Source organism: Ochotona curzoniae, unplaced genomic scaffold (genome assembly GCF_017591425.1).
Source record: "Ochotona curzoniae isolate NIBS_2020 unplaced genomic scaffold, NIBS_Ocur_1.0 contig_1071, whole genome shotgun sequence".
NCBI classification, from domain to species: Eukaryota; Metazoa; Chordata; class Mammalia; order Lagomorpha; family Ochotonidae; genus Ochotona; species Ochotona curzoniae.
In genome coordinates, this window is record NW_024464939.1 from 13,420,117 (window position 1) to 13,564,295 (window position 144,179).

Below are 144,179 nucleotides of genomic sequence, written 5' to 3' on the forward strand. Positions count from 1 at the left end.
AGAATTAAGAATAAGGAGGGAAAGAGGAAGCACAGGGTGGGAAGTAAAGCTGTGCTCTTAAATTGCATATCCTTCTGAACGTATCAGTCTTCGCTACACTTCTATTAGACATCTCCTTAAATTCAGAGCTAGTGAATGCAGTCCACAATACAGAGAAAAAGAGTAAATTTTCATCAAAATAAAGTTAAGGAACATGCTGCAAAAATACCAATGCATTGATAGAGTGATGAAAAAAAAAACTGCTTGTAGAAATTGATGCTATTGTATGACCCATGCTGTGCTGAAGAAATTACAATTAAAACTGTAACATCACTACCCATGAGATGTAACAAAAACAGTGTTAAAGGGACATGTACAGTCTCAGGTGTTTAGAATCAATCATTCAGATATAGGGACAAAGCACAGCATGTCTCTATGCATCCAGACCAAAAAGATGGACTCCCAGTGAAACAGTTGGAAATAAAAAGAATCCCAGCAAAGAAGTTGAAAATATCCTAACAATAGGATGCTGGACTCTCCAACATTGTCCATGTCCACAATGTCAGGAAACACCTCAGTAACAACGTGATGGACCTATGATTATTCATGAAGGACCACCCATTGTAATACTAGAGGGGAAATCAATGGGGGGAAGGGTGGAAATGGAAATTAGGGAGGGGGATGGGAAATCCCAGAACCTAAGCAACTGTTTCATAAAACAATAAAAATAAAAACAAAAAATGCATATAAGGCCTGCATGATGGTTCAGTGGCTGAATCCCAGCCTTGCAAACTCCAGGATCCCAGAAGGGCAATAATTCATGTTTTGGATGCTCCATTTCCTATTTAGCTCCCAGCTTATGGCCAGAGAAATCAGTAGAGGATGGTCCTTGAGAAAGATATTGAGGGAAACAAAATATGTTTTTTTTTAGCATTCTTTATATGCTCATAGGATAATTATCTTACTTTCTTAATCTCAGTGCTTCTCATGCACAAATATGGATCCAATTATAAGCACACATTCATGTGCTAGGTATTTACAATATGCTTTTATATATAATGGTTTATGAAATTTATAATAAGCACGCAGAATCATAATTTTAATGCATGTGTTGCTTTATGTAATTGTAGATTTAAAAAGCATACATTTGCAGTCTTAAGTCTACTTTAAACTATTGTATCTTGATGCATTGTGCTAAATAAATATAGTTATATCCCATTTTTTGTAGTTGTATTCTATTTGTTCAAAGAGTTGAAGGGATAATCAAATGAAATAAGACATTCAATTTCTAAAGGAATCAATGTCTATCGATAAATGCTGCCTTTATGATGATGATCTAGAATATAACATTAAAATACATTTAATATAATTTACCTATTTCCATACGCATATGTAATCTAACATTAACTTATATTCTCTTTTTAATATCCATTTAAAGTCATATACAAGTTTATTTTGCCACTTTATAAAAAAATTTCTTTGGATTTTTGCACATTGTTTTGTGGAGGTTTTGAATGGGTTTATTGTATGCCACATGTATTGAATGAGGCATCAGTGTCTTGCTGGTTACATTGTTTTAGAGAGGAAAAAAATACTCTTTAAGTCAAACTTGCTTCTAATTCTCACATTTAAGTTCCTTTACTTAGATTTCATTGTAAGCTATGGCCTGCTCAAAGAATTAGCTACAGGCAACGAAGAAACATTTATTCCCTTGGAATAATCAACTGAATTACCTTGGGATAGAAAAACAGGAGCGAAACAAGGATTTGAGGGCTCTGAATCCTTGCACTATGGGACATTAAACACAAAGTATCCATTTACCTTAAGAAGTACAAAGTTTATTTAGGAGCCCCTGATTTCTTTAGAATATGATATGAGTCTTGGCAATGAACAGAAACACGTGATTTTGGGACATATGTCCACATGTGGTTCATGAACTCCACATGTGCTTTTTTCTCTGGGTCCTGTGACCTCGCTATGGCTCACATGTGTTTTACATATGCTTTGTATGGTTCACATCTGTTTTAAGCATTTCTCCCTGACAGTAGACACCCTTGTTATATTACCATTTGCTATAATAATTAAATTCAAGGAACTTCACTTGAGAGGATTTGTGGGGGAAGGTGTTTGTTAGTTTTGATTTATATTTGGTGCTGTGTTGAGTGATACCCATTATAAGTGCTTATCGTATCTCTTTGTAGGCGTACTGTTGCTGCGTTTAACCTCACTGAAGCCAGACTAATCCAGAGATGTTCTTAAAAATCCCATGACTCATATGAAGGTTATCACTTTAGAAGAGACCTTGAAAACATACTCTGGATTTAGTGTAAAAAATAAACTGACATTTCCAAGGGGAGAGCTCTTTTAAAATTTTATATAGCAGATGCAGAGCTAAAGGCATATAAATATATACAGCAAATAACATGATATTCATAAAATAACAAGATTAAATTTAAATGAGAAATGTCACAAAAGTAGATAGAACATAACATGGACATCTGCCTATTTTACTTATTTAAAGAGCAAATGAAAATTCATTTTATCCTAGTAAATAGTTTTATGTTAAGGTGCAGTTGATTGTTTCCTTCTTTACTCTCAGGAACTATATATATATATATATATATGTATATTTAAACTCACTGCTGTGTCTCAATACCTACTAAGCAGAAAACTCTTGCTTTTTATTAATTACAATGCATTTGTTTTCATTTATCTTTAAGGAAGACTCTAAAATGAGAGAATGAGCCCCCTGAATAAAATAGTGCAGTGTTGAATGAAATCCAAGAAGCAGTGATTATACTCTGAATCTTTGCTTGACGTGTGGACAAAATACTCATTATTGCTAATAACACTCAGAAATAAATGAAGTATATCAAATTGTGGCTACCTTGTCCATACATTGAGTTGGAACTGGTGCTCTTCAGCCAATAAGTTACTTGATGCCCAGTTGCCCAAATGTTGGAAGAGATTTGGTGTTGTAGGCAATTAACTCTGCAGTCTGCCCTTGGGGAACATGCAGCTGTAAATAAGTATTTTAAAGGAATCTCAGTCTTTAATGAAGAACAGGGGAATTTTCAATCGGTAATCAGAAACAGCTTTGGAAGCACAGGGATAGTGGAATGAAAATTTTGATTTGGTGCATAAGAACGTGCATTGTTTCACAGACATTCCAAAGAATGGATCTCATTGTGCTAGCAAATGTTTAGTGGAGTTTAAGCACTTGACGAATTCAGAGGTAAAACTCTAAGGTTAAAAAAGAAGAGCAGTTATGAGAAATCATTATGTTTAACTAAAAGACAAATGATAGAATGCAATGAGAGTAAGAGGAGAGATAAAATGGAATACAAATTGTGGTAATTCAAATGTTTGCAAGTGCTGTGTATGACTGTGTGTATTTAGAAGCAACTTTTAAAGTAAAACGTGATCATGCTTTTATCTTATGGTCTCTAATAACAAGCACATGATTGCAGTGTATGAAATCATTCCAGCTAATGAGTCATCAGTAGTCTCAGGAGTAAATAAAATTTCCATCCCCAGATTGTTAAATATGCTTTGAACAGACCAGAAAGACATTAAAGAAAAGGTAGGTCACAGCGAAGAAGTGAGGACTGGTAATGGGAAGAACACTTCTGTTGAGACTGATGGAATGACCATGATTTAATAAGCCTGCCTTCATCTGCAGCGATCAGTATTCTGTCTAAATTGGATAGTCAAAACCAGTCAATTATTTTGATTCATTTTTTTTTCTTCTGCTCAGAGTCAATAATCACCCCAAACATCTTGCTGTGTGTGAGATTGAAGTTCAACAAGCTGTGGATACAGAGATGTAATGTAAGGCAAATAATGTAAGCTGGAGTGGAGGAGAAAAAAATGGAGCAAGAATGGGTAAGACTGTCCTTTGACTCACAATGCACAGCCATTCACCTTCTATTCAATCACTTGTTGCTTTTTATACCATATAGGGGGGGTGTAAAGGAATGTGTGTTTTTTTAATTTCTTCTCATATTAGCATGCATGCATGTAATGAGAGAAATTATAATGATATAGGTTTAATGATGCAAATAATGGGTATTATCCAACATTAAGATAATACAGATTCTGTCCTAGAGTAACCATACCTTGATATCCACACCATACCCCAATCCCACATATTTTTGATCCTTTCCCTATAATTCTCTTAAAAATTCACAACCAGACATTTCTGATTCTCCCTAATTCCCTAAACCTTAGCCATTTGAATTCTCTATGTCAATAAACAAAATTGCCATTTCATTGGTTGGCAATGGTAACAAAAACACCGAAGTTGCCTTTAACTTGCCTCCCGAATCCACATCCAGCCTATCAGGACGCCCTAATGATTCTAATCTCAAAGGCGGTGCACATAAAAACAGAACATTCCAATGATTTCTCCGTCTTTGTCATTGTCAACTTTGAAATACTCTGATCCTTTGTGGATTACTGGCATAAGCCCTAATTGCATTAGCATCAGCTCTTTCATAATTTATGGATGATTCAACAAAGAAATATTTTAACTATGCTTGCTCATGTGGCACCATTGCTCAAACATTTCAATTGTTTCATGTTGTACTAAGAGTAATGATCATATTATCTTGTCTTCTTGAACCTCATAATCTGTTTCTTCCTTAACTTTGTTTTGAATGCATTGGTTTCTATGAGATTCTAAATATTCTGCGGTAATAATCCTCTGGCTCACTTTTTGTTGATCTCTGCTCAAATGTCACATTACTCACTGAATAACTGACACTGCCATTTATACATTAATTTTTCCCATAGAATTGATATCCATCTGACATGGCATTCAAGTGTCTGGCATATTACTGAGATCATAGTATTTGTGCATTATCCACTCTCTGAATGAATTCATTCCATCATTGTAGGTGAAAAGAACAAATTTATGGAAATATTATCAAGTATTAACTCATCACAGTAAACTATTGATTGAACAAATGTACCCAATAGGTCAGGAGTTTGAAAAGGAAATAGTGAAAAGAGTGGGTGAGGAATTTTCAGGGTTCTAAAGACCCAGTAGAGTGACATTAAATGGAAGATGTAGACATCAAGCATTTAACACATATTTATCTTCTGTTAACTGCTTCTTTTTTTGCTGCAGGTCAAAGTGAAAACCGGGTATTTATGAATTAGACTACCCTCACTTTATTCTGATGTCAAAGGATTAAGAGATTAAGTGATCTGTCTACATTACCTGGTTAGAAAGAATCAGAGTTAAAACCAAACTAAGCCAAGCACAATTAGAACATTCTCTCTCAGATTTTTAAAAATATATTGCTTTTGAAATTGCTGCAGTCAAGAGGTCCACCATATCTCTCTCTTGAATGAACAAACCTGGTGAACTGTTAAAGTAATTATTTGACATTATTGTGACTTTGTCTCACTAGTTCACCTCAGAATCCTGTAACTATGTCAACCTTATAAAAGATAATTGGGTGTCCCTTCTATGAGGGCCTTTTCAAAATTTTGTGGAAAACATTTTATAAAAAAGCTAAACATGGATTTCACAATTTTCCAGCAATAAAATCAGTTCAATGTGTGTTGACTTGTGGCAAAATGTCTGAACAGAATGTTATCTGGAGCTCTCAGAAAGATAAGACATTAATTTGAAAAGAGCTCCTATCAGAGAAGTATGTATTCTAATGAAACTGGGACAAAGACAAGCATCAAATGGTGAAATTTGGGAGGAAAATGGTAAAATCATTTATGTTTTATTAAAAATTTATGACAATTTCCAAAAGCAACCATTTTACAAATGAATAACTCATTTTACAAAGGAATAGAACAGTAAAGACAATGATATTAGGCACAGAGCATCCACATCAGTTAACAAAGAAACAAATTAACTGTGTTTTCATTGAATTGACTTGATAATTAATGACAAAAATGTAGTCAACACTTTAGACATCCTCATTGGTTCCATTTAATTTTTCTGATTGAAAAATTAAAGTTCAGGAAGCTTTTTGTTTAATGGAAGTCAAAATTATTATACCCATATTGGATGCCAAAAGTAACGGAGCTTAAAAGGAAACTTTTAAAGGTTAAATCAACCTCCTTTTTGTAAGGTCTGGAGTGGTATATGAAGCATAACTATTCTAGAATGACCCTAAAGGACTCAAATCGAGGAAATGACAACTATGGGGGCATGGACGGTGATCCACTTTAGGCAAGTTCAAAGGTTACTGGGATAGTTTTATGTGTACTTGATGGCAAGTGCATGCTCATGGAATTTTGCCTTTTGATTTTGAGGATTGCCAAAAAACTAAAACATTTTTTGAGAAAATAAACGAAACCTTTAGCTGAGAAATGCCTAGGAAAGCTTCACTAAAACAACGCTATTTCTACTTCACGAACGCTATTGCTTATTCCTCTCATCAGAAAATTACAATTTGGGGAGCATTTTGGTTGTAAATAATAATAAATCTCCCATCTCACAGTCCTGATTTGGGTTCTGCAACCCTTTTGTCCCCTAACACGAAATAATGTTAAAGTGGTAGTCACTCTTTTATGATTAATAGTATAGAAACAGACTGCATAGACATGGTTAAATTTTCAGGAGTCCCAGTGCCTTAGGGATGGATTAAATATCTAACAGCAGTATGTAACAAAAGTGATTTGAACTAGATGGAGCTAATATGGAGAAAAACTAGTTACTTTTTTTTTTTAACTTTAAATTAAATTCCATTTTCCTAAAACCTTTTGAGGTCTCCTCTTATATTTTATCTCTTCTTAAAACAAAATATATTAAATGACAGATGGCAAATTCTAAAAAGATATTACTCTCAATGAGAATTGCAATAAACTTCTGTAAACTTGAGTATTTTTATTATTCTACCAAATACTAAGACTTTCTGCATACTCCCTTTTTTGCATACTTCTTTTTTAATCTCTTCCAAAAGGAATTATTATATTTTAGATGATATCCATTACTTATATTTATTATCTTTTGTAAGCCCATTGAGATGTTCAATAGAATTGAGATAGTACTAACATGAGAAAATACAGATTTTACACTCATATGTGCTATCTCATCAGTTTACACTTGTGTGCGCACCAAAGCATGAAAAAAATACCAGTGATATGCAGATACAACAGAAATACACATTTTCACTTCTCCTTGGAAATATTTGGTGTTGTACATGAGTAGATATTGAATTTGATATTAGAATTCTGTATCGTTGGTAAAAATGCATTAACTAATTAGGAGAAAAGTCCCAGAATTCAAATTAAGAGAAGAAAGATTCTTCTTTTTTCTGTAATTCTTGAGCCTCCGAGACAAGAGAAACCAGAGATTATAACATAATGCACCAATTTTTCGATATGGTTTAACTAAGCCGCAGCAAAATCAAGGGCTGGGGAATGAATATATAGCTATTAGATAGTAAGAGAAAGAATTTGGTTGGGATATTGTTTCTTAATATGTTGCTTCATGAATGTTCACAGACATGTGCTGTCCGAAATAACTCAATTGTAGGCTTGTTCGGAAAGGCAAGTTTCAATCTGTGTCCCTCGAGTGTCCCTGATACTGCTTCATGGGGTTTCTTGTTCCCTTTTCGTGTGTGTGTGTGTGTGTGTGTTTAAAAATGTCTGAAACAAAAGATTGGCATTTTTTATTAATGAACACATTGAATGCTGTGTTGTGAATTCAAATGAAAAAATGCATCTATAGAGAGTATAATGTATGTATATGTTTGGATAGTTTCGTAGATAGATGAATTTCATTATCCCCACTACATCAACAGGCACTTAATACAAAACTCAGAATTGACATACTTGACAGAAAGTAAGATTTATCAATAAATAATGAGGAGCATTTTCTTTTCTTTTCTTTTTTTTTTTTTTTTGCTTGAACATCCTAATATTTCCTTTTATATTTTCCTGCTTTTACATAGTAATCAATTTATGATTAATTTGGGTTGATTTTTACATTTTTTTATCTTTTTTTTTTTTAACAGTTGTAGGCTTTGCTTTTATACAGTTTCGTAGAATATACCTTTCTTGGTTTTGTTTGAGGATTAATAAAATGGCTTAAAAACAAAAGTTAAAGTAATAAGCAGGCTCAATTTATATGCCATCTGCCACAACATATTCTAAATATTAGCAAGTATTTTGAGGTCTGAAGAGCTTTTAAGAAACATAAGTTCTTAATGTAAGATTGTTATTGTGTTAGCAAATACTATTCCATAAACTCAAACTCTACAGCTGTATGAAAACATTTTTATTTAAAATTTTTATTGCAGTCAAGATCTTGAATTTATGATCATGAATTTCAAATACCTATTTGAGTTAGGCTTTTAGTGACTTTAGTCTAATAAACAAAGATGAAAGCTGAGCGACTGAATGGAGTCCTAAAACCGTGACTTTTCCATGACTTTACTCTGCCACCTGGTTGCCCACAAAGGGATCTTGACCTAAGTATTGAATACATTGTTTTTGAGATTAAATAACAAATAACTTGCAAGTGGTTTTGAAGGGTAACCCTGAATGACTTTTGGGTGTTAACTTACCCCATTTGCCCTATGAGAAGTCTGAAGCCTATAACAAATGAACCTGCATTACAGGATTAGATTTGACTGGTGGAAGGCAACCAATGTTCCTTGGATCATGATAAAGGCCATGGTTAGGAACAAGATACTCACTTGAGATAGAATCCTATTTAGTCCAAATAGCAGTCATAATTTTGGACTCATTTTCCCACCATAAAAGAAATTGTGAATGGCCCATATGCTTCATTAATACATCTTTTGGTTTTAAACTTGCTGTTGAAATATTTTTATCCTTAAATAAAATACAATAAAATTCATATATTATTGGATTTCATCAATAGGTCATGTTGTGTGCTTATGTATATTCAATGGAATATAGGATGTGATTGAATAGTAAATAGTAATAGTTGCTTTACAACTGATTTCTCATAATTAAGTGCACACATTTCAGTAGTTTCATCTTCCATTGTAGGTGAAGCTTTTCAGCAGGAGTATGTACATTTTGTTGAAATATGTTGGCTCTAGGTACTTCCTTTTTGTTAGAATTATTATTACTATTACTTTAAAGAATACTTTTGTTTTGCAAAGTCAGATATACAGAAAGGAAGAGAGACAGAGAGGAAGATCTTTCATCTGATGATTCACTCCCCAAGTGACCACAATGGCTGGAGCTGTGCCGATTCAAAGCCAGGAGCCAGGAGCTTCTTCCAGATCTTTGATGTGGGTACAGGGTCCAAAGTGTTTGGGCTGTACTCAACTGCTTTTCCAACTCACAAGCAGGGAGCTGGATGAGAAGCGGGGCCACTGGGTCAGGAAGCTGAGAACCAAGAGTTTCTCATGAGTCTCCCACATGGGTATAGGGGCCCATGAATTTGGACCATCAGCTTCCTAGGAACATTACCAGGGAGAAGGGTTAAAAGTGGAGTACCTGGGACTTGAACTGGTGCCCATATTGGCTACCCCTGCTATAGGCAGGGGCTTTGTCTTCAGTGCTACAGTGACTACTCTGCTCATGGTTGTTCCTGAGGAGGATTTCCACCTTACTGTCAAGAGTAAGGACAAGAATTTTTACCTTCCCTATCACTGTTGCCTGCCCAGGTGCTTATTATCTCATTCAGGCCTTCTATCTTCCTCTTATCAATATTATTTTCTTATCTCTATAATGAACATATCTTCCATTTATCTGCCATTATCTAATTTAAAAACCATTACCATTTTCCTCGAGGTAAAAAGTAAAACTTCTCCTTACAATGGGAACACTCTACAGACTTCCTTTAATTTAGTTGCCTCATAGTATCTCTTATTATTTAGAAATAAAAGTTTAACTTCTGGCAATTTGTGCTATTATTTGGCCATTGTATTCATTAATTCAACAACCGTCTATATAAATCTCATACTGTATGCTTACAAGGACTGAAATGGAAGCCCCCTTCATCATAATACTAACAATGACAGCTGCACTTTTATTTTACATTTATTTTTTAAAAGATTTACTTATTTTTATTGGAAAGTCAGATATACAGAGAGGAAGAGAGACAGAGAGGAGGTCTTTCATCTGCTGATTTACTTTCCATGCAGACATAACTGCTAGAGCCGACCCAATCCGAAGCCAGGAACCAGGAGCCTCCTCTGGGTGCAGGATCCTAAAGCTTTGGGCCATCCTCGACTGCTTTCCCAGGGCCCAGGCAGGGAGCTGGATGGGCAGCAGGGCTGCCTGGATTAGAACCGGTGCCCATAGGGGATCTTGGTGCATGCAAGGTGAGGACTTCAGCTGCTAAGCTACCGCACCAACCCTGCCAGCTGGAATTTTAAACATGCTCATCTCCCAGCTAGGAGTAGGTTATTCTGTGTCTGTTCATTTTCTAGCTCCACTTGACAACTGTTCCAGAAAACAGTAGTCTTAATTGTCAGTCCCTCCTCCATATGCACAAAAAATTTATCACCGTATCAGTCAATTATCTACATCACTTAACCCACAGAATAAGAAGTCTTATATGTATTTGTTGCATATGTGGACTATAGTCAGCAACTTTCAAAGGGTACCGTCCAAAAACACATAACAAACAATGTGGTCTAAGTCAGATATACATTCGAGTCCTGCTTGTGCTGCTATCTGACTGTATGTCCTTAAGTACTCTATTTAATCCTTCATAGTATTTCTTCCTCACCTAATACTGCAGGTGAGCATAACTATTCCATTGGGTAGTGTGAGTGTTACATATTTAATCACCTTCGCTTCCTGTGATGAATAGCTACTGAAATTAGAAGAGGTACTGAGATTGTGAATGTATTCCAAGTAGAGATTACAGAAGAATCGTAATCCATGACTACTAGCATCACACCAGAAGTGTCTTGTGGTTCATATACCTACTTAACTTTTGCAGAAGTGTGATGGTATCAAGACAGGTTTGTTTTGGAATAGGTTTTTGCTTTCCATAAGAAAGTTTGATATTTGATGAAAACAGACACAAGTCTATTTCACCAGCAAGTTTCATTAGGCATTTTTTTTTTTCATGAGGCTACTGATCTAGCTCCTTAAATCCCATTGCAGAATAATAATGAGTTTAAGTAAAATCTGACTGTCTTGGTGGCTCCTCTAAATTACAGAATGTCAAAGTCGTTCAAGAGGCAACGGTTCTACCTATCTGGGCAGGAGAGCAGCGTGTAACCCTTGAATCCGAGAGTCCAACCTTTGCGAAACTGCAAGTGTTAAAACTTCGGTGTTTTCAGCATGAAACAGTCATCATAGGAAATTAAGGTGCCAGTCATTCAGTCAGGAAAGGCCTCTATGGTGATTACTTCTGCAGACCTGCCAGCTATTTATGGGGCTTACTATGAAATAATACCTAAGAAAAATGCAACCGTTACTCGATTTGAATGAAAGTTTAGCATTTGATTGTAACATATTCCTATTCATACCCATTCCTGGATCCATATTCAGGTAACATATTCCTAGCATTTTCTCCTTCATTTTCACCTTCTGAAAGTGTATGTTACCTTCTAGTTTTTGGAAATACTGACTTAATTAAAACCAATTAGCTTGGGAGTGCTCAAGCTCAGTGTAAGTAAGCTCATTCGCTGGTAGGTTACGGTGCTTCTGCTCTGGACACACAGCCCTGCTGCTCCATCAGCCTAGGGTGAGCTTAGTGCCCTGCTTCCCCGACGTGTTGCTTTTCAGGTTGACTTTAAGAGACTGTGAAGTGACACTGCTGAGGTAAGCTTTGGGCCACAGATGCCCAAGCAAAAACGCTCACAATTGCAATATAATGAAAAGCAGATTTTTAACATGCAGGAGAAATGCAATTTCAGAAACAGTACAGATCTTTATGTAGAAAAAAGACATCTTTTTTAAGTGAGTCGCTGCAGGAAATAAATTTTCCCTTGAGTGTTATGTAACATAATCATGGGTCTGACTTTGAGATGGGGTTCAGCAACTGAAAAGGGACGAGCCACAAACTCAAGATATACAGACTTGAACGGGAAAGAAGAACAGATGGAAAAATATACAATGGTTAAAATTTACACAGCATTGCTCCCATCAGGAAATAAGTTCATCCAAGGAAATGATTTGAAAGCATTAATAACTTCATAATTTATAATATTGTTTTCTCCGTAAGTTGCCCTTTTAATGCTTCATTGCATAATAGATGCAAGGTAAAATACTATACTTAATAAATCCTGACAATTGACTTATTCTTTTATAATTATTTGTGTGTATAGACTATAAAGAACTGTTCTGTAGAGAATATCAGTTTGTTTTTAACTCATTCAAGTGACTTTATCTCATATAAATTGGAAAAATATATTTTCATTTTTCCTTAGATCTTCTTCTGTTGTTATTATTGCTAGCAATAATAATCCTAATCCTATGTCGACTACTTATAATTAAATCATTTTTCTTTTAATTTTTAAAATGCCAAAGGTTTATAACACTCATTTCTTAATGGTAAGGTACTATGAAGGTATTAAAATTATTAAAATTGGATTTTTATGCAGTTTCTACAGATGTCAATGAGAAAAAAAGTTTATTTTTTATTATGTTTCCTTCAAATAAATTCATTTCAAAGTGAAATATACAGTTAAAAAGAGTCCTTCAAACATAAAACTTTATAGTCAGCAGCTCATATTTAGATCTGATATAATTCCCTGATGAAGTTCATTTTTTAGTGAGTGAAATACCAGGAAAGGAAAAATGTATAGAACATAATTCGTCAAGGAAAACGAATCCCGAAACCTTTCAATCAATACATCAGGGACATTTGTGTTTCTTCATTCAGGCCCTGGGACTGATACCGACTCGCACCAGAGGGAGAAAGAACACAGGGGCTGAGCAGCTGCCGGTCACACCCACAGCCTCTAGTCTGACCTCTGGCTTTGCATGCTGATAGGGTCTCCGCAGAAGAGGGATCAACAGTCTGGGACAAACAGGATTTGAGGAAACATCCTTTCAAACATTTGCCTATGCCTATTTCCCGTAAGTGTAAAACAAATTTTTAAACAGCACAGTTACATGAATAGAGAGAAAGATATTCCACTCGCTGGATCACTCCCTACAAGGTCACAAAACTGGAGCTGGACCTGTGTGAAGCTGGGAGCCAGGCGCTTCTTCTGGGTCTCCTTGGCGGGTGTGGGAACTCAAGCACCTGGGCCACCCTCCTCTGCTTTCCCAGACCAGCAGGGACTTGAAGGGATGTCTATATGGTATGCTGGCGTAAAACTTTGTTTCCATTTATGACATATTTATTAATATTTAGGATTGATTTTGTTTTTCAATGATATGAAAGAAATATCAGTTTAAACCTGTGTCATTCATTGGGATTAAATCTAGACACATTTTAAGAATTTTGTTTATGTGGGCCCGACAATCACGCAGTGCCTAAATCCTCGCCTTGAACTTGCCAGGATCCTATATGGTTGCTTCTTAATGTCCCAGTGCCCCGCTTCCTACCCAGCTCCCTGTTTGTGGCCTGAAAAAATAGCAGAGGACGGGCCCGGCACAGTGGTGCAATGGTTAAGGTCCTCGCCTTGCATGCCCAGGATCCCATATGGGAGCCAGTTCTATCCCTGGCAGCCCCGCTTCCCTTCCAGCTCCCTGACTGTGGCCCAGGAAAGCAGTCGAGGACGGCCCAAAGCTTTGGGACCCTGCACCTGTGTGGGAGACCCAGAAGAGGTTCTTGGCTTCGGATTGGCGTAGTATCGGCCATTGTGCTCATTTGGGGAGTGAATCATCGGATGGAAGATCTGCCTCTCTGTCTCTCCTCTCTGAATATCTGCCTTTCCAATAAAAATATAATAAAAGTAAATCTTTTAAAAAAATAGCAGAGTACCACCCAAAGCCTTGGTTCCGTGTACCTACGTGGGAGACCTGGAAGAAGCTCCTGGCTGCTGGCTTCAGATTGACTCAGCTCCAGCCATTGTGGCCACTTGGAGGGTGAATCAGCGGATGGAAGTCTTGCTCTGTATCTCTCCTTCTCTCTGTAAATCTAACTTTCCAATGAAAATGATATATAAATATTTATAAAAGAATTTATCTGTGCTATTAGGCTTTTAATATAGTAATGTGCTTATTTGATGTTTCTTCCTTTAATAAAACATAATGTTATCTCATTCTTACTACTTTTTATCTAAGGAAACAATGTCCTTTAAACAATTCAAAATAGAAGGTTTTTTGTTTTTAATTTTTGTTAATGTTTAAATTTACTCTTTATATTTATGTAATTTGAGAGGAATATATTCCCAGGTGGGCCGCTGATTAGGTTTGAGATATGGAGGAACATGGATAGGACAAATGTTTCAGTTCTGTTTTTTGTTTTGTTTTTTCCTGTGTCTGCTGGAAGGGAAGAGATTGGGGCTGCTCCTTGCCTTCAAACTACATTAGCACTCCAGGGAGGGAAGGGTGATGGTGATTTGATGGCAGCCCATGTGGGGAAGGATGTTCTGAAGGTGTTACATGAATGATTTTGCACCAGGGTTTATAAAATCTTCCCAAGGTCTAATGGCTGGCCAAACCTAGCTTAGTGCATCCACAGATCCATGCGCTTGCTGCAAAGCTTGACCAGGAGACTTGTCCTACTTGCGCTGCTTTCTGTCCTCTGACAAGGCCCTCAGTGTCTCCTGGCCAGGATGAACTGGCTGTCAGGTCACCCATGTGTATGTCCACTGCATGGGCATCAGCAACCAAGGAGACCCAGAATCAATATGTGCACTCCAAGGTCTGAGTGAATTTCTCTGACTTGATTTTTGTATGCTTCAGCTTATGCTGGGTAAGGTTTATTCTGCCATCTGCGCTGGTGGATGTATACGCTGGTGGATGCAGCTCACTAGCCAGTCTTGCTCCCAGCCCTAGCTGCAGTCTAGCCCAAGTGCTGCAGTCTAGCCCAGCCCAGCCCAACACAGACCATGTCCTCATGCATACCAGCAGGTGCCACAGCCTAACTGGGGAGACCCCTGTTAACCCTCAATGGGACTTCCCCAGCCCGTTTTTGTGCATGCTGGCTGTTTTGCCTGGCCAGTCACAGATTGTATTTGGCTCTTGTGAACACCCATGGGTGCTATAGTTTGGTTTAACCCATCACACACCTAGACCCTGCCCACCTGTGGGCCTGCAGGTATGGCTGCCTTGTTCTGCATAGGCTGTCCCCAGCCCTAGTTCTTTCTTTTTTTTTTTTTTTTAATGTATTTGTGTTTATTTCAAAGGCAGATACACAGATAGGAGGAGAGACAGAGAGGAAGACCTTCCGTCCAATGGTTCACTCCCCAAGTGAGCGCAATGACCGGTGCTGGGCTGATCCGAAGCCAGGAGCCAGCAGCTCTTCTGTGTCTCCCATGCGGGTGCAGGGTCCCAAGGCTTTTGGCCGTCCTTGACTGCATTCCCAGGCCACGAGCAGGAAGCTGTCTGGGAAGCAGGGCTGCCAGGATTAGAACCGGTGAACATATGGGATCCAGGTGCATGCAAAGTGAGGACTTTAATCACTACTCTGTCATGCTGGGCATCAACCTTAGCTCTTATGCTCAGCAGTATGAACTGCAGCCTGGCAAGGAAGTGCCCACATTCCCACTACCAGGCCTGCTTCCAGCCCTGGATCTTACACTTGATAGGGATACTGTGGTCCAGGTTGACATAACTCTCACTAAGTTCTTACCAGTGGGTACCACATACTAGCCAGGCTGGCCAGAACTTGGAGCCAAACCTCATGTCAACCAATGAGTGCTACAGCCCTGCCCAGGCAAGTAAGTTCCCAATCCCAGATCTCATGGTCACCAGTGGAAGCAGTAGCTTATCAGGGGATTCCTCAAAGTTTCCCTATCAGGCTCACTCCCAGTCCTGGCTCTTGTGCATGTGCTGATGGGTGCTGCAGCCAAGTCAGACGGGGTCCACCGCCAGTCCCAGCTCTTGCTAGTGGTATAGCAGCTAATCTATTCTGGGCCACAACCAGCCATGGCCTTCATGTGAATTTGGGGTATGTGGTAAAGCTCAGCCTGGCTTACCTAAGACCTGGCTCTCATGCTCACTAACAGGTGCTGTGACCTTGCAATTGAGTTCCTTGAGTTTCTCTAGTACACCCACTGCAATGCATGAATCTTGCATGTACTGATGGGTGCTGTGGCCCAGCTGACACTGGCTGCCCCTAGTCCTGGCACTCGAGGGTTCCTGCTGCAGTCTCGTCCAACCAGCCCACACCCTGCAGGTTTTCTTCTGTTTGTGCTATAGCTTAGCTCAGCCTAGCCAACCCCCAGATTTGGCAGGTGCTGTGGTTGAGCCCAGCCAGTCCTGCACCCATTCTGACTCTTGCAAGTGACAGCAGGTGCTGAGCTGTAACTCAATTTGGCGCATTCATGACCCAACTCACACACATGCCTAAGGTATTACCACACTCACCAGTGGGAGCTGCAGCCTAGCAGGTAAGTTCTTGGAGCTCCCCTACCAGGCCTGCTCCCAGTTCTGGCTATTGCTCATGCCATAAGTTGTTTTGACCTAGTCTGATATGACCCTTCCCAACTCTTAGCTCTTACAGATGGGTTTCGCAGCCTAACCCAGGCTCTTGCCCTATTCTGGCTAGTACATGAAAGTTAGTATTGCTATCAGGCCCAACCCATCTTTCCCCCAGACAAGGCAACATACATGCTGAGGAATGTTATAATCTCGCCTGGCCTGGTCTATCCCCATCCCCAACTTTTGTGCTTACCAGCAAGAGCTGTGTGGCCTCACAAGCAAGTTCCCCAAGTTCCTCTATCAGGCCTGCTCTTAACCCTTGATTTTGTATGTGCCAGTGAGGGCCTTTGACTCAGCTTTGCATAATCTGCCTTGAGTTGTGGTTTTTGCACTTGTTGGCAGATGCTGCAGCCTGTCTTACCCCAGCATTCTTCCAGACCAGGCTCCTGCTGAGTGTCAGTGAGTTTTATATTCCAGCCCAGTTTGGCCAATCACCACTCACAGCTTTCACACATACTGGTTGGTGCCTCAGTCCCACAGTGGTGAGTCCACAAACCCCTTAGAAAATCTAAACCAGAAGATGTCCTCTTGTTTTCTGTTGGGTGCTGTGACCCATCCAATAGTGGGCCATCTCCTGCCTTGTAATAGTTGATGGGTACTGTGGCTTAGCTCTTCTGGAGATGCCCTCAAACTCCAGCTTCCTTAAGTGCCAGTGGGCTGCAGGTGATGTTACTTAACCCAGCCCAGGTCTCCCATTGGGCAGGTGCCTTAGCCTGACCCAGACATGTTCTCTGGTTCCTCCCTCTAAACCACTTTGTCTCAGCTCTCACGCCTACCTGCTAGGAAAGGGTCTGGAGATTGGAGTCGGGGCCACTAAGGGCATGTTTGACAGGTAAGCAGTGCTATCTGGGGGATTCTGAAAAATCTGTAGCCACTCCTTATCCCATTCAACCTTGGGGGGTCATATGTGTGTGCCATTCTGCCATATGATGCTGGGTGGCACTACATAGAGTTTCCTGCATATTTTCAAAAAAAAATAAAATAGGCAACTATGCTGTCACATTGTTATAGTTAACACAAATTTGACATTAGTCAGGATCAGAAGACTATTGGCTGCTTTTCTGCAGAGTGTAACACTTGCCTAGGTACAAGGCAACATAGGCAGGTGCCTACAGCTGGAGTCAAAATTCACCTGGAGGAACTGTAACATATTGAATACTAGTATACCAAGAAATCAAGATACACACACACACACACACACACACACACACACACACACACACACACACACACACAAATAGGACTCCCAGGGAAATTGCTAAATATGTCTTGACAATAGATACTGAACTTTCTGCCATTGTCTATACCTGCAGGGTCATGATACACTTGAATAGCATAATTTGTGACTGTTGCTTTGAAGGACTGCACTAATAGTAATAATATAGGAAAAATTGGGGCAGGGGCAGGTAGAGATGGGGAGGGTGGAATGGGAAATTCCAAAGCCTATAGAATAACTGTATCATGAGAAAAAACATTAAAAAGTTTTAAAAAGCTAATATGTATTCTTGAATTCAAAATCTTTGAAAAAAAAATTCCTTCAAATCTAACATGTCAATGTTGAAGCATCCTTAAGAAATATGAATATTTATACTCACTCCTCAGTTTATAGCAACTATATTTGAAAATGATTTAAACAAGATGTCAAGCTAAAGCCAAGTTTGATTTTTTTTTGTATAATGGGATTCAATCATGTCAATTACAATGCTAAAATGATAAATATTTCACAATAAAATTTGTCTCACCTAAATAGTGGAATAAATTATATGCCATGTATATTAGGTATTGATAAATTAACATTGAGATTGAATAGAAACTGAGCATTTTCTAATAAAATAATTTTTAGAGTGTCCTATTCAAACTAACCATTGAGGCTAATTCAGTTGTACTTACTTATATTTTCCCTTTAAATATGTATGAATGACCCACAAAGTAACTACTATTAATATTAAAAACATCTTACATACTGCTGATATTGTGACATTGGGTTTTCAAAGCCATTATTCTCATAGTTGAAAGTATTTGCCAAATCTAAAAGCAGAATTTTTCCTGTTGTAAGGTTAAGGGACTGGAGTTAAAACAGACAAAAAAAGGAGGAAAAAGCGAAAAAAGCTAAAGCCCTGCCCTTTCAGCAGCAGAAGTCAGACCTAAAGGGGTATCTGATGGAAGGAGCTCCTTCTGTCTCATCCCACAAAGCTCAGGGGCAGAAAACATAACTCTGCACCATTCTGTGCTGTAGTAAAACAGGCTTCATCGATGGAGTTAAGCAAAGAAACTTTCCAGCTTCATTCATTGAAAAATTTTCTGCAATTATCAGAGATTTTTTTTCATGGCTCAGGGTCTATACTGTCACCATTCTGTGGGTAATTGTGTGTTCTCCCGGGGGAGGGACTCTGTAGCTGGGCATTTCAATGTGGTACCTTTAGGATAAACCGAGACAGGATCTTTCCGGAACTCTGTTGGGTTGATCATAAATTCAGTAGCAGTATTCAGGTGAGTTCTAGCAACTGTCCAGAGACACATAATTTCCCTCTTATAGATACTGCTGCCTGGCACCAGAACTATCAAAAGTTTCTTAAGATATTGTCATAGGAGAGTGGCTTAAGTTAAATGTCAAAAACTGAATACGGGCGTATTTTAAATAGATGCATATACACATTGTTAGATAAACATTTGGAAAGGTCATAAAAGTTGATAAACTGAATCATTCTCAGTTAATAACATATCACGCTATTTTCCAGTGAAGGGGAAAATATAATAATGTAATACTATATTCACAGAAGTTAAAAAAAGATGATTTTTGTAAATTTAGAATTATGAATATTTACTGAACAAGGAGTTAAAATCAACATTTTGTCTGAAATTATTTACTATAATTTTGAAATAACATAGGCTTGATGTTGAAAAATTATACTTTATAACTTTATAATATGCCTCCTTCTTTCTCCAAGAAACCTACCCTGAATACACTATCCTGCTACCTCTTTTTTTTTTTTTTCAGCCTCTCTCCTGATCCTGTGAAATTTGCTTGAACTTTTTTTGTTTTTTCATGATATTTAACAGCTTCTATGAGGCTGTTCTTTTGCTAATGTATTATACTTTCAGGTAAAAATCTTGCTTGTGTTTCTTTATGTTAATCACTAATGTAGCCCTGATTTTAAAAACGTTAAACACAGAATGAATATAGTAAGCATTCACATCATTGTATCTCTTGATGTACTAGACCATGAGAAGAAGCATAACAACATTACACATTTTACATATGAAGGACAAATCTCTTTAAAAACATATTACTGTTTCTCTTGCTATCAAACTTGTAGGGGTTCTTGGCAGTCTCCTAAACTGGACCAGAATAGCTGCTGACATGCATGGGAGCTGGAGTTGTGGCAGGCTGCGTCAGACAACTGCACCTGGCAGTGCATGCATGGGTTGGGGCAGTGGGAGGGCTGGGTTAGGCTGCTTCACCAAGTTCCAAGTATGAGAATTGGGTCTGAGCATAAGCTCCGTAGGGGTCCTTTTGGGTATCCCCAAACAGCTCACTGAACCTGATTCCCAACCTCAAGTAACATCACATAGTTGTGTGATCTAGCCTCAGAGCACATGGTAGAACTGGGCCACTGTGGAGAGCAGGGTGCTAAAGCTGTTCCTGGGTTTGGGAAGGGCCGTTGTAAGTTGGCAGCTGGCCCAGGGCCAGGAAGTGGAGTTGGTCTTGCCAGCGGATAAACAGGAAGTCACAGGGATAGGCTAATGCCCTCGCTGTGATTATGTCATTGCTACTGGCCTATCAGATAGCGCCAAGTGGACCCACGGGGAGAAGTGATTGGTGGAGAACGATATAAAAGTAGCTGGTAAAAGCTAGGAGAGGATGACAACGGAAGGTCGGGACAGACAGACGGACGGATGGTTATGAGAAAGACTGGAGGGCGATGAGGAGAAAGAGTAGGGGGGGAGCGACGAGGAGAAAGACTAGTGGGGGGCAATGAGGAGAAAGACTGGTGGGGGGGCAATGAGGAGAAAGACTGGGGAAAGAACAACGGACAGAAATGGACAGAATGGCAGCAGAGAGGGAAGAAGGGTTCAGATCTTCTGGTGGAAAAGTTAAGGAATATGGGGAGGAAAAGCAGCAAAGAGGAATATAGACAGAAGCAGTAAAAGCAGCACGGAGAGACGGGGACAAGAATGGAAAAATGTGGCAGAAAGTACGTGAAGAAATATGGGAAGAAGGGTGGCGAAAAGAGTGCTGGAGAAGCAGGTAGGAAAGCTTAGACCAATGGGGACAGGAGCAGCAGAGATAAGGATTTAAACACAGCCGCTTTTGGCAGTGAGGGGTCTGGTTCCAGCTTCTCCTGGACCCTCAAGAGCGTGCCTCGTCATTTTAGTGTCACCACTGCTGGGCAGCAACAGGCCACTTCAGTTGTTGACCCTTGTGCATGAGTAAAAATATATCTTGATGCACATGAAAGATAAGACTCCTCTGATTCAACAAAAGATCTCAAGTATGTCATCAGATGGTGGAATGAAAAGCAGGTTGAACAACACTTCAGGTCAATTTTGACAGTAAGCACCTAAGTCTATGGACACACAGGGAAACACATGGACACCCAACAAGCCTTAGAATTTTCACACCTCTGGTACAAGTTAACGCCCTCAGACATTCTTCCTCCTTGTCTTTCCCTTGCCACCTCCCCATCTCCTCTCCCCAAAGAGTTCTGAGGGTGATATTGAAAGATCTTCTCCAACCCATGGCACTGATGTAAGCAGACAGCAAAAAGCGGTGCACCTTCTCACGCACACACAGGAGAAAAGCAGAAACTTCTTTCTCACCTCCCCTCCTGCTTCCCTCTCCATCCAAATCAATAGCCAACCTGTGTCTGGAATTCCTTCTCCTGTATAGTAGATATTAAAAACTTGATTAAAAAATGCAAAACAGTTTCAAGAATACATTTAATACCCTTAATAGATCATGTGAAACAAATAGACTTCCCACATATATGGTTGTGGTGTTCATTATAAAAGCTTCAGTAAACAGGCAATTCTTCTACACAAAATAATAGCAAATAAACCACCTTCAATGATTTGATCGTTCATGAAGAGAGACTCTGCAGGTCTGTGACCATTCACTTCCCCCTTGCTTTTAACATAAGCAGATTTTATACTTTTCCTTGGACTGTTGTTGAAAACAGAATGTTTTCCAGTAAAAACGTGTTAGTTGAAAAATCATGGCAAGCTATTCTCTATAGTATTTTATATTTACTTTGCAAACACTTTGTGAGCTATTTATTAATATTTTTCTTTCTTAAAGTTTTTAATTGCTCATTTATTTTGTTTCATTTCCTCTTTATCTCTCACTCTTCTTTCTTTTCACGTTCTTTCCTCTCTCTCTCTCTCTTTTTTCCCTTCCTTCCTACTTTCCTTCCTTCCTTGTTTAGTAACTTGAATGCCATAGTCACCATTTGAATTGTTCATTATGGAGATGGTGATGACACAGTAACGAGACTAATGGTAAGTACTGTGTGTCTGATAGCCAATGCTTTCAATATTAAGACAAACCTGTCTGTAGTTATGAGACATCGTTTTTCATTATTTCTTTGAATATTACTTCTTTACTGTCCTCTGTTGCCTATTTTCTATGTGTTCTTTCTTTTTTTTTTTCATTATAAAAACAAAACAACAACAACAAAAAAGGGTTCCTCCTTGATGCTGTATTTGATCATATACTTTGGTTTGGGTGATAAACCGCAGTGAAGGCACTGCCCAGGTTGTGTAAAGTGCCATTAGAATGCTCACTTCCATTGGTTACATTTACTAAAAGCTGACACGAAGCAGAATATTGCTATATTGCTTTAGAGAGCAACTTGGACATGCAACAGCTTGAACAATTAAAACTGCCATATGGAATTGGTACCACACACATTAAATTTCCATCTGCAGTGCCAGTGTCCTATTTTGGTACCATTTCCTATCCCAACTTGCTCAAATTCTGATCTAGTTCCTTCCATGTAGTTTGGGGAAGCAGTGAGGGATGGCTCAAATCTTTGGGACCTGCATCCAAGTGGGAAACCCAGAAGAAGCTGCTGGCTCCTGGGTTCGGAGAAGCTCAACTCTGGACCTTCTGGCCATTTAGGGAGTGAAGCAGCATGTGCAAATGCCTTTCTCTCTCTCTCTCTCTCTCCCTGTCTATTCTTTTGGTATATCAAAAAATAATAATAATAAATATAGCTTTAAAAACAACACATAACACCAAAACTTTTATATGTCAGGCCACTGAAATTTGTTAACTTAAAGAAAAACACAATGCAAATTCTGAATCAGGTCTTTAGGTATCTTGCATTTTCTTTGTTCACTTTCTTTTTATTATTATTATTATTTTTTATTGGAAAGGTGGATATACAGAGAGGAGAGACAGAGAGGAAGATCTTCTGTCCCATGATTCACTCCCCAATTGAGTGCAATGGCAATACTATGTCAATCCGAAGCCAGGAGCCTCTTCTGGGTCTCTCACGCGGGTGCAGGGTCCCAAGGCTTTGGGCCATCCTTGACTGCTTTCCTGGGCCACAGGCAGGGAGCTGGAAGGGAAGCAGGGCTGCCGGGGATAGAACCAGCGCCCATATGGGATCCTGGGCGTGCAAGGCGAGGACCTTAACCACTGCGCCATCGCGCCGGGCCCCTTTGTTCACTTTCTGAAGCGACATGCTCCATTAATCTAGAAAATCTTCAAGCCAAATTCCTGCTCAATCATTTTATTCTTAGCTATTATTATTCTGCTTATTTCAGTTATTTCCATTTTATTCAATACAAATACATTTAAATTTTAAAATGCTTATAGATTTTTTGCATGAGTGCATGTCTGTTATAATGAACATGTTCACTTCAGAGCCTATTGAAACTATCCTATTGATTGTTTTCTCCAAGAATAATTACATCGTCTGTCTAATGATGCATCTTTTTTTACACTGTTGTCTTTCTTCAAACATTTAGTGATTATCAAGAATATAAATATGTTAGACCATCTCCTGAATTTGCATGTGGAAACTCATCAGAGACTGGAATATTTTATACTGTCGTGCATTGCTCTCAATTCTTTCCAGTGAGATTGGAGAATGGAAGGAGTCATGTTCTTTCCTCTGGTCGTCACTGGGTAAGGAATGCCCGGTGGTTGGTCCTCTGGTTAGGATTTTTCCACCGAAATCTCCCTTCCCCAACTTTAACAGCCTCTTCTGGCCCATAACATACATGTGTATATGCACATATACAAACATACAGTAGTACCCCCTACTGTAGAACTGCATCTCATCTTCATGCTAATTACTTCTGAATGTAACAATTGCACCCACATTTCATCACTTTCCAAAGGGATGCTCTTTTGCCACTCCTATTTTTCTATGATTAAGTGACCCGCTTCTGAGAATAATTGGATCTGAAGGGTTAAGTATAAACCAACAAACTTTTCCTCCAGCTGCTTTTCCTGATTTAGTAGTGGACTACATCCTGATTTTCAAATGAAATTTCAGGAAGTTTGCTCTTTTATATAATCCACAATCATTTTTATTTAGGAAATAAGCAATCTAAATAAAACAGCTATGTGAGATTCGTTTAAACCTGTTGGAACTAATAGTTCTCCCATGCACTGGTGTAGATGATCCTGACACTTCCCAAGTGAGATTCCAGGAAAAAGAGTAACAAGGAACTAGTGTAACAGGGTATTATATGATGACTCCATTGCTAGCTAACACCAGAACATTCTAGGTCATATGCAATTTTTTTACCTGCCTGAGTTGCTTTCTGATTTCCTAGAGAATGTAACCAACCCTTCTAAAGGTATGGAGTACAATCTTCCAGCTGTCCACTTAAAATTTTCCCTCTTAACTGAGTGTTTGGTAATATCCCCTCCACACCTAGTTAGAAACACTTTGTGGGTTTGTTTGTTTCAAATGTTCTCTGGCCATTTTCACTTGAATGCAACTATAATTTGATTTCTTCTCATTTAACAACTCTGGTTCAGAAAAGTGTGGCAATTGAGTGTAGTATTATTTCAAACATTTTCCTTCTCTTTTCTCTGCTAGCTAAAATATGTCAAATGGCACTAGTGTTCAAAGTCAATCACCTACACCTCACAAATGCCAAGGAACATAATCCAACCTTTCTGAATGCTTCAGAGAGAGATACTCGATTGCAATGTTTGCGTCTTTCAAAATCCCTACTTTTTTTAGGAGACCCTAGTAAATATCTGAAAATTCTCCTTTGGAGACATCTTTGTCAACTTTCATGGTAGATCAGTGAAGAGCAACATGTGGCAGTTTATTATTTATCAACATTCCTCATTCCGCATCTAATATGACACTTTAAGGAGTGTATATCCTTGGCAAATGTCTTGTTCTCTTCTTGTGGCTCCTTAGTTAGATTTTTTTTAAAGAGGCTGAGCTTAAGTTTAATTGAATTTATTAAAGCTTTCTAGCTAATCTTACCTTCTATTGTCCTTGTAGGAGTGATCATATGATTTTTTTCTCGGTTAGGGCTTGTTTTTTATACTTTTCCACATAGCTTTGGTTTGAAAATTAAGTGTTATATCAATCATTTTCAAAGACCTAAAAGAGACAGCTATAACCACATTATAGTTTAATCTTCTTTAACCATTCTGAAAAGTTTACCTATCATGCCAGTTTTTGGTTGATATCTTGTTATGTTTTGTTGCGCTAGCATGAGCCTAATATTAAATTTTATCTGATACTATGTCTAGTAAACTGAAGTACTTCCAACTACATTGTTATATTATGGCCAAGTAGATCACTTAGTTAATGTATATGTAGTAATTTAAAATTGTTCTTGCCTAGTTGCCCATCCACTTGAAAAATAATTGCCATCAGATTTCCATTTTCAATTTCAAAATTTATTTTCTGAATGGATGAAACTAAACAGAGACTAAAATTTGTCATTATTCTCAGATTTGGAAAATAATCCTTGTCTCTGCCAGTCCGGCAGTTATAATTGGTTACCAGGTTATATATATATGTATATATATATATATATATATATATGTATATGTATATAAAACATAGATATAAAGTTTGTAGATGGGACCTAGATGTCAGTGAGGGCCCACAGAAACCACTTACCCATTCCTGAAACAAGTGTACTCTAGCAAAGCTGGTGAGTGGTTATTTCCAATTCAAACTCTCTTTCATATAAAAACAATAATGATAGCACTAAATTAAGCATCCTAAGTCCCCATGCTATAGTGCTGAATTGCAATGAACTTGGCTTCAGTGCCTGTGGAGTGATGGCATTCCCCAATCTCATTACTGGATACTCTGCCTTGTCATTTAACATTTAGTGAAGCGTATAGTGTAGCAGGTGAAATTTCCTTTCAGCTTAAATGCATGATTGTAACAGTAAGCTGGAGCCCTCTTTATCTGCAGGAGAATATATAGACACATTCATTTATTTTTGCATACATCGGATGCATATTTCTTAAGCACTTGCTGTATATCAACATGACACCATTTACAAAGGACACAAGAGAAATATCATTCATGATCCTACGAGTGGAGATGCTTACACTGAAATCAGCAAGTACATTCAAAGTTTCTTTTAACCACATTTCTTAACAAACAACAATGATAACAGATGTCAGTTTGTTTACCACACATGCTCAGGTATCATTCAAAGCCCCTTACGAAGTCAATACATAGGTTGATTTATATGTAGATTTGCAAAACAGGTATGAGAGAGATTCAGTACATCCAAAACATATACTAATAACAAAACAATTATAATGATGGAGCTAAGACTTTCAGTCATGCTCATGTGAATTCAAATTGCTTACTTAATTTCTATATTGCTTCTAGTGTAGTAAATCAAAATTAGAGTTTTTCCTTTTTCAAAGAAAAGCAGAAGTAAAAGGAGGTAAGAGAATATTCATTGAAGCTCCATAGAGCCAGCCTCTACATGAGACACTTAAAAACCATATTGTTATTGTTTTTTCATTTCTCTTTTTCTCTCTCTGTCTCTCTGTCCACACACACACACACACACACACACACACACACAAACACACACATACACACACACACACACACTTTTATGTCCTAAAATTTTTATTCTGTGTTATTGTACAATACTTTCCAGGGACATTTCTGCCCTATTTCTGTTACTGTTGCTTTCTTATCAACAGCATTCTTGATTGTTCCTCTGCTTTAAATGTTATTATGTTAATATAATATCCTCTGAACTGTTGTATTATCACCAGCCTCATAAAAAATCTGACGATATGATCCCCAGTGAAGGATTTTCCACTGGACTTCATAATTTGAACTAATGCTCCCTGCATAGAAAGGTATTTATCTCTGCATTTCTTTTCCTACCATGTGCTTCCTTGTCGCTGGACTTTCTGGGCAGTAGGATTTGGATTTTATGCATATATCATTCTAGCTAATTTTTTTCCATATGTGCTCATTCTCCTTTTTTAACTTACCTTTTTCTTTTCTTCTTATTCATTGTTAATTAAAAAAAAAAACTTATTTGAGGGAAAAAGAAATACAAAAAGCCCCAGTGTCCTGGTTTAATTTCCAATTGTTTTCATTACCCAGAGCCAAGTCAAAAGCAGGAACAACAGCATAACATGGATCTTGGAAATGGTAGAGACACAACTGCTTGAGCTAGCATATGTTGTCTCCCATAAAATGCATTAACTAGAGGCTGAAATCAGGAGCACAGTGGAGCTTCCATTCTGATGGGGAGTATATACATCCCCAAACAGCATTTTAACCACTGCATTATACGCTTCTTTTAAAAAGATTTTTTCACTTTGGGGATGCTGGAGAAAGAGCCAATCCATTGGCTAATATTGATTTGAAATTAGAAACGTTCACAGCACATTTTGATTACATTACTGCAGGGCCTCAGTAGGACGACTGGTGAGGCACCAGTTTAAAATAGGCTGCAGATATCGCTGTGTCTAGATTTTCTACGGTCAGAACTGGAAGGCAGCACTGATGGGTGCTGTCTTCACTGATGCAGCTCACTGTCTGCTTGTTGCTGGCGGAAGGGATTACATCAGAGTCTTCCTTGGGGCGTGAAGCCGCCTTCAGGGGTGGGTATCCGGTCCCTTCCATGCAGGCATCATGAACTTCCTCTGTGGCCAAGACATCTGTCTCTTGGAAATGCGTGTCCTCAGGGCCTGCTGGCCAGTGTGACAACTCTGAAAAGCAACCTTGAGCCTATGATACCAGTGACAACTAACATTTTGTAAATAAAATTCTTCAGGGTCCGCCTGTATTCTGACACACCTAGCACACATCCCTCATCTCTGTTTTAGTACTTCCCAAGTGAAATTGAAAAGACCTGTTTTTTTTTTCCTTTCCTCTTAAAATGTTAGACTTGAATGCAGTGTTAAATGGTTTTTAAATCTGAGAGCATTTTAAAAAAAAATTTGTGAAGACATAAAATTAATATTGAGCATATTTTGATTCTGAATGTTTTTGAAATTCATGAATAGTTTTTATTCATTTGTGTTTCTCATGGATATTTTGAAGACTACTGTTAGGCATAGATTTCAGGATTTTATTTGTAGCAAAATAAACATATATTCTAATTGCATTTCCCAAGTTTTTTTAGTTCTTTGTCAAGGTCACAACAAAACAAATCAGAATGTAGCCCTTATTTAAGTAAAGTATTAGTAATAACTTATTTTAAAGGTTTATTAAACCAAATAAAGACAAAATGACAGTGAAAACAAAAATAAATCCTCCAAACTGTTTTATTCTTAGCTGTTTCAAGGGAACATAGAAAATACTTTGGGTGAAAACATTTAAGTGAAGACTCAAAGACCTACTGTTCTCAGGTTTATGGCAGCTATGTGTACTCCATTGATGCATGAACTGGTACGAGCTATTTCATGTTAGGGTGGGTCTCTATTTTCTAGTTATTCAGAGGTTACATTGGGTCACTCTTGCCCATTGTTTAAGCTGTAAAGTCTAAAGTTATTTCAGTAACTACCCTTTCCACTCAAAATGATATTTCAAGAGATATAAATCTTCCAGATATCAAAGATGGGAATCAGAAGAAGAAGCTCTACCCATGGAGTAAATCAAGAAATAATACAGGTGTGGTGTTTTTGTTTTTGTTTTTTTTTTACTGTAGAAACAACCCTCTTGTTCCAAGCATCTATGGTAATATGAACCATCAGAAGGAGCAAAGTAAGAAAATGTGGATAGAAAAATGCAACAGAGCATCCCAACATCAGGACTGTGTCAGAGCCTTACACGGTTTTAACATCTTACTTAATCCATGTGAAAGATTGCCGGAATAGCCCTGCTTTTGACATTTACATTTGACGAGCCTTGGAAACCCCACATAGTTAGACTGAGAAGCAGGTATCCTTGATTCCTTAGTGACCCGGAGCTTTAGCCTGAGAAACAGTATTACACGAAAGTCCCCCCAGTGTGGCTGGGCTATTGCCTTTTGGGGGGACTGGCAGAGCACTCATCTTTTTAGTCGTAGCATGCTCAAATTATCAGTGTTGGAAAGCTGTCCGAACAGTTTACAGAAACAGCCATACTTTGCGGGAGTCACACACGCTGTGTTTCAGTCAATCTCACCAATTTAGAAGTCTGAGATTGTACTTCTAGATTATGAGGGTTGTACAAATGGCTTAAACAAAAGAAAATAGGAATTTACTGTAAATCCTTTTACATATGTAAAATAAGGTCTTAGGAGGTTGAGATTTGGCCAGTCATCAGGATCCTGAACTAAGAATTCTTTGGTGTTATGAGGAATCAACTAAGCATTGCTCTCCTAGGGGTTGCCATGATCCCTTGGCAATTTATGCAGGGTACATTCATAGCTGCTTTGTAGGTGAACTACAAATGAGAATTGCTTACATCAAGAATACCTTTAAAACTAATGAGCAGTTCCCAAGGAACAGCTAGCTAATGGAACGCTTTACTACAAAATGTCTCAGCTATCCTCTTTGTATGCTCCTAATTTTATTTAGCAGTTCCCAGCAACAATCTTAAGAACAAAGAGACAAAAATTGAGTAGCATCTTTATCGGAGAACTGTACAAATTATACAGAATTATATAGTATAATTCACAGTAGCATTGATACTTAAATTTGTCTTCAGAAAAGCAGACAGTCAATTTTACTATAAAATTTATAAAAGTCATAATTAAAAAATAATTGTCGGGGGATTTGTTAAGGGAAGATCATGGGCCTCAGCTTTTAGTGAATTTATTTTGAACCTACTGAAGCAGACACTGCAAATTTTTACATTCTAATGAGTGAACTAAAAACATATATTTCAAAGCAAATAGCACTCATAAATTACATTTATGACACATGAGGTTGCTGACTGCTGTGCAGGGAGCACAGAGTAATGGTGCTAATATGCACTCTAGCTTGATTTTCTCAGTTCCCAACATGCTCTAATTCCACACTACAAATCTTTAAATGGCAGTTATATTTTAATTAATGTGATTATGTGCTGCCATTAGCAAAACCTCCCCCAGCACATTTCGCCTGCCAGGCCCGTGAATGCCAGTAAACCATTAACATAAAAGGGCTGTTTGCTTATTAAATTCATCTACACAAATAGGCAAGGGTTGCAATTGTTGATTTGCCACTAAAAGAACAGAATGAGAAGGAGTTGCTCAGCGCCTGGCAGTTGCAATTACCTGGTGTAATTAAGTCTAATTTATAAACCCCCCTCAAATGAGAAAGTAACAATTTTTGTTAATTAACAAGAGCATTTGTAAAGCTCGTTAACTGCATCATTCACAGTCTGCCTGGCAAAATGGGACCATATGGCTATTACGATGGGACATGTTGCATGTGTGTGTTTGTGTATTAATCTGTTTGGAAGGTCTAATGATTGAGATGGGAGCTAGAAATGGATGCTATATTACTGAGAAAAGAAGATCTACTGTTTTCATTTATCTTTACAGCAATGTTGGTGCTTTGTCATTATCTTCTGCGTACGGTTTCATTATTCTGATACAGTACTCCACATTGCCTCATACCACTGTGCCCATAAGCCTGCAGGGTACAAGAGCACTTATCTTTCCTGATGACTGTTGAATCATTTAAAACAAGTTATTAGTGAAACAATTAAAATGATATTGGTTCACAATTGTATTTATAGCTGGCAGGCATAATGGAACATTCTGAATAGCAGTCGGGGGTTCTCAGAATGGATGGAAAATGCTGTTAATCAGAGACAAGAGAAACCTCTAAAGAAAGCCTAAATTGCAAGAGCACGTTAATTGTATTGAAGCATTTCATTTAATTGAGAACAAAGGGAAGGTAAAAATCATATTATCAATGTTTTATGAATATGAAGAAATAGGAAAATTACTATGTTATTTGTCACATATCTTTGTTGGAAGCGAAAATTAAGAAGGCCGTATTTAAACAGAGCGGGCCAAATGAATCATGTTGTTACCTATTTCCATTTTCAAAGGGAAGAACAAAATAAAATGTGATAAATAAATTAATTAACTAATAAAAGCAGAAGAAGGCATGTCGCATATGCCTGGGGAGATTACAATCAGATTGGGGGTTTGTTAGATGCCCGCAAAGGCAATGCAATGGGTTTTGTACCCAGTCCTATTTGTGATGCTTAAGAAATCACTACAATCAGATTATGTATAAGGAGGGCAGAATCATGTTGCCTCTTTTTGCTTGCAATGGTAAAATTATCAGAGTTTTGAAGGATGACTGATAGCATGCATTCATGCAGATAAATTTCAAACTTGTCACACTTGAACCGATTTACCTTAAACATGCCTTGCTGGTGTTGCAAATGGAGCAAGTCAATCAGACTAAATTGTGGAGGTGGGAGCTGCAGAGAGTTTATATGTGCAAGCAGGCAGCAGAGATGGAAGACTAGTGTTAGAGTAGGTGAGAAAGTGATAGACTTAGAAAAAATTTTAAAATGCATTAGAGTTTTTCTCTAACAAACCATCTCATCTGAGAACTCGGATTTCTTCTGCAAGAGGCCATTTTTACAGAACAGTAAGTGATGTAGTTCAAACCACCTTATTGTGAGTTATATTCAACAGAAAGACAAATATAGATAGCTTTATGCCAATCGAACTCTCAACTACGTTGAATGGATTGGAAATAGCACATGACCGTAAACAGCAAAATCATCACACAAGTAATCAATCTAACAACCACCAATTCAGGGTGTCAGTTGAGTGGATATGCATATTAAAGGGAGGCACCAGAAAAGAAAAAAAAAATAGTGAGATGAAGTTTCAAATGAGGAGACATTTTATTGGTTGAGAAGGTCTGAACCTGTTGAAATGGATGCATTATAAAAATTACAGATAATTAAAATTTTACTTAACTATGTTAGGTAGAATATAGATATTAAAGAATTGAGTTATAACAACAAATGCTATTGATTAAAACAACTCTGTGAGTTATTTTTGCTATTTTATAGATTTGGGAATTATGTCAGAGAATGTTTATGTAACTTGCTTAATGAAAAAAGGTTAGTTATTAGGGCAAATCTTTAACCAGTGTTTGAACCAGTGTTTAACTAGATATTCCAGCTTTTGTATTCACTTGATGTACATATCCTCTTGCATGGAAAAATTATTTTAAAAATCATGGTGACAATTTCCCCGCATTTGTTTCCCAATCCTGAAATTACAAACTCTCAATATAATTATTTAAGTATTACATGATTATGGATGCTGGCTGCAGTTTGCTCCCTCTTGACTTTCAGAAACACCCAGGAGCAAAAGGAGGCAATGAACCCTGGGTGGACAAGATGATAAATGATAGAAGTCAACTAGTCTCAGCCTTTCTCCCATTCTAACCTTCTCTTACTCTCATCAGGCACCGTGATGACTAGAGCTTTCTGACCCCCATGGTGCCATGTTAATTTATGGAGAAAAAAAACAAAATGGAACTGGCTATATCATTTTCTTGACCGTTCTGTCAATCGATTTAGATTGGTTTATGTTAGTATCATTGCGAGTCAGCTAAAACATTAAGAACAAGCTTGATTATTACAATAAATAGGGTTCACCGAAAGTTGATCTTTGTCTTATCTTTTATTTCTTATTACTCAGTGATGAGCATTTGATGAAGCAGTTAAGATGTCTACATCCCTGAAGACAATGCATTATTTGAGTTCCCATTCTGTTTTCAGTCTAGCATTTTGGCAATGTCCATCCTGGGAGGAATTAATCCATGGTTCTAGTTGGGTCTCTGCCTCCTACAAGGGGCACCTGGATGGAGTTCCTGGCTCCTGGTTTTAGGATATCCAGGTACCTATTATTCTAGGAATTTGAAGAATGAACCAGAAGAAAGAAAAATCTCTTTCTCTCGGGCCCGGCGCGGTGGCACAGTGGTTAAGGTCCTCAGCTTGCACGCCCAGGATCCAATATGGGCCCCGGTTCTATCCCCGGCAGCCCCGCTTCCCTTCCAGCTCCCTGCCTGTGGCCTGGGAAAGCAGTTGAGGACGGCCCAAAGCTTTGGAAACCTGCACCCGCGTGGGAGACCCGGAAGAGGCTCCTGGCTTCGGATCTGCATAGCCTCGGCCATTGTGCTCACTTGGGGAGTGAATCATCGGACGGAAGATCTTCCTCTCTGTCTCTCCTCTCTGTATATCCGCCTTTCCAATAAAAAAAAAATAATAAATCTTTAAAAAAAATCTCTTTATCTCTCTCCTCTTTTTTTCTCTGTCCCTTTCTCTGTGTCTCTCTGATCTCCAAATGAAAACAAATACAAATATACAAATAATTTAAAAACTTTAAAAGATATGATTAATCATTAGCATTTGACTGTATATTTCTTAAAATCATTTAACAAATTTGATAATTAGATTTTATGTAACTAAACTTCAGTAAAATCACAAAAGATTTATTCTTTACATAAGAAAATAAGAAAATTATTTAAATCACTTTATATAGATTCAAGATAATGCGCTAAGTTCTGAAAAAGCATAATTACTGGAAATAATATGAAAACAAAACAAAAGATTTATTCTTTACATAAGAAAATAAGAAAATTATTTAAATTGCTTTATATAAATTCAAGATAATGCACTAAGTTCTGAAAAAGCATAATTACTGAAAATAATATGAAAACAAAACATAATGAGTGCCAGCTCAATCTGCTAATCTTATAAATTGGATCTCTTGTTTTGTGTAGAGATAAATTAGAATTATAGTATTCTTATTCATATATATCAGCCCATTTTGCTCATTTTCCTAACATTGAATCACACACACACACACACACACACACACACACACATACAGATTTAGATGTTTTCAGAGACTTGAGTCTCAAATTTAACAGGATTCATTGTTAAAAAATTAATATGGGCCCGGCGCGATGGCATAGTGGTTAAGGGCCTCACCTTGCACACTCAGGGATTCCATATGGGCGCCGGTTCTATCCCAGCAGCCCCGCTTCCCATCCAGCTTCCTGCCTGTGGCCCAGGAAAGCAGTCAAGGACAGCCCAAAGCCTTGGGACCCTGCACCCGCGTGGGAGAGCCAGAAGAGGCTCCTGGCTTCGGATTGGCTCAGCTCCAGCCATTGCAGCCACTTGGGGAATGAATGAATAATCAGACGGAAGATCTTCCTCTCTGTCTCTCCTCTCTGTATATCCACCTTTCCAATAAAAATAAAATAAATCTTAAGAAAAATACGATAAACCTTAAGCTTAGAGCTTAAAAAAAGCAGCGGATGCTGTTTATTCACCTAATAGCAGTGTTCACAACAAAATGTAGAAAATGCAGATTTAAATAAAAAATACCTACTGAAGAAAAATACAGAGAATGTGGATTATAGATATTAGCAAAGAGATGTGCTTTCTTTGCTAGCTCCTCTATTGTGAAAGTAGTAGAAATGATGGAGAATTAGTGTTGTCGTCTATTGTAGGTCAAAGTAAAAAGTTACATAAGTAAAGGAAAACTTCCTCTAGTCTGAAAAATTTTGGAAATATTTACCTAACTACATGTATAAATGAACAATAAAATAGTCCAAATATACATTCAACACCTACTGAATGTTAAAAAGTACCCAAATAATATGATATATTACTGCTTAAAAAACAAGCTAGCTCTAAAACTGAATCATTAAATAGTTCTTTGGTGAAGCAAAATTTCCAGCATCAAAAGGCAGGTTCACATGGCATTGATAGTCTTATTGTGTAAAGATCAATTTAGACAAGATAATTAAGAAAAAAGTAACTGCTAAGTACTTCCTACAAAATGCAAGTCGACATTTTAGGTTACTGGTAAATTATAGCCTGAGTTAGAGTTGGTGTGGAGGCATGGTCAGGAAGTGTTCATGATTAGTGATGATATAAAAAATATGACCTGCTAATCTACAGCAATATTAGTCGTATCTTTAAAGATTTACTTATTTATTTGAAAGGTACACCTATGGAGGGAGAGTGAGAGACAGACAGACAGATAAATGCACACACACACATAGAATCTGCCAACTGCTGGACCACTCCACAAATGATCACAGTTTCTGGGTTTCTGAAGTCAAAGCCAGGAACCTGGAGCTTCATTTCAGTCTCTGTGTGGGTGTAGGCACACAAAGATTTGGACCATATTCTGTTGGTTTTTCAGAAGCATTATGAAAGAGTTGGATTGGAAGCAGACAAGCCTGGAGTAGAACAGGTGTCCATCTAGCATGTTGGCATCACAGGTGACTGCTTATCTCTCACTAAACCCCCTGCAAAAATTATTGTTAACTCCCTAACATTCAGAAGCTTGTGAAAAAAAAAAAGAGTTAAAAGATAAGGTTATTTTATGGCAAGACATTTTGAAATCTATGCTTAGTTTTCTTATACATTTTCAAGAATTTTGGAATTCTCATGTGCATGGATTTGTCACATTGTTTAATTGTTTTATATTTAAAAATTATTTATTTTTAATGGAAAGGCAGACCAGATTTATGAAAAGAAGAAGAGACAAAAATATTTTTCACACTTTTGGTACTATAATAATGCAATATTTCAACTTCAATTTTCTATAAAGCTTCTTAAGCACTTATTATAATCTTATTTTAAAACATGCATAATTTACCTAAAGCATATTTCTCAAGATCAAGATGAAGTGAATTTCCACTTGCCCCATAACATCTTCCCAAAGAGTGGAGCTACACACACACACACACACACATTTAAACACACACACACACATTTAAATACTCTTCCTATTCAACCTGCCACAAACTTAAGAGTTCCTAATTTTTCCTATGTTGAAGTTTAATTACTTAAGTATTTCAGCTTGATTGCCAAGACATCTGAGTGACTACTCTGCTCCATATGCATTTTTCTGGAACTTTACACTTGACTCCCTGTGCCTTAGCACCTTCATATTCACTGGCTTCTTTTCTTGGAAGTTCTCTAACAGTACAAGTATTTTTCTTCAATTTTTAAGAAGTATTATTATTAATATTTATTTAATTTTTTAAAAATATTATTATTAAGATTTATTTTATTTTTATTGGAAAGTCAGATATATAGAGCAGAAGAGAGGCAGAAAAAAATTTCCTTCCTTTGATTCACTCCCCAAGTGGCCACATGGCCAGAGCTGCTCCAATTCTAAGCCAGGAGTTAAAAACCTCTTCCGGGTCTCGCATACGGGTGCAGGGCCCCAAGGTTCAGGAATGCCTTTGACTGCTTTCCCAGGCCAAAAGCAGAGAGCTGGATGGGAAGTTGGGCTAGCGAGACACGAAACGGCCCCCATATGGGATCCTGGCATGTGCGAAGTGAGGACTTTAGTTGTTAGGCTAGTGCGTCTGCCCTATTATTATTATTTCATGATATAGTTCCATAGCCTCTGGAATTTTTCTTCTCCCCTTCCCCAAAACTTCTCTTCCTACATTGATTTCCCCTTTATTATTACAATAGTATAGTTCTACATAAACAGTCTTAAGTCCATCATTATGGACAATGGGCAGGGTGGCCAGCATCCTATTGTCAAGATACATTTAACACTATAATTGGGAGTCCGTCTATGCTCTGGAAGTAAAGGTGCATATTGCATTGTATCCTTACATCTAGATATGAAAACCTCCATTACATAGTTACTATATATCCCCTTAATTGAAACGCAAAAAAAAACAAAAAAAACCCAACAACAGAAAAAAAAATAGAAAGTTATAATGCCACAAAGTTAAATAACAATCAAGACTGTTCCTGAGGCTCATGATGCTACTGCATGACTTATGAGTCAGTGAAGTATTCAGTATGAGGACAAAAGCTATATTGAAGAAATGAAAATAAAAACAAAACATGAAAATCCATGAGATATTTCCTTTTATCACTGATATGTGTCTAATGCAGACAACAGATAGACAGGTTTTATTTATTTTTAATCCACTCTATTAATTTACGCTGTTTGATTGATGAGGTTAAGCCATTTACAAACAGAGTTAATATAAATAGGTGGCTAGTTGGTCCTGTCATTTTAGCAATTTATTCTTCATTATTTGATTTAGTCTTCTGTTGTTATTTTACTGAGATGTTCGTCACATTTGCATTTGGTTTTGGTAGGTCTCTGTCAAGAGAATATCTGTGGACCCAGCGGTGTGGCCTAGTGGCTAAAGTCCTCTCCTTGAACGCGCCAAAATCCCACATGGATGCCGTTTCTAATCCCAGCAGCTCCACTTCCCATCCAGCTCCCTGCTTGTGGGCTGGGAAAGCAGTCGAGGATGGCTCAAAGCCTTGCATTCCTGCACCCATGTGGGAGACCTGGAAAGAAGTTCCTGGATCCTGGCTTCGGATCAGCGCAGCACCGGCCATTGCGCTCACTTGGGGAGTGAATCACTGGATCGAAGATCTTCCTCTCTCTCTCTCTTCCTCTCTGTATATCTGACTTTGTAATACAAATAAATAAGTCTTAAAAAAAAAAGAGAGAGAGAGAGAACATCTGTAAGTATTATTTGTAGAGCAAGTCTGGAAGAGGCATATTCTTTGAGCTTTTCTTTTTTGTGGAGGAACTGTATTTTATTTACAAAGATAAAGCAAAGCTTTGCTGGATACGTTAGAATCTGGAATATGTCACTCCTTTCTTTTCTCGTCTGTAGAGTTTTCTCTGAAAGATCAGCTGTGAGTCTGACACCCATACCTCTATCTGTCAATTTATTTTTTGACATGAATATTTCAAGATCTTTTCTTTATGTTTAACTGAAGAGGAGCTGATTATCATGTATCATGGTGAAGATCACTTTTGATCAATCCTGTTGGGAGTTTTGTGCCTCTCATCTAATCTGGTTCCCAATTCCTTCTCCAGATTAGGAAGTTTTCCTTTATTATTTCATTAAACACATTTTTAAACTCAGCTTCTCTTTCTGTGCCTTCTGGAACTCTTATAATTCTTATATTTGGCTTTTTAATAATGTTCCTTGATTCTTGAATGTGTTTTATTCCTTGAGTCAGCTCTATTGCTAGCTTTTTTTTAAAAAAAGATTTATTTTATTTTTATTGGAAAGGCGGATATACAGAGAGGAGAGACAGAGAGGAAGATCTTCCGTCCCATGATTCACTCCCCAAGTGAGCGCAATGACCAATACTATGTCAATCCGAAGCCAGGAGCCTCTTCCGGGTCTCCCATGCAGGTGCAGGGTCCCAAAGCTTTGGGCCGACCTCAACTGCTTTCCCAGGCCACAGGCAGGGAGCTGGATGGGAAGCAGGGCCGCGGGTATTAGAACCAGTGTCCATATGGGATCCTGGGCATGCAAGGCGAGGACCTTAACCACTGTGCCACCGCACCGGGTCATATTGCTAGCTTTTTGATTGTTTTGTTTTTGTGATAAGAAATATCTTCCAATTCTGAGATTCTTTCTTCTGCCTCATTCATTCTATTGTGGAGATTTTCCACTGAATTTTTAATTTATTATGTCCTTCGTTTCCAATAATTTTTCTTGACTTTGTTTCAGTGTTGCTATTTTCTGTGTGGCATATTTTTAAAAATTCCTTGAACTCCTCTATGTGCTTCTTGTTGTTGATAAGAATCCTTATAACCATTCTTCTGAATTCTGTACCCTCCATTTCCTTGATGTCTTCCTCAAATGCTTTTGCTTGTTTGCAGGGTAATATTCACTGTGCCTTTGTTTCTTCTTTTACTCATTGTCATTCTACTTCTGGTTAGCAAATTCTTCTCCTTAGGGCAGGTTTCGAAGCTGTGTAACTCACAGGTCTACAGTTTGATTTTACTTACTGTGGTTGGAACCCAGTTCTTTGCTTGCAGTCATGTGTGCCACTCTCTTCAATGAGTTTAATGTCTGAATCTTCAACCACAGTCTCAGTATTCCCAGCTCCTGGCTTACCACTCTTCACCCCCTGTGATCCTGTGCTGTGACTACACCATTGTCTGTACAACCTTTCTTCTACTTCTAGTTTGAGCAGTTCCTAGGCTTATGGTTGTTGATGGTGCTGATCTTTAAAACCATGCTGGTCATTAGCTCTGAGGGTCTCCCAGACCTATGTTGATGCGCAGGATGCCAAAGTTGTTCTTATTTTCCCTGTGGGACCAGTGCAATGCACTGAGCGGGAAGTTTGCTCCCAGCTCAGTGCATGCACAGCTCACTGTTGTCACTCCAGTCTAATGACTCTTTGTTACTCTGTCCAAAGTGGTGCGTAATGTGCCACTGGAAGAGTTCTGGATCAGCTGACTATTGGTTCTGGGGACTACTGGGACTTATTATGGGTGAACCCTGTAGGATGTCATGCACTGAGCTAGAAATGAGTCACTCCCAACTCTTGCATGCACAGTTAATTCAACAGCCTTTGTCATCCTGTACAAAATGGTGCCTGATGTGTCTCTGCTGGAGGCTGGGCTGTGAAATCCATCCAGCCTGTTTGAAGTATACTGCTCTGTATTTGCTCCTGATCGAATCAAACAAATCAGCAGGACTGGCAGTTCTTGTCCTGGGTTCACTTCCTGAGCACACGGTGAACTCTCCTTCCTACCCGCTGCTGATGGAGCCCCAGTACTTCTGGAGTTCAGTTCACTGCTTGCTGAGTGCCCCTGGGATAACTGGCCTGCAACATCAGCGCTGTTGTCTTCATTGCTTTCTCATGTCTGTCAGTCTCCAGCTGCTCCTCTGTCCTCAGCCCGTGCTCTCCTATTTCTTAGAATGTACCCTCTCTACTTCAACCTGGCTAATGATGCTCTGCCTGTTTAAATGAGTTCTTACCTTATTCAGCCATCTTTATTCTCTGCATCAACATAATTTTATACTGCAATGTAATTTCTATTTTTTTTTGTTTGTTTTCATTTACTATGCAACACTAGCCACCACAGGGTCACACACAAAACATGTCTTTTTCACTTTTTCTTTTTGGAGGTCAAGCACTAAATTCTGACACATAAATATTTAGTGAACTCAATTGTACTGGAGTTGGCATGTATTTTTTTAATCCGTACATTCAAAAGCCTAGGGAGATAAGTAATCTCACTCCGAGAGGATTCATAAAAGCCCCTTCCCATTTCATAAAGATAACCGAGTTGGACAGATAATGGCTGGGATCACAAAATGCTAAAGTTACTTAGAATCCCTGACTTCACCAGTGCCAATCGAAACAAAACAAAAAGAAAGGACATTATAAAGTATCATGGCATATGTTATCAAAATTTATAAATTCTCAGGAATTACCAAAAGGTTAATTTACAGAAAAAACTCAGACTTATGCTAGAATGAGACCATTTTCTTCAGATGCCAGACTACGAAGAGACTTTTTTGTGGAGAATTTTTATGATTGGAAGATTCGCTGACCACCTGGGAAAGGATACCTCAGCCGAGCATATAAAAAGCATGCAGATGGCCTTTATTCCAGGAAACAGTGGTTACGGGCTTCCCTTCCTCAGGCATCAGAAAGGCTGGTGTGGAGGAGAGGGCTGCAAAGGGGAGCAAAAGCCAGGAAGAGCCGTGCAAGGGGGTTTCAACTCCCCTCAATACGGAAGCTGGACAGGGGGTCAGTTGAGTCCTTCATTGGTGCAGCGGTGATTACACTGCCTCAGCAGCCCACCGGAATTTCTCTGTAGGTTCTGGGTTGCAGCCTGGGAACAGGCTGGAAGCAAGCTCCACCTTCCTCTGGTTACCGCAGGAACCATCAATGGTCTTGCTGCATGTTGAGCTGCAAGGCAAGGAGAAGACTCAAGAGAATAAAGAGTGAAATGGGGATATTTAGCTAGATGCTTGATCATCATTATAGTCCTTCCTAATATTTTGTCCACTAAGGCAAGAGAGATGACAATTGTGTTTTCAGGTAATTCTTACATGCCTAACAAAGCCCCTTGAATATACCATAGCACCAACACTGTTAAAAAGGATTTAAAATTTTTTAAAAATATTGTTTTTCTCTTTATTTAGTTTACTGTTTTCTTTTACTAAATATAAAATATTAGTGTATACATACAATGCACCCCATGCAGGTACTTGCAATTCAAATTTTCTGAATCTGTTTTTCTGTAGAATAATGAATCGGCATTTACAAAGTTGGAGACGCATTTTTCCTGTACTTGTCAGTATCATTTAATCTTAAGTGAAGATTTACAAGTTTAAGTGTCATAATATTCTTATTTAATTTTAATTAATTTTTTAAATTTAAGTTCACTTTACTGGTGAAATTACAAAAACTTGGAAAAAGATCATCATTTTTGCCATGTGAAAGGAGATGAAAATTAAATTCCGCAATGAAGCTCTATCTAAGTAATCATTATATCTATGAAATCATGCCAGGCGGTTCACAACCACATGAAAACAATACCGCAGTCTTATCCTTAGACATCCCAGAATAGACTAGGCCTGCCATGTGAATTTTGCTTCAACTGCTTCAGTAAAATCAGAGGAGTAAGTACTGGATTTTCATTAATTCAGTTTCATTCCCAATCATGACATAAAGTTGGAAAGACAATACGATTCTGAGTCATATACCATCAGTGAAATGGAAATTCACACTTTGTCCTTTTGAAAAGACATCTCTCTCCCACATGGCCATTAATCCCACGGGTTCCCCAAACATCTCTTACATACAATGGTCCGAGTTCAAACTTCTAGCTCAATCATCCAGTACCAGAGACCTCAGATAGAAATATCTCTTATCTATTTCAAGAATCAAGCAGACTTGTGGAAATATAGAAATTGCAGCCTGCCATTTGCAGCGTCTGCTTGATTTAGGCATTTGGAAGAACTATGCAAGTGTTATAAATAAGGTAACACTAACATTGCTTCAATGCCACAATTCAGGGAAATAATAAAACATAATTGATAGTCTTAGAGATCGTGAAGGAACTGTTGTTTTCTTTTGAGGAATTTTCACATCACAATCTTCTATTACTGAAATAATCTACTGTTATTTCGGGTGCTGATACTGGAGTCTGTCCATTTCTGATATAAAATAAATTTAAGTATTTTAAATATATTTGCCGTTTCAAGTAAAAACCAGAGAAGGAAGCTTTTGGTATTCCTAAACCACCCTGAATGTCTTATATTTCTCTCTGTTGAAAAAAAGTGCACCACAGTCATTCAACGCACTGAGCCAGAAGTCTTGTGCTTCAATATTGTTCGGCAGTGGCGAAACCACAAAGCCATGCTGAATGACTTCCCAGATCTGAATGGTATGCTGTACTTCCCAGGCTACATACTGCTCCCTAAATCACCCTGCTTTAATATCCCTGCCCTGCTAAAGGCACTGGGCTGATGTGAGTTTAAATCCAATCCTGCCTCTGCTGGATTTCATTCAGCTGGAAAAACGGACATGAAACAGCCACTGGCAATGGGCTTTGCTTACATGGGAAGTTCTCCCAGCCACTGCTGTCACTCTGGTGACCTTTTCTCCTACTTAAGACAGCAAGGAACTTGGCAACATACGATGAAAGAAAAAAAAAAATGTGTTCAGAATTTTGGTTGGCAGGGATGCAAGCTACTGAGGCCGCATGAATTCTGCAGCAAGAAGCCAACTGTGATTGCGGCGGCTCCTTCTTTCAGCAGAAACAGCCCACTTAATACTGCGTGTGCCTTCTTGAAGGACGTTTCTGAGCGTGGTGCATACACCACGCCACACCTCGACAAGTTCCTTAAAGATTTTACTACTACTGCTCCGACAGCATTCACCTCTCCTTTCAGATATTTTCATATTGCTGAAGGCGAGACGCTGACTTTCCCTTAGCTAATTGTAGGGCTCCACACTTCCAGTATTTCTCATTTTACCCACAGTGAAAAATAAAACCACCAGGAGAAGCTAGCACATAGTCAAAAGAATGTTTTCTTGCTTGTCAGCACTTTCGGAAATGGGTCACAAACAAAACCTCACTGTTCACTGACTTCCAGCTTTTGTTAGGCTCCTATTCCTCCTGACAGACAAGGAAATTAGGAAAATCTTATACAACATTCTGAGTATGTTGGGGACCGTGGGATTCTGAGAGAGGATACAAAGAAGTATCGCATTTACTGTTAACTTTGGACTGTTCATTCTTTCCAACAGGACTTGCTGAATGATGGCATTACGTGTAGAATCACCAGTAAAATTGCTCTCTCAAAAAGCCATAGTTAAAATCAAATGTGGCTTCAAACAGGTAAATACCTTTATTACTACTGTACAGCAAAGCAGATTTCTCTACATTCAATTATTTACCTGTGAGGAAATACTCTATCAATCCCCATTATTACAAAACATTTTGGACCAGTAGAATAAATCAGAAATATTTTTAATCCTGGGAAGGAATGGTTCCTTAAAGTTTAGTATTTTGTGACTATGTTATATAAATGGCCTCTAATCCTTTTTATTGAAGGCTTTTAAAATACCTGGTTGTGTGGTTGGAACAGAATGACGCTTTGTTTCTTTTCATGTACATTTCACTGAATTAATTGGTAAAAATAGACTATATTAAGAATAATTTATTTCAGTCATAGGTTAGTTGGAAAATTTGTTATTATGGTATTGATATTCCCGTAGAGGAGGCAGTTTCGAATAAGACATCCTAGAACATCTTGTGAGACAGTTTTATACAAGCAAAACACTTGCCACTTGATGTCAATAGAGTATGGTGCTTTACATAGGTGATACTCTGCTACAACCTGAGTGAAAAACTCAAGCACTCCAGAAATATTCTGTGATAAAAACTTTCTAATTTTTACAGCGTATTAGAACTTGATATTTCAAAATCTAACCACCTTATTAACCACCTAGACAAGGTGAATGTACTGGCGTGAAGAGAATGTAGAATGCTTTCTACTAAAACACTAAAACAAATAGATGAAAGATTTGGCCTAATATTCAATAATTTCATGCACTGTGCGCAAATCCACCTATGCAGATGTGGGTAATTTGATTTACTTTCCACATCAAAAGCACTCTCTTTGCTGAGATAGTATACTAGTGTTTAATGATTAAGCACTGAACTGTGGTGATGCTTTAAAAAATTAAGAATTTTACCTGAGGTTGCATCACTTGAAAACCTATGCAACATTACTTAACTGTTAACTGAATCTTTTGTGCTAGAGGTGAGCTGAACATTAAAGTGATAATGTCTTAATTGACAAGATACCAATTCTAAATGCAGTCGTGACAAGTATTGGAGAGAATAACATTTCAAGATTAATGATTCGAATTAACAATTCACAACTTCGTAGACTCGGTTGCAAGCTATCATTTTGAAGACAGATGAAGTTTATATTCAGGGATACCTCTTACATTTTCTAGGATTTCTTGGCCTTATTAATTCAAGTCTTACTCTCAATGCATGCATGTAGCCAAGATAATTACTAGAAGGCAAGATCAAAGGCAGTATATTATAGTCCTATTCCATTTTCTGCTGATGTGAGTGAACTGCCTTCCCTTTGATGTTGTATGCTTCTACAGCACAAGTACAGAGGATAAAAATACTACACCATGTAATCTGGCATTTATCCCATGAGAGCAGAATTCCAAATTGTGACACATGTCAAGAAGTTAAAAAAAAATAACTTAAAAGAGACCTATGCTTTATAAAGTGACATACTCTGCATTTAAGCACCATCAAACATCATTTTCCATTACAAATTTAGTCCCTGATACAAAATTCAAAGAATTTTTTAAGTTTAGTGGAAGAAAATAGTTACCATATTTACTAGCAATTACATTGAATCTATGTCTCAGCCTTTATCCCATTTAATGAGGGCAAGAAGCAGAAGTCCAGCAAACAGACGCGTACACACATATGCATTTGTTGTGTGCATCTGTTTAAGGACCCAGAGTTCACTCTTTTGTACTCTGAACATATATCTAGGTGTCATTAGTTTGCTCTGCATCTGTGTCACCTCAAGCAATGAGACGCGATAATTATTTTGGTGTCTATATTGATTGTTGATTAGAGGAAAAACATTCTAAGTCTATACAGCGTTATATTTCAGCTAAACTTTTTAACCTGCTGCATCTCTGGCAATGTTCCAGCTGACACCATTACTGTTAATCTTATCTCAGTTTTGGCTTATCTGGCACTGCCATGTCTTATCCAGTGTCATATCCAGAAGCAGTGCTTGTCTGTGTGTGTGTGTGTGTGTGTGTGTGTGTGTGTGTGTGTGTGTGCTTATGTACACAGGAAAAAAGAGATTGCCCTTTAATTTAAAACAAAAAGATTTTATTTATTTTCATTGGAAAGACAAATATACAGAGAGGAGGAGAGACAGAAGATCTTCTGCCCATTGATTCACTCTCCAAGTGGCTGCAATGGCCGGAGCTGCGCTGATTTGAAGCCAGGATCCTGGAACCTCTTCCAGGTCTCCCACGTGGGTGCAGGGTCCCAAGGCTTTGGGCTGTCCTTGACTGCTTTCCCAGGCCACAGGGAGGGAGCTGGATGGGAAGTGGAGATGCCGGGATTACAGTCAGGGCTTATATGGGATCCTAGTGCATACAAGGCAAACACTTTAGGTGCTAGGCTACAGTGAAGGGCCTGCGATTTTATTTCAAAACTGCCTCTACTGATCAGTAAATTTAATTCTTGCCTTTCTGAACAACAACAACAAAAACGAACACATTTCCCAGTTATCTGGGCCCATTCTTTTTTAACTAAGCATCTTCCAAATTACCTCAATCGGATCTACTTGTATTGACAGACAGACGGGACATGGTTTGGACTCTCACATCTGTTGTTTGAAGCTCAACATTCAATATTGAGAACATTGGTTTGGATAGGATAACCTGTATAGTTCATGTCACAGTGAAATGCAAAATATTTTTATTTTGAAAAATGTAGATTTTTCTCTTCCATTTAAAATATATTTTACTGATTTTAAGTGCAAGAATGAAGCAAGACCCAGCTCTCTTGATGGAAAAATAGGTATATAGACAAATTATATATTTTCTTTCTTTTTTACTTTTCTAGTGATGGAACCAAACGTATTACAGTAAAATGCAATCAAATTAAATTAAATGTAGTTGGGTACAAACAAAGGCATGCAAATAAGTACCTCTGGCTTTCTTTGGTATAAGACAGAACAGCGTGATACTAGAGTGGTAACTGTGAGTAAACGCTGTGGTGATTTTCCAAAACTGCAAGCATTTAGTCCTGGAATAGATGCCTGAACCAGTTCTAAGGAACATTCATAGAATTTTTCTGAGACAATTAGCATAAGACATCATATTCTGTCAATTACGGCTTTTCATCAGAACCAGTTTTCTCAATATGACCTCAATACCTCTAACGTGTTTGCTATTATAAGAAAGATCATGTTACCGCATTTGTGACTATTACATTGATCTTTATGTACAATTTTATATCAAGCTGGAGACACAGACTTACTTCCTGCTCATTGGATCTCCTCTTTCTACACTGTTTACTTCTTTCAGTTTTCTTTACTGGGTATATCTCCTTTTCCTCACCTCTATGCGGCAGAATTATCTGGAAGACAGCATAAGATCGCATGTCTTCTTATGTCTAGATTCACCATTAAGGTACTATAAACTGAATGTTTGAGTCTGCAAGACTCAGGCTTGAAGCTGCCACCAGCAATGGCCAGTACCTGGGGATTTGGGTTTGGGGGAATCATTAGTTCAAGAGGGCTGTGATGTGCTGATAGGACAGAACCCCTTATAAGAAATGAGTCTAGATATTTTACTAATACATTTATTTTTATAAGTGATTCTATCATCTTAATTTCTTTCTACCTCTCTTTCAGTCTATATGTTTCCCTTCCCTCAACTTGTAAGGACACAGCAAAAAGGCTGTATTATTATTTTGGAAAAATGCTGTCAACAAACACTTGATTGGTTCATCTTTCACCTTGGATTTCCAGCATTGACAATGGAGGAATTAAATTTGTTAAAATTGTCCTGTGTTATACAATTTCTTATAACCTTATAATTATGTCCTAACAAAGCAACAAAGGCTGGCTGAAAGCCTTGGAGCACTGCACACACATGGGAGACCAAGAAGAAGCTCCCGGCTCCTATCTTTGAATCAGATCTTCTCTTGCCATTATGCACATTTGGGGAGTGAACAGGTGGATGGAACATCGTTCTCTCTGGAAATCTGCCTTTTCAATGAAAATATATTTTAAAATATCTTCATATGGTTGATTATATTATTAGTTTCAAATGGTAGATAATCATTTGAGACATGCCTACTTGCTTACCTTTATACAGAGAGAAATATATACATTTCTCAGACTCAACCCGCTTCGTGCTGTTAATGTCCTCCCAACAGTTGACCTCTTGACAATTTCTGTGACAATATACGATGCATCCATTCTCGTAATTACTTCAGAGTTCTTGGGATGTATTCACTTTGTTTCTTGTTTTTTTTTTTTTTTTCCACAACATCTGTAAGCCATCAGCAAGCTTTGTGCAATGTTTAACCACACTGTCAATCCAAAATTGTCATCTCTCAATGAGACCAGTGTAATATTCTGACAATTTTTCAGTTTGCTTCCTGTAAGAGGATAGATTAATGCTATTGCAAAACATACATCAGTAACTTATGTGTTTGAAGTCCTCTTTTAGTTTCCCAAATCATTCATAATGAAATGGAATTTCATGATTATATCATAAAATATTATCATGGTGTATTTTCCATTTTATTTCAACAAGCAACAATAACACCATCTTGATTCCAACCCTTCCATTTTGTCTCTCCCCTTCTCAGAAATTTGCCAACCACCTACTGGATGTACAAGTACTGCTTTTCCTGAAGGATGCTGAAGTGTTATTAAAAGCCTGGTGATAAGTTCACTAAGACCTACATAGTGCCTTAAGTAGGAGCTAATTCTTAAAGCATCTGAAAAGAATTGTTGAAGTACTAGCTTTTACCTAAGTTTTATATTAATCTGTGGATGCTTACAGTTATTGCCTCTTCTGTTTAGAAACAAGTCCTATTGCCACATGTGCCCAGATAGCTCATCCACGTGATCCAGAATTGACATATATTGATCTTTAGATGATATGTCCTTCTTTATTTTTCTTTCTCAGGATTCATCCTCAATTTGTGAGGTTATATGTTCTGCTAACACTCAGAAACCCATCCATGTCTCTGATTCCTCTTCTCCAATTCTGTTAACTCAACCTTCTCTACCTCATTTCTTTAGGATGTTTTCTCAAAGTCATCCTTATCAAATTTTTTCCTTGTTGTGCGGTCAATAATAAGCAGTAAAGCCAACCTCACCCTTATCATTCTATAATTTTTATATTAAGTAGTATTAATTTTCAAATAGCATCTATTTAAACATTTTCTACTGCAATATAAGCTTTGGCATTGAATCCTATCCCTAAACCATGTGCTGAATTAATCTTATCCAAAATTCTAGATGAATAAATTAATGGATATTTGGAATTGTTTTGAAAACAATCCAGTTTAATAAACAATAAGTCAAAGTAAATAAGAATGGTAAATAAGAATGATAGAGAAACTTACTAACTTGGAGAAACAAAGGAATTGAATGCTTAAATTGAAATTGCAAAGAGGAGGTCAATGCTTGCACATTGGGTAACCTACTGCGTATAATCTGGCATCCCTGTCAGAGCACCTGCGAGGCTGTCCTGCTCTGAGTCTGCTCCCTGCTACTGTTTCTGAAAAAACACTGGATGATGATCCAAGTACCTGGGCTCCTGTCATGTGCATGGAAAATTTGAATGGAGTCGTTGGCTCCCGCCTGCTGCCTCGCCTAGCCCAGGATGTTTTGATATTTGCGTAGTGAATCTGTGGGTCTAAATTCATTCTCTCTCTCTCTCTCTCTCTCTCTCTCCATAACTCTTCGTTTCAAATAAACGAATGGATACAAATCTTTAGACATCAACAGGGATGGACAGTGGGCTCAGCATTGAGAACACTGGTTAGAGATGCTTGTATCCTGTATGACTATGAATGATATGCAGGGAAATTTTCCCATATTCCTGCTATTGTAAACTCAGGAACCTGCAGAAGGATGATAGTTACAGCAGTTGGTCCCTGACAAACACCTGGGAGGAGCTGAGAGTACCATAAAGATCTTCTATATTTGTGGCAGGAGCCCAAGCACTTGAGTCTTGACTGCTGCTTCCTGGGAGCTGTATTTGAGAAGAATTAAATTAGAAGCTCAGAAGTTTGAGCTGTTTCCCCCCCGCCCCCCCAAATAAGGTGACTATTTTTAGTTTTAGACTGTGAACCTAGCATACTGTTATTGGAGTTTTAGCAGCCATCTTAAATTGTTAGTAAAATTAACATGTTGATGATATAAGTGACTAGAATTGCTTTTAATTATGAGACACATAATGCACTTCACAGCACATACCCCAAATCTGTTTTGTAAAGGACTGAAAATGGCTTAATTTCAAACATTTTGATTTTAAATTTCTCACACTTGAGTTGTATCTAGTTCCAACTGATGAAGCATCAATGATTCTCCTGACTGAATCATTTGCATTCTGTCAGTTATTATAGGACCTGTTCAGAAACAGTTTGACGATGGCCATGAGGGCGCCTTCTAGCCTACATATCAGTACATTTTTACTTATTACTCAGGAGAACATGGCTCTTCTTCAGGCAGTGCTTCTTCATGTCACATCTACAAATGAAAGGGTATTGTTATAAACCTGTGATATAGGAATTTTCATTACAAAGTTTCCGTTTATCCTGGAGGAGTTGCCTGTTGTCTTCCTTAGGATAGCCCTGGAAGACAAATTTACTGTAATAAGAGGAAGGAAGAAACTCTTCATTGAAATCCATAGCAAACAACTCTGGTCAGTTTTAAAGTGTGTATTATAAGCTTACTCATTGTAGAAATGGGTCCAACTAAATTTCAGCTCTAAAAAAGAACGTACACTGTAAGTCTTTCAAAATAACAGTATGGCATTATCTCTATTATTTCTGTTTCAGATCTCAAAATTATCATCTTTCCAAACCCCATCTCTCCTTTACTGCCTGTATAGAGAATCCTCAGAAAATGTGAAACTGGAATTATTTCCAAACTCACATCCAGTGATTTCAAGTTTAGATTTTGATTTTGAATATTTGAAAGTAGTCTTACAGTTAATTCCGCGCATTTCAGAACAAGTTTTTGGGATCATAAACAAGGGAAAAGAAGTCATTATAAATCAAAATTATTTCTTATTTATTTTATTTGTGCTTTATTTGTATTTTATTTATATTTCTTATTTATTCTTCAAAAATGTTTTATTTCACAAGTATTAGACATTGATTGTATTGATGCACAACAGGGTTTGATCAAATTATTTAATGTGGAAAATTGTAAGAATTATTTTGTGAAGGACTACAAAACAGCTATTCTACTTGACTGTCCTGATAATTTAAGAGGTAGGCTGACCAGGTAGGCACGGTAATAGTATACACTTGCTGCTTGAACATATAATTTAAATTTTCTGTAATTTATACAACTTTATAGTTAATAAGCAATGCAGAAGTAAGATTTCAGTGCCTGTTGGCTTGCATAGTCTAAACTAAAAACTCAAGATCAGTGTTCGGAAGATTGTATTGCTCTCTGCCTTTGTACGTACAGGGACATAATAGCAATTTGTGGAAAAGCATAGGAAATAAGATGCAGGCTTAGGAGGGCTTCTGTGTGCTTCTCCGGAATGATGTCCATTTGCAAAGACAAGTTTAACTTGGATACATGAAAGATATAATTATTTTAATGAAGATGGTTTTCCCTGATATAATTTCTAATGCAAAAATTGTATCTAGCTTCAAAGAAAGCATCAAATTTCAGAGGATGAATAAATAATAGAAAAAAACATGACTAGTTTCATTATAACCAATTATATTATTATGAAAATATGTCACCTGTTATATTTTAAGAGAGAGAAAACAGGTGAAAATGTATTGCTTGCTGCATTTTACATGAGAAGTACATTTTTATCTTCATTTCGTTCAAATAAAAATTTGGCAATTGCTTTTTAATTTTAAATTATGGAAAGCATTTTTGCTTATCTTCAGAAAATGAGTGGATAACTTTAAAACTTGTATGTTTAAGCTCTAATAATGTATACTGAGGTTGCATTTCAATTGAAAAATCTGAGACAGTAATTTTGAGTATTTCAGACTCCATGTGTGGCAATGTATTGATAAAAAATAAATATTTGATAAACAAGTAAATACAGGATTTTGATTAATATGTTGCCACATTCTGTAATATTTGGAGAAATGTGTACTAAATGTGATCAACAAACAGTACATTTGTTGTTGCTTAACCAATTTACTACTTTCTTCTCAAACAGCTGAATTTACTACACTTTTAATACTTTATTAGATAACTGATTTCATATTAATTACTCTCATTCCAGGTGAATAGTCTTTTTAAAGGGAACTCATCTAAAACAAAATCTTGACCCCAATTCTATAATTCAAGGTGAAAATAAGAATGTATGACAACAGGGCCATTTCAGTTTTTAGAAAACCACAGAAAATGTAGGCAAAATACGGAATGCTCCACTTCCATGGGGTAAACTGCATAGGAACATACAGAAAGCTTTCATGACATAGGCCCTGGGCTACGTATTTAAGTGGTCCATGCTGTATTCATGTATAAGCATTGACATTGTATTTTAAGAATCATAATAATAACAAAGCCACTACTACATTATTAGCATGATTTTATTTTTATTTTTATGGTTCATTGACTAGTCTGACAACCACCTACCACTTTTAGAAAATGCCTAAAATACCAGTAATACATACCTTACATGGAAGATAACCAGTTTTAGCTTTACTTGTGGGATAATCTATAGGAAAGTATTTCAGACAAAAACTTGGACTTCTCAAGTTGTGATAAACATTCCATACACAGGCTTCATGTTATCAATTAATTTGACTTACTTCTTCATCAATTTTCCCCCCCTTCAGTCTGGATGGTTTTATGACCTAGACCCAGGCAATACCCTTAGGCAGTCCATGTGATAATTGACACATTTTCTAACACGGGGTAGTGATGCCCGAGTCCCCGCTTTCAGGCTGCGACTGGAGCTTATTGGTGTCTGCAGCAGGGGCTCCTTTTATCCTCATACATCAGAATACACTGACAGCTCCTGCATACAGGGACCAGCAGATCTCTCCCCCAGGAAAATATATGCAAACACCTCCAGAACATTGAAATGGTTGCTAGGCATCACGATGGTGACATCTTTATGATAAACACAGTATGCAAAAGAAGGTCTAATAAAAGAATAACAAATTATTACATCCAGAGGGCAATTTTACAAGATTAACTGGAGTAATAAATTACTTCTGGAGTCTGAACACCATGTTACCCTTTAAGGTATTTCGTGGTGGAGACAAAATGAACTGGCCTATAAAAATTCCAAGAACGAAAGAGAGAATAACAAACTACTTTTTCACATTTCTGAAAGATACTCATGATGCTTGCCTTGTAGGATGCTTAGTTTGGCATGTAATTATGGTAAAATAGGGCTATGCAGGCAATTCCTGCTAAGACATCTGTGCGTATCATTGCTTTTTTATTATTGTATTATGGTTGGGGGCTCTGTATTATTGCAATTTATATACTATCAACATAATGAAAAAACATAATGTCTTATTTATATATCAATTCTAATATATAAAATAGTACATGGTAAATGACAAGGATGAATACGTTTTGCAGTAATTAATGAGTATGTGTAATGACAGGGTGGCAGGAGACATGGTATCCCCGTGAGAGGCAGCAGCTGCTTTAACTTGATTTTGATTAAGTGTTCAAAATATTAAAAGGTACATATTTCCACATTCCAAAATTTAGTGCATTCTACCTGTTTACATGAAAATAAACCATGATTCCTTATTTCTTATTTGTACTTATATTACAACATGGAGGTGAAATTTTCAATGTGAATATTGGAGACATGAAAACATATATAGATTGATTATATTTATTAAATAAAAATAAGTATTCAAATATTTACAACTTTCATTAATCAGTGATACTCTAATCCCTAGTGGTGAATCTAGTGTTTTCTAAGAAGTAAAGAGAATAAAATGAAACAAGAGCTGGGATAGAAGGGAGCACAGGGAGCGAGCAGCAATGGCAGCGGGTGAGATGTCCTCAGGTAAGTGAATGAGTTTATCAGCACGGTCTGTACATTTCTTCCCCAACAATGTTTTCTGCTGCCCTTGGTGACAAGGGTTCTGTACACTTGGCTGCATTTAGGAAGACTTTGGTGCTCCATCATTGTCAAAGTCCAGTTGTCTTACCAAGTGCTTCTCCTTTGATCAGGAAAATATTCTCTCTGGTTGGTTTGAGATCTCCCAGAGATGAGGTTGCTAATATGGACAGTACAGTCCTTTTAAATGAAAATAAATGAGTGTGTGATACTAATTACTAGACGTAGATTAAACAATCGGTAGGGGGAATGAAAGACTAGGAGGGACTGATAATCCTTAGGAACTAAGCACCAAGTTCCTCATTGGCAGTCTGGCAATAGAGGCTCTCATCAAAGAGAACTGGAGGGATGAGCAAGAGTGTGGCACCACTGAAAAGACACCATTGGAGATATTTGCATCCATTCCATATCAGCTTCCTGGCTTCACTTCCAAACCGGTTTCCACCTAATGTGTACCCCAGGAGGCAGTGGACGGTGCTTCAAGGATTTGATATGTTTCTTTCCTTTCTCCCTTCATGTGGGATTCCTAGATGGTGTTTCAGACTCTGGTTTTGGAAGGGTCCTGCCCCAACTACTGGGGAGCATTTGAAAAATGAACCCGAGGATAAAATTGTGCTCCATCTTAAATATCCTTTCCCTTTTCAAATAAAAGGAAGTAATTCATCTTAAGACTGCACTCATTTGGGAGTACCCTGGTCCCAAATTTAGTAGGCTCTCTCAAGCTGTCCTAAGCTTGCCTGGCGTTCCCTGGAAAGGCCGTGCTAACTCACATTAAAAGAAAAAAAAGTTCTAACCACACCAACACTGAATGAGTAATGATTTGATGATTCTCAGTGACAGCTACTACTCACAGCTATTTTTAAAGCAATAATTCATTTTAAAAATGATCTTACATAAAGATCCTTAATTATTTCTCCTGTTTTATGTAGATTGCAGTTTCTTGCCAGTATGATTCTTTTTTCTTAAAGATGTATTTATTTTTCTTGGAAAGGCAGACATAAACAAAGAAAAGGAGAGACAAAGAGAAAAAGTTTGTGTCTGGCCACAGGTTCATTCTGCAAGTGGCTGCAGTGGCCAGAGCTGAGCCGATCTGAAGCCAGGAGCCCAGAGTCTGGAATCCCTTCACAGTTTCATGTGGGCCCCAGATTCCAAGGTGTTGGACCTTCCTCAGCTGCTCATCCAGGCCACAGGCGCAGGGAGCTGGATGGGAAGTGTAGCTGCCAGGATTAGAAACGGCGCCCATATGGAATGCCAGGTATATAAGGTGAGGATTTTATCCATTAGGCCACTGCACTGGGTACAATCTGTATGATTTTTCTGCTTTAATGCTTCAACATTTCAGGTCACTTCTGCTGGCAATGATTGTCTTAGGTTTGTATTTTTGAGACAATTTATCTTTGTGTTTTGAAGGATGATTTAAAATGACATGTCAAATTTGGCTACTTCTTTCAATACTGTAGACAATTCACTCCACTCTTGCTGTAGGTTAAATTTTTCCTTTTTTTTTTTTTACCACTTTGTTTCTTTGTTTATTTTCTTTTTGTGTTTGATTTCTGTCTTTGCAATATTATATGGCAAGTTGTGGATTTAAAACATGTTTTCTGATCTTTATGTTCTGGTTTTCTGAATCTGTAATTTGTTGTCAGTCATTAATTTGGGAAATTCTTGTTTATTACCACCTAAAATATTTCTATTTCCCTCCTTTTCTTCATTTCTCTGATTCTTTCTTTCGTAATTTCTATTCTCCTGCTATTGCAAATATACATTCATCATAACTTTGGCAATTATTCTACAGATTCTCAAATTGGAGATAATATCCTTGTTTTCCATTCTAGGAGAGTACTTTTGTCATTTCCATTTAATTCTCAAGAATTTCAATCTGCTTTACAGTACTCATTTGTTCATGAAAGTTTCTACTTTATTCATCAAAGCCCTGCATATTTAAAATTTAATTTTTATAATTTGCACATCTATCTCCTATGAGTGTCATTATGATACTTTTTTCTGTCTCCGTAGGCTGCTTTTCTCTCACTTTTTCTCTTACATCATTTTTGTTAAAAATAAGATATGATACATCCGGTAATTAAGAATAGGTTAAAATAGACTTTTTCAAAATGTTTATTTATTTATTGAAAGTGGCAGATTTTCAAAGAGGAGGGGAGACAGGCAGAAAGATCTTGCATCTGCTGCTTCAGTAACCAAGTGGCCAGAAGAGCCAGAGCTGAGCTTATCCAAAGCCCAGAACTTTGAGCTTCTTCCTTGTTTCCACGCGGGGGCAGGGTCCCAAGGCATGAGGCCATTCTCGACTGCTTTCCCAGCCCACAAGCAGGGAGCTAGATGAGAAGTGGAGCAGCTGGGACATGAATTAGCACCCATATGGGATCCTGTAGATTGCAAAGGGAGGATTTAACCAATGAGTTGTGGTGATGCCGCTTTTACTGACAAATTTATGTTAATCTGATTGGAGATAAATCTGTTAAATTCTTTCGTCTCCGTTTTGGGTCGGCTGTCTAAATTACTGCAAGGTCTTCTCATCAACAGCAGTCTGCTTTTTTTGGCACTTCTGTGGTAATTTACTACTGTTACACTGGAGTGCTGCTGCTACAGCGTTAAGGTGTGAAAAAGAGAACAATTCTACTCTTTTTTTTTTCAAGATTTATTTATTTTTATTACAAAGTCAGATATACAGATAGGAGGAGAGACAGAGAGGAAGATCTTCCATCCAGTGCTGCACCATCCATCCGAAGCCAGAAGCCAGGAGCCAGGAGCTTCTTCTGGATCTCCCACGTGGGTGCAGGGTCCCAAAGCTTTGGGTCATCCTCAACTGCTTTCCCAAATCATAAGCAGGGAGCTGGGTGGGAAGTGGAGCTGCTGGGATTAGAACCAGCACCCATATGGGATCCTGGCGCGTTCAAGGTGAAGACTTTGGCCGCTAGGCCACTGCCGCAGGGTCCAATTCTACTCTTCTGTAATCACAGCTATAAGGAGTTTGTTTCCCAGGGATTTGACCTTTAAAAGTGCTTTTTCAGTAGGATAACTTAACTCCTCTCTACTTAGGCATGGCAGGAAGTGTACAGTTACAGAAGGAGGGATATTCTACAAATATTAGCATAACACTCTGTTAGATCTACGTTGCTATGCAAAGACTTGTTGGGACGTACTGTTTAAAAACATTTCACAATGTCCACCTTTCACACCTCTGCCAGAGCCATGAGACCATCAGTCTTGGCTCTTGACCTCACTGAGAATTTGTAGAATTTCACAGGATCAAACAAAAGTACAAGGCTTGCCGTAAACCAATCCAGAGGACTCTGTTCTTATGCTGGGTGCATTTAGCCTTCAGCAATTTATTAATTTTGCTCTATAAATATCTATAACAACTTTGCTTCAGTTGACTTCTTCATTAACACTGATTGGCTGTGTTTCATTTTGTTCTGTTTAGTTTTCTGATTTCTCCAGTCTCTTTAAAACTTTAATTGATTATTATCCATTTGAACTCAATTTTCATTTTGTTTTTTTCTCATAAAGATAGGTGTCACAATTTTCTTGGTGCTTATTTGTCACAACTGAAAATGTAAGTTACAATTACAATTATTAATATTTGCTTCAAATGCTCCTATCATATTTAAACTTGTACTAATCATGTCTGCTGAAATTCAGATAGACGCAAAATGTTCATTAATTTTATTTTTATTTACAAAAAGAAATACTCTCTGGTCAAATGGACTTCTTGCATTCCTGAAATTACAATTACTAGCCAATCATTAATTAAACCTGTTGAGCTAGATTTTACTTCTGTTTTTCACAATTCTCTAGGAGAGGCTATATGCCTAATATATATAGTGTGATAGTCCATAAAGTATAATAGTGCACAAAGCATAACAGTGAACATGGTAATATTTATCTGGGTTCTTCCTGAGTATAAAATTTCGAGTTTTTATTGTAGTAATTTTGTGACTTGAGGGAGTTTACGCATAGGAGTTCCAGTTTTCTCATTGTTTGAAACCTATGTATAAAACAAAGGTGTCATTAACTTTAAGTGCATTGGTACATCACTTAATAATCTTGAAACTATGCAGGTCATTTGGTAAGCTACATGCTACCCATAAAGTTTTTACAGACTAGTATTTTTTATCAGAAACTTCATCCTGACTTTAAGTTTCTTTTCTATACCATTAACTTCATTATTGAATGTTCTATCATTAGAGTAGCTAATGGAGATATTTTCATTTTCTATAAGATCAGCTGAAAGAATAAAATGATTAGCAATCATACCTATGCCTAAGGACATAATTTACATTGTTGTTGTTCTCACAGCTATTATTATTGTTATTGAAATACTACGCTTCTATTTTAAGGTGTGCGTGTTGCTTAGTTCCGACTCAATAGCAGATAAGTACTGCTAATTGACAGAAAATATAATGACATCACTATGTAATAAAACATAATAAATACTCATCAGGTAGATGAAAAATTTCAAATTATAAATGCATAAAGGAAAAATATCAGGAGTTTTTGGTAATCGTATATTTTTATAAAAGTATTGAAATTTTGGAAAGAAGCTATTTTAGCTTTCTATAGACTATCCCTTCAGATTCATGCATTACATGTTATGAGTAAACACTAAAAGTTTGTCCATTTTCAGTGTTTTTTTATAATGCTCTGGTAAAAAAGAAACATTCCAGTAACATCTGAACCAAGAAATGCCTTTTTGGTCTTTTTCAATGAGAATTACAAGAATGTACTTTGCAATAATTAAATATAACCATTCGCCATGGATCAGTGGAGAAGAAGATCATCAATTTTTCAGTTGTACAGTAGCTGTACCTTTATGAAATATCATAGTAGTGCCAATATTTCATATTTATGAAGCCTTCTATTTGAGAAGCCCAATGTATTTTATGAATATTATACTTATTAATCCTCTGTGACAAGCATTACTCTTCCTAGTATATAGATAAAGAGACTGATGAGGCGGGAGTGCTAGCAAAGGCTTTGTACTATGTCTTGGGCGAAAGAAACATGTACCACATCCAAGACCTTTCTGTTAAGAACAGCCTGGAGACCTATTTTTGACAAATTGCAGAAAAGACATAGGTCAATGAGAGGTTTTCAAGTTCTTGGAATTAAGGCAACAGGTTCAGCATGAAAAGTTGAAGAAACATTCATGAATTGATTATATTTTATTATTGGATTTTTCCTTTACCTGCCTTTGTTAAATGAGAGCATTTATCTTGGAGATCAAGCAATACATCTTCCTTTATTCTTTGATTGGATTGAGTGAATTGGCAATACAGGACCACACAGCTCACAGTGTAACTTCTTTGTTTTTAGGCTGTGTTTAGTTTACCACCTGACCTTTAATCTCAAGTTATGTTTACTTCTATCAGTTTTGAGGTTTTGTAAATTTTGGCCTTTTGTTTAACTTTTGACCTGTGAATTTATTCTTGACCCTCTGCTCTTCTGTATTTTAGAACTTTATAGATGAATAAAGCTAAGACACAATTTGTCCTACATGAAGCCATTGAGTGAATAAAAGAGATGACAGTTGTAGGGAGCAAAAAAAGTGTCGAGCAGAAGTTCCTACTATTTTGAAGACGAAGAGCTAGAATAGACCAACACTTTCAATTTTGTGTGGGGAAAGTAGGAACTTGAAAGCACCTGTTGTCTAGAGACACAAACACCTGTTAACATCAGGGCAGATGCTAATGGCTATGGATTAACAACAATTGTGCAGAAAGTCATGCTACTTAAGCTGTTTGTTAAAACTGTGAACCTTATAGCTTGATATGATTCTTACCTGAGGATTAATTTATTAATTATTTGCCTAAGTTTAGCCTCATTGATTTTTCGTTCATTGCAACTGAGTTCTTAAAAAAAAGCTTTTGTAAAATAATTAAAAAAAAAGGCTCACAGAATAACAATACTGTGTTCAAGAGCTCATTTCTTATTTTGAAGTTTCTTATTGGAATGTTGAACTGAAATTGTTCAACATCTTGTGTTCCACAACTGGTTCTTTTTGAAGTGTTTATCTCTAGGGTGTTCTGTTAGAATTTAATCTAATTATACTGTTTAATGTACGTCTTTTCAATACACTCATACCAAGATTTTTCATCTCTTCTGATTTTTGATGTCATGTGTTCATCTTTGTACTAAAGGATTACACAAAATGTTAGTGCCAGTGTAACAGATGAGTCAGAGCAATTGCTTTGTCTAAACGCTGCCAGAGATTTAAAACGCTCCATTTTAATTCAGAAGCTTAGTAACAGTGAGATATCTCTATCAAGGTGTTTCTTGAAATTAGAGGGCTTAAAGATAAAATTCATACTATAGAAAGAAATGTCACTTAGCTTCTACTCCTTGGAACTGATATTCGGAAAGGAGTTATTTAGTCATATTTGCTGAAAAAGTAGAGGGATTATTAGCTCTTTAGCTGCAAAGACTCCTTTTTGTATTGGATTAAGACTGTTCTATATGCAGTCTAGAATTTATATAGGAATGACACAATTATGAGTGAGATTATAAATTTAGATTATTACACGGAACTACACAAATTAATAATATTTTTACCATAAAGTGACCTTTTTACTATAAAGTCAATAGAGAGACCACAGTTATAAATGCTAAAGTTCCTCTGCAGCTGTGGAACACATCGTTTTTCCTACAGTGATTCTTAATTTTTTTTATATACTTGTTTCAAATAAAGTGAAGAAATTTAAACCATCAGGGAATCAAAATGGTGGAATAGGGTAGGGACACATGTTAGACAGAGAATCATTAGGGTGAAACAGAGATGGCAGATTCCAGAAAAATAGGACAGGACAATCTGACAATAGAGTGGTACCTGGAGACTCCTGAACACAGAGAAGCAGCAGAGACAATGGAGTGGCATTGCAGTGACAAGATGCCCCAGTGGTGGTCAACAAGTGGTGATCAGAGCCCCTCCAGTGGCAAGAGCTCCACTGACAACCAGGAACTCAGCAGGAGCAGGAGCAGACAGAGCAAAAGACCTCAAGCAAGCAGTACAGAAACAGGGAGGATTTCACAGGCCGGATCCCCATCAGTGCCTCATCAGATGCCATTTTGTGTAGTTTGGAAAAGGCTGTGGGACTGGAAGAACAGTAGCAAGCTACACACGAGCTAAATTGGGAGGGAGCTCATTTCCAGTTCAGTGCATTGCATGGGTCGCACAAGGAAAGCAGTACCGATATGGCATCCTACAGGTTCCACCCAAAGAAAGTCCAAATAGACCACAGACCAAACATCCAGCAGATCCAAAACTCCTCATGGCACATTAAGCAATATTTCATAAACTGTGGCAAAGGCTGTGGGGTTGGAGGAACAACGGTGAGTTGTGCATGTGCTAAGATGGGAGTGAATTCACTTCCAGCTCGTTGCATTGCATTGGTCCCATAGGGAAAATATGATTGACTTTGACATCCTAAGGGTCCTACCTAAAATAGGTCTGAGTGGCTCTCAGATCTAATGGCCAGCATGTTCCAGAAAAATTAATACCCCCAACAACTCAGATGTTAAGGACATGTCGTTTATCATTAATCCAGGGAACTGTCATTTTAGCAATATGTAGTTCATTTTTTGATTTAGTCTTCTGTTGTTATTTTGCTGGCATGGCCTTCACACTTGTCTTTGATTTTGGTGAGTGCTATTTCTTCTTTCTGTCAAGAAAACACCCTTAAGTATCATATGTAGGGCAAGTCTGGAAGAGGCGTAAAGTCCAAACAATACTGATGAAAATTTTTATTTCAAAATTTAAAAAGATTAATTTTATTTTCACTGCAAAGCCAGATATACACAGAGAAGAAGAGAGACAGAAAGATTTTCCGTCCGATGATTCACTTTTAACACCGTCTTTTAATTAATGGCTTAAAACTGTCAATGAATCATAGATTAGAAGATTGGGGAAAAAAACAATAAATAAGATCCGTCTATCGCTGCCCACAGGGGACACATATCACCAACAAAGACACAAGGACACTGAATCTCATGGATTTTCATGTTTTGTTTTTGTTTTCATTTCTTCAAAATGTTTTTGTTTTCTTATATTAAATTCTTCACTTACTCATAGGTCATACAGTAACATTGGTCTTTTCAAGAAGATTCTTGATTTTCTTTTTTATTTCTTCAGTGACACATTAGTCATTTAGAAGCATGCTATTTCACTTCATGGCATTGTAAATTTCTATTTTCCTTTCTGTTGTTGGTTTTTTTTTTTTTTTGGCTTTTAATTTAAGGGGATGTATAATTGTGTAATTGAGGCTATCATATCCAAATGTTTTGGTACAATGTAGTATGCATCGCTACTTCCAGAGCATAGATGGACTCCCAATGACAGTGTGAAATACATCTTGAAAATAGGATGTTGGACTCTGCCGTTGTCCATGGACAATGCCATTGGACCTATGATTGTTTATGAAAAACTATACTATTGCAATAATATAGAGGAAATCAGTGTTAGACAAGGGAATTTGGGACAGGAGTAAGGGAAATCCCAGAGCCTGTGGAACTGTATAGTAATAATAATAGTAATAATATAAAACAAAAAAGTAAATGTGTAAATAAAACAGTTTTGGAACTTGATATGTTGGTCAGACTTATGGAATTTTCCTTGGAAAATATGATTAATTGTAATTTTTTGAAGACAAAGTTATTTATGGACTAAAACTTATATTAAAATGCATTGAGGGTCCTGCGGTGTGGCCTAGCAGCTAAAAGTCCTTGCTTTGAATGCACCTGGGATCCCAAATGGGCGCCGGTTCTAATCCCAGCAGCTCTACTTCCCATCCAGCTCCCTGCTTGTGGCCTGGGAAAGCAGTCTAGGACGGCCAAATGCTTTGGGACCCTGCACCCGTGTGGGAGACCTGGAAGAGGCTCCTGGCTCCGGATTGGCACAACACCGGCCATTGCCGCTCACTTGGGGAGTGAGCCATCGCACGGAAGATCTTCCTCTCTGTCTCTCCTCCTGTCTGTATATCTGACTTTGTAATGAAAAATAAATAAATCTTTAAAAAAAGAAATAAAATGTTTACTGCATTGCAATGTTTTTATTGAGATATTTTTGGTGCTTAGACCTCAAATTAGTAAATCAATGGTACTCTGTATAGTTTCAAAATAAATATTTCAAATCAAAATTTTAACAAATTTGGATTTTATTACACAGTCTCTGTTCACAGGAGTTCCTGTTTTTCCTAGTTCAGCAAGCTCCTGTTTTAAGCCAGGTTTTGGATGTCATAATGTTTCTGGAGCTCTTATTTGAGTGCATAGGTAAGAAGATTTTGGAACTATTATTATGATAATTGTGTTAAAAAGAAGTTCTCCCATTTGCTATAACTGACTTAATGTAGCCCTTGATTCATTATCTATGCCCTGATGAGAACACAAACAGCAACAAAGGAGTAAAACTAAATACCTAAATGCCAAACCATCAACCCCATATATGCATATTAAAGTAACAACATTTGGGCAGAGAAATTGTCCTTGTAGCACTTGAGATATCATCATCCCATATTGGGGTTCCAGTTCCACCTCCTCCACTTCCGACCTACTTATCTGCTAAGACGTATGTAGACAGGCAGGCAGCAAGTACTGATTCCAGTGGTTGAGCCCTTCCCAATCATGTGAGAGACAGACTGGGTCATTGGCTCCTGGTGTCAATCTGTCCCAGTCCTTTATGTTGCAAGCATTTGCCATGCTGAGAGATTTTTCCATCCACTTCTCCATAATCCTTTGTGCTTTTTTAAAAAATATTTATTTATTTTTACTGCAAAGTCAGATATACATAGAGAGGAGGAGAGACAGAGTGAAAGATGTTACATCCGATGATTCACTCCCTAAGAGGCAGCAATGGCCAGAGCTTAACTGATCCGAAGCCAGGAGCCAGGAGCCTCTTCCGGTTTTCTCATGCAGGTGCAGGTTCCCAAGGCTTTGGTTCGACCTCAACTGCTTTCCCAGGCCACAGGCAGGGAGCTGGATGGGAAGCAAAGATGCCGGGATTAGAACTGGCGCCCATATGTGATGCTGGCACGTTCAAAGTGAGGACTTACGTCGCTAGGCCACTGCACCAGGGCTAGTCATTTGTATTTCAAATAATTAATTTTACAAATAAGTAAATTCTAACTTTGACAGGCTAAGTTAGATTCAAACTAACTCCAAGTCTTCTAGATTATAACCCATTTCAGCCAGCATTACCTAAGTCAAGCATGACTTGCTATATAGTCATTTATTTATTTCTAGTTTTGTTCCTCTCAAGCTCATTTGTCTGGGAGCTATTTCAATTTCCAGTGAGTTTAAATTTTGATAAATTAAAAGTGTATTTCATTCATATGTGATTTTTCTGAGTTTTATCTTATATACTTGATCTCTCAAACTCTTATTAAAATATGGCTGGAACCACCTGGTCATTTGTACCAAACAACTGACACTTGCTACTTGTTAACTTCTACAGTGTCAGGACACAGAAACCTTTTTGGTTTTTTTCCCCACCTTTCTTTTTTTCCAAAACCAGCTTCTTTTTATTGTCCCATAGGTCTTAACAGGCAACTGAGATCCACTTGATTTTCTACATGAGCGTGGTGGTACAAAGGCAACGGGGTGGCGTGGAGCACTGATCAGGGTAGATGAAGGCAGTAGTGCCAGACTGTAACAGTAGTTATTTTATTCTTGACCACAATAGATCCAGCAGCAGACCAAGATTTTACAAATGACTAGTTCCAAAATGCATGAGCAAACATACCAGAGAGTATGAAATAAGCCAAATGAAATCACACATAACATTGTATGATTAAGAAACAAACGCTTTCTTCCAGCTTTGTTCTTCAGCCTCAGCGTCTGTCTGTTTAAGATCCTCTGGCATTCCACGTGCATTTTAGGGCTTCTTTTTTTTCTATCTATATAAAATGTAACATTTGGAGTTTCATAGGAATTTCATTAAAATTACATTGCTTTGGATTCTATGAAATTTAACAATATTGTCTTCTAGTCCGTGAATATGGGTTGTATTTTCACTGATTTATGTTAAAATCACAATGAGACATTAGCTAGTAGTTAGTAACTTCTTTTCCTAAAAGTTAACGTAAGAAAAGTTACAGAAATGTGGAGACATCAGTACCATGGGACGCTTTCACTTGAAATGGAAACTCATTCAGTCATTTAAAAAATAAGGAAATCCTTCAAAACCTGAAAAAAATACAGATATTAAACTTTTCCACAGCTTTCCTGCATATCTAAGAGGATTTTTCCCCCCAGTTTTAATGGTCATCTGCTTATAGTGACTCCACATTTTTCCTGACTGTGGATGTGAGGTTTTTCTGGGAAATACTAATGCTGGTTTTTGCTACCTGAGTCCCAACTCTGTGTCACAAACTCTAAAAGTGCATGTGCTTGGTAATCCTAAAGAACAAAATTCAACAGTGGCGTATTGACCAATATCATCTCTATAAAATAATGTATCAGTTTATCTAAGCAGGTAATAGAACTTATTTTTACTTATAAAATTCCAATGAAAAGATTTTTGCACTTTCTCGCTGGACAATAATCAATACATGCGTGAGCTGCTCTTCTGCCAAAGTCTTCCTCCCTCCCTGATTTTCTTTCTTGTTTTGCTCATTTTGGAATTATACTTCATCTGAAGGGAATATTGAGTCAGTTTGTATTGATTGCTCATCACAAGGATTATATCACTTAACATTTTTACTCATTATGGAATAAAGTACCTTATACAGAAGACACTAGTTCGTTTGAGTTAGATACTTCTGTAATTCTTTGGTTTTACCATCTGTCTGCTGTTTTCCAGAAATCTGCTTGCGTCAGAGCATTTTTACATTCTTCCTCTCTCTCTCTCTTTTTAAATCTATTTATTGAAAAGTCAGATATACAGAAAGGGGGAGAGAGAGAAAGGAAAATCTTCCATCCACTGATTTACTCCCGCAGTGGTCTCAACAACCAAAGCTAAGCTGATCCAAAGCCAGGAACCCAGAGCTCTCCTGGGTCTCCTGCGTGTGTGCAGGGTCCCAAGTGTTTGTGCAGTCCTCAACTGCTTTCCCAGGCTACAAGCAAATAGTTGGATAGGAAGTAGGGCTACCGGGGTTAGAACTGGCACCCATATGGGATCCCAGCACATTCGAGGCGAGGACTTTAGCCATTAGGCTACTGCTCCACTGCTCCACAGTGCTGCACATGATCCAAATTCAGGAACCAGAAACCTCCTGCAGGTCTCCCACGTGGGTGCAGGGTCCCAAGGCTTTGGGCCATCCTCGACTGCTTTCCCAGGCCACGAGCAGTGAGCTGGCTGGGAAGTGGAGCAGCCAGGATTAGAATCGGCGCCCATATAGGATCCTGGCACATTGAAGGCAAAGACTTTAGCCTCTACGCTTTTGCACCAGGCCCACTAAGGGAGATTTCAAAGGGAAGCACCCTTAGTAGCATGGAACTCCTGGTAAGTAAGAATGAGTCTTGAAAATACAATATCTCGGGGGGGGGGGGTTCTTGCTTTTCCATTTTTCTTCCTGCCACTATGGCAGGAGGTACGGGGCTTTCTATTTCAAAGCCTCTTTCTGTCATTAGGACGGGAGCCTCCTTTCTGAGTTTTTCTAATAAATCTTGCTTTAAAACTAAACTGTGTCCGCATGAAATTTCCTCTTTTCTGTGAGACAAGGATTGAGGTTGCTGCCATACTCAGGGTCAAAAACCCTGCAACGGTTTTGGTGCCATTACTCGGATTCACCAGCATGATGTGTGTTCATCTCCAGCCAGCCTCCAGGCATCCCATCTCCTCATCTCCTGGGATGGTGAGCAAAGCTGACTACTTTCTATCCTGTCTTTGGATGACACTAGTTCTCCACAACTGGTAACTCTCACAAAGATACACTGTGTCCGGGTTAGCCAGTTAAATGTATCTCATACAGCTGCCAGTCTGAAGGCACCTGGGTGCGACAGTCCAATCTGTCAGGGTGCCAGGCTGAAATCTGCACTCTTATCTTCCTTCCACGGAGATCCAGTTGTCAGTAAGAATGGGTGCAACCCACAGTGAGGCCACAAGCCCTGCGCTGCGTGCCTCAGTTCCCAAAATGCCCAAGCACTGACCTATCCTCCACTACCTTCTCTTGGTTTGGATCTTCTAAAAAAGCTCTTTCTCACTAGCTAAATCTCTTCCATTTCTATGAGTTCATGTTTGCTTTTCTTTTACTCATCAGTATGTGCTCAATATCAATTGGTCTGTGATAGGGAAAGGAAAAAGGCAGGCAGAGTTTCTTTCTAGGTCCTGCTATAGATGAGATCTAAACAATGGAGATAGACTTAAGCGAGGACTGTGTTACGCCTTTAATCCCTTCACAGGGCAGGTGGCAGAGACGGGCCCTGCAGTGTAGTTCCCACTGTCTTCTTTCCTGCATAGGTTTTTGGGTTTTCTTACATGAGTAAACTTATGAGGATATGTTGTCATGTCCTTCCATCCCTTCTACCGGGTTTAGCTGCTAACGTAGGCTGAAAGGCAGGTTCAACACACATAGTTCTCCAGTTCTAGCTAAGAACATCATCATGAAGGCTTATAGAACCAGGCCCAAAGTTGAGGTTAGGCTTGTCAACTCGAGGTTAGAACAATTTCAATGGGAGAGCATATCTTGTATGCCCTGTACGGGTTTATATCCTAATGCCACATACTAATCCGTTTACTGTTTCTGTGTCTTCTAAGGGATCTAGATAATAATTTCATATAACTCAAAAGGTGTCATATGTTCTACTATGTTCATTGAGTCTAACTGTTTCAAAATTTGAGCTTTAAATGAGTTAATTTAAACTGATAAATCTAATTCATACCCGTAAACTAAACTGCTCAAGTCCAAAGTTTACTCTGACAAAGTGTTTCTCATATCTAAGATCTAATACTCAAGTATTCAAATTGGTGTTTCCCACTCATCCCATTGTACGCTAGGTTGGGAGATATTATAATTGTCTTTGTTTTGTCATCTAGACTTCAACAAGAAGGGACACTAGGAGCTCAAACAACCTGCAAGGCACCTCTGATGACTTCTGAGGTCTACTGGGGACCTCTAGACCACCCCCTAAAAAAGCTGCTACTGTTCCTCAATAATGTCCCCATGTCAGCAGGAAGCAGCCAAGAGTAGTCACTGTCCTATTTCCCCCAGCAGCACTTCAGGTTCCTTCTTCTGAGGGCTGGAATAGGAGAGGAGTTAGACTGGGTAATAAGCAGTTAGGGTATTCTGGGTCCCTGACGCATTGTTTTTTTTCCCTCAAATATAAAAGTGTATTTTTCCCACCATGTCTTGGATTCACCAGAGCATGTCTCTCCCAAGACAAGCGCATATTTTAACATATCAAGAATATGCTTCCCCAAGAGACAGCGGTGACATTAACATGCCATTTCCCCACCTGAAGTGTCAGCCCGATTCTTTCTGGGCCATTGCCAAGGAGAATGGCCTCACGCTGGTCTCTTTATCATTAGAAAGGGACCAAGGAAGTTGGCTGCTGACAACTTTTTATACATTTTGTCCCAAGGCCAGGTACCATGGAAACCAGGAATTCTCCTTTGTTTATGGAGAAGCATCTTTGAGGTGAACCTTTAAATACGTGTCTCTCTTTTCCACTTTTCCTCCTGGCGTATGCCAATAGATACAGGTCTTTTCTGTCTCAAAGCCACCTCCCATCACTAGGATGGGAGCCTCCTTTCTCAGCTTTTCTAATAAATCTTGCTTTAAAAAAAAAAACGAATAGGGCTCGGCACGGTGGCAAAAGTGGTTAAGGTCCTTGCCTTGAACGCCCAGGATCCAATATGGGCGCCGGTTCTAATCCCGGCAGCCCTGCTTCCCTTCCAGCTCCCTGCCTGTGGCCCGGGAAAGCAGTTGAGGACGGCCCAAAGCTTTGGGACCCTGCACCCGCGTGGGAAGCCCAGAAGAGGCTCCCGGCTTCGGATTGGCATAGCATTGGCCGTTGTGCTTACTTGGGGAGTGAGCCATCGCACGGAAGATCTTCCTCTCTGTCTCTCCTCTCTGTATATCTGCCTTTCCAATAAAAACATAATAAAAATAAATCTTTTTTTTTAAAAAAGAATACGGTATCTGATAACAATAAAAATTAAGTAGAGGATGCAGTGAAAGTAACACTTTAAGAAAAAAGGCCCCAAAAGAAACAAAAAACAAACACAAAAACTTGGATCTGACATTGGGAGGAAGCACAAATGGTGTGAATTAGCTTTGGAATGGAGTAGGGATTTTGAAATATGAAGGACCAGGTGAAGAGATGAAAGCATTTGGGAGGAAACTTGAGGAAATTCATGCTGATATGTGTGTTTGTTATTGAATTGAAGTGGAGGGATACTCAATAAATTTAAGGGACTTCAGAATGAGAGGAGATCTTGGGGATGATTCCGGGACATCTGTGGGGAATTACAAAAGGACAGTCAAATGGATGTTAAGTCTGGGGTGTCCAGTGCCAGCTTTGAGAACATTCTTAGAGAATTTAAATAGGTGATTATTTTTAAATGTGTTGTTTAAAAGTTACAGTGTAATCTTGCACTGGGATTTTTTTTTTAGACCTATTTTTGTCTTTTATTAAAGAATGGAACAACAGTCTTCGGAATTGTTACAGTCTTTGCCTCTGAAAATCTCCGTGTTCTGCAGAATTACGTAAGGCTTTAGTCAAGCATCTGTTTTTTATTCCTTTTTGTTTATTTAAATCTCCACTTTATTATTTTATAAACAGTAGCACAGATAACAAAATTATGGATGGTTATTTTTCTTGGAGAAGAGTTTTAAACAGTGCACAGCAAGAATAAACCATTTCAGCTGTAAGGAAAAGCTTCAAATACTGATCTTCTGAGAAAAAACGGAGAGATTTTCATTTATTTTAGAAGCACCATGTTTTCTCTTAGTTTTACTTGCGAGTGGTATCAGTTGAAGGTTACGTATGGGTGCTTGAAGTGTTGGAGGGTGCAGATTTTCCAATAGTAAAGCATTGAGAATGAATTTTTTTTTTTTTTGCTGACATCTAGAAGAGCATTTAAACTATAATGGGACTACATTTTTATCTGGCAATGTACAAAGGCCGGCAGAAATACGCTGAAAATTCTAGATATTAATAATTACAGTAACATTTTAGAATTTTCAGCACATATATTTTAGAAACCTTGTTTGTCCCACCCCTGTCGATTTCATAAGAAAAGCTCTGCCATAATATTTTGTAATCTTTGATTGTATTCTATTTCTTCCAAGAAGGTGCAATCAATTACCTGACTGATGTATTTTAAGAATTAGCAGTTGTGGATCAATTTTTTGTTCCTCTTTTTTTCTAGGAATTTGTCTCTTCATCCATGACACGATTTTTACAGATGAGGCCATTACATAGTGTAGCCGGAAGTTGCGAGCTCCCTAAAGCTATGTGGACATATTGATTGAATTTTGAGCTGCTGAATTTCAAAAATAGTCATTATTGTTGCACATTTGAGCTATGTCCTAGGGTCTCCTATTTCAGCAATTAGAGTGGTATTTTGCTTCTATCTGCATCCATGACTCCCTTAATGAACTAAAATGGAGAAAGGTTTGCTTTCATTTGAGCATTGAACCCAATTAATAGCTTTACTCAGAAAATGTCCTGATGACATGCAGATAGCTGATGTTTGTATATTACTATCACCTTTCTGCTGTTATTTTTTAGTCCCTTGTTGATATGGTCATGGTCTACTTTTTCTCAATGTTAAAATAATATATTTATTTATTATTTAGCTATATAGTATTGATTTCTTTTTAAAGATAAAAGCATGCTTATTATCAGTTTGCCAAAAATTAAAATTTCAAATAACAGTAAATCTGGTTCCATTGTGTTTATTAAAAATGGCATGCACACAGATATATTTGCAGATATCTGTTAAAACCTAGGATAACATGGAAACATTTTATCAGGAATTATAGTTGTTCATCCTTTAAAGATTGACTTATTTATTTTATTGCAAAGTCAGATATACAGAGAGGAACAGAGACAGAGAGGAAGATTGTCACCCAATGATTCACTTTCCAAGCGGCGGCGATGGCTGTAGCCAAGCTCATTGAAAGCCAGGAGCCTGGAGCCTCTTCCAGGTCTCCCACATGCAGGTGCAGGGTGCCAAGACTTCGGGCTGTGCTCAAGTGCTTTCCAGGCAGCAAGCAGGGAGCTTGATGGAAAGCAGGACAGCTGGGATTAGAACCAGTGCGCATATGGGATCCTAGTGCATGCAAGATAAGGACTTTAGCCACTAGGCTATTGCACAGGGCCTTAGTTGTTCATTTTTTTTTTTTTTAAAGATTTATTTTTATTATTTTTTATTGGAAAGGCGGATATACAGAGAGGAGAGAGAGAGAGGAAGATCTTCCATCCGATGATTCACTCCCCAAGTGAGCCGCAACGGGCCGATACTATGCCGATCCGAAGCCAGGAGCCTCTTCCGGGTCTCCCACGCGGGTGCAGGGTCCCAAAGCTTTGGGCCGTCCTCAACTGCTTTCCCAGGCCACAGGCAGGGAGCTGGAAGGGAAGCGGGGCTGCCGGGATTAGAACCGGCGCCCATATGGGATCCCGGGCGTGCAAGGCGAGGACTTAACCACTTGCGCCACCGCGCCGGGCCCAGTTGTTCATTTTTATTATAAGATAAAATCAGTAACTATTGTCAGAAGGTCAAAGGACATTCTTTTATCACTGTTGCATCACCGCAGAATATTTTTACCATTAAATATCTTTGAATCATATATTTATTCTGAAGTTACTTGCAAATCAAGCTAGTTATAAGCTTCTCTATGAAATACTCTTTCTACACATTTATGTTTAATAGAAGATATGCAGCTAGCAGCTCAACTTTCATCTAATGAGTTCATGGTCTGAGTGAAAAGTACAATTGTGAATTTATTTTTAATTTTATTTTTGATGATAGTTACATCATCACATTTTATTTTCCTTTTGTATTATTATTATTATTTTTTTTGTATCTAGGTGAAAGAGACAAGGAGAGAGGCCACACTCAGCCTTCCAATTGTCTCAGCATCCAGGGATGGGGAATACCCACCTGATATCATCCTGATATCCCCATGTGGAGTATTCCTTCAGTGTTCTCCTCAAGTGGTTTCGGTAATTCTAAAATGCTATCGATCTTGCAGATCCAAGGATGTGGAGATCCTTCCAAGGTCCATTGGTTGAAACATTCCACCTCTAAGTCTCCATTTGCTCAGATATTTGTTGTCATGCTTCATGGAGATGGTTGATGGATTTGTTCTGCCCTGCTTCCTCTGCTGTGGTACCAGGTATCTTTTGCAGGCTCCAATGATCTGAACTATCCTACATGTGCCTCTGAGTATGCCGTCCAGTGCTCCATTAACACCATGGAGAAGGTCCGATCTTGACTGATGCATTCCATTGTCAAACCACAGGTCCTGCCACACTCCCCATAGTTGGAGTTATGAGTCCAACAGCTAAGTTGGCAGGGGGGGGGGGACCCTCAAAGAAATCTAGGCCTGTTTTGTGTGTGCCCATCTGTATGGGGTCCAGTTCGTCCTGTCACCCACATCAACCTACTTCCACGCTGGTAATTGCAATTGGTAGGTTAGATTTATCTCCAGCCCCATTTCTAATGCAAAACAATGGGAGCTGTGGCCCAACCCAACCCTGCTCTCCACAGTCAGCCCTCATGCACACCATGGGGAGCTGCAGCCCAGTTAGAGCGACCCCCCCATAACTCCCACTAGGCTGGCCCCCAGCCCTGGTTTCTGTGTTTGCCAGCATGTACAGTGGACAGATACGGTCTGTCTCACTTCCCATTCAGTTCTTGCATATATAATGGGGCCGTGAAGCCTGACTAATCCCAATCAACTCCAATCTCAAACTCACACTCAAAACAGCGGGTACTACTGCCTGTCCAGCCATGCCAGACCCCTTTCTGGTTCTCATGCTCATACTCATACTGTTTAATTTTCTCCAAACTGTTTTTAGTTGCCAGTGTAGACTGGCAAATAATAGATTTTCTTTCTTTTTAATTTTATATCATTTTATGACATGGTTGCATAGGTTCTAGGATTCCCCCATCCTCTCCCTGATACCTCCCCCAAATAATAGGTTTCCAATAAACATTTGTGGGAAGAATAAATAAATAAAATTTAAAATATTATTATGAGATATCAATTTTATTTCTTTTCTATTAATTTTATTTATTTAAATTTTAGGGCTTGGCATGGTGGCCTAGCAGCTCAAGCCTTTGCCTTGTACACACTGGTATATCATAAGGGCTCTGATTCTAATTCCAGGAGTCCCATTTCCCATCCAGCTCCCTACCTGTGGCTTGGAAAAGCAGTGAAAGATGGGCCAAAGCCCTGGAACTCTGCACCCATGTGGGAGACCCAGAAAAGGCTCCTGGTTCCTGGCTTCAGATAGACTTGGCTCCTCTCTGTCTATCTTATTTTCCAACAAAACTAAAATAAATCTTTTTCTTTTTAATTTGAAATAAATTTTTTCCACAGTAAAGCTCAAAGAATATGCCTCTTCCAGACTTGCCCTACACATGGTACGTAAAGATGTTTTTTCTTGACAGAGAGAAGAAATAGCACTCACCAAAACCAAAGTCAAGTATGAAGACTCAGCAATAATAATAAATATTTTTTTAAAGTATTAAACAAGATATTTAAAATTTATAGCCTTAGGAATGTGGATGTTCTACATAATAAATCACATTTTTAAGGACAAACAGTTGTATTTTAAGAATAACATAAGAATTAGATATGATCTCTCCTCCGTGCTGTGTATCTGACTTTCCAATAAAAATAAATAAATCTTGAAAAAATTAGATGTGAATCTGAATCTTAAAAATGTCATTTTCAGTAGATATATTGGTCTAGAAATAATAGGGATAGAAAATTACACTGTTAATCCCCAAATGTAGGCTGGGGTAATGACAACCAGATTCATCTTGATACAATCCATTGTAAAGTTGCCCTTGCTTTGTTTTTGGTATATAAATGCCATCGCCAGATAAAACAAATCCTTCTTAGTTTAGGATTTATGCAAGCTAGCCATAGAAAATAAAAATAGAATGTAATTGAAAACAAAACTACAAGAATGCAGAATGATTTGAAAAACTAATTCACATAATCAAGTCTGAATTTGAAGCCATAGACTTTAAAGTCTTTAAGGAACTAGCTTATCTTCAGTGAAAGATGCGCACACACAATGTTTCAGAAAGGATCTGCTGCCATATTTTTGGACTAAGGAAAAATAAGTTTGAAAGATATTATAGTAAGAAGATTTCCAAGAACTTCTTATTCTGTTCTATTACATAGCTGTTAGTTCTCACACGTCACTTCTAAAGCAGATTCTTCTAATCTGCTAATATTAAATTTCTGGACATGCAGTTCTTGTAAATCAGGAAGCACAACTAGTAGGAAATGAGGTGGTGGAGTTCTAACATAACCTGAATTTGTTGAAGCTGTTCAGTGTTAAGGCGTAGACACTATTGCATCCACAGATGCATTGTATTTGGTAATATGGAGTTTCACAATTTACACTGCTAGTGTTTATCCATTATCTAATATATGGGTTTAGGGAATTGGTGCCAATAAGCAGATTTAAAAACATATGTATATGATCAATACATTATTTGTCATTTTGTCACAAAGAAGTGATATGCACTCCAAGTGCATTGTACACATCTATGTAAATGTCTTTTAATAATACCGTTTCACATACTCATGTTATTTACTTCTTTATACAAATGTTCCTGAACTCTAGGTTTAATCATAAAAAGTATCTTTCCTGTGCCTGGCACGACAACATAGTGGCTAAAGTCCTCGCCTTGCATGTGCCGGGACCCCATAGGGGCGCCGGTTCTAATCCCTGCAGCCCCACTTCCCATCCAGCTCCCTGCTTGTGGCCTGGGACAGCAGTTGAGTATAGCCCAAAGCCTTGGGACCCTGCACCCGTATGGGAGACCCAGAAGAATCTCCTGGCTCCTGGCTTTGGATTGGCTCAGCTCCAGCCGTTGCGGCCACTTGCTGTGTGAAACATCGGATGGAAGATCTTCTTTGTCTCTCCTCCTCTCTGTATATCTGACTTTCCAATAAAAAAAAAAAAGAAGAAAAGAAAAGAAAGTGTTCCTAACTAGTCAACTAGATTATGGACAAAACTTACTCACATATGCATTCTAAATTGTCAATATTGACCTTCATTCACAACTGGTTTTGGTCAAAGGTATTTTTAACTACAAAGATTAAAATGGAACAAATCTAATTGGTACTGAAGGAATTTAAGGAATAGGTCAAACAGGAAGCAGCAACACTGAAACAAAAGCTAGAAGAATTATTGGAATTGAAGGACACAAAGGAGCAAATTAAAAATTCAACAGAAAGTCTCTGAAGTAGAATGAATGAGGCAGAAGGAAGAATCTCAGAACTGGAAGACATTTCTTGACACAATGGGAAAACAATCAAAAAGCTGGTAATGGAGCTGACTCAGGAAAAAAAAAAGTATTCACGAATCAAGGAATATTATTAAAAGGCCAAATATCAGAGTTATTAGAGTTCTAGAAGGCACAGAAAGAATAACTTCCCTAATCCGGAGAAAGAATTAAGAACCAACATCCAGGAGTGGCACAGACCCCCCAACAGGATTGACCAAAGTGATCTTCACCTCGATACATGATAACCTCTCTCTAATCAAGCATGAGGAAAAGATCCTGAAATGTGCATGTGAGAAAAATCAATTGACATATAGAGGAATAGCAATCAGAATCACAGCTGGTCTCTCATAGAAAACTCTGCAGGCCGAAAGAGAATAGGGTGACATATTTCAGATTCTAAAAAGAAAAAAAAAGAAAATTGTCAGCTCAGAATAACTTATCTAGCCAAGTTTTTTATTTTCTTTGAAAATAAAATCAACAAAGAAATATATCTCCTCCAGACCTGCCCTACAAAAGACACTTAAAGCTACTCTCTTGACAGATACCTACAAAAACAAAGGCAAATGTGAAGGACATTCCACTAAAATAACAACAGAAGACTAAGTCAAACAATGCACAACACATTGCTAAAACGACAGGACCAAACTACCACTTATTCATAGTAACCCTGGATGTAAATAGTTTAAACTCATCATTCAAACAAAACAGATGAATAGACTGTATTATTAAATCTTTGCCTACTGTGATACGAGGAAGATATGAGGAAACTATATATCTGAGTTTTGATGTTTTATTTGATTTTCATTTCTTCAAAATGGCTTTTTTCTCAAATTCATCACTGACTCATAGGTCATATAGTGGCATCGTTTGCTTCAAGAAGGTTCTTGATTTATTTTTTTAAATTCTTCAGTGACATATCAGTCATTCAGAAGCATGTTATTTAACTTCATGACATTGTAAATTTTTATTTTGCTCCCTGTTGTTGATTTTATTTCTTTGGCTTTTCATTTAAGGGGATGTATTGTAACTGTGTAATGGAGACTATCATATTCAGATGTTCGGGTACAACGCAGTATGCATCTCTGCTTCCAGATCAAAGATGGACTCTCAATGAATCTGTTCAGTATATCTTGACAATAGGATGCTGTACTCTTTGCCATTGTCTATGCCCATTATGATGGACCTATGACTGTTTATGAAGAATTATATTATTTTAATAATATAGAAGAAATCAGTTTGTATTAGTAGGGGATTTAGGGAGTCAATAAGGGAAATCCTAGATCATATGGAACTGTATCATAAAATATTAATAATAAAAAATGGAAAAATGGTACATTATGCCCTAAAAAAGACCTGAAGACATTCTGGAGCTGGCATTGCGGCATAGTGAGTAAAATGCTGCCTCCAATGCCTACATTCCAAATTGGTTCAAGTCTCAGCTGTTCTACTTCCCATCTAGCTCTCTGCTAATGTGCCATGGAAAGCAGTAGAGGATGGGCCATTGCTTGGGTTCCTGCAAAATCAATCAAGCAACCAATCAAGCAATCTAATGAATTTAAAAAATATATATGCAATTTTTGCCCATCTTACTGTTCCTCCTCATATGTTTTTGAACTAATTTTTTTATTTATTAAGGTGTCAGCATGTAAAAGAGAAAAGAAGAGTCAGAAAGAAACATATCTTTCACCTTCTAACTAATTCCGCAAATGGCTGCAGCAGTCAGGGCTAGGCCAGGCTACATCAAGGAACCAGGAACCTTAATCCAAAACACTTGGGCCATCTCTTACTGCCTTCTAAGTACATTAAGATGGAACTGAATTAGAAACAGTGTCCAGGATTCCAATTGGAACTTGTATTTGCTTGTGGTTAATCCATTATTTTATAACACTAGTCTTTTTTTAGTTTTTTTTTAATCAGTGCTTATCTGTGAGGAACATGCAGATTAAATGCAATTGGTTATAAAAAAAAATGGACCTTTCCATAAAGCATTAAACACTTTGATGGCTATTTCAAGAATAAGATATATCACTCTGTAAGTATAGTGTTTATGGCACATATTTTATCCCCCATTCAATTGTGACCAATAAAGGCACCCCTTTTACTTGTTAGAGGTTTTGGAAAGTCAGAAATATTTTGGTGTTCAGGGTCAATACTTCTCTAACAGAAGTAACACTTTGCATAATTCTACCTAGAGCAGTACGTTCATGTTATATCATTGGACGTTAATTCATGCATGGATAATCAATAGGCCTTACATAATTCCATGATACTGCAAGCATGTGTTATTCTTGAATTTGAAAACTAAAATAAAGTACTAAATATATGTATATATATTTCATATATTTATTATAATTTTATGTTTCATATACTTAATTTATCATAAAATGTAATTTTATAGTAATATTTACAATGCTAGAATTTAACCAACTATAAAACCCAGTAAGTATATGTAACTTTGATTACCCTATTTAAGCATTTGATATAGTTTCAGGCAATTAGTATTACATATTTGAAGAATGGGAGGCGCTGTGTCTTGAGAAAGGCGGTACTGGCTTGCTAAGAATCCGAGGCGTATGAAGAAAGTTAACCTACGTTGTATGCACTGAGCGTGAAATAGGAAAACCACTGCTCAGAGCCACCCATTAAGATCCTCTTATCTCCCTGTGGAAGGAACCTGAACTTCATGTGTTGTTGGTGCTGGTGTGGCAGCTGCTATGTTTATCAGAAATGGGGGCTGGGAGTCTGGCTAAAAGGATTTTATACTCTTTCGGCTTCAGAGCAAAACAGCTACAAAATACTATTTCCTTCCCTGCAGAAAACAAAATCTATTAGGTATCCGCATCCACCTGGATTCAATCACAACCTGACTAATGGAAATCAACTCTAAATCCAGCCAGTGTAAGGGTAAATGAGCATTTTTGATCCTATAACCCTGTTTTATTTAGAATGCTCTGCCCTTCCAGGGTTATGGAATATTGTCTGTTCAGATATTTTAGAAATGGGCAGCAACCCTCATTAAGTATGTGTAGAAATCATTATTTATAAAAGTTTATCATCATTTCAAAGTCACAAGACTATTCATTCTCTTGAGCTTCTGGGCCACATAGACTCACCTGAGAGTGCAATTGGTGAAAATCGCAGGGAAACCAGGATTTTCTTCTCCTTTGTGTTTCTGCTTTACAAAAATATCACAGTAACATATTTTCCCTAAGCTGTTTTTATGTATAAATGCTTCCATCTCTAGACAATAAATTTGGTGGAAGCTCATATTTATCTATTTTATAAAATTAAAAGACTTCTTCCACAATGTCTTGAAAATATTCACAATGTAAGAATCCACACTTAAGTTTCTAGTTTGGTTCGCCTCTGCAACATGTTATAAATAGGCTTATGCTGCAATTAAAATCGGGCCTGACTGACATTTGCAGATGGAACCTCTCTTTGTATTAAGTTCTTTTGACAAGTGATGACACCATATGAGCCATTTCCAATGATCTGAGTAGTAACCTGGCAACCTTGTCCCTGAATAATGTATGCTCGGTATGATTCCAGAAGCAACCCCGACTTATCCAGGAAATCCTGGAATGTGGGATATAAACCATTGCATCTTATAAAAGCAAAAGGAGGAATGGCTCAGAAGAAAGCCTTCTAATATCCTTTGATACATGTGGGACTTCTATTCTGCCTATAGGACAGCTTGTGAAGAATACCGAACATTCTGAAGTGGGAGTTTTAACTTTAAAAAGCTGATTCTAGAGTTGCATTTTTGAAAACCAAAGCTATAATCCTGCTAAGCATATATCACAGAGTAGATAATTCAAAGTTGCAGTAATAAGGATTCCCTATTAGGTGGGAAAATTAATTTAACTTAAATGAATCCTATTTCTTCAATGCACACAGATTTTCACAGATTAAAAATTAATCAAAACTTTTTTGAGATATCAGAGTTTGATGAACTTGACACATTAGGGTAATTTTTGGTATTCAAAAATTCTTGCAATTTGTTAAAAATGAAGTGCCAGAAATATTATTAGAGACACTGCTCTCAATGACTTCGTAGCAGTATTGAAGCCTCTGAAATTACATTTTTTAAAATAATAATCTCCAGATTGTATTTCTGACTTACATAATTCATTTATAGGGTATGTATAGTACTGATAAAATGTTATTTATGTCATATAAAACAACCAGCTGGAAATGTTGTTAAAACTGTGAAGGGCAGGCATTTGGTAGCCATTAAGAAGCTGCTTGGGACATGTTATGTCCATATCAGAATGTCTGTATTCTAACCTTGGCTCTGCTTCTGATTCCACGTTCTTGTGAATATGTAATCTGGAAAACACACTAACGGCTCAGGCAATAGTGTCCTGGAACCACATGGGCGACCTGGATGGTATTTCATTATCCAAGTTTTGTCCTGGCTATTGTAACCCTTTAGAATAAACAAGCGAACGGAAGTTCTGTCTTTGTCAACGTTCATATAAAATAAAATAGGAAAGAAGCATTGACAGTTTGTGCTTTTGTTGCTGTACATAGAAAGCATCCTTAACTAAGGAAATGAGTAGTTTTCCAAATAATTAGAATTAGCCTTGGTAATGCATATATAGTCTGTGCCCTGGCAACTGCATTAACTGCTATGCTTCTCTCAGTTTTGTGAAATGCTCCTGTCCTTTTTCCCCCTGGAATTATTACCTTAATGAGTGTAGTATTTGCCTCTCCATAGCTCTTGCTGTATTTGTTACATCATTATCTTCCATGATTTTCACCACTAAGGCCTCAGTATAAATGCGTCTTATGAGTTCTAATTCATCTTATCACTGTGAACAAGATATTTGTCACAAGCAAATTTTGTCCAAATTATTTAAACTGATATTGTTTGTTTCATTTTTAAGTACTTTTGATAAACTTTGATCAGTTTTTTTTATTTCTTTAATCATATCATCATGCAGTATAAACCCATGAGGTCAGTGGTAAGTATGCTTCAAGCCAAGGGGAGTGTAGAACTTGATGGTACTTAAAGAATATTTGTTAAATGAATGGCACATCAAACAATTTCCACTTGGATGAGAACTGTTTAAATACTTTAACTGAAAAAACTAAGCATCAAGGCAATGGAGATTGCAGCTGATGCTTCAGAAAATAAATTTCTTATCTCACAGCAGTATTATCTTCTTACTAGCACAGCACTATTACTAATTATTGAGGTCCACAACACTAATGTTATACTTCGTAATTTTTTGAGCATTCTTCTTATGTTATTACTTCCACTTACAAGAAAGTTTGGGTCACTATACTGAATTAACTATTTTATTGTATATAAAACCAACTATTGCAAGGCATTTAAGTAGAAATGTCATCATTATTTTTTTGTTAATTTATATTTTTCCAATGAAACAGTATGGAATCTTTCCATTAGTTCTGATTTAAAAAGTAACATTGCTTATTATAAAAAAAGAAAACAAATATATTAAAATGTAATATGTGCATAAGTCATTCAATTAACACTTAAAAAGGACTACTTGCAAGGGGAGAACAGAGATAATGACACCAATTTGATTTCATTATTAGGTTTGTCATGTAAAGATTACGTTTTGTTGCAGGTAAAAGCAGCTCCAAGGTGATTGCACTTCAATGGTTATTTTACGATAGGAATTGGTTTATCTGCTAATGTTGGTTCAATGGTTCATAGTCATGAACTTTTAGATCTAGGATTACCTTACACTTTCCATGTGGCAGCACTTTGTGAACTGAAAAGGAATACTGACATTCTGGCTTCCACGTTTGCATTCTTGAATCAATGAGGTAAAAGGCCATATATGTGCAGAATATATTGTGATTTGCACTGTTATTCTTTTGGTCATACCTGGGACAAGAAGACAACTAAAAATATGTTTATTTTTGGATAGTCTAGGAAATCAGGGTTATGCTGCTAGTGAAAGGTGGATGTCATAGTATTGCAAATGTGACATTTCTAAGGAAGGAAAACAAGTAAATTGTTCCTGATGTCCATGTTACAAGTGCAGGCCTTGGGCGTTACAAGTGACTGTAGGATACAGATTGAAATTTAGACCACGCAGCTCTTTAGTCATGTTGGAACACAACAAACAGGAAAGAGGGAAAGAGGGAGCAGGAAAAGATCTTCTCCTTTGTTTATTGCTAAAGAATGTCATCTTTAAAAGGGAAAGAATTTTGATAATTTTTTGTAGAATAAATCCAGGTTAAAGTTAGCCACTTTTAGAAACCACATTTGTAAGAGAAAATATTTGGAGCCAAAATTAGGAACCACAAATCTAGTGTTCCTTTTTCTAGACAGATGCAGATTTTTCCCCCTATGGAAGTATATTTAAGTTCCATTCTTAGAACTGTCTTGAAGTCAACACAACATCCGTGTGGACATCAGGTTCGGGAAACAAGATTTCATGTCACTTCACGGAAGCACAAGAACACCTTGTGTCTTCAGTCAGTAGATTTCAAGACTTGTTTCACGGGGTTGTTGATGACACCGTTTGAAAACGATGATCACTGCCAAGGGGATTGCTAACAGTCAATTTCACTGAAGCCTTTAATAACAACTGAAACAAGTGACACTGTTTCATTGCAGAAGGAGATTGTCTTCATTAAGCTTTGCATCTATGCCACCTTCTTTTGAGATTCACATGAATGGCTTTGGCACATAGAGACCGGAGATCATGACAAGGATTGAAATAAGTTAAAAATAAGGAAGAATAGTGATAGGCTACAGTAAAGCTGTAGAATACTTTTAAAAGAAAACTTCAGTGACTCAATCATTCACATTAACTACCATGCAATCAGGACAATATTTTAAACTCATTTTATTTGTTTAGCTAACTAAAAAATACATTTAGTTACTCCTTAATTTTCCATCTGAATATATTTGGTAGGCTTGAATAATATAATCAAAATATATCCAGCTAAAAATGTAATTGATTAGATCACTGGAGGAATAATAAAGGACAAGATTAAAATATTTTGTGTAATTTTTGTGTAGTTTTCACATATTGAGAAACAACAGTAAAATAATATTTCTAGAAGATGGTTAATCAAAATGTATGCTTTTCATAAGATATATGCTTTGAATAATTTGATTCAAGTTTTATACATATTCTGTGTTATGCAACACAGAATAATATTTCTTTTAAATAAAAGTTGATATTGAGAAATAGTGAATTCTATTTTGAGATGCAGGGTCTTCATTAGCCTTTGAGAGAAAACTCTAGACAAGCATTCATAGATCCCAAAGATGGTAATTTTTAATTCATAACGAGAGTAAAAATATGTGAAGCTACTTGAGGAAAATCCTTGACACGCAGATCAACCTTAGAGATTGAAGCCTCCGGATGGATGAAAGAGGAAAAGCACAATGGATTTATTTTAGAGGAAAGATGAGAAATCACACTACGTGTTCTGTGCTATAAAGATGTATAACTTTTATTTATTTAAATGAGTTACTTAATTGGGTGATCACCAAGTTTATCACTGAAGAGGCATTGTTTTCCTTCTTTGACCTGCTGAATTTTGTTGGCTGTTAAGATTTGTATTTTGGGGCCCAGCAGTGTGGCCTAGGGGCTAAAGTCCTCACCTTGAACACACCAGGATACCATATGGGCGCTGGTTCTAATCCCAGGAGCTCCACTTCCCATCCAGCTCCCTGCGTGAGGCCTGGGAAAGCAGTTGAGGATGGCACAAAGCCTTGGGACCCTGCACCTGCGTGGGAGACCTGGAAAGAAGTTCCTGGATCCTGGCTTCGGATCGGCATAGCATCAGCCATTGCGCTCACTTGGGGAGTGAATCATCGGACGGAAGATCTTCCTCTCTGTCTCTCCTCCTCTCTTTATATCTGACTTTCCAATAAATAAATAAATCTTTAAAAATATATATTTGTATTTTGTTTGGCCAGCATAAGGCTCAAATAACTAATAATCTACCTTCAAGCATCGTTATCCTATATGGGCTTTGGTTCATGTCCCAGCTGCTCCATTTTCCATCCAGCTCTCTGCTTGTGACTTGGGAAAGCAGTATAGGATATCCCAAAGGTTGAGACCCTGCACCTGCATGGGAGTTGTGGAAGAAGCTCCTGGTACCTGGCTTCAGAGCAGCTCAGCTCCAGCTGTTGCAGCCACTTGGAAGATGGAAGATCTTTCTCTCTGTTTCTCCTTTTCTCCATAAAGCTGCCTTCTCAATACAAATAAGACACATCAAAAATTAATTTTTTTAAAGAACACTTTTTTTAATCCTATATTGCAGATGCTAGGTAAAGTCACAAATTTGTTTCAAATTTCAGTTTCCTGTTAATGTGCTACCTGGGAGGCAACAGGTAATAGGTCAAGTACTTGGATCTTAAAATCCACATGGGAGATGCAGACTTTGTTGCAGGCTCCCAGCTTTGGCTTGCTCAGCCCAGAAAGCTGAAAGTATTTGCAAAGTGAAGCAGGAGATGGGAGGTATCTTGCTGTCTCTCTGTCTCTTTGTGTTTATTTGCCTGGCAAATCAGTAGAATATATATAAAGAAAGAAAAAAAAATGGAAACCAAGTAAGTATCAATAGAGTGCCATTAAAGATCTCATTCTGTTAGGTGGTGTGATACCATGGCAAAGAGCCAGAAAGGGATACGAGAACCCCAGCAGTGTTTCCATCCACAAATCCCAGTTTGTAGAGGCAAACTTAGTTTGACCTTAGATCTGAGTCTAACTTATCTAAGTTTAAAGTTGGATTTTCTCTTGGACTGAATGAGTGAGACACATTATTACTTACAAGGAAATTGCAGTCTCTTTTCCAGAATCTTATGTCTGTTAGTACCCTTGACCAGTGCCCTCTCAAATATATGCTTGTGTGGCAATGAGAGTAGATGCACAACATCTGAGGGAAGCTCCGGAGTAAAGTTCAATGATGAAAATGCTGAGGCCTTGGAAGAGAGATGTCACACGGCAGGAATAGATAACAAAGCCTTGATGCCACACAGCGAGTTAGCAGGCACTGTCATCTCACTGTGAGCCTGTTGCAGAGATTGGAGACACCAGCTCAACTCGAGAGCATCACCTTTCACTACTGTTTCCTAGAAAGCACAACACATCCCCACCCCCCTTTTTTTTTGGTTTCAGAGTAGTTTAATGCAAAAGTTTAATCATCTCCTTAAGAATACCAAATTTGTTTCTAGAATGTGTGCTGCGATATGTGTTTTGCTTCTTGCCAGCTGGGGGACTTAACCTTTCCACAGCTTGATCTTCTCATTTACAGAGGTTGTTGTGTGTCTTTAAGATGTTCAAACATATAAAGCAGTATGAACAGCAACTGGCACAGAGCAGGTTCCCAATAATGCTAATGCTACCCCAAAGCTTGAGTTCTTTAAATCTACTTGCCAGCTAATCTCCAACAAAGTATTTGCTGTTTCAGTTCAGGTGTTTATACTTAAGGACATTAATATTCAATTATGTGACTGTTGAAGCTTAAAAAGTCTTACAATATAAAGGACAGGATATATCTAATTATGGAATTGCAATCTGTTTGTATTAAGCTGCAGAAGCATGGGGACTAGAGGCTATTGCAGCAATTTGTTAGAGCTGTGACTTGTTGGATTACTGTGTGGATAAATGTGTTTTTTTTTTTTTGCATTTTCTGTAATGGAGCCTTGAACAAGGAATCATAAAGGAAAACAAAACTTAAACTGGTCTCAGGGAAAGTGTACAGCAGGAAGAACGAGCAGAGGGCAAGCTTCGGGACACTGTCTCAGTTCTTCAGGCTGGTTAACGGAATAAAGCTGTGACATAGTGGAGAACAGGAATGGAGTGCCATATCTACCTCCAAACCAGCTATCTTTTAATGTACACCCTGGGAGACAGGAGGTAATGGATTAGGTAAATTCATTTCTGCCATCCATATAGAAGAAATGAATTGAGTTCCTTGCCCTGCCTAGTTCTGGATGTTGCGAGGATGTAGGGTATACGTCTGAGTGGAAGATTCTCTCTCCCTCGTCTCACTCCTTCTTATCCTCTCTCATCCTTACTGTCTCTCAATCAACTGAATAAATACAAATAAATGACAGAATGAGAGCATCAACTGTATTGAAATGGATGTGTTTTATATTTTTACTTGGCTCCTACATAATTTTTCCTGAAAAAATAGGTTCTAGGATGATTCAGGTTTGGGTCTAAGTCTGTTTGCAGAACCGATATATGATGTGTTTGTCTGAACAAACGCAGTCCAGGGCCCCACAGCGCACTACTATTGTCTGTGATGATCTTCCAGGGATTTTATATTTTCAAGAAATATACATTAGCTCTTGGGAATAACCAACCAAGCAAATATCAAAACAACTGAACACAACTTAAGAACATGGTAGAATTTCCATTTCTTTTATAGTGTTATAATTATAAATTTTCATATGAGCAAAATTCTGACAAGATTATTTTTTACAAAGAAAATTAGAATGATTTTAGGAAACAAAAAAAAGGAAGGAGAGAAGAAAGGATAAAGTAGAAATACAAAACTTCTTGCAAAAAATCAGAGTTTACAGAGCGGATACATTACTTTCAAGCTCTGTCGGAATCACATTCATTTAACTGGATGAAATGACGAAGGTTGGGAAGATCAGAGAGGTGAAATTTTGACTGCTATGCTTTGGCCCTTGGGAGGCAAAGGTCACGTTCAATTCCTTTGAGTTATTTCCTGCCATTTTTCTCCTGATCCATGAGTTATTTTGCTCAAGATATTCTGGTAGACTCCCTCTGAGAAGTTTCTGAGTAATCTCCCTACATGTGCTATTTCTTCCCTGCCTCACCCTCCTGAAGTCCCTTCTCAAGCATCTAAAAGGTGCACCCACCGTGTATGCCTTGAATCGGGGACACAGTCAGGCACACCTTTAGTCTTTCCAGGAAGCTGCATTAAGCTTGTTAAGTTGCAGGAAGTACCACCTCAGACAGTATACCTCATTAGTTTAAAGACCATCAGGAAAAAGCCTTCTTATGCTGTGTTCTGATGTTCTTGAAGAAACTGTTAAAATGAATGTGATATTCAGAAGGATGAGATATGTTTTACACTTAATAATCTTATGAGCATTTTTTTTTTTTTTGCAAACAGGAATGTTTAATGGGGCTGGAGTGGGGGGCGGGGAAAAAGGAGAATGACCATTAGAAAGCGAAAGAGGTAAGAAGCGTATATGTGTGTGCCTACATATTGTGTTAAAAGTTTTAGTGGCCATTCCAAAAGCAAGGTATCTGTGCCTTTAATCATTTTCACTTTAAAAACGGAGGCTTATATTTTCCACATCTTCAGCTGTCCCAGAGGGCAGCCAGGCCAACTTTAACAACATTAATTTCTCTTTACGACAGAACTAGTGCTGCCCCAGGTCTTCAGAACTGCCGAAAATGTCTGGAAAAGTAGATAATGAAGAGGATATTAGAATTGTAAACAAGAACAATTTTGTAATAAAAACCATATATTTTCTCCATTGGACGTTGGGCATAATACTGCAACAGCAAAAGTGTCAGGAGTCATAATTTGTTGATGGCTACTGAGCATTAGTTACAGTCGGAGCCTGTGCAGAAAGGCCAAGTCCTCCGGCATCCCATTAAGGAAGATCGCCAATGTGTAATTGCAATTTGGCGCTTCTCACACATCCTCTTTCCTTTGATTTTTCATTGTGAGGATGCAAAGGACTTGTGTATCACAATTTCCCACACCGCCCAGAGATTCTTCTACCCTTATTCAGAGGTCTTTTCCTAAAAGTTTAAAGGCTTTTTTAACCGTAAATGTGCAGGAACCACCCCAGTAAGAGCCAGAGTCGTATCTAGTCCTTGATTCCCTTTGAAAGACTTAAGAATGTAGATGGATCAGAGCATTGAGAAAAGAAAGGTTCCCTGCACTGTTTCTCCCGCAGCCCACACATCTCTGCTCCTATCGATCTAGCCATCGGTCCTGCTGACAGCATTTCTGAGTCTCATGCAATGAACTAAGGAACTGTTGATTTGCCATAAGAATCAGAGTGTCCTCTTCACTCGCAAGCAATGTGTGGGCATAGAGTAAGCTAGAGAACGTCATGGTTTGTGAATATCATAAATAGGACTATCTCCTCTGAAGGGTAAGGCACTGAAAAGTGTGCCTCCTGGTTACCCTTTTCTCTTTTGCATTTCTGTTGCGGCTCTGTTTCACACAGCAGAAAAATGAACACGGAATTCTGAAGATGCGGCGATTTTCCTGAACACAGCTTCTGTTTGCATTGTAAATGTCATTTTATGATACACGGCGGCCTAGGTTCCATCATTTATTCACTAAATTTAGTTTTATGAGAACAGCCGTGATACATAAAGCCTCCCAGTTCCTACTGAGATTTTTCCACCTTGTATGTAATAATGATAATATTTATGTTTTCATTTAACCAAAAATTAGTCTCATATTTAAATAATTTCCATTTCAGGCTTCGCCATCACTGCAGTTTTAAAATTTAGAGCCGATACCTTTTAGGTGACTCTCTTATTATCCAAGGCCGCTTCTGTGATCAGTTTTATCCATGTAGTGTGATGGGTGTTAGGGACAGTTTTTTTTTCACTAAGGCGATGTAGGGGAATCCAATTCTAAGACAGAGCTTGCAGGGGCTTGATGCAAGCTGAAAGGCAAGAAAAGAGCATTTTTCTATTATTTAGGCACCTGCCCAGAGGTTGGAGGAAATGGTGGGGGGGGCCCACTTCCTTGTGTAGATTTAGCCTAAGAGAGCAGAGATAACCATCTTGCCTTCTGTATCTAATAAGATGTGAATGGGGGCAGAAATAATGACTATGACATGGTATTTTTCATGTGAAAACCCAAGAAACAATACGTCCTGAACACTGGCAGTGATTCCAGTCATTTTCAAATGAAAAGGGCTATTTGTTTCCAAATTACAGCAGCCACTGGAATGCATACATTGATGGCTTAGAAATCTTCATTTTGCGAAGTAAAATTACCTTTCAGTAATTTAGTCACTGCAGGCTTCCTCCTGCTGACTGGTCAGAAGCTATCAGATAGCTTGCAGCTGCAGGCTGAAGCCCGGCCATTTTTTTTTTTTTTTTTTTTATTTCTAGGACAGGCAGTTAGTTAGTAGAGCCATCAGTGCAGCATCTGTCATCCTGCTAGGCCCAAATTGTTTTCTATGATGGATGTCACAGTCTGTATGATCAAAATAGAAGCCCTGCTGCTTTTAATTGCAAAATCGGAGTACTTGCACATTTGTTATTATGCCGAGGTTATTACCTCACACAAAATGAATTAACAGGTGAAAATAATTGATGAGAGGCATCTAGGGATTTTTAGCCTCTTCAAAGAGACTTTGTAATTATGGCATAATGAATGTTCTGAGACAAAGCTGTGGGGGGCAGCATGAGACCACCAAAGACCTCTTCAGATTGATGATAAACTCTACTGAATTCTGCTGTAATACTGCTTAAATTTACTTAGCAATTAGTTTAATAGGCCTACATGATTCATGGTAACATACAGAGAATTTTTAAATAAATTTGTTTCATCCATCTATAAATTAAGCTACTTACTTTCGCTTGCTTCAAAAGGTGATGGGGACTATTCAGAGATCAGACTTTCCGAAGCCAAGATGACATGGAAAAGCAATGTGGGTTTCAGAAATTACTTAGTTCAACGCAGCCAGCGTTACAAAATATTGCTTTTCCCATTGATCTCTTCTCAATAGTTTGCATCTGCATCTACATCTTATCTATATCCATATCTACCTATAAGCCTCACAACATTTTGTCCAAAATAGAGTCTCAAGAGTCTCCTGAGGACTTTGTATTTGTCCCGGGAAGTGAGTGGTTTAAATATTTTACAAGCTGAAGTCATTGCTCTTGGCTTTCTGACCAGGCTTCCACTTTCAGACTTGGTCATACTTCAAGGTCAGTCAGACCCCGGGTGGCTCCAGAGCAATGGAGTACAGCCATCTTTTCCATTCCTTGTGACATCCTGAAATTGTGCAGGGGTTCCCAGTCACTAGGGGCTTACTTCCAATAGGGCTGTTGTCCCTGGAAGGACATGTTAACCATGTTGGCCTGGTGTGGCCCACATGCCAGGACATGGCTTTTTTATATGAGCCTAAATAGGGACAGAATGATAGTTTTCAGAGGGCCAGCATAACACTTGCAAGGATGGTAAGATATCACTGCATTATATAATAGAGGCAATTATTAAAAGTTAATCGGAGCAAAGTTATAAAGGAACAAATCGCAGGAATTCTTCTTTTCCATACCACAAATTAATCATAAACTGAATAGTAAATCTCAAGGTAACACTTTCATTGGAAATGGTTAAAAAGTTTACTTTGTAAGAAATACGTTGAACGATTTGAGGTGAGTTGAATATAACCTTTAGCTGAAATACAAGAAGACAAAAAGAAACAAAAACAGAACTGCCATGAGGTTGTAGAAATTCAAACGGAAGAATCATATGTTAAATACATCTATGTTCACTTTTAAGCAATGGAAGATTAAGTCTATAGATTGTAACTGGATTAACTAATCCATATTACTAAAAGACATATATTATTACCATGATTCTTACTCCAGTTGGTGCATGCGTACACACACACACACACACACACACACACACACACACACACAAACACTTTCCTTGTCCAAAAGCCTTAACATTGTAAATACTCTTTTCTAGTTTTTTTTTTTTTTTCAGGTAATCTTCGATAGTGGTTTATTTTTGTCCCGATTTTAAATGAAATTCTTATTTGAAGTATGCGGTTGATATTGAAGTGACTCTACATTATATTCTAAATATCTAACATTCTTTTCAGATTTACTCTCTGAATCTTAGTATTCAAGAGTATATAACATCAAAGGGCCTCAATAAGAGGAAGAAAAGAAATACACAGCAAGAAAAGAAATGAATGCAAGGCTAGCAGCAGACTGCCCCACATGTGAAGCGGACTGTGGTAGCTCACATCAGGCCACATGTCACTTGCTGAAGCGTTTTTCATAAACCTTCACATGTCTGCATTTATCTTCAGCATAAACCCCCTGATGAATTCTCCAAAGGCATTAACAATAGATAAATGCTTCTTAAACAAAATAATCTATTTGAAAAATTTGTTTCAAAGCTAGGAGGCTGTTATGCAACTGGTCTGCAATTGTTTAATAAACCATGACACCAATCTGGGATATTATTTTATTGTTTGGCTTTGTGTTAATAAAGCGCAAGGTGACCTAAAACTCCGGGGGTTAGTGCTGTAAAATTTTGATACCTATTTCATTTAGATGATCTAGAATTATTGTTATGAAGTACATGGAAAATGCTCAAAGGATTCCAGTGTGAATAACAACAACAAAAGCATGGGGAAAGAAAGAAATGGCAAGTGAAATAATGAATTTCAGAAAGAAATTACATTAATGAATGTTAAATGCAGCTTTTGGAAATTTAAGAAATTCCCCAAATTTTGTTCACAGCACCAATCAAAGAACAATAGATTATGAGACATACATTCCATGATAAGCTATACAAACACCCATATATACATCTTCCACAAAAATAAAGAACACAGTCATTGGATGTGTTTTATGATAGCTTTATGATGAATGACCCACACAAGGAGTGCAGTAAAACTGACTAAAGCAGATTCAGGGCTTTCTTCTGTATATAATACGTGCAGAAATGCAAATGTTTAGATGGTGTCTAGTAATTACAAACAAAATGCGTATGTTAAGAAAGCGCTTCAGTTGACAGAAAAGTTGATGTCCTTTTCAGCAACTATAGAGTTTAAAGCAGTTGTGATTGGGCAAAAGGTATTTGCTTTCTTAAAGGGTGATTGCAAAAATAATTCTTGTATGTCATTGGGGATGGTGAGCTCATGAAATCTGAATCACTGACTTTCCAGACAGATCCATTTCCAGGAAAGAGAAAGGATTTCATTGTTGTTGTTGCCGATAATTTAATAAGAATGCAAATAATTTCTTTTATGATGCTGGATGCTTGGTGGTAAGTGTGGGTGCTAGTGTGCTACTAATTCTGTCATTAAATGGAATTGGATTTTGGATCTCTTTATGTAGATGGTGCTGGTTTCTGAGTAATACCCTATTCAAACACCTCACTCTGATGGATTGCATTAATAGATCATCAGAAATAGTTGTCATTCCAATGATGTATTAGTGTAATACATGAGAATGAGACTCAGTGATGATGTATTTAGTACTCACAAAATGGCAGTGTCCAAAGAAGAAATAGGCCCAGTAAGGAAGCCATTGCAATTGTAAAATGAAATCAGTCAGTTTGCAGCACTTGCAAGCATTTTTGGGGTGCTAACTTTGCTTATTGGAGCAGAAGTTGCTTTTGGAGAGTTGCTGCTAATGCGATACAAATGGTACTACTATTCTTGTTAGAAATAATCTCTAATGGTGAACTAAAAAAAGTGTGTGTGTGTGTGTGTGTGTGTGTGTGTGTGTGTGTGTGTGTGCGTGCTTGGTTATCGCTCAGCATTTCAGTGCATGTCAAAGTACTCTTGGTTCTGGCTCCTGAGTGGTGTGTGGGGGGGTGGTGAAGGGAAACACTCTTACGCAAGATTTTCTGAGATGATAATCAAATATATTATCATAATAGCAGTTTTCCAACTGATGATTTCTGCCAAAGGGGAAGCTTTTGCTAGTAAGTGTCTACATGCCACCAATCATGGGCACAGCTTTGGCATTAGCTAGAGACGCAGATATTTTAAGTAAAACATTAAACTTAGGTCTCACTGTCATACATTTTCTGCTAATAGAGCTTGCAACACCTACTATAAATGTAGATGAATTAGAGACTCCCAGTGACCTCTATCTACCTCCTGCTGTGCTTTTTCTAAAAGGGTAAAAGAGAGACTTTTAAATGTTTATAACATAGGGCTAAAAAGGCTTTTTTATGCAATGGAATAGCTGTTACTGTGCACCTTCTCAGAGCAGCTGATTGCATCATAAATAAAACAGTAGGGCCAGTCATCCCAGCTGTTGAATGGATACATCCAGATAGCAGCCAAAAGGCATGGGTGATGGTTAGGGAGCTTTGTTTCCTGGACCTGGCGTGCCCAGCATTCTGCCATAGTTCAGTGTGTGAAAGTGTGTGTTTGTGTCTACGCATCCTTCCAAAGCAGGAAGTAAGGAAGAAAATGGAAGGAACTAGAGATTTCAGATAATCCACATCATTCCTTTATCTGAACTTTAGTAACTGAGCATTGCTACAAAGATATTTTATTGTCCCTGAGTTTAGAAGGCAAATGAAAAGCATAATGGTTAACCAGAGCCGTGGTGAGGTACTAAAGCAATGTTCCTGGATTTCCTAAGCGAAGCTGGGATTGGCTTTACCGACTCAAGCCCACAAAATTTGAGCAGAAGATTAAATGTGAAAGGGAATTGGAGCGGGACTGTCTTTTTTTTTTTATTAAGGTTTTTACTTTCTGACATGTTTTATATCCTAATCAGTGTCTGAAGTTTGGAACAGAAAGGTAAATTTTTAAATTTATGAATGATAAAGAAGAATCATTCAGCATATTCCTCTAACCATTTCTGTTTTGTTTTACCTGAAAGCTTAGAAAACGTAGACGGAAAAATGAAATATTTTACCTGCTTTGAAACTGAAAAGGCAAATTATTTTAAAAATTCTTAGGTCTAGTTAATTTTTAATGACTAGTTGATATAATGCTGGTTTAAATATTAATTCTCCAAAAACGTCTATTGATGCATTCAACTACCAGAACCCATACTCGATTATATTCTATCTAGGCTTGTTGATAACACTATTAGACAACTACTTATACCAGGCGCTATTTTGTAACATCTAGGAACTAAGATGTGCATTACAGGATAGAATATGAGTATGAATAGGTACCAGCAAATTTTTCTAAAATTTATTTATTTATTTATTTGTTTGTTTTATTTATTTCTCTGCGAGAGAGACAAAGATTCTCCATTCACTTATTCACTCACCAAACAGATGTATATGTCATGCCCGGTTATGCTCCAAGATACAGCAGCACAAAGTTGGGTTTCAAACATGGAGTAGCACGATTTGATCCAGTAATCTGTGGATATTGGTAGCATGGACAGTAGCATCTTAACTTTTTGGGCTGTCACACTGACTCCGTGAGTAAAGAAGCTAAAAAAGGGATTCTTTTCAGTCCATAAAACACCACAAAGAATAAGTTATGTAAGGAATTCAAGATTTTTACAAAGGAATTAACCAGGAATTATTTTTACATGACACAAAATACTTCATTATATTAAATGGATTCAGGATTTAATGTATACAAATGTGCAAATATCAGAATTCTTTTTATTAAGATCTATTCACTTTTATTGGAAAGTCAGATATACAGAGAGGAGAGAAAGAGAGGGAGATCTTCTGTCCGATGATTCACTCCCCAAGTGACCGCAATAGCCGGAGCTGAGCAGATCCGAAGCCAGGAGACCAGGAGCCTCTTCCACGTCTCCCAGGTGGGTGCAGGGTCCCAAGGTTTTGGGTCGTCCTTTACTGCTTTCCCAGGCCACAGGCAGGGAGCTGGATGGGAAATGGGGCTGTCAGGATTAGAACCAGAGCCCATATGGGATCCCGGGCGTTCAAGGCGAGGACTTTGGCTGCTAGGTTACTGCACTGGGCCCTACATATCAGAATTCTTTTTTTTTTTTATTTATTGTTGCTTACATTGTATTATGTAGTACAGTTTTACAGAATTCTTATTTTTAAAAGATGTGTTTATTTTATTTGGAAAGTCAGAGAGAGAGAGAGAGAGACATCCATCTGCTGAATTACTCTCCACATGGTTGCAACTGCCAGAGCTGAGCAAGTCTGAAACTGGGAGCCTGTGTTTTTTCTAAGTCTCTCATGTGGCTGCAAGAACCTTGTACTGGCCATAGCATTCTTGTTTTCAACCTGATGTACAGTTGCATAAAACAATTCATTATTGTTTATGTGGCTCTAAAACTTTACATTGAAAATATACATGATCAATCTTGCAATTTATTAAGGAATGTGTATTAACATCTTTATATAAAGTTAAGCAGCAATTAAAAACATAAAAAGAGGGCCCAGGGTGGTAGCCTAGCGGCAAAAGTCTTCACCTTGCATTAGCAAAGGTTTTTTATGGGCACCGGTTCGTGGGTTTGTGTCCCAGCTGCTTCACTTCCCTTTCAGCTCCCTGCCTATGGCCTGGGAGAGCGGTAGAGGCTGGTCCAAAGCCTTGGAACTCCTGGTTCCTGGCTCAGATCTTGTTATTGCAGCCACTTGGGGAGTGAACCAGTGGTTGGAATATATTTTTCTCTGTCTCTTCTTCCATCTGTAAATCTGACTTTCCAAAAAAAAAAAGTTAAGAATCTTAGAAAAAGAACATAGAAAGGAACTTCCAAGTTTTCCTTGCCTTAGAACTAGAAGCATCCTGGAAGCATGTGTTAACTACGTCTGCAATGAGAAAACACAAACAGAAAATGAGGAGGATAGTGTCAATTTCATAAAATGACTACCATATAACTGTTAACTGAAAAAGTTCTGAAACGCCATGCCAATGCAAGGACACATTACTTCTATTTGTGCAAATCTTTTTATATACATCGAGACCCACTGGTCGTGATCGAGGGACAGATATACACACTAACTTTAAAATCATTGTTAAGAAAGCCACCACTGGGCACACTGGAAAACTATCTTCAAGGATGCTTTTAGGAGTAGATCCCTCCTAACCCTGCCCCATTCCGTCCCCCACCCCCTGCAAAAAGAAAAGGAGAAAGATTACACCAAAAAAAAAAAAAAAGGCAGGTGAAAATAAGCCGGAGGTGGTTATACTACCAAGTTTGGAATGTATATTTCCAGTATTTTAAATAGCAACATAGAAGATTTCTATGCAAATTGTACATGCCTTAAATTGCAGAAAATAATAAAAAGAAAATTCATAAATGACATGTGAATTCTGGTCTTTTGAATATGGCATTTTATTCAGCATCATCTAAGGAGGCATGGAAACTCAACTGGGACCTGGTGTATGTCACATTGTCTAAGAAGGCCACTGCCAAAGAGAGCCCCTGAGCAGAACCACTCCAAATACTGCATGTGCCTTCAAGAATAAACAGGTTAAACACAGCCTACAATATGTCACTCGCGATAGCTTTGTTGTTGGAGCATAAGATTATACTGTTACAATACCATCATTGATTCTATTGCAGAGAGCTCATTCTTAACTTAGTCCTCTACCAATCATCCTGTGAGCAAAGTTTTGCCAAAATTCCAGCTGGTGCTTGTACTATCTGCTTGGTAGCAGATTTACTCCGTTTACTTAGCTTTAACGCTACCTGCATCCATAGGTTTTTACTTATATATTTATATATCTCACTGTATCTGACTCACTAAACTTTAATTCTGATTTGTCATGCAATGCACTACAGCATTGTGATAATCAAACCTATATTTAATTCCAGTTTCATTCCTATTTTATCTTTCACTGTTTCTGTGTCCTTTTCTTCACATTTCTATTCTGTCTCTTCCTTGCTATCTCTTTCTCTCTCCTTCTCTTATAAATTTCTATAGGAAACAGTGTATGAACCATGGAATTATCTTCTCTTCCTTTGCTAGGCATTCTCTTAAGCCCTTTCCTCCACATTTTCAGTATGTCTGATCATCTCATTCTGAAAGGGACGATTGCTTTCTCTTTTAGCATGAGGAGTCATTGCTTCCCATAGCTAGGATCTACCTTCACAGATAAAAGACCTAATAGTACACTGTGGCATAAATGGAATCCAAAATCATCAAGTGAAAGATTACTATTCAAAAAATCGTAAGACAACAAACAATAAGGCTTTTAAAGTGACTTTTGTAATTGTGTGAAATAGCAGTTACTCTGGCAATAATTGTTTGTGCTTCATTAACATGCAAAATGATTTTATAGCCTAATTCACACACAAAAGAAACCATTTTTGACAAGAACTGTGCTTTATTTAATGTTAGACACCATTGTATTTACCTTCCTGATATAACAGTTCTAATTAGTACCTAGCACTCCTCCTGAATTTTTCAGCTTGAACACTCAGAAGGTGACAGTGAAGTCACAATTCCATGGCATCTTTTGTCAGTGCCTGTCAAAATATAGCTAAGCCTTTAGGAGTTAGAATCTAAATACTGAAAAAAAAAAAAAGTTAACAGTCCAGAAGCAGTATGTCCTAGGAAGCTTAAAACCAAAATTTGTGCATTAGTCCATGTTTAAAATCAATACAATTAATACTGCTCCATCCAGTGTGACCCTGATGTTTTGTTTTATTTTGCTTTATTATCTGGCCTTTATCTATGTGCCTGATTTATTTGATTTCACCTCCTTGGTGAAGTAGCACAGGTGGCTAAATAGCAAAATTTAAAATCAGTTAATATGTACACAAACACTTTTCAGAGGTGATGAGCTGTACATCTTAAAAGCATCAAAATATCTTATATTGCACTGATGAAGTGACTCTATTAGGCTAGATTTCATAAACTTTACCACTGCCAGAGCTCTAATGTGATTTCATTATATAATATGTCAATATCATACAATACTATAATAATGGAAAATAAAAATGACTCTTTGGACAGGTGTTGTCATGTTACAGGTTAAGCTGCTGTATGGAATGCCTACAGTCCCATTGTCAGTGCCTCTCTGTATTTCTCCTGCAGATTCTTGATAATGTACATCCTAGGTGCCATGTTGTGACTCCAGTACAATGGAGACCAGGATGAGATTCCTGACCTCTGCCTTGGCCTAGCCCAACCCTGACCATTGCAGACATTAGGAGAATAGGGGAATAAATCAGTATATGATAGATTCTCTCTTAGACACACACATGCACACATTCTCTCTCTCTCTCTCTCTCTCTCTCTCTCTCTCTCTCTCTCTCTCTTTCTGGCAGGGTCTCCCACATGGGTGCAGGGTTCCAAGGTTTTGGGTCATCCTCAACTGCTTTCCCAGGCCACAAGCAGGGAGCTGGATGGGAAGTGGCATTGCTGGGATTAGAAAGAGTGCCCGCCTCCCTCGTGGGTAACTTCTCCCACTGGAGAGCATGAAAACCAGGACAGGGGCAAGGTTGCTAAACAGAAAGGCACCTGCCAGTATGGGTGTGGACTGGATAGTAGGTTAGTTGGGTTGAACTAGTCTTCAGTGCCCATTGATTAGTACCAGAGCTTAATGGGAGGTGGGACAGACTGAACAAGTCTGTGTTACATACTCGCATGCATGGGAACTAGGGAAGGGAGCAGGTCTGGTGGGGGTTATGGGGAGTCGCCCCAGCTGGGCTGCAGCTCCCACTGGTTTGCGTGAGAACTGAGTATGAAGTGGGTAGGATCGAGCTGGACCACAATACCCACTGGTCCAAATGGATGACAAGGCTGGAAAACTGAACTGACCCAGCAGAGACTGGTCACATTAAGCAGGGCCATGAGATTAACAAACACGCTAGAGAACCACATCCGGGGAAAGATTCTGTGAGGGAAGTGTGGGCCAAACACTATGGAAATTATAGCCCTTCAGGTTACTTCAAGAGATGGAGTGGTGGTGGAATAAGCTAGGTGTGACCGGGGAGCCTGCCATTTATCACAGATTGGAGAACCGACGGCAGTCTGGACTAGTTGGGGCAGCGTCGCTCGAATGTGCATCCTGAGTGGGGTGTGGGGTGGGCCAGACTGCAACTTTCACCAGCTCATGCAAGGCCAAGGGGAGGGCCGGACTGTGTCAGGCACTGGCCTAAAGCCCATTGGCATGTATGAGAACTGGATCTGGGGGGATCAGGGGTAGAAACTTGGGAAGCTCCCCTGGCAAGTCCCTGAATAGGTGGTCCAGACCTGGGGGTCGGACAGCTGGGCAAAGTAGCTCCACCAGCTTGTCAGTGTATGAAAAGGCGATGGAACGGGCGCACGGGCCAGTACTGAGCAAACCTTAGCCCACAAGTAAGATTGGAAACCAGGATGGAGCACAGGACATGCCCAGGTAGGTTTTTGCGCCAACTGTTCTGCGTGAGCCAAGGATGCTGAGCCACAGTGTCTAAGGCAGGGGTCACGACAGGTGAGGGGCTATGCCAAGCTAAGTCAGAGCAGAGCAACCACTGGCATGTGTGCAATCTATGGCTGAGAACAGGCCCGGTTGGGGGGCTAAGGGGACACCCTAGCTGGGTGGAGGTTCCCACCAAGGAAAGCACGAGCTGGAATGGGACTGCATACTGGTCAGGATACAGTTGTAATCTCCCTTGGCACAAGTGTGGACTGGGACAAGATGCACCAGGCTGGGCCAGACTGCAACACCTTCTGGTGTTCTGGAGGACCAGGGTAGGTGTGGAAGGGACTAGGCTAGGTCTCAACCCCAACTGAACCATATATGAGCTATATGTGGTTATGGACGAGCCGTGGCTGGACTGAAACATCCAACAGCAAGAACCAGAATGGGTTGAAGGCCATTCAGGAAAAGCCACTGTTCCTGCTAAGACAGGAGGTGAACTGAATAGTGCTGGTTCATGGACCCCTCTGAAAACCTCACTAAATGTAATCACAAAATCTTACATCAGCTAAAGGAGATTCATCTTAAGTTGAGATAGTTTGAGACAGTTGTATTGTTTTTTTTTTTTAATACATCTTCTTACATCTTTTCTCAGTCATACTTTTCCACATTGGATGCTTTAGATTTTCCAGAATCTTTAAAGACAAAGAAAACTTCTATTCTAAAACTGTGTCCTAAAAACTGTATTCTAAAAAGATAGAAACAAACAGCTACTTGTTTTTGACATTTTTTTTAATTCAAAACTTTTCCAGCTGTTCCACTTGATGACACAATTAGAAGAGGTTTTGATGATAAGAAAGTGGATTCATGGTTAACTTAGTTTTTTTGTGTAATAACCTGCTGACAAATAAAATAACATCCACACCACCATCCAGTCTTTATTCCAGCACTATTCAGACCTCATCATCAACTAAATCTGTGCAATGTGTCTGTATATGAGGTTTTATAACTCGGCAAATGATCAAAGCAAAGGGATGAATACAACCATCTGTATGGAGATTGGTAAACTGCATATTGGTCCCTTAACTGGGATTAGGGAGAATTCATGTTTTTCCCAGTTTCACTTTTTTTCTGAGAATTTCACATACATCAATAACAATGACTTTCACTTCCTCCAGCTGAAGATGGAGAAAGAGATGCTTTAAAGTTGTCAATGTCAGGGAGACTTTGTCCTGAATAGTTATAAGCCTATTATTTAAAAGAACAAAATGGAGGCTTGGTTCCTACAGTGAATTTAATACTTTTCCTGCCTTGTATTATGATGACAGTGCTGAAAAATAGAATCAGAAGAAAAAGATACAGAGATGGATTATTTTAAACTAAAAACCAAATTGTGATTCTCTCTTATCTAATAACAGTGCTGAGATATTTACTTATCAATGCATTCTTTAGAAGCACAGTTAGATCCAAAGAACATTTTATAATCCTTCCTTTTCTTTTATGCTTCATTACTATTTTTACATGAATTCTTTAGACATTCTCCTAGGAGCTAAGTCTAACGAGAATATGACAATAGGATACTCTTGCTACACATTTTTTAAAAACAGTATTAACTATAAAAAAGTAAGCAAGGCCTCAGCTGTAGACAACTGCCTAGCTTGCCTCACACCTTCCTTCCTTCCTTCCTTCCTTCCTTCCGTCCTTCCTTCTTTCCTTCCTTCCTTCCTTCCTTTTCTTTCTTTCTTCCTTTCTTCCTTTCTTCCTTTCTTCTTTCTTCCCTCCCTAAGATAAGTGGGGAAGACAGGGAGCTCAGTCAAGACACACCACCATAGCTCCCAAGTTGGGGAAGAGGGACCTTAGATTGCCCTGGAGAAGGGAGTATGAAGACACATTGGGGTGGGAGCCACTGAAGCCATTTTTTGACAGGAAGAGAATGATTTGTGGGGTCTTCCATGCATTTGCAGATGGGCAAGGGAGCTGAGATAGAGTGGCATGGGGAGAGGGGTAAATCAGAGCGCATGTCTGGTTCTGACCAAGGAACCTGTCCATATTGGAGACCTGGGCTGGGCTACATAGCGTTGCCTGTCACTCACTGGTAAATATAAAAGCTGTGACTGGTGGGCAGGTCTGACTGGGCTAGGCTGCAGTACCTGCCTACAAATATTGGGACAAAGGATGGGCCATGTCAGGTCGGGCCACAGCATCCACCAAAAAGTGAGAGAACTGGATCTGGGGGACAGATTCTGTAGAATTATGGGACCACAGCACTCAACAGACTATGTGGAGGGATGTGAGCCATGACAGTCTAAGCCAGCTGGATCACAGAACTTACCTGAAAGGAATCTACCTGACATTCATAGGGGCTGGGACTGAGAAGGCTGGGAGAGTCCAGGCTGCAGTACCTACCAGTACATGCAAGGGCCAGGACTAAGGACAGACAGTGCCAGGCAGAGTTGCTGGTCCCACTGGCAAGTGGGAGATCCAGATTTAGGAGAAGCCTGTTTGGGGAACTTTGGGAACACCCCTACTAGTCACAGCTCTTGTGCTGGGGCTGCAGGTGGACCAGCTTAAGCAAGGCTGCAGTACTTGTCAGTGTTTGTGTGGCTTGTGGAGACAAGTCAGGCTGGCCTACCCTCAGCACCCACAGGCACGAAGGAGAGCCAGGACAGGATATGCGCTCTGCCCAGCCGGGTTAGGCTTCAATAGCTGGCAGTGAGAACTGAGACTGTGGGTGGACCAAACTAGACAGCTTTAAAGCACCTGCCAGTACATGTAAAACACCAGTCTGGGAATGAGCCTGGTAGGGGAACTCTGGGGACTCCTGTACTAGGTTAAAGCTCCTACTGATGAATATGAGAGCTGAGTCTATATTGACTGAGACCAGCTTGGACAAGGCTGTGGCACACATTGGCATGCATGTGGGCTGGGTCTGAGGGCAGGCCAGATTGGGCTAGGCTCCAGCACTTGTGGTGTACTGTGCTGGATGGGTGTACAGTGCTAGGCTGCAACACCTGAAAATTCACATGAGAACTTGGCCTGGGGTGGACCTTGTAAGGATAAGCTGTGGCTGCAATGATACTAGCTGCAATGGGTATGGGACAGCTGGGTTAAGCCATAGTAGCAGCTGGCAAGTGCCGGGACTTGGTGTGAATCATGTCAGGCTGGTCTGCAGTACTCTCTGGCAGTAATACGATCCAGGGATGGGAACATACTTGGCGGGAAATCTGTGGGCACTCCCTTGCTAGGTTGTGTTTATGGCTGCTTGTCACAATAACCAGGACTAGGGGTAGGCCAGGTTGTACAAGACAGCAACACCTGGTGGCATATATGAGAGTCATTTCTGTGGGTGGGTTGGGATGAGTTAAATTGCAGCATCCATGGGTGTCCATAGAGCCAGATGGAATACGGGCTGGGCTAAATTACACAGCAGAGGCTGGCACACATAAAAGACAGGTTTGGCAGGAGGCCTTGTGGAGGCTATTGTGGTAATCCTGACTAGGCCATGACACCTTCTGGTATACAGGATGACTGGGTCTGTACAACCTGGTTTTCATGGGCTGTAGCACCTGTCAGTTCATGTGAGATATGGGGCTGGGGCGGAACTTGCCAGGCAGCTGCATCTACCAGTATGTGTGTTGACTGGTAGAGGTAACAAACCAAGCCTCATCCTGAACTAGCTGAGGCACAAAATAGTCAAGTCTGAGGTCACTCCATATGAAATTTCTTGAGGAATTCTACCATCAGACTGCTGGATTCAGACCCTGGCCACAGGGAAAATCACAGGATTTGTTGTCTAATGTTGGAGTGCACATACCTATACTGGTCTTCCTTAGTTGCTGATGCCTGTGAGGTTGGCAGCATGTCCAGATGTACATGGGGACATGAGCCAGTTCATCTAGGCTGGCAGGAGACACTAAGTGCCTTGTCAATAGATGGCAAGCAGAACAGGTTAGACAATTTTTCTGGCTAAGTTTTGCAGCATTGGCCTGTGCCCATGGATGCACTAAGGTAGACTCTGTAAACCAATAGACCTTGGAAAGGTTTTCTCATCCAAGGAGCAATAAAACCGACAACTTCTCGGATCTATCAAAACCACCAAGCAACGTCCTCAAAACACTCTTTCCCACGCCGGGAGTCTCCAGGGCATCATCAAATGACTGTTCTCTATCCCCAGGTGCTAATGTAGTTTGAAAGCAAGAAACAGATCCCTATCCTTCTTCTTCTGCAGATAAAGGAGGGAAAAAAAAGAAAGAAACCCTGAAATGTTTGTCTCACCCATCTTCCTTGGTACCTGATACTGCCCACACTAATGCAAACCTGTCAAACATGAAAACATTAAAAAGAAAACAGGCAAACACATTTTTAAAAGGTAAGCCAGGCGACCAAGTAGAAGTAAAAGATGTAGGCAGAATGGTTAAGTCCTAACGCTGATTATTTAGAAAAAAAATCCTGAAGTATCGCATGTATAGTTCAAAGGAAATCTCATTAGTAATTTATAAGTGATAATTTTTCTACATTGTTGAAATTGTTAGAGGCAACTTGGGGCAAATATCAAGAGGAGAAATCACACATATGAAACTGGCCTTTGTAATGTTACACGTAAGAACTCAATATTTTATTTTATTGGAAAGTCAGATATACAGAGAGGAGGAGAGACAGACAGGAAGATCTTCTGCCCGATGATTCACTCCCCAAGTGAGCGCAACAGCCGATGCTATGCCAATCCGAAGCCAGGATCCAGGAACTTCTTCCGGACATCCTATACAAGTGCAGGGTCCCAAAGCTTTGGGTCATCCTCGTCTGCTTTCCCAGGCCACAAGCAGGGAGTTGGATGGAAGTGGAGCTGCTGGGATTAGAACCGGCGCCCATATGGGATCCCGGCGCGTTCAAGGTGAGGACTTTAGCTGCTAGGCCACGCCGCCGGGCCCAAACTCAATATTTTAAAAGAAAGAAAGTTTAAACTATATTTCTATTATAAATTGTAACTGTCAATTTTGTCAATGAATTTATTTGCCATTTCCTAGCTGACACTTGCATTCATGCCAATGACTTTCCACATTTCCCATTGAGCTCCATGTGCCTCTATGTTTAGAATCCCTTGGATGAGTCCTGTAAAAGCACTCTTCATCCAAAGAATGTGCTGCTAATGTATAAATACCAGTTTAGGGCTCTTCTGAAGCTTATCCTGCTTGATTGTTTATAGAATCCTAGCAGATCTGAATATCAATTGCTTTATGTGACAACCATTTTGTTGATTTCATTTTCAGGTTCCCTTAATATATAAGTTCATCTCCAAATGTCTCCTGCTAATGAAGACATTGGGAATACTGAGAAATGGACTTTCCCACGTCATAAGAACTTCATGTTCATTAGTTACTTGTGCAATAGTCACATTTCCAAGCAGGAGCACATTCTAAGGCAGTGACGATTAGGACTTCAACAATGCGGAAGCACAACTCAATCCATGAATCTTGTCGTTTCTTCTAACGTTGAGCTGCGTTCAAAGGGCTTTATTAAATACAGTATGTAGTAAGTGAAGTTATTTAATTGAATGCAGTATGTAGTAGGTGAAGATCTACATTCCTTTTAACTGAGCTGCATGCAAAGCATCCCATTGTGTACAACACGTAGTAGGTGAAGTTCTATAAAGTGAATACAACGTAGTAGGTGAAGATACCATTATTTCATCATTTCACCATAACATTTGTGGCTTGAGTTTATTCCTTTTATGTCACAATAATAGACAGTAAGACTTCTACTTAGAAAGACTCAAATAGCTTACCCTTCGTTGTTAGACATTCACATAGCAAAGAAGAGACTACATCATCATTTTCCCAAATGATCAACTATTCATACATAAGGATGCTTGAGAGACATTGAGTTTATATGAGGCAAAGATTACTTAATGTTAGTGTTTTTATTATTTTTTATAAATTTACATTATTTTAATCTTACATCGAAACTATTGAAGTTATTAGGAAACATCACACATTAAATTATTATGTAATAAAACATTTTAGAAGAAGATAATAAGTTATTATAATACAAATTCCCATAAATAACTGAAGCTGCCAGGCTCCTGACCAGGAGATTATGACACTGACTGGTGTGCCTACATCTAGTATCAGAATTGCTGACCTTGAATCCTGGTTTGCTTCTGCTTCAAGATTCCTGGTAATGCATGTCCTGTGAACATATCATTCATAAGAGAGAGATCAGAATTGAGTTTATGTCTCCTAGATTCGGCCTGGCCTGATCTCAGATGGAAAGGAACTAGCTAAAGATATCTTAATCCTTTAGTCTATGCGTAAATAAAACAAACTTTAATACTATTCTAGTAAAATGACAAGCATTTTTGTAAGACTAATAAACATTTTTAATGGAGTTAATCAATTCATCTAAAGGTTTTATTCAAAAATTTCATTTTAAAAATTTATTTTATTGTAAAGAAAGATTTATAAAAATAAAGATTTTCTATCCATTGGTTCTCTTTTTGAATAACTGCAACAGCTGGAGTGGATCCAATCCTAAACCAGAAGCCAGGAGTTTCTTCTGGGTCTTCCAGGCAGGTGCAGGGTCCCAATTGCTTTCCTACACCACAAGCAGGGAGTTGGTAAGACGTATATCAGCCAGGACACAAACTGAGTACCATATGGGATATGGGTGCTGGCAATGGAAGGATTAGCCAATAGAGCCATTATACCAACCCCACAAATTTCATTCTTTAAAGCTGAAAGTTAAGTGTAATGGCTTAACTGTAAATTAACTGATAGATATGGATAACAATTCTTTTTAAAATAATCTTCCTTCTTTAAGACAAAGAAGCAGTACCTCACAAGAGAAACAATTTTGACATTGATTACTAAGAAAGATTTGACATTGATTAGTAGTTGAATATGTACTTTTTTTTTTAGCGCTAGAATTCCTGACTTCAGTTAACTACATTAAGCAAAAGAAGGAAATGACTTTTCTCAAGGATGCTCAACCAAATAACAATCTATCATTCAGCATTTACTTCAGAGAATGACTTCTTTGTGATGTAGAATTAATTGAGGAATTGTATAGGAATCATCATAAATAGAGAAAAAAAAGTGACAGGAACTGGTCTCTGAGGTCAACAGAGTTTGCATGAAGAAACCTGCTCTCTACCAAAGGGCAGCTTTCAGACTAAAAGGTCTCCCAGTTTGGGTTCCGCTTTTGATCTTTTGATCTCTACTTAATGGCTCAATGTCATTACTCAGGAGTACAAAAAAAAAAAAGGTCAGTTTTTGTTATACTCTAAGCTCTTTAACATCAGTCTTTCTCAATTCTCTCTTTCATTTGTGCTATCAAATTGTCTCACATGATCCAGAGTAGCCCAAAATGTTCAAAGTAGCAAGAGTGTGTACAGAAAGCAATTCTGTCCGGGAGAAGCCAGTCAAGCCACTGACCGCTGTCAGAACACGCACAGACCTGCAGTCCAATGAACCCGATTCTACTTTCAATTCTAGTTCTATTTCATGAGCTGACTGAATCAATGGCTTACCTTTTCTTAAATGTTAGCAAATGTAACATAAAATAAAAATATTTTCAATTTTATGCTCTTTTTGTGCAAAAGTAATCCTCATGCCTAACAGTCATATGACTGAGCCAACTAGGGAAGAACTCACGATTTTGGTAATGAAAAAGGAAAATGTTAATACTTTATTACGTAAGCTAGATAGAAAGATTAGAATATTAGCTAGGTAGACAAATATTTTGTCAGTTACAGGGAGTAAGTTTCATGTTCAGTTTACAAATAAATGCTAACATATGAATATTATGTATTAATTGAATTGCCATAAGTTTATTAGGAAGTCTAATCATCATGTATGATTTAGCTCCTGCAGTCTAGTAAGAAAGGGCTAAAGACTTCAGCTGTTTAATGTCTAGTTATATTACTGCTGGGATGGACTAAAGGGAGCAGGTTACCATTGAACGGAAATAAAATATGGAGAGCAAGTAATAAACAATCCTCTGCTTAAAGTGGTGGTCACTGGTCAGCTTTGGATCACGGCATTCTCATGGCCAGAAAAAATAAATTCAGTTCATCCAAGATGGGGCTTTGGAGGTGGTAAGTTAAAAGTGCTAAGTGCAGATAATGGTCCTGAAGCAACAGCCCATTCAGATTTCCAGCCAGCGAAAAAGAGAAAATTATTCCAGAGACCTATGGCCAAGATATCCTACAAATCCTGTGCATTTGAAAAGTGAAATAAATACCATCACAGTCCCAGGGGCATAGCTGCCCGACACTGTGACAGTCTCTTTATGATGCCTTTGTACAAACGTGAATTTGATCTTTTCTCAAACAACTTCTCTTCAGGGTGAAATAAGAAGTTAATTAACATAACAATTTTTAAAACTTTGCTGTATTTCTAGTGCCATTTCTTGCTTGTTATCTTCATATTCCTCTAGCCCCTTTGCTTTCTTTTAATTTCCGAAGATTTTGAATTATTTCCAATTCCTTGAAAATTTATTAACATCTGAAGTCTCGCTATACTTGCAAACGTTTCAGCTTCACTTTTAAATTATATCAAAGGTTGCCTCTTTGCAGTATCTCAGAAAAGTTCCCCACATAGATTAACATTGCCATCCTTTCAAACCGGCTGAACACCAGATACATCCTTGTGATTTTCTATAATCTAAAACTGGTGCATTTATTTGCAGTACAAATTACACATGGGTAAATTGGGACCAACTTTGTTACACCATTTCTCTTTTTATCCACAAATTAACACTTTGCTTTCACAGGAAGGGATCACTTTGTGACATGTATTGTCAATAGTGAAGGAGTTTTCCAGAATTTTTTGATCAATTGAACAGTTGGATTTACTGGATGTGCTGCAGAGAGCAGGACGCAGAACAGTGAGAGAATGACTGCTGCTTAAGAGCAGCAGGTGGAGCGGCTCCTATATGGCAATAGCCTCCTTTTGCCTTCCTTGGGGTTTCTCTTTTTTCAGTCCAACAGGTTTTTGCTGTCAGGTAAGTTGCCTTTCTAGGCAAATTTTTAGAGTTTTCACTTTCATAAGCTAGGGACTTTTCAATCCTGCCACAACTTTGGGCAAACACCACATTCCTTCTACAACAAATCTTTGTCATTTTGGTGAAGGCATTTCCTTCTATAACTGGTGATGAAGGGCACCACAGCATTCCTCTAAGATCGTCAGGGTTTCCAAGGGCCCCAGTTACAGCGATACAGTGAGACACACTATTCAGGACAAGAGGTAAGCTATATAGTCTGGAAGAATTGAATGATATGTTGATGTTTTTGTTGCTTTGCCATTTGAGGATTAGCTATAATTTTGGAGAAAATTAACTACATTAATCTGTTCCTAAAGAGGAAGCTAAAAATGTATAGGGGGGAAGACAGATATTAGGGAATCATCACATTCAACACTACAGATAGAAGCCAAGTTATCTTGCCTTGGATGGCAGAACCTAGGTCTCTATTGTATTTGCTACTGCTAGGATGCTTATTATATTCTATGAATGCCCCATTTTGATTACACAAAAATATAGTCTTTCCTTAAATATAAACAAGTTCTTCCCTGTTTATAAAAAGATCTAAGTGCTGTTGATTTTGGAGGACCATTTCACTTAAGGAATCCAATTTTGTTGCAGTAAGTGTTAAAGGAGAATGTCTCTTCTAAGGAGAGGGGTGGACCAATTTAATATGAGAAAAAAGCCATATGAGGAAACAGATTCTTTCCTTTAGTACACTAAAGTAGAAATGAAGCCATTAGGCTTGGATTGGTAATCTATGCCAGTGCAAGCATCAGAGACAGCTAAGTGAGATCATAATAGCATAGCATCAGAACTCCAAGTCAAGGCAGAGGAATTGTTCCTTCTGTTTCATTGGGTACCAACAGCGAAAATATAAAGTTACACACCTCTGCAATTTTTGTTGCTTACCTTGCAAATGGGGTCCATGGTTGCAGGTTGATCCTTTCATATAATGAGGAGGGCATTTCCTTTGTCTGTGTTGCTAACAAACCACACATTATCCAGGGAGTTGGTTTGGCAGTTCTATCACATGTGCACCAGGCTGGTAAGATCAAAGACGTACTAATGAGGAGCTGGAGGATCAGGATCTTGATGATCCCAAGCAATAAATAATCTGGTTCTTGAAGTGGAGCATGTTCTTGCTAGGCCAGAAGAACGTTTGCCTTATTGCTAGAGGACAGTTTTGGGTAAAAGCAAAGGAGAAATCATCCAATACATTAGTGTTATGCGTGGAGTTCAGCCAGTCACATTTAGCATTTGTTGCGTAGATATCACAGTAGGTCAGAGCAGGACTGAAAATGAGGGACCTCAGATTATTTTGAAAGAGGATGACTTCAGAGCTCAAATTGAAGGAAGGTATTGTAGCTAAGAATTATAATAAATGGCGGGGTCTTCTGATCAGGAAGGTTGTGTTGGGGCCAGACAGCATTACAAAGAAACATGAGGCACTGTATTTCATGGTCCTGGATGCTAAATCTTCAGAATGTATCTTCAGGTGGAGATGGAAGGATGGATGCTGTCCTTTACCTAGAATAAAATGTCCTTACTAAAGAGAGACAAGTGTAAAGTCTTTAAGGAGTATCATGCTAGTAAGGAGAGACATAATTTGTGCATGTGTCTGCTTTAATGGGTGCCTTCCACTCTCTGAAAGTGAAGCAACAGCAATTAGTTAGAAAATGGCTTGACACTTTTTAAAGAAATATGGTCTCTGACATGAGGTCACCAATCCAGGTACAACAGAAAGGCCTCAGAAGTTGCGCTCATCTTTCAGGGATCAAATTCTCCCATCCAGGAGATTTCTGAACCAGGCATTCAGAAGCAGTTTTAAAAGAAAAGGTAAGAAAGAGAAGACTTTTGACTTTTATGAATGACAAAGGGTGGAGTGGAAAGAAATGCAGTCTCCTGATGGCAATTGGCACTGAGCATCTGGGAAAAAGCATATTTAGATTCCAATGGCTTACTGCTGCAGCCAGGAATTGTCAGTTGTCCTTGCCCTTTCATTGGCAACCATTCACTAAGAACCAGAGCCCGGGGATGGTGTGAGAGTTAATTGGCTAATCCTCTACTTGTAAGTGCCAGGAAACTATAGGCATGTTGATTTGCATTCCAGCATCTCTACTTCCCATCTAGCTCCCTTCTGCAGTATGAGAAAGCAGAGGAGGATAGTCCAAAGCCTTGGAATCCTTGGGAGACCTGGAGGAGGCTCCTTGCTTTTGGCTTTGGATCAGTTTAGTTCTGGTTGTTGAGGTCATTTGGGGAGTGAAGTAGCAGATGGACGATCTTTCTCTCTGTCTTTCCTTCACTCTAAACTTGCCTTTCCAATTAAAAAATAAATAAGCCTTAAAAAAAAAAAGCTGGTGGCCAACTAAAAAAGACCTGCTGAGATTGACCAGAGGTCCAATTGCATGTGTGGGTGTGCTAAAAAAAACCTGCTGATATTTATTATTCCATACATTGGATGTAGCTTCCCATCGACCAGAGGAGAAAGCCTTTGTGTGGACCACCAAAATGTCACAACAGTGACCCACTGGAGATGGCATTAGCTGGGCACTTTTCTTACTTATCAAGTGCCCAAGGAACTTTCACTCCAAAACCCTGTATCTGAAATAGTGTTTAACAAATGGTAAGAAGCTAGAGAGATGCTTACTAAAGCAGAGGAGCTGGAGACAAGTGTTCGAATATAATGAACAACTCAGTGTTATGTAAGACTTTGTGTGACAGATGGTTTGTGATCTATAGACTTGAAAGTGGCCTTCCATCCCACATCATTTTAAAAATGTCTAAAATCTTCCTGTAGTCTAAGTGTAACCCAGTATGAAAATCACAATACAATGAAGTCCTGTGCACCGAAGCACTCGATGTATGTCTTTTGACTGATTCATAGCATAAATATACGACAAGAAGGAGTTAACCAAAAGATTCATTGTGCCTTTTGTGAAAATAAACAAATGTCTGTTTTAATTCTTTTATACTTCTGAGTTTAAATTATGATAATCTGGAGCTTCACAATTGCTAAAAGCAGCTTTAAAATGCAGTCATGTTAATTTGGAATGCTTTACTCTATCTCCCCCAGATTTTTTTTTAATGTCCCTGAATTGTGATGAGAAAAATCACATTTTCCGTGTGATGGTCTTTTCATGAATTTCTATAGAATCTCCTACCTGAACTCTCTATCTTAATCTCCTTTTCTTTTCTCTCTGGGGAGCCATTTTTCTAAAAGATCTACTTCTCCAAAAGAAACAATTACATTTAACAAAAGACAAGGACTAATGTTATTACTATGTATATCCTTGTGCATAGACAACTGGAAAATCATAGTAGATAGATTTATAAACATCATCGCTGCTTTGCTCTGTAGGAAACTGGCAATTTGGTCAAGATCCACACTTAAATCCTTTCCTTATATTCAGATCTCAGTTGTGTTTTCTCCTTGGCATCTTTAAAAGCTGTTTTACACAAAAGAATTCTATTAATAATGAATCAGTCAGCCTTTATACTTCACTATAGTCCCCAAATTGCTTCAGATAGGTAAGGAGATAGGTTGCACCACAGATAAATAAAAGAAATAATAGCATTGTGTCATATGATTTGTTACTCTGCTGAAGATTGTATCTTGTATCTTATAAGAAGGAAGCTTTAAATGAGTTTCCAAGGTCACAACCTTATGGTGATGAAAAATGTATATACAACTCACAGTCTTCTTACTTTATTTTTGTAATAAAATATTCTTTTTTGTGACAATAAAATATTAACTCACATCTCCTATATTTTTAAAAAGTCTGCTGTGATTATTGTATATGTATACTTGCATCAATAATGCATACTGCTTTTTTTCACTACTGGATTTTATGTTCAAATGTCCTGATAAATGATTAAATTTTTGAGCATATGTATTTTTCTGTTTCAAGATGTTTGAAAACATCACTGATAAAATAAGATGAAAAGATATTATTAGTAGCAGTATACAGCTGTCTTATAAAATGTAAATATTTACAAGGATACTTCAAAGCCATCATGGGATCAGACTAAAATCAATTTATTAATTTGCAAAATTTTGAAATTTAAACACACGTTTTCAAAATATACATTTGCATAAAGTTGATAAACACGATTTTACATTTTTGCAAAAAATAAACGTTTATTGCATTTCTCTTGAAATTTTGACTTTCCCTCAAATATAACACAGAAAATTATCTATGATAGATAAACAATATGTGTGTGATCTGTCACTGAGAAAACACAAATCTAGATTAGTAGAAAATTCATCTCATAATTAATCTAAATTTTGTTGGCTCATTAGGAAATTTTAAATGAATACATATAATAGTTACCAATTCTGTTGACAATCATCTATAGAACACAGAATATATAGAATAGATTGTATATGGAATCATCTATAGAAAAGTTACATATTATCTATTTTTAAAAATTATTTGAGAAGCAAAGAGAGACATACAAAGACACTGCTCCCATCATCTGATTCACTCCTGAAGTGCCTTTTTTGGGGCTGATTCACATTGGGTATGGGCAATGGAGTTAAGAGTTGGGAACTCAGTCTGGGTTTCCCATGCAGATTCTGGGGATCCAATCACTTGAGCCATTTCCAGAGCCTTTCCAGGTGTTATATTAATAGGAAGCTGGAAGGCAGAACCTGGGCAGGCAATCAAACCTGTACACTTACATGAATAAAGATATTTTAATGGGCGGTGTGTAGGAGGGTTCATCTCTAAGCCAAAGCACCTGTTGATATTTTTTGATATTTTGAAATATGAACCTATCTTTAAAATTAAAGCTCTATTCTGTTTTAAAGCAGGCATTTAAAACCATTATTACCCATACCCTCCAAAAGGATAAGAAACAGGGTGAATGTATTCAGTATTCTGGTAGTTGCCTCAAATCACACACACATATTCACACTCATAGGAATAATACATGATTTACTCCAAGAATATTGAAAAGAGAATGTAAGAATTGATGACTCAACTTTTCTCTTCTTTACCTAAGTTGTGCTTATTGTAGTGCTAAAAATCTATTACTATGTAGTGTTCAACTTTTAGGACACATTTTATAGGAATCTTGTCCTCTCAGTGATGAAAGTAAAATCATTTGTGCGAGTGGAGTTGTAGCTTTCTGGATTTTGGCAAGTGGCAGGAAGATGAATCCTGACTAGACGTGAATGCTCACTCTCACTACGATGTGAGATTTATGGCCAAGATTCCATAAGAAACAGCACTTTGTATTCTATGGTAGAACAAATTTACCCAAGAGAAACTGTACTCATTGGGCATTTGATTCCAATTCAACCCCTACTGCCATTCAGTCTGAAACTTCTAAGAAGCCCCTAAGTAGTAACTGAGAAGTTGCGTACAACATGGGCCTTCAGGTCAGCAAAAACCTTCTTGCCTGTATTTCAGGGCCTATGATATTGGAAAATCGCTGGTTAATCCCTGCATCCCTGTAACATTCCTTGATTAGCCAAATTTGCTGGTGCAAAGGGCATGCTTCAGCTTTTTAACTGTGACAGCAGCTGGCAGCATGCTACAAAGGACCAATGCAATAATCACCAGCTCACTCTGAGAAGGCCAGAATGAAAACCTCTTTAGATGAAGCCCCAAAGGGTTTCATGCTTCGGAACAGCTAAGATTTTGCAGTTGGAATGATTTTAGAGAAATTTACAAGGAAAACTTCATTATGAATCTCTCACACACCGTGTCCCTTGAGAAGCTTATCACTGTTTGTCAACTGCAACAGAAGGCATAATGCTTTTTTATTAATAGGGTTCTTTTTTTTCCAAAGGGATTGTTGTAAAATACCATGATTAATTGAAGATTTCCTTTTACTTCTGATTTGCCTGATTGACACAAGTAACCCTTATTAATTTCCCCAGATGCCTAAAGCAACAGAGGCACAGAAACACAAGACAATGCATTATTTATTCTGATATTCAGTGGTCATTTTCATCCTTGTCATAAGTATTAATTTAACAAGGTCACATTACCATTCTGCCCCCTTACTCTGACATGAAAGTATTGACAGAACTCATTAAACCCTCTCAATGAAGTCCGTTCATCAGATCCATGTTCACATGCTTATAACTCTGACCATACATCACTTGGTGCTTAATCTGTCTTCTATGAGCAATTGCCTTAAAATTGGTAAAATAATTATTTCAAAAATTCACAAATCTCACAGGTACACCAAAACTTGAATGGTTTTAAAACTGAAATGTCTATGAAGAAGTCACAGGATGCAGTTGAGAACTTGCATTTTCCTATTAACATATTGGTTAATCAATACCATGTCAATTAATGCCATAACGTTGTAAATTGTTGTTGATGTTATGTTGGGGCTTTTAATTGATTGGGATGATACTTTGCCGGCTTTACCTTCAGACCAGAGATGGTCACACCAAGAAATCGTTGAACTCACTAGGATAATAAGATGCTGGACTTCATGCTTGGTAAATACTTCCAATGAAAGAACCTCAACTGAATTTAAACTGTAGTAATGCAACAAGGTGGAGAAATCCACCATGGGGAGAGGGTTTGAGGTGGGGTGTGAGGAATCCCAGTGCCTATTACACTGTGTCATATAGTGCATTACAATTAATAAAACAAACAAACAAACAAAAAACTTGAATGCTTTGCCACTTACAGCAATGGCCAATGGCAGGTTAAAATTTCTACAAACTTGTGAAGTTTATACATTACTCATTTCTCTAGGATGTGTAAAATTTTTGTGATACTCCTTGCAAGTTTGAGACTGAAATAGTCTAGAAACAAGAATAGTGTGTGTCATTTTGTCAGTACTAACATTTTTAACATTAGTGCCATACTATGTAAAGGTTTTCTCTAAGACCACTCAGAATCAAAGATTGAAGTGAGTACTAGGTTTTCTTCATCTATGAGGAGAGAAGACTATATATATACACATTCCCTGTCCAAGGAAAATCTGATAACGGCTTTATTTTTTATATACAGCTCCATTACTGTGCTTCTGTATCCCAGCATTTCAGTTTGTGATCAATCGACATTACTTCCTCCATTGAAATCTTTCCAGATCACCGGATAAGTCCATGAGCCACTATTTTCTGTACCATTTTTGCCGTACTTCTTTTTGTACTTGGTTGTTTTATTTTCTTGTTTGTTACTTGTCCACATGGCTCCATTGCTGACATTGTCCACCACAGGTAGTTCTGTTTCCTGATGATTTTACAATTTTGAATTTCTGAAGCAGCAAACATATGATCAGATCTAGATGAGGATAAAAGAGATCTGCTATTTACTCTGTGATTGAGAATCTTAGCTTCCTTTTTACTTTTACTGTAGTTTATGACCCTGTTCAGGTGGAAACTGAGGAATGGGTGGCAGGTAAAAAAACAGAAAAACTTACAATGCATTTGCTCACTCAATAAAAATATTTTAATTGCGGGCTTGATTCAAGATATTGTTCTAAGCATTTACAATATACCTTTCAGGAAATGACACAATAGTGTCTACCTTTTAGTATGCACGTTCTAAGTAAGTGCCTCATGTCTGCATGTGGAGTGTGAAGGACTGACTGGCTTTTGGTTCCCACTCCAGTTAGATTCCAGACTTTCACACACACGGGGCTCTCTACTTGTGTCTTACCCGAGCCAGCAGTGTCCAACACATTTTCTTCCATCGGTTGCTTTCCTTTTAAATGTATGTCAATCCTTTTTAGATATGTTCATTCCCAGTTTTTATTTCTGGTGTTCTCACAATTATCTATTCTTACTCTATACTACATGAACTTCATATGAAGTTCTAATTATCACAATTTATTTTCCAATTTTAAAAATAAAGTTGAGAGAAATTATAATGTCTACAGAGCTTCTCTCCTTCTTACATCTTATTTATTTTACAATAACACAAATATCTCTCTCAAAACATATACCTTGCAATCTTACCTAAAAACACTGTACACCTAAATATATTTACAAGTAATTTGAAAATTTAATTTTTTATGCAAATGTAATTGATTAAATGAATTATTTATGTTTCATGTCACTGCAAATATTCACTAAAGAGTCAAGTACAAGATTATCTGCTGATATTTCTCTTGCAAAAGCAGTGAAAGCAAGTGTAAAATAGAAAATATTTGCTGTGTGCCCAGGACTGCACAGAGTGACTTGTTATTGTTTTCAGTTCATGGCTAAGAGTTGGAAAAAGTAGGAGCTAGTATTTGCTCAATTTAAAACAAAGGCAAGAAGCAGTAAGTCAAAATAATCAATCCAAGGTCAAAAAACAAGCAAAAGAGGTGGTGAAGAGGAAAAATCAGTCACTGTTATTATTGTCTCATCAGAGTTGGGACTGTGTATGTGTGTGTCTGTGTGTGTGTGTTGATTTGGGTGCAAATTAAACTTACATTTATTCAAAATATTTTAAGTAATATTTCCTTTAATACTATAAATAATAAAATTAACAGCTTTGTGGGATTTTTTTTCATTGTAAAATTTGATTTATTTTTATTGCAAAGTCAGATATGCAGAGGAGGAGGAGAGAGGGGAAGATCTTCTGTCTGCTGATTTGCTCCCCCAGCGGCCACAGCAGCTGCAGCTGTGCCGATCTGAAGCAGTGCTGGCTCCCTAAGGAGATACAAGCTTCTACAGAAACATTACATTTTCTCTTTTCACACATTGTTCCTAATATTTTCATTTTTCCTGCTAATTAAAACAGTATAAAAAGCTAAAATGGCCCAAAAACTCCACTCTAGCATGAGACAACACACGAGCATGGCATAATATTGAGGTGGTTGAGAGCTACAGAAGAGGCTACTTGGAAACATAAAGTTGAATTTATGACATCTTGATTCTCCTCTCTGCTTAGATAACTGCAGCATGTTTAGTTTTTCAGTTTACTGATTTTTAATAGCACAAGATGAACTGTGGGATCATACTTGTCCATGGGAGTAAATGACTGTCACAGGGATATTTTTGCACCAAATTCCCTACTGTATTTGGCCAATTTATGACTCAGAGAAACCTATATGATGAATAGAACAAAAATTAACATACCTCTAACATATTGTCTGTTTAAATATTGAATAATTTGTCAAACTCATCAAAATTCATGAAGGAAGGTAAATCCAGCTGACCCTAGTAGGGACTATAGTCTAGCCTAGCCCAGTCCAGCCAGCCCCCAGTCCTGGCCCTCGTGTGAACTGGTTTGTTTTGCGGCCCAACCTGGCCTGACCCACACTCCGTTCTGGTGATCAGATTCTCCAGCCGGTGATATGAACTGGTCCAGCATGGTTCGCCCTTGACCTGTGCGAAACTATGCCAGTTGGTACCATTACCTAGCCTGATTTGAACTGCTCCCTATTACTGTTCTTACACTCACCTGAACGGACTGTGACTGACAGAGGAGTTTCCAAAGCTTCTCCATCAAAACTTCTCCCAATGCCAGATCTTATGGCCATCAGTGGTCCATAGGCCAGTCCTACTGAGTCCACTTCCTGTCCTAGAAAGAACAATGGCCTTTCCTGACTGGCCTGAATGGGCTAATCATTCTTGTTTTACTGTTGGGTGTTATAGCCCAGCCAAGCCTATTCTACACCCAGACAAGGTCACACATGGCTCAATTGGGACAGAGACCTAGCCTAGCCTTTGCTACATCTACTCTGGTTCCCATGAGCACTAGTGGGTGCTGGAGTCTAGCCAAGTCAAGTGTCACAGACCCAGTCCACAGTTGCTCCAAGGGACACTGCAGCCATGTGCAGAACAGACTGCAGCCCTCACTCTGGCCTTCAAACTCTCCATTAGGAACCACAACCCAGCCAGGGCATTCCCTAGGCTCTCCATCCAAGCCTGTTCGAAGTCATAGATCTTGCACATGCCAGTGTTTTCTCTGACCCAGTTTGGTATAATCCCTCCCTTGTCTTGGCTTTTGCCTTTGGATGCTGTAGCCTGGCCTGATCTTGCCAGCTTCAAGTTCCAACTCCGGCTGGCAGGTGCTAAAACTTCACTTTGCTCAGTCTGCTTCCATCCCTGGGTCATGCAAACCAGTGGGTTTGACAGCCTAGCTCAGCATGACTTGTACTCCAGCCTGGTTTCTGCATTTGCTGATGAGCTGAGGTTTGCTGGACCTGCCTGGTCTCCCCCCACCTCCAAAACCAACCCACATTTGTGCCAACAGTTGAAGCAACCTTGCCCAGCCTGCCCACCCCTAGGCCTGGACCACATGCTATGCAGCAGGAGCCATGACTCACTAGGAGAGTTTCCAAAGTCCCCCCACTTGTCCCACTCCAAGACTTAGATCTCATGCATGCCAGTGGTGCTAGGCCCTTGCCCAGCATAGTCTGCCCTCCATCTTGGCCTCATATGAGCTGGTGAATGTGTGGCCTGGACCACTCCACACCCTGTTGGGTCAAGTGTGTGGAAGGCAGGATCAGGCTGGGCTGCAATACTGTCAGTTGTTCTGGAAGACAGTACTGGAGACAGAACTGACCCAGCAATTGCAACTACCAGCATGTGCAAAAGTTGATTGGGGCTACAGACTGCTCTGGACACTTTATTGGCAAGCACACATAAGAATTAGGTTTTGGATCACCTCAAATGAAGGTTCTTTGTGAATACCCTCACAACTAAACTGGTGGACTCAGAACCCTAACCATGAAGAAAATTGTAGGTTCCATGGTCTGATCATGGATGCATGTGTCAGAGTTGTGCCTCCTAAGTGGCTTAGACAGAGCAGTAGACAGCACAACCAGGTGCACATGGAGGATATGGCAGTACATCGGAGTATGCAGAAGACACCTGGTACCACAGAAGAGGACAGAACAAATTGATCAACTACCCCCAGCAAATGTTGGTAGTGAATATCTGGGCAAATAGAAAGTCCAAGGTGGACAGTGTCAACCAGTGGATTCTGGAGAGGTTTCTCCATATGTGCAGTGGTGAGATCAGCAGTAATTCAGAACTATTGAAATATCAAAGCCTCTTGAGCAGAACCCTCAGCATTGGGGATCCTGGTGTGGTGTCAGATGGCAGTCTTCCACGCCAGGATACAGAAATTTTTGGGAGGCTGGGTGTGACCTCTTCCTTTATCTCTCTCCTCTTAGAAACAGGCAGGAAAAAAGAGAAATTGGAAATAATGGCCTCATCCACTTTCTTGTTGCCCTTGGCCATTATTATCCTAATCAACTCTGCAAAAAAAATCACTGAAAAGGTAATTGCATCAATCAATCAGTCAGTCAATCAATAGCTGTATCATATCTACAAATCACAGATACATGAAATATTAAAAAAGAATTAGCTTTGACACTTATGAACAATCTTAAAAATTTTCATAAAGAAAACATACTGTAAAATGCTATGTATAACTTTCACTTTTTTGTGCAACCATACACTTACTTTTAAGCCCACTTTCCACAAACTTTTTGAAACAGTTTAATATTCTTTTCTATAAAATGAATAAACTAAGTCCACATCAGTAGAAAAAATAAAGTTTAATTCTATAATTGCAATAAAACTTTTAAAAATAATTAACAAAAATTTGATATAAAAAATTGGACTAATAAGTTACATTATCCAGCCTGTGAAATCATGTTTTTCATTTTTATTTTTACTTTTATTTATTTATTTATTTATTTTTGTTACATTGCATTATGTGACACAGTTGTAGGTGCTGGGATTCCCCCCACCCCTCTTCATTTTTAATTATTGGTAGTCAATTTGCAATGTGTGAGCTAAAATAACTGAGGAATTTACTCCAATTTTTGTTTCAAGAGAAAATAATTTTTATTTTATATATTATACAACAGCTTCTGAAGTATTTCTTAAAATGTTTTACATAATATTCCTGTTTAAGAAATGGTATTATAAGCACACTTTATTTATTATATCCGTGTGAACAGAATCTTGATAGCACTGGTGTGATTTTTTTGTGTGTGTGAATCTTAAAACTAAGAATATTAGCCTAGATATTGGAATAATTCGGGGAATACAAATTTAAGACTAACAACATTACAACCACCATTAACCCACATAGGCATGTGGGCTGAAACAATAACAATGTTAAAAGTGAAGTTTATAGTAATTGGTGTCCACATCAAAGATATTAGAGAAACATTAAGTAAAAGTTCTAACTATGTACTTCAACTAAAAATCGAAAAAAAATCAACCCCCTAATTAGTAAGAAGTGACACAAATTAAAGAGATAAACAAAATTGAAACAACCAAAAAATCATATAAAATATCAGTGAAACGAAGAGCTGTTTTCTTTGAAAAAAATCATTAAAATGTTGATACATCACTGTCTCAAATAACTAAAAGATGACCTGGATTACTAAATTCAGAGTTTGAGAAAGAGACATTACAGTGCTAAACTTCATGTGGAAACAGAGGAACTTGGAATATCTGAAGCTATACTGTCTCCTGTAACTGACTTGTTTGCATTCTCACCAACAGTGTATTAGGGAACTATTTTCCTTAAATTCTGACAAACATTTATTGTTGCTGTTGTGGTGGTAGTTGTTGTCTTAATTTTTAGATGATAGCCAGTCTAATTGGAATGAGTTAATGCTTCACTGTGGTTTTTATTTGTATTTTCCTGATGACCAGTGATAGTGAGCATGGTTTCCTGAGTCTGTTGACCGCTGGTATTTCATCCTTTGGAAAATGTCTGTTCATAGCCTTAGCTCATTTCTTAACTGGGTTGCTTGGTTATCTCATAAAGTTTCTGTTTTCCAGTATATCAAGAGCAGTGTAATTAAGTATTCCTGCCTCAGGGCTTCTCATGGCACTGTAACCAAAACTGTTCAGCCAGATCTGCACTCCTCTGAATGATGTGGCCAGAAGCCTCCACTTTCTAGAATACTCAGTTTCTCTGTTTGTTTCTCATGTTATGTCAATCATTTATGGTATGTGGTTCAAGAACAGGCAATAAATAATGTCTTTCTAACAAACTCTTGGAAGTTGTCTAACTTTACTTCTACTCCTCTTTCAGTCGCAAAGACCAAGCACAATACAATGTAAGAGGAAACTGTACAAATACTACTGAAAAACTTACTATAAAGCAGATTACTCATTACAGTACAGAGGGAGTTAAGACTTAATTATTTATTTTGAAAGTCAGAGTCAAAAAGAGATAAGGAGATTCCAAGTGGCAAAAATGGCCAGGACTCAGGCTAAGCTAAAGTAGGAATCAGGAGCTGCATCCAGACTTTCATGTGGGAAGAAAGAGTCCAAACATTTGAACAACCATCTGCTGCTTTTACCAGGCCACTAGCAGGGAGATGGATCAGAGGGGAGCAGTTGGGACACTAACTGGAGGCCATATTGGATGGCAGTATAACAAATGGTATTGCTGGTGGTGCCATATCACTTGTCCCACAATCCTGATGGTTTATGTGGATCGCAGAAACCTAATTACTTTGTCCCATCTCCAGGTTAATATTTGCAGGGGCTGGAGTGAGGACTCCAATTCAAGTACTTAATGAAGTGTTTAGGTTGTTTCACTGCTATTTTAATCACTAGGTAAATGAATGTTGTAAATATTTATATCATTTAGGTAAGCTAAAGATTAGATAATAATACTTATTATTTATCTGAAGTTATATTTGTGATACAGTAATGTAACATTTGATTTCTCAAAGCCAAAAATTCTTTTTCATTTCTCTTCCTTTTTGCCTCCCCACCCAATGTGACTATGATCACTGTGTCTGTGCTCTATATATTTTTTTTCCATGAGCCATCATAATGTCATTGAACTTGCTAATTCCTGAATGATTTATTCTGGGAGAGAAAGATCTAAATCATACATCAATTTGATGAAATATTCTCTTCTGTTATTAAAGCCCATGAATGTATTATACAGATTTTAATTATAAACAACAGGATACTCTTCAAAAAAGAAATACTATTAAATCTACATAGCATTTCAATGACATTTAATTCGTTTTAAACTTTTAAAATTAGCCAATTAAAAAATATATTCTTCCAACTGCCTGTTTGAGAATTTGAAAAGCTATGATTTTAATTAGATATTGGATGCATCAGCCTTTGAAAGAAGCAAAAAGCTAAAATTTATGCCATTCTGACAGACAGTAAATGACTACTATGACTGCTTCTGAAACTATTTAACACATTCAGGTAACTGAATTCCTTAGACAGTGTTGCAGTATTGCTGTACAATCTTTGTAGTAAGTTTTCTCTCTTTTTGAATTGTACACTTTATATTTCATGATACAATTATGCCATAGATTATTTGATTCGCCATTAAATTCAATTGTTGACTTCATCAACTTTTCAATCACAATTAACATGGTATAACTATACTTCCATTTTCTAGCTTCTAGTGTCACAGAACTTCTTTCTAAGAATCATAAGATTGCCTTGTCTATTTGGGAAACTAAATATTCATCTCAAAGTCCCCTACAGCATATCACATAAAATCAGACATTGCATCACAATTTGGGTACACGTTGAGGAGGAATTCTTTGACAGGTCATTTCAGCAAAGTGTGGACATCAGAAGGCACTTATGCAAACCTAAATGGTGCAATTCAGTCACTCCACCTGGCCTCTTGCTGCAATTCTGAATGATGAAGAACACTGGATATGTGAGAGTACCAACCGTTAAACATTAATACTGTTTGTAGAAAAGCTTTAAAAAAAACTGATAGCAGCACACCACAAAATAATGCTTAAATGTAGTAAATATATAAACAATTAATGTAACATTATCATTGTCAATTATTATGTTTTGCATATAAGTGTATGTGCTTTTCTTTCATAAGACTTGCACTTCAATACATTTCTTTATTATTATGTGGTATATGATGGTAACTTAAATCTCCATGATTTTAATTTTTCTTTTTTTCCTAGGCTCATTTAAATTTTATTTGGAAGGTGGAGTTGAAGTGAGAGACAAAGATGGGAAGAGTGAGAGAAAGAAATATATTTCGGTGGCTGCTTTACTCCCAGATGGTCAGTCATAGCTGAGCTGATCTGAAGCTGGGTGTCCCACATGGCCCAGATGGATGCCGAGTCTCAAGGACTTGGGCCATCCTCTGCTGCTGCCCCAGGCCATAAGCACAGAGCTGGACCATAAGTGGAGTTGCCAGGACTCAAACTGATGCCAGCACGGGATGCAGGGTCATAAGTTAGAGCTGAGTCTACCATAGCATGCTTCTGGCCCCAATAGTCTAAAATTTTAAGCAAATTTTTTTAAGTTGTTCAATTGAAAATATAATGATTGTTTAAACTATAAAGCTTGTTTTATGGTAGCATATATTATGCTGCTGAACACAAAATTCTATATACTTTTAAGTCCAGCTAAGTATATATTTCCCTGTCTGTGTGTATCTCTATATCATCTCCATATTTACACATACACATATTATATTTAAGGGTGGTTTCACACGTAGTAGTACCTCGTGTCACATTTTTTTTTTAACACAAAATCATGTTGCTTAGTAGTCCTGACATGTGAAGATGTTCTAGTTTGGGTACAGGGCAACAATTCCTCCCAGAGCAAACTTGAAGTAGCAACATTTATTTCTATCTTGGTGCCTGGAATTGGTGTCTAAAGTGCAGAGCTGTATGGTAACAAAGTCTATTACTTTAAACTGGTATATTTAATGTGTAAAAACAAGATGTTGGGGGCCAGCGGTAAAGTAGGTTAAGCACTTGCCAGTAATGCTGACATCAAAATGACCATGACTTCAAGTCCCAGCTCCACTTTCAATCCAGCTACTTGGTAATGCATACTTTAAAGTAAACAGAAGCGTGATTCCTGCATCCTGTGGGAGACTCAAATGAATCTCCAGATTCCTGGCTTGGGACTGGCAAATATGCAGCTGTTGCAGCGTTTGGGGAATAAACCAGCAGATGGAAGATCTCTCTTTCTCTCTCTCCACCCCTGCCTCTTTCTAAAATTCTGCCTTGCAAATAATATTCATGTTAGAATTATGTGAGAATATTGAGGAAATAAGAGTGTCATATTTTTAAAATTTTAAGTGACTGGGCTTGGCAAAGTAGCCTAATGCTTAAAGTCTTTGCCTCCCATGCACCAGGATCCCATATGGGTGCCGGTTCATGTCACATCTGCTCCACTTCCCGTCCAGCTTCCTGTTCGTGATCTGGGAAAGCAGTGGAGGATGACCCAAAGCCTGGGATTCTGCACCCACATAAGAGGCCCCAGAAGAAGCTCCTGGCTTCACATTGGCTTTGTTCCAGCCATTGCAGCCACATGGGGAATGGACCAGTAGTTGAAAGATATTTTTCTCTGTCTCTCCTTCTCTCTGTAATGCTCTCTTTCCAATGATAATAGTAAATCTTTAAAAAAAAATAGGTGACCATTTAATTGTACCAAATGTGGAGTATTATTTTATAGTAAAGGTTGTCTTAATGGCAAATTCTGTACAGTGACATGTATGGATATGTTCATTTATTTTGTTGGTAAAGTATATTTTGGTGTCAATGCAGTATTAAGGCTATGTACCAAAGTCAGGTTTGTGAAGAATATTAGTGTCCTGAGAGAGAAAAAAAGTCTAAATAATAAGTAGGAAACTTTTAGGTAGATAAATTAATGATACAGTGACAGCCATGATCCCCTTTGGGTAATAAGTATATAGAAACCCATCTGATTCAAACAGCTGCCCATAAGGTGATAGCACTGAAACAGCCTCTGAAAGAAAGATAAGCTTTGGATGGATGGTTGAGATTCCACCCTATTCACAGCAACTTTTTAGAATATTTTGGGGGAAATTAGGAGGTTTTGAATCTATTTTAACTTTTTAGAAATAAGATGAACAAATATCATGTGCCCCATAATATGGGCTTAAGAGACTAGTGTCCTGGGTCTGGCACAGTAACCTAGCAGCTAAAGCCCTCACCTCACATGCATGGGGAACCTATATGTTTCCAGTCTAGTTCCAGAAGTCTCTCTTCCCATCCAGCTCCCAGCTTGTAGCTTGGGAAAATAGTCGAGGACTGTCCAAAGCCTTGGGACCCTGCACTTGCGTGGGAGATCCGGAAGAGGTCCCTGGCTCCTGGCTTTAGAGTGGTTCAGCTCCAGCAGCTGCATCAACTTGGGGAATGAATCAGAGGCTATTCCTCTGTCTCTCCTCCTGTTTGAATATCTGACTTTTCCATGAAAATAAAATAAATCTTAGAGACAATAGTTTCCTCCCAATGCCACCCTGTCTCTAAGCTTCTTTTCCAACCTCTTTCCAGTCTGCTTTCTCCTCCTCCTCCTCCTTTTTTTGCTTCTTTTTCTCCTTCTAAAGTATTACAGTAACATACTTTTGACTCACATCACAACTACAGGATTGGCAGTCCATTAGATAAAGGTTATGAAGAATAATTGCATCTCATAATGTCAGTTTAGGAGAATCAAGATGGTGGAATAGGGTAAGGACATATTTAAACAGATGGAAAAACATTAGCCAGTGTGAGGCAGGAAGGGCACATTCCAGGAAGTGAGAGGACAGAACAACAGCAGAGTGGTACCTGGAGACTGACAGACACAGGAAAGCAGCAGACACAATGGTGTGGTGTTGCAGTAACTAATGCCCGAGTGGCATTCAGTGAGTTATAATCCAAATCTCAGTGGCAGCCAGAACTCCACCAGTAACCAGGTGGGAATGGACTTTGGGAGCTCAGCAGGTGAATCCAGACAAAGAACTGCTCATCCTGCTGCTCTGTTTAATTTGAACAGGATCAGAGACAGAGTAGCAGGTCGCAGATGGGCAGTGCAGGAACAGGGTGGATTTCACAGCCAAGTCTGCCTCAGGCACAATTTTGTTTAAGGGGGGAAGGGCTATGGACAGTACTTCGTGTGTGGAGCTGGAAATGAACTCATTTCAGGCTCAGTGAATTGCAGCATCATGACATCCTACAGAGTCCACCCAAGATAGGTCTAGGTAGCCCTCAGACACTATGGCCACAGATCAAGAACTCTAGTAGTGGCAAATAAGGTGCCATTTTGGATAGTATGGAAAAACTTTAGGACTGCAGGAACAACAGTGAGCTGTGCACTTTCTGAGCTCAGGGATAACTCACTGAGCTCATTGCATTGTACTAGTCACAAAGGAAAAAAATACCAACTATGCTGTCCTATGGATCAAAATAGGCCCATGTGGCCCTCAGACCTAACAACCAACAGGTTCTGGCAGTGATCACAACCAACAACAACCTAGCTATATAGGACACCCGTTGTCTCCCTAATCCTGGGACCTGCTCCAACCAAAAGTGAGAAAAAGGGTTGTACAGACAACAGTGCAGCCCCAGCATGGTATCACAGTAGGTGGAGAGTGATGAGCCAAAAGCTGGGGCTATGAGGACCATGGTCAAAATCTAACATGGTGGAAATCTAACCTGAAACTCGCTGGACGAAGTAGCAGAAGTAACAGCAAACAAGGAGCCATGTACCAACTGCAATAAATAAAATCAAACTGTATACCTGTGATTGACAGAGCTTAGAAACCTGCCCCAAGGAGAAGAATCTGATAAACAGAAGTACAAAGACCAAGAACAAAAGAAGACACAGAGGCACAACCATTGTTACTGAAGATTCCCCTGCAAAGGAGCAAAACTCTATGTCAACCTCAGAGTTGACTGAGGAAGACATTGAGAAAATTGAGGATAAAGAATTCAAAACACTTGTTATAAAACTTCTTACCAATAATGAGAAGTATGTGAAGCAGGAGTTCAAGGAATATGTCCCACTGGAAATGAATCAAATAAAAGTTGGTATATCAGAAATGAAGGATACAGTGGAGCAAATTAAAAGGACAGTGAAGAGTCTCCAAAACAGAATGAAGGAGGCAGAAGAAAGAATCTCAAAACTAGAAGATATTTCTTTTCTTTAAGGGAGAAACAAACAAAAAGCTGGAAACAGAGTCGGATCAGGCCAAAAAAAGTATTCAAGAACTGAAAGACACTGGTTTTTTTTTTTAGAGATTTATTTTATTTTTATTGCAAAGTCAGATATACAGAGAGGAGGAGAAAAAGACAAGATCTTTCGTCCGATGACTCACTCCCCAAGTGACCGCAACGGCTGGAGCTGAGCTGATCTGAAGCCAGGAGCCAGGAACCTCCTGCAGGTCTCCCACACAGGTGCAGGGTCCCAAGGCTTTGGGCTCTCCTCCACTGCTTTCCCAGGCCACAAGCAGGGAGCTGGATGGGAAGCAGGGCTGCCGTGACTAGAATTGGTGCCTATATGGGATCCCGGTGTGCAAGGGAAGGACTTTAAGCACTGTTTTATCATGCTGGGCCCCCAAAATAAAATTTTAACTAAGGGGATACAAGTTAAAAGTCTTAACAGCAATATGATTGATTTTAACATTCCAGTTTTTAGTTACGTTTTAGTTACAGAGATTTTTTTGGGGCCTTATTTTTCAAAACTAAGGTAATTCCACGGGCCACCAAATTCTAAATATGGATCCTCCCAATCAAATTAATTTCTATGTTTTTGAGAGCTCTTTGCAAATTAATTTAGTAAAAAATTAAACTGATTTGGTCAGAGGTGGATGTGATAGCCCTTTCCCTGCAGATATACATGCAAATACAGTAAGGAGCAGTTGGACTGCAAATTTTGAGTGAAGTCAGGGGATTCAAAAATATGTGGTGTCTAAAAACTTTTATTTTACTTCTAAAAATTAAAAATCATTTGCAAAATTTTTCTTACAGTTACTGGTTTTCATTAATTTGAGATACTACTGGAATTTTGCCCTGATGCCTACAACAGCTGCAATTGGACAAGCTTGTAGCCAGGAGCTAAGAATCCAATTTCTGTCTATCCTACGGGTGGCAGAAACACACCTGCCTATCACCCCTGACCCTCAGGGTCTGCATTAAAATCTGATTCAGGAGTTGGTGCTATGAACTGAATCCAGATTCTTCTATGTCATACACTTTTAATTGACTGCTGAGTTCAATGCCAACATTTGCTAGTTTTTCTTAAGTAAACATTTTATTTTTCTTTTAGTGAGAATCTTATTTTTAAATAGGTACTAACAAAAAAAAAATCTAAAAATAACCCCCACATTTTTGATACATTGCTTTTGTCTAATTTGGATATGATATTTTACCTTATTTTGTAGAAATTTTAAAAATATAATTACTAGAGAGGCCAAGAAAGAGAGAAAAGAGAATAAGGAGGAAATCTTTTGTATTCACAATATACTTTTGTATTTTCTAAAGATTGCTAACACCTGCTGAGAATGATGATGATCCTGTAAAACGATAATTTGCCATTTTTCCGACAATGATAAAATAATGTAACTACTTTTTGCCTAAAATACATGTAAAAAAGTAACGACAAAGTAGATCACAACACTTAAGATGATGAAAAGAATGTTTAAAGTAATTACAGAACTTACAATTCTGCTAGTTGAGCATTGGCAAATACCTTAAAGCTGTTTTAATCCAGTAATTTCATACACAGTTGAGAAAGCTACAACAAGCATAGGTTAAGTGACTTGTGCAAGGTCCCACAGATAATCGATAAATTCAGTTAAATGAAGGCTCCACAACTCCAGTGCTATTTGGATGACGCTGCTTTACTTAATGAAATAAAACAACAATATGCATTTCTTTTGAAAGAGAAAAATGATTGAACATGATATCTGCCTGGAATGAGCTAAATGTCAGAATTGCTTTGCACATCTTTATGTTTTAATATATTTGTCTTTTTTTTATTAAAAAAAATTTAGGATAAGAATGGGAAATTTGAGACTTCAAAGTGTTTAATTTTAAGCATGATAGAAAATGCATGAAGTTATCCATTCAATTTTATTCAATATGTTGACCAACCTAGGAAAAACACATAAAAGACTAAAAATTTAAAAAGTTTTCTTAAGATGTTATTGATGGAAATACACTTGGTATGCAAAGTATTTTGTGGCATGCATTTTTAAGGCTAGTGTGATTCAACTATGAATTATTTCTGCCATCATTTTAAAACTAGAATATTATTGGTAGTGTTTAATATTAACATTCCCAGTGTCCTAGATTCTGTAAGAAACAAATAAAACATGTAGTCTGTTTTCAGGACAGTTTCATTTGCATTTCATTACACTTTTAACCCTCAATTTTTATTCTTTCAAGGCCTATTATAGAGGTGGGTAATTGTACCTTATATGTTATAAACAACACTTGGGTCAACAAAAAGATTATTTGATCCATTCCTCTGAGTCTAAGCATGACAAGTTCAGATTATTCAAAACTACATTCACCTCTATAATTTTTCAAGACGCCAGGTGTGAAGATCAAATCAGTCAATTCTTAAAAATGTATTTCCTTGGAGACTGATATGCAAAAGAACTGAACTTTATTTTCCAAACAATAAAATGATTAGCATTTGTTCTCAAGCCAACAGCAACAAAAAAGACAAAATACAAAATAACCTTTTAATAAATGCAATAGAGAAGTCATTGAATAATATTTGGCTTATCTGTAAGTAGTTGAATCTGGAAATATATGCTATTTGCAGTTTGACAAGGGGAAAATACAACCTGACTTTTGATAGAAATTTTTGTTGTAACTAAAGGTGATTTCATTTGGCCGAGTCTTCCATTTTTTTATAGAAACCACAAGCTAAAAGTACATCCTTGACTTTTCCTCTATTAAAGCCATTTAATTCTTACTTTAAACTTTTTTATAGCTTTCAAATAATTAGTTGTTAAAAACTCTATATTATTGATAATTTTGATTTAAATATACTTTATGACATGGAATCCTATAACAATGGAACGATTATTTGCTATGCTTGAACAGAATAGCTAAATCCACAGTATTGTTGCTTCCTTTAATATTTCAAAACCATTTTTAGCCTTACTTGAACCCAGGAAGTGCTCCCCATTTCAAACATATGTACTACTTTCTTGAAATAATACTTAATCTGACCCCATAACTATGTCTTCTTTGAAGGCAGTTTGATTCAATTCTACTTACTGTATATTAATATGCCATTGAAAAGAATTCACTTGGAAAGGACAAAAAAGTTCATAAGTCAATGTGATAAGAAAAGAGGGTGAGGCACTGAAATAAGTGAAGGAGGCATTTTGGAATTAATCAAGATAAGAGAACCAGCACCTCATATTTTACCCCAGCAAAACCACCGTGCACATGTGATGCCTGTATTTCCTTGGTTTTATTACCATCTCACTCTGCCCTATCATTGATTTAATTAATCAATTATATTTGTAGACTACAAAATGTTAGGAGAAAGACTTTTCTTATTCATTTTTTCTCTCTCAGCCTTAATTTCTGTGAAGACATATTGCTGAAAAGTGATTGAAACAAGATAGGGGACAAGACTACAAGAGAAAGAAAGAAAGACTAAACTTACACTTTCTTCCGTAAAACACACACACACACACAACCACACACACACAGCTATAAGAAATATCACTGTAATGATTTTCAGGCATTTTCTTTCCAAGCAATATAATGCCCATGGAGTCAATAACGTATGCTATTGTGTGCAAACAATGGGTAGATATGAAATACCTATTTTTCATTTACTCTTCAAACTCACAGTGATAACATGATCACTACAGAGTAACACAACCAAATCTTCTCCAGCTATGTTTTCTAGCTAAATACATGGCAGGTGTTTTTCTACCAGGGCAAGGATACTTGAGTATGAAAGAGTGAAAAATATCTTATTTCACTTTTGTCGAATTTCTGAAAATTGGGAGGTGCTCTGGCTTTGAGCGGAGAGCAAGCAAAGTCAATCACAAGGCGTGGACCTTGCGGGCTTCACACACGCAGGCAGTGCTATTCTTTCTCTTCTGTGCAAATAGCACCTCTGTCACGGGCACGTGCAAGGATGGACGCACTGTTTGCAGAAATGATAACACAGATAGGTAAATATGACAGCAAATTTTGTTTCGCTAAATTGTCTTGAATGTTTTTAATAATGACTAAAATGGGATAAAGCACAAAGACTTCAGAAAACCATTAAACCTGAGCTATAACTGAAAATACTTATCGATAAAAACTGTTGTGCCATTGCCTGGCTGAAGGAATAAGTGACAATAACTGTATCTTTTGCTCTAGTTTTTAAAATCATTGAATTTTATCAGTTTCTTGAAAATCAGAGTCTAAAAAATCCTCTCTCAAAAGCTCGAGTTTTGGTTGTTCCTGGGAAATAACAGAAGGGAGGTTGAAGAGAAAATCAGTTCTTGACCCTCCCACTCTCATCTATATTAATACAGAACTGTATTTATACCCTCTGCGTATTTCCTACAGGCTATGGAGATGCCTATAATAATAGGTCATCCATTCATTCAGCCAATAGTTAAATAGCATTCTTTTAATGCCAATCATTGTACCAAATGATAAGCTTTCAAAGAAAACTGCAATCCACTGCAAATGTCAACTCCTTTCTTTGTACTTGCATAAAAACAGGCTGAGGTTTAGCTCCATTAGATCCATATCTAGGTTATGCTCTGTGACGACCATGGGAGGAAATAAGTTAGGTTGGGAGGAAATACTGTATTTATCATAAAGCATGTAATTGTTTAGATAAATACTACTTTGAAGATGCAAAATCATTTTTCCATGTTGTTATCAAATGATCTCCCTGAAGATTTCTTCATTCAGAAGAACACACACACATGCACACACACACATATGCACAGTAAGAGAGAATGAGAGAGAGTGAGAGAAACCAATGACTTCCCAGAGTATAACAATTAATAGTGATAATTAGATTGCACTTTTCCATATATTACTTATATTTTCCACTAATAGTATTGCTAGATCTAATTAACATATTTGAGAACTGAGTAAACTATTTGCATAAGAATTTGTTATGCATACAGAACATTTACAAAACTGTATTTGTACATGTAAGTATTAATAAATATTTATTTTGAACATATTCATCCAAGTATTAGGAAATTGGGGATAAAATAATAAATGCCTGATTACAAACTGTGAAAATTTTACTGTAAAAAATAACTAAATTTCAAATGCAGAGGAAATATATTTAAAATGTATTTTTACTAGTGTAGGACCATAAACTTTACTGCTAAAATGGAGAGAATATCAGTCTTTTCCTTTGAGTTTCATTGTGAGAAGTCTTAATTATCACAGAGAACATTTTGAAGTTGAAATGTCAAAGATGTTTGTTGCCATGAGTACATTCTATCAAAACTCACAAATGCTCTTAGCATTGGTCTAGAAGTTATCTTCAGGGAAGGCTTGTAAAACCACAGTTATGAATATCCTGTAAGAGAGAGATGGAATTCACATTCCAGATGCCCTCCTGATTCCAGCTTCCTGCTGATGTACTTTCTAGGAGACAGAATGTGATGATTCAAATAGTCTGGACAATGCTATTGATGTGCAAGACCTAGAGTGTGGTCCAATCTCCTGGTTTTGATCTGGCTCAACATGACACACAAAGGCACTTTGGGAGTGAAACAATGGATGAAAGATCTGTCTCTCTCTGTTAGTGTTTTTCTTTCTTCTTTTCAAACAAAAAGAAAGTAAACAAATACAATGTAGAAGGAAGGGGCTGGCATTTTGACTTATCAAGCTAATCCTCCACTTGCAGCACTGGTATATTATAAGGGTGCTGGTTTGAACCTAGATGCTCATGTCTTACTCAGCTCCCTGTGTAAGGCCTGGGAAAGCAGCGGAGTATTGCACAAGTTCTTGAGCCCCTGTACCCATGAGGAGACCTGGAGGGGACTCCTATCTCTTGGCTTCCAATGAGCTCAGATCTGACTGCCGTGGTCATCTGTGGAGGAAACCAGCAGATGGGCGACCTCTCTCCTTTCCTCTGTCTCTGTAAATCTGCTTCTCAAATAAAAATGAATAAACCTTTTGAAAATAGAAATCATATTCAGGGTAACTCACACCTTCCTACAGTGGCTGTCTTCACTTCACTGAAGATGATCCAAAACTAAATAGGAAAATGTAAAAGCAGATTTATTAAGCACATGATTTGATACTAATTTTTAATTTCACATGTGTCATTTCATTTGCTTCCATATTTGATTATTTAATAATTCTTCTATTATAGTGACTGGCATAATTTGACACTAATAAAATTGATCAGTTTTCTGGCAGAATTTTCTTATCAGAAAATGTTTAAAATTGAAGATACAGGCCTAGATAGAAATCAGCATGACAGACACTCTTACACAGATAGACAGACTCACCTACTTTTCCACATGCTTCCTTGAATAATTTTTCCCAAACACTCACACTGATTAAATTCTCTGATCTTTTCTCCACATTTAACTCATCTTGTCAGGAACGGAAGAGCACTGGCATCAGTTCAAAGGAAGAAACGACAGTAACCAGGGCTTTGTTCATTGACCGTTAGATCTGAAAAAAAAAAAAAACAAAAGAAACAAAAACACTACAACAGCCAGACATGCTCAAATTAAAAAGCAGTTATAGCTAATTTCTGTTACGAGAGGAGAAAGGGATAGTTATGCTTTGCTTGTGGCTCATTTCTACAGGGAAGGCAGTTTTTCTCCTCTGGACAATGGCTGGAGAAATGGCCTTCGATATCTTTGTCAGATTCCCAAACACAGCCTGTGAAGTTTCTCTGAGCCCAGGCTGGTTATCTCACCAATCTGTGCAGCGCTCCAGTGAATAATTTATACCTGGCAAGAGGTGACAAGTTAAACACGCCCATTTTGTGTAAAATGCTATGAAGGCATCAAAATGGAGCCAAACTGCAGGGTGAAGGGAGTCGGCTGATGGGAACCCACGTACGTCTAGAAGAGAGGACACTGCTGTAAAGAAAATGAAATGTAATGAGATATCCTTTCATGCATAATTCATAGGTGAAAACAGGACTGCATAAAAATCCATGGATTTTAACAAGGCAGGGCTGCAATCATGCCCATTATCTTCCTGGAGGAACTTTATATACTGTTGGTCAAAAAGGGGAGGATTTGAGTATCAGTACAAAATAAAGCTGACAGGTTTTCAAATGTAAGAGAATTTACTGTAATGTACAATACCCCAAAATAAACAATTTCTCTTTATACCTGAAAATATAACTGAGCCAAAAATATTTGCTTTAAAGAATTTGCTTTAAAATAGAATCTCTTTAAATAGGAAGCATATTGATAGGCATAAATAAGTGCATAAACTGTATTTACTGAATGTCATTGGCTTAGATTAAACTGCACTTGGCAAGCATGCTTTCTCTGCAAGAGAGAAAAGTTTGGCCAGAAATATAAGCCATGAAGAGGTTTTAACATGAAAAAAAAATGTTTGCTATTGTCAACATCCAATTTAATTTGATTGTGCTATAAGAACAAATAATACTTCAAATACTTCAGCTTGGAGACTGGTGTTGAGACAAACACATGCCTACCTGTAAGTAGTATTTTATATGTGTGGCTCTTAGTAGAGGGATTAGAGACTATACTGATTAAAGCTAGTTTATCATCAAATTTATCACAAATGAATGCTGCAGAAACCTTATGTTTGAAAAGCTGACAAAGTAGGCCGGGAGTAGGGGGTTGCCCTTCGCCACACCTTGGAAAAACACAAAAAGGGGAGGAAAACATGAGAACTAGTTACAGGCAGCTGTAAAACACACACGTGTGAGCTGTGCTTGGCTTGTTTGTTTGGCTTACACTGTGTTCTATCAATATTTGAAGAGAAAGCAAAGCAGCTACTCTCATCTAGTTACAGTTCCGTGGCGCTGATACTTCCTGAAGAAAGCAAAAAGTGTAGAGAACGCTTGATGTGTTCACATCAAAGCATCTATCTAGGATGGGATATTTTTAAGACCTTCAGTTTAAGAAATAGAGAACTGCTCTAAAAGACAACAGAGTGAAGTGGTCCCGATACCAAACAATCTGATCCAATTCATTTAAACCAACTTATTAAACTCTGTTTTCTGTAACTCCAAAAACACTTCAGATTTTAGCAATATTTTTTTAAAAGGTGCAGTTTTGGAGTTAATTTCTGAATAGGGTAGCTTCATTTTCCAACAGGCAGCAGAATAGCACAAAAATCATCATCAGAACTGATCATAAAGAATGTTATTTTAAAATCATAGAATGCCCATCTGGGTTCCAGGAATAAATTCGGAGTCTAGTTTGGCCACTGTGCTACATATAAATTTTTGTGTTAATTCTGCTAAGATATATTCATAACACTATCTTGCTTTTCAAAGATGCTTTTTAAACTCACCGTTTCTCATAAAACTGATGGGGTTTTTCTCTTTAAGGCATCTGGAGTTAATGAGTTGGTTATACTTATTTAACCCTAACAGGCTTTAAAATTCTATAGCTTGCCTGTTTGCTAACTTTGGAATAGGGTTGGGGAAACACACATTAGGATGGCAAATGCTATTCCTGAGTGTTCTGGAAGGTGAGAAAAGGTGATCACCATGTGTTCTCTGTATGTGACATGTGCTCTTCCACCTTTCCTTGCCAGTTCAGCACACCGCTGAGAAGTTTGGCTATATTGAAGGATCAATTTCCAAGCACAGAAGGATTTGTTTGCTTGTGCACCTGTGCTCTGAAGGAAGTTTTCCTGTTGCTCATGCCAGTTGGATGACTCGCTGAATTCTTTAGCATATATAAAAATGCAAAGTGCCTGAAATGGGAATCAAACGATAACATTATTAGAATTCCCTCATGGGGTCAGATGAGACAGACAGCTGCATTAAGAGGATATGCCTGGGTATAGCTCCTGTAGAATGAATTTGTTTCCTATTTGCTTCCCTTTCTGTTAAAACGATGCACATATTAAATACTGATACACATATTAAACAATCTGTACAACACAAAGCACTTTGGAAGCAAAGACAGAGACAGAAGGGAAGACGGGTTTTTAAATCTGTCGTTGACTGAACTAAACGTACAAGAACTAGTAGTTTCAGGTCCTCTGCACTCCACACTCTTTCAGCCTGAAAAAGCTCCTGAAAGCACGCCATGTGAAAAGGAAGGTGTGACTGTGGTCCAAGTGGATTTTCTTTTCTCACTCAATTGAATGAAGACAGATGATATTATCGGCAACTGCTGACGTTTTTCCCCCCAAGTCTTCTTATAACATTCACACTATAGTTCCCATTTGGAGATACTCCTTCCCTAGTTCCTGAAATTTCATTTCCTGACTTTTAATTTTTCTTTAGTCTGGTTTCTAAGACAATAATAGATGCTGGGATTTGCGAGTAGGAGGAAGTTGTTTTTTTAAGGCAAGAACAGTTGTCCATCAGTGAAGTAAGTAGAAGACGTGAAGATGCAAGTGATAGAAAAATTAGGTTTCTTTTTTTTTTTAAGATGTAGTTCCTAAAAGTGACATACAAAATAAAAATACATTTAGGAAGAATTTCAAATTTTGAATTTTCTCATCAGATGATGTAGAGATTTTAAGAATTAAGAACAGAAAATGATAACTATAGCAGGATTCATTGAGAATAACACTTGTGGAAAATTTCATTTTCATTTTACAGAGTGTTCTTAGATGAAAACATTAGTTTCAAATAATATCTTTGGATGAGGTCTCTCTTTATGATGAGAAATCTGACTTAATGCCTATGCATTTTGTAGAATGGGAGCAGGAAATGTGGCTTTGCCTTTTGCAGTTGACTATCACAGCTTTACACCAAAGTGTCTACTTCTAAGTCACAATACCTCATCTTCTTACCTCTGTTCACATGATCTTAATACTTTGGAAGCAGATAAAAAGACGGCATTTTTCTCAAAGTTGTGGATACCTGCTAACTGGCAAGGAGAATGAATTTTTTGCATGCAGAAAATTTAAAAACCAATAAGCAAAAGCATGCACCCAATGCTTAACATCTTTAATAAGTCTGTGTTCCCCTCCTTTGCATAGCTTCAAAAAATAATGATTTATCCATGAATTCAATGAATTGAGGTCTACAGTGTGACTAGGGAAAAGAGTTTGAAGTGGGTGTAAGAGAATACAAGATGATAGTATCAACTCCTGGAAATGCTGGAAGATGTGAAAAGGTTATCACCATTATTTCTCTTCTGTGTGGAAAAGAAGTAATTGCCATTATTTCTTCTTTGATTCCTTTTATATTCATATTTCCAATCATTTCCTGATTCTCTTCCTTGATTTAATTCTACTCTTGAAGTTAGCAGTATCCAACAGATGAAGCACACTCTTTCCACTTTCTAGATTAATTTTATCCCTAAACAGATATACCAATGTGCCCTAGCTGAACGTGTGGCATACTGGATCTAAACAAACAAACAAACAAACAAACAAACAGTACACTGAGTTCTGCTGTCCATGACATTCTGTAATGGAATAATACAAATTGATGCATTTTAGCTCTATTCCATCCACGTGTGTTGTGATGCTTAAAAGTGTGATTCAGTGCTAGAGCTTTCACTTGTGAGATTTCTGATTCTATTGGAGCAGTTTTTAGACCACTTCCACTTTATCAGCTGTTTGAATTAGGAAGCAATAGAGGGCAAGCCTTTGGTTTATTTGAATATGTCAGATGACTAGTTCTTAGAAACCAGCTGATATTTATTTAGCTGCTTCCTCAGATCAAAGGCCTCATACTTTCTTAATCATATGTAAGATGCTAAAACATGCTGAATTGTAATCTGGGAGGAAAAAACAACATTGTTGATTGTTGAAAGATTAACAATTCAGTTTTTATGTGAACTGAATTAAGGAGAGTAGAAGACTTCACTTGTAGGTCATTACTGAAAGTTCTTCCACTAGATAGAAAACTTAGTTTTCAAAAACTACAGAGTTTTTGCTGGAAATCAAGAATTTGGGGAAAAATAGTGAACTTGGTGAGTATAAATCTGCATCTTTTTTTCCATGTCTCATGCAAATTTTGTTAACATAGTGCAATGAAAGAGTTTAGGACATTTTCCAAAGTTTACTTAAAAGAATTGCATGTTAAAATATGTTTCTCATACTGTATTGGTTTAAAGAGCATCTCATATAGTATGCTAAACTTTAGAAAAGCCACAATGTTGTAACCCCCAAAATTGAAGCTGTCGTCAATGCTGAATGGATAAACTAATTGTGGCGTTTCATATAATGAAATAGTACTCGCCAATAAAGAACAGATAACCAAGTGCAACAACATGGAGGAATCACAGTAACATGCTGAGTGAAAGGGTCCCTAGATATAATCATATATAGTGGTATCATAATTCACGTAGTATGAACCCACTTGTATGGATGTCTAGAACATGTCAAGACTAACCCACAGATTCAGAAACTGGGTCTGCTTTGCCTTAGGCTGGGAATGAGGGCTGAATAGCGGCATAAAAAAATCCCTCTGGGTAAAGCACATGTTCTGATCAGGATTATACAGGTGCATACACAGGTGCATAAGTGTTCCATCCCACATGAACATGTGCATTCAAAATTGATGATTTATTCTATAAAAATTATATCTCGGTAGACTTGACTTCAGAAACTAGAGTCTGCACGTAGATTTCTGATCATGTGGTTCTACCATGAAAATATTTGGACATATTTTTGCGTTTTGTTTTTAAAAATCAGAATTGCTATTTTGGACCTGTTGAAAGCCTCTCTTCCCTAAGCTCTGAAGTATCTACAGTTTGCAATCAACAGGAGCTGAAAGCTGAAGCTGCTTTGGAGAGAAGTGGGATGACATCTAGGCAGCATCTTTCTGTCTCTGCATACATACAGGTAATGTTGTGGTTAAGAATTTGTCTCAGAGAAGAGATCTGTTGTTGAGCTCAGATAGTTTATCTTACATGAAGCATCTTACATGCAAGATCCCTGGGGGGTGGGCAGAACTAATATTAAAATAGGAGTTCCATGAGTGCTGTGGGAAATAGTTGAAAGACTGAATGAGAACAGAAGATGTTTGGAGTCAGTTAAGAGGGGAAATGTGTGTAATACATAAGTGCTTTCCATATAACCTTCTGGGCCTACAACAAAGTTTGTGGTTTCAGTACAGTTGGTACTTTGGTCTAACCTGAACAATATGGAACAGAGAAAGTATTTTTCCTCCTTTAAAAAACATGTTTTTTTTTATTTTAACATTTTTTTTACATTCTTCTACATCCAAGCCATTTCCAAATACTATACACACATACATTCTTGCTATTTTCTTTAAAATAAGTGACATTAATATCAAAGTATGAAGGATTTGTGACAATGCTCAGGACACAGAAAAAGAAAAGTATATTTGCATGTGCATGGTCTAATTCACTGAAGCAGTATTTATAAATGCATACTGAATGATATGAAATCCACACAACTTGTACTCTAGTTGGCATCTACAAACAACAGAAAGTATTTGATGTTTGTGTTTGTTTTGAGTTTTGACTCCCATTCTTATTTCAGTTTCCCTGCAATTGTGCACAATAAGAAGCAGTAGGTACTGGCTCTATATTAATGTTTGAGGCATTCATGTGGGACTCCTGAATCAAGTTGCAAGACTGGCAGTTGTGGACATTTGGGGACTGCAAAAGAGTAAACAAGATGCTTTTCTGTTTTTTTCTATAATTCTTTGCCTTTCTAATACATACATACATGCATTCATATGTACAAATAAATTAACAATAAAAAAAACTTAGAAATTTGATTTTCAGGAAATGATTCCTTTCTACACATACCTATAGAACTCATTTGACTTGCTGGGTTCCATGTTTAGGCAGTTTTATTTTTAAAGCATATGTGCAACAAATAAGAAAAAAAAAATATATTGAAGTAACAAGTATAAGAACACTCCAGGAAGCCAGTTGTGAAAAGGAACTATGAGGCCTGATTCTCTTCCTTTATTTTTTTAAAGATTTGTTTATTTTTATTGGAAGGGCAGGTAAAGAAAGAGAAAGGAGACAGAAAGATCTTTTATCTACTGTTTCGTTCCCCAAGTGGCTGTAATGGCTGTTGCTGAGCCAACGTGAAGCCAGGAGCTTCCATGTCTCCCATGCAGGTGCAGGGTCTAAGGCTTTTGGGCCATCCTCTACTGTTTTTCCAGGCCACAAGCAGGGAGCTGGATAGGAAGTTGAGTGCTGGTATGTGGGCCAGCTAGACGGGATCCAGGCTATTGCAAGGCAAGGATTTAGCCAGTGAGCCATCATGCTGGGCCTAGCCTGATTTTCAACTTATTGAAATACAAGCACTCAAAGTATAGTTTTGATTTCCATTACGGATTGTGGATGAACTGTTTAACAACAAATATTTTCTTGAATGTTCATCTTGAAGACAAAACTTTGTAGGCTCTTTATCCAGAATATTCTGCTGTGTGCAAACTCACTCACAAGATGCCCAAGAATTTAGATAAAAGTTTCAAATAAGGTTGCTAAAGTTTGTTTTATATATGCTTTCTCTTTTTCTTAACATTGTCTTCAGAGCTCTCAATCTTTTTAAATTTTTCCTTGTTTCCAAGTTGAGACCAGTACTTGGAGTCAGAGGAGATCAAAAAGAAACAAACTTTCCCTTATAAGTGCTTGCTTTGTTTCATCTTGTTTTTTAAATCATTCTATTAACTGGAACTACTGTCTTCCTAAGAAAGCAGAATAACCATATTTACTGAGAAGCTCTGTAAATAAAACAGGTTTATTCTCTTTCCCTCCCCCTCAATTTTTTGCCAGTCTATTGAATTAATCTACTATGTTTTTTCTTGAAAGGTTAAATAACTTTAATCCATAATAGGCTTATCATGTGTTTTGTAAAGCAATTTTCCTTGTGAGATTTTTGTTCATTTGTTTTTAAATGCAAATCAGAGTGTGTAAATTGCTCAATGACTGTTATGTCAAAGTTCTCAATCTTTATATTGTGATTCATTGGTGGGTTGCGGAATTATTTTAATGGGTTATGAACAGAAATTTTAAAAATCAAGCAGACAATATCAGAATTCCCGTAGAAGCTTCAAGTGTTGTTTGTGAAACATGTTTTTTTTTTTAAAGATTTGCTTATTTTTATTGAAAAGCCATATATACAGAGATGAAGATCTTCCTTCCACTGATTTACTTCCCAAGTAGCCACAACAAGTGGAGCTGAGCCAATCTGAAGCTAGGAGCCAGCAGCTTCTTCCGGGTCTTCCACACAGCTACAGGGTCCCAAGGCTCTGGACCATCCTCAACTGTTTTCCCAGGGAAAAAGCAGGGAGCTAGATGGGAGGCAGGACTGTGGCAGTTAACCATATGGGATCCCAGTGCATGCAAAATGAGGACTTAAGTCACAAGGCTACCATGCTGGGCCCTGTGAAATACATTTTCAGGTTGTACTCACTTGTAAGTGAATGCCAGTTGTGATGGTGTGTGCATGTGTGTATGTATATGTGAGCACTTTGTTGTTGTAAGTGTTCCTAGGTACTTGGACTAGCAAGAATGATTAAAGATAGTTATATAATATCTTAAAGAATAATTGATGCGTTTATGATGGCTGAGTTAATTGAGCAACCATCCAGTGAAAAGCTAGGTCGTTAACAGTTATTGAGCTGAACACTCAGATTCATACATTTTCCGAAAATGGATTTAAATAATATTCAGTTCATGCATGGCTCTCCTATATTTTTCTGAAGTCATAATATATTTTTGCTTACTTTAACCATAAGCCTTTAAACACTGCAGTACATTTTCAGAAAATTTCAAAAGATAAGATATTCTTGAACTATTGCGGTTCAGATTCTTAAGAGGTTATAAAATAGTATTGTTTCTGTGTGTGTGTGTGTGTGTGTGTGTGTGTGTGTGTGTGTGTGTTTCTTTAATTGTAAGTATCTCCTTTCAGCTGGTGGCAATGACAAGCATTATGTATAACTGAAGTATCATCTTTAGCGTCTCACTTGGTAAAGGGCTTCTTGAGACCACAGTTCAAATTACACACCTCCTGTCTTCACAATTTATGTTTAATTTTATTAAATTGCTTCGAATTTATTTGAAAGGCAAGGAGATAGCCAGAGGTTTTCCTGCTAGGGTCTCACTCCCCTGTTACCTGCAACAGCCAGGTTGGGCCCACCTGAGACCAGAAGTCGTGAACTCCATCCAAACCTCTCAGTGGGGTGACAGTGACCCACATCCCTCTGTGTTGTCTGCTCTCTTCCAGGCTGTGCATCAGCTGGATGGGAGGTAGGGCTGCCATAGCTTGGACCCGCAAACTGATGGGAAATGTGATCAATCCAAACAGTGCTTTGCTGCTGTTCCCCTGTTTTTCACTTCTTAGTACCACTTTCTGCTGCCCTGTCTCTTGTTTTAACAAAAATGTGTTCTTCACTGTTTTCCTGATCAGCGATACAAAGCCTATGTGTTCTTGAGTCCAAAATGTAAATTCCACCAAAGGAAAGATCCTTGAGTGATCTTTAGGTACCCATGCTAAACCAGTCTCTGACAAAGACTTTCCTCTGTAAGCGTGGCTGAACAGATTCTTACTGTTCATTCAGAAATTAAGTTATGCCCCCTTATTACTTCAGTAAAATTTTCTGAGGTTAAAATCAGAATATATGCAATGATATAACACCCATGGTGATTTATTTTTGTCCAGTTTTGCCTTCATTAGCCCTTCACATTTTTTTAAATTTATTTTTTATCTGTTCTGATAGAAGTATTTGGATTCTAAGCCTTGTGTAACAATCATCAGGTTTTTTACAGAGCTCATTATCAACACTGACCAGTAGTGACATTTAAAAATGGAATCTGCAACAAATATCATGAATACAATTAAAGCACTGGGAGTTTGTGACCCAGGTGGATTTCTTGGCATATCACCATAGGACATGTGCTGTTTAAGGGGTCAGCATGGGCCCTCGCTGCCTAACGTCCACTACATCTGTTACGGAGAGGTGTTGCTTTTTTTTTTTCCAGTAAGAAGTTAATAGAAGTGGATGATTGCCCTCCTTACTGTAAGTTGGAAAGACAATTTATCTACCTACATGTATTTATTTGATGGAAAACAGATCCATAGAGAATATGCTGAAAAGAAATAGGACAAAAACATCTAAGAAGCTGACTTTATGGGACAGGTGAAATATTTCAAGTAGAACACGACTAAGCTGCTTGTGATTTTAAGTATTTAGAGAAAACTCTGCTTCTATGGGTGATAGAATTTATTTTCCTTTTTAAATTCAAAGAGGAACAATTCTCAATATGTAATTTCAGCAAAATAATGATTATAGAATACATGAACAAAGTGTGTTTCTTACCTAAGATATTATGAGGATCAACAGGTTATTATTTAAAATATACTCTGGTCATTTGGCCAAAAAATAACTATCACAAATATTCTATAGCTGCATTAATATCAGGCTACAATGAATAGCTTTCAAGTTGAAATCAAGTTTATTTACATATATCTTTCTCCAGATGAACAAAACCATAAGGAACCAACATCAAATATGATTGTTTATTATTAGATCTTGAAGATGAGCTGGAGAAACAAATGACCAATGTTTATACACTCAGTTCCAAAATAAATATCGGAGACAGACTCTCATCTTTTTTGATCGTTAAATGGAACACAGAGTCTCACTTTGTCATTACCTAATTTCAAATTAAGAGTTTCCTGAAAAAGAACATTTTGTCTCACAAAGAGGTAATGTGTAATAAATAGATTATGCCACAAAGACCTCAGGTTGATAAGTAATAATAATAAACACCAACAATATAGTGTCAGTCTCTTTTGAATCCTGCATTATTGTCAGGTTCTATAAGAACTAGCCATTAAGCTAGATACCTTTGGCAATTTATAGACATAGGAGCTGTCAAGTTTTATTAATTGGACCAACATACATAAATTAGAAGTGTACTAATGTCCTTGAATGCCATTATCATCAAAACCTGATGGATATGGTATATTTTCAGAAACAATATGCTAATCCTATCATTGGCAGGAAACTCTAGTTTGGCTTAAGAAGATTGATTGGTTATTTGATTTGTTGACTAACTGGTAAGTTTTGAAAACAGTATTTAACTTCAAATTCGAATCTATTGTCCTGTATCATCTAATAGCAGGTATTGTGCCTGGTGATTAGCTCACATTCCACAGCAGCATGCCTGGATTTAGTTTCTAACGTCTAGTTGGTGTATATCCTGGGAGATTGCAGTGATAGCCCCTATAATTGGGTTATTTACCTCCAACCCCAACTTAGCCTCATTGGTTTCAGGTAAGCTAATCATCAAATGGAAAAAATCTCTAGTATTCTCTCCTACTCTCTCTTCTTTCAAATATGCAAATGAGTACATCTTTTAAAAAGTAGAAAATTATTGACTCAAAGGTATGCTTGTGAATGTGTCTGTTAGAATCTCATTTACAAAGAAATGCTTGGCAATTGACAATCGCAGCATATTCTCAACAGACTGTATACTATACATCCGAAGCTAGTTGGTGACAATCACTTAAAACTTACTTTCTGTCTCTTCTCTCAGTGTAGAGAAACAACCAGATAACTTTTGTTTCTGATTTGAATAAAGGAGAATCACAGATAAACTTGGAAATATAGGAATTGAGATAGAATAGTGAAGCCAAGGATTCATGATTTGTATAGAAGGAACAACTAAATCTGCAAATGTCTTTCTAATAAATACAATGGCAACAAATATGAGCATTTGCTTATATTTCTGATTTGTAATAAGGTTTCATGTAACTATTGTATATTGTTCAATACTTGTTAATATTTAGTCAAGTGTGCTGATGGTCCAACATATTTCTTTATCAGTTGAAGGAAGCAAATTCACCCTATAACTCAACTCTAGCATCAGCAAACATTCCTTTCTGTCATGATGGAACCTAACTATCAGACCAAGTTTAATGTACCACAAAAGCAGGTAGAATTACCTGTTAAGAAATGCTCTAAGACTGATTAGCTTTAGGCTTTTTGATTGTGTTTAAGTGATTTGATTTGTATTATATCTTTTGTGAGTTGTCATGTACGTGATTTGTTTGTAGATACCTTATCATTAGGTGAACATGTATTAAACCTCTCTCACATGGGTGTGAAGCTTGTAATCCTGCCTTAGTCACGACCGGTACTTTATGTATATAGGTTCACTGATAATCCTTGAATGAACTCCAAAGAAAGAGATGACATTTCTTATATGATTCTCATCCATAATTTGTGTTTCCTCCAGGAAATTGAAGTTATACCTGAGACAAGGAAGACAAGTGTTGTCTATTAACTGAATGAGATTCAATTCCACCAGAAATGATCTCGTGGAAGAGGCAATATTTCCCCAATAATCCATGAAAATATCTTTTGTATCTAAACATTTGGACTGCCATTTGTGTGCTGTTAGTTTACTTATATTGTAGTTAAATTGTACAGTATGTCGAGTAGCCTTGGAGAGCTGTCTAAACATGGATATAAAACTCACTATTTATTGTTCTTGTATTTTTAAAGAATGCCAGTAGTTCATCTTTAAGAAGTGTTAGGAAAGATGAATATCTATAGTTTTTTTTTTTTAGTAATGAAACAGTATGATTCTGTATGTTGTATACTAAAGTAATATGCATATCTGTACAACCACTTGTATGCACATCAAACCTTCTAAGGAGAAAGTCTATAACTCCAGTTTTGCTGGATTTTCTAGGGCGCTAGAGTAAAGACCAAAGATGCACAGCTACGTTTTCATAGGTTTGCTTTTCTCTCATAAATGGCATAGTCTGGTCTTTTGATCTGTAAACAGTAGAGTGTACTGAATAACTTACAGCATCAAGATGGTTTAAAGTGGTAGAAGACTATGAGATCTATCACAAAATTAGGAATCCCAGGATTGCTATCAGTGTTTCCTTGCAGTTGTCTACAAAATGGGAAATGCACAACCCATATCTCTTATATTCATGGTGAGATATAATGAGGGCA